The sequence below is a fragment of the Meles meles genome, chromosome 13 (genome assembly GCF_922984935.1).
Source record: "Meles meles chromosome 13, mMelMel3.1 paternal haplotype, whole genome shotgun sequence".
Taxonomy (NCBI): Eukaryota; Metazoa; Chordata; class Mammalia; order Carnivora; family Mustelidae; genus Meles; species Meles meles.
The window spans coordinates 8267178-8386497 of record NC_060078.1 but is presented as its reverse complement, the minus strand read 5'-3'; the positions used below and the strand labels follow the sequence as shown (position 1 = coordinate 8386497).

The 119320-nt window shown below is 44.3% G+C and overlaps 1 protein-coding gene across 4 annotated transcripts; it reads right to left on the bottom strand.

Annotated features, from left to right (window-relative positions):
* Positions 1-560: 560 nt before the first annotated feature.
* Positions 561-101120, bottom strand: MTR (5-methyltetrahydrofolate-homocysteine methyltransferase). 4 transcript variants are annotated; one of them, XM_046027468.1, is made up of 33 exons: positions 100609-101120; positions 96805-97019; positions 92094-92183; positions 89916-89985; positions 88079-88171; positions 86605-86711; positions 85095-85154; positions 84276-84370; positions 73052-73152; positions 71859-71920; positions 70513-70580; positions 67855-67934; positions 64010-64122; positions 60624-60764; positions 58035-58220; positions 45849-46028; positions 43785-43901; positions 43356-43496; positions 37376-37465; positions 35926-36078; positions 33844-33951; positions 32615-32715; positions 26165-26232; positions 25459-25579; positions 18627-18708; positions 15609-15707; positions 14456-14531; positions 11314-11469; positions 10514-10710; positions 7824-8024; positions 6835-7027; positions 5627-5739; positions 561-5188 (listed from the first exon to the last, which is right to left on the bottom strand). In XM_046027468.1, the coding sequence occupies exons 1-33, from the start codon at positions 100640-100642 to the stop codon at positions 5102-5104; spliced, it is 3798 nt and encodes a 1265-aa protein (XP_045883424.1). In that variant the 5' UTR covers positions 100643-101120; the 3' UTR covers positions 561-5101. The 4 variants fall into 4 exon arrangements, with proteins under 4 accessions (XP_045883424.1, XP_045883425.1, XP_045883426.1 ...); XM_046027469.1 differs by having other exon boundaries at positions 96805-97016; XM_046027470.1 differs by lacking the exon at positions 100609-101120 and adding an exon at positions 100539-100548.
* Positions 101121-119320: the final 18200 nt, after the last annotated feature.

The following is a 119320-nucleotide window of genomic DNA, read 5'->3' as shown; positions in this document are numbered from 1 at the left end:
AATTTCTTCACCACCCATTCAACCTTCAACCCACCACGGTCCACCAATGATCCCCTCATCCCCCGACGATACCGCAGCAACACCCCTCTCCTGGACATCCGGATGTGGACTCTCCCAGAGAGCTGCCCCCCCCCACCCCATTCCTGGAATCCAGCTGTCTTGGGCTCCCTCCTTCTCACACTCTCTATAAGCTGTCCTGTCCACCCTTGTGACCTGACCTCCATCTGACCTCCCAATCCCAAGGCCAGTCTTCCAAAATTCCCAAGTCACTTTTCTGACTGCCTGTATTCAGTCTCGTCAAACCTGTCCCAGTCATCTCTTCCCTCCCACATCCTGTGCCATAGCAAGCAGTACTCTGTGCACTCATTCACCAAAGCCTGACAGGCGGGAACCGCGCTGGCCCTCAGCCCGGGGCACCGCGGCCCCCGCCCATAGCACCCCTCTGCCCCCACCTCTGCACTGTTCACTCTGGTCGACAGTGCAAAAAACATCTACTTGACACATATACAACATTATATACAGAGTCACCAACTCAGATTTTCACTTATTATTGTCTTTATTTAAAATATACTTAATACATGCATTAAATACAACATTGAACACATAAAACTCTGTTACAAGGCGTATATAACCTATCACTCAACCCAAGAACTGAGTGTTACAATAACTTGCATCCACCACGTATCCCTCTGCAATCCGCTCTGCTTCCCCCCTCGGGGTTCATTCTGCTGCTAAATTTTGGTTTATTGTTTTTACTTTTTTTTTAAAACACAACACAGTTTTACTGTTTACATATGGTTAGACATTATATTCTTTGGTTTTGCTTGTTTGGGGGTTCCATAAAAATAGCATCATAGCACGTGGTCTTCTGGGATCTGCTTTGGTTGCTTATTTCCTGAGATTCACTCTGTCCGGTACAGCTGCGGTTCATTCATTCCCACCACTGAATATACCCCTCAGCGTGAATACACCTCACTTATGTGCCCACCTCCCTAGAGACAGATGGACATTTTGGGTTTTTCGGTTCCTGACTCTTCTGAAGATGTTACCATGAATGTTCTCGCCCACACCTCCAGGCGCGGGTGTGCAAATCTGTTGGGTTCCCCAAGAGGGAGTCTGCGTTGGAAGCCAGATCCTAAGGCACTGCAGGAGTTCCACTCTGGGGGGGAGCGTAGTTTTCTGGAGCACAGCTGTTTCGGCATCCCATATCGTCAGGCTCCTGAACTTCCACAAACCTCACGGGTGTAAAATGGTATCTCGTTGTCGTCTTCATTCGTATTTCTGATCTCCGATGCTGTGCAACATGTTTTTGTAAGCTATGTGTATTTCCTCTCCTGGGAAATGCCTTTTCTGGTCTAATTCTGCCCAGTTTCTTTTTTTCTTAAATAGGAACCCTCTATCTGTTCTGTTTACTAATCCTTTGTCAGTTTAAGTGTAATACAAACATCTCAAGTCATGGCTTGTCTTTTTGCTCCTTTCAATTGTTTATTAGCTTAGCACCAATCTTTTAAAAAACAAACAAAAAAAAAAAAACGGTTGATGTAACCATCTTTTCTTTTTGTGGTTAGTGCTTTATGTCTTGAGGGATTCTTTCCTGCCCTAAGACTTGTCCATGCAAACACTGAAACATATATATTTTTTTATTTAAGACCTTAATGTATTTGTAATTGATGGCTGGATAACTCGAGCGGCAGAAACCAGATCTCACCTTTTCCCTTCAGATAAGCATCATCGCAGCACCCTGCGGGGTCACCCTGCCTGTCCTCCCGGATGTGCCAAGCCACCTCCGCCATGTCATAAAGGCCAACACACACATGGGTTATACTGCGGCTCCCCATTTCACAGCCCTGCTCGGAATGCCCACCTCTGCCCCCCACACAACAAAACTACTGACTCGTAACCTCGTCTTCATATTTGGAAGCACTCAGCTATTCTTAATCCTTTGCTTTTCCATATAAATTTAAGTATCTACTTGTCACCCTGAACACAGCCTCTACTCTAATTTCTGTTGGAAATGGCACTGAACCTACAGATCAATTTGGGGAGACCGGATACCTTTACAAGCCTTCATATCCCTGTTCATGAACACAGACAGCTCTTCTTTTGTTCCTACCTTGCTTTATCTTTATTCTTCAAGTCCCAAGTTAGGCCTTCATCTAAGCATTGCCTTCCCAAAGTGTCTCAACTGCTGCCCGACTGAAGTAGGCTAAGTGCATGTTTCCCATGCTCACTTTCCAGATTCCTGTAACAGTTCAAGCCAAAGGTGATACAGGCTGTGAGGTTTGGTCCTGGAGTGGTGGCACCATTCTTCACGACTGAATTTTATAACTGCAGAGGGATGAGACGAGACACGTGGGGTCTGAGATGTCCGTCTGGGGCTGCTGGATGTATGCTGTGCTCTTCAGGATGGAGCTCAGAGGGGGAATACTGACTCTGTGAGATCACCCAGTGAAACCACACATGATAAGAAGGTCACCAATGACAGGCCTTTGAGCACGCCAGATTTAAATGGGCAGAGGAAGAAAAAAAAGTATGAAAATGGCTGAGAAATGACCAAAACACAGAAGGATAACCAGAAAGTGATGCCAAGGGGAAAGTAGAGAAAGGTGAATTTTGAAGAAGTGGGTCAGTATTGTCCAAGCCCAAGCCGATGACAATCACTGGGAAGGCCACTGAGTCTAAACTCTGAGGGGTCACTGATGCCAGAAGAGGCAGGTAAAAACCCAACTTCACTGGGCTCAGGAGAGAAAGAGGAAGCAGCAGATAGTATCTATTGAGGGTGTGCCAAAGAGAAACAAAAAGAAGGTGGATTGTTCTCTACACGAGTTTTGCTGTGAGTGCAGGGAGGACAGAGGAGAACATCTCCAAGGAGAAATGGGTTGTCCTACACCCAATCTCCCCACCACCCCACAAACCAGGCTCCTCAGTGCAGACAGCACAGCAGGCAGCAGAGAGAGAAAGATCCCGAACAAGCACCTCTTTAGAGGGAAAAATAATGTGGCATCTTCGGTGAAAATGGTGACAGCAAGTGGGTTCACGCGACAGCCATCGACAGTGATGACCAGAAGAGGTTCTGCGTGGACGGGCTCCAACACAGAAGGAACCCTGCACTCAGCACAGCCACCTCCCTGCCTTCCTAGGGTGTGACATGTACAGGGGAGGGGTTTTCAATTTGCATTTTACATTCTTTCACGAATATGCAGGCGCTCAAACTTGCATGAAACGTTTTTGTCTTTGGAGAAAAAAAAAGGCATCCCTCGTGGGATCCGATGAATGATATGGCTTCAAGGAAGCCATTCTGTCACATCACCAGCTGCGGGAAGAGATGGTAAAAACTCAGTGCCATCAGGAGATTCTAAGCAACTCTAATTCCGACGAAATACATTCAAATATTCGGAGGAGTCACTCTTTCTCATGGAGGAAGGTACGAAGAATAACACACCTGTTATGGACCAGAAGGTAAGTCTTCCAACTAAGTGTTTCGGGAAGCTGAGTCCCATTCTCAGTCAGGCACAGACTAACGGTACTCACAGAAACCCACAGCTGTGTTCGCTTCAAGGGCAAGTGACGGCTAAAGGCCCGTTACACTCTAAGTCCACGTGGATACAACGTGGATGCGGAGGCTTCTCCTTCTCCTAAGACGTTCTCCCTTTGCCTCCAATGCACTTGAATGTACACTCGCTAGAACTGCTCTGGGAAGCAAGGCCAGCTGTGAGAGCCGAGGGAGAGGGCTGTCACCCCAAACGTGAGTACTACCGGTTCACAGGACATGGAGGCAGCTGCCCTGTCCCAGTCACAGTGTAAACAGGGGTCTAATCCCAGGAAAGGGCACCAAGGGCAGTCAGACATTATCAACCACATCCCCTGGTATCGTCTCGCCTCTGTTAGTCTGTTCCCTTGCCAGGAAGACTAACCATGTGCTCTGAGGCAACACCCACTGAGCCCCGCAGGAGCCACCGTGAGTCAGAGCCCCTGCCACGTGCCCTACGCGCACCACCTCATCTACCCGCCCCTCAGGCCCCTGACAGAGGAACTGGAATCGCTGTCCCTGCTTTAACAGATGAGAAGACAGTGCTGGAGAATGGAGGCAATTTGCTTGTGTTGCACAGGCAGTGGCAAAGATGAAATGTGAATCCAGGTAGGTCTGCCTTCAAAGTCCATGTTCTTGGCCGTTTCCCCCCAAAACAACCGAGAACACTTCACTGTGCTGTTCCTACACTGTGGGAACCCGCAGCTGGGTTGGTGCAGAAATGGGGGGATTGAGTGGAATCACGCTGCTCACCCATCCAACTCTGCATGGGATACCCCAGCTCAGCGGAGGGCCTGCTCAATTCCAGAAAACAGCCACGAGACGCTAACCACACCGAGCAGCCACCTCGCCCCACCTCCTCCTCCTCCTTCAGGGCAGGGAACATGAAATCCGATGAGCACGCCACTGTGTTTGGCCACACTAGGGCAAACAGCCTGAGCATTTCGGGCAGTCAACGGTGAGAGCGGGCCTTCTGCCAAAGGGACTTCAGCACCCATGTAATCAGGAGTTCAGAAAATGAAAATGAGGTCTTCCAGAGGGAAAGCAAACTTACACCTTCTTCCCTGTCAGAGTCCACTATTGCAACCATTCAGATTAAAATGCCCCACTGCACACAGTGTGATTTTGCCAGGGGTCACATTTTTTCCACACATTTCTCTATTCAGCTAAGTCTCGGGCCTTTTTCTAAGAGAGCAAGAGAAAGAAAAGAAAAAAAATAAAAGATAACAAGTGGCCTCCTAGACGCAAAGTAAAAATGAAAAAAGCAAGCTGACTTGCTTTGAAATGCAGAAGACCTCTATCTCCAGCCTGTCCCATCCAGAGGGACCAGGAAAACCCCCATAGCTATGCATGCTGCTCTCCGTTCAAGGTCCTCTAGAAAGGAGCCACTTGCTTTCCAAGGACACAGGGAGGTTCCATCCACCAAACGGTCTTCCAAAGCCTGAAGGAGAACGAATGTTGCCCAGGAGCCGCCAGGCTGGTCTGCTGCTGCCGTTCATTTTAAAGGCACTCTACACTATGCTTCCTTGAGGATCCTCAAGCAGAGAAAAGGATTTAAAAAAAAAAAAAAAGCTACTCTGTGTCGTATCCCAAAATGGGTCCCAGCCATTTCTCAACCTCAGCCACAGACATGTTCTTCCGCAGAGCGTAATCCTCAATCTGCAAAAGATTAAAAGCAGCACATCGAACCCAAATGGTAAGACTTTCTGAAGTGAAGTTGACACAGGATTTGCTAGGAAACGTGAAATGCCTTCCAGGTCTTGTTTTATAGCACTCTACTAAGCTAGATGGAGATGGATATTTGTCTAGTCACCAATCGCCTTATTCTCTGGGCACGAGACAACACACAGTACGTCTCTGGTGCTGAGATGCAGGCTGGAGTGCATGAGCATTGGGGGCGTAGGTGCGTAGATGGGAGGGCGAGGGTCGGGGTAACGAGCTGATATGAAATGGAAGATATTAACTGGGGGTAAATTTTGTCACACTTTCCCTTCCTTCTTATTCCCATTCACATGTAAAATAAAATAGGTTCTTTGGTTCCATGTAAGACAAGACAGGCCTCTAGGGAAGCCATACACAATGAAACAGCTAACTTACCTGATCCTTGGAAATTTTCCCCACTGAAAAGTACTTGGACTTCAAATTGGAGAAGTAAAGGCCGGATACTGCTGAAGCAGGTGCCATCGCAAGGGATTCCGTTAACCTAATGCCTGGAGAAAGCAACACAGGGGGGAAATGCTGATTTCTTCAGTGCCCAGCACAGGGCCTGATGGTTGGCGGCACCCAATAAACCCTTGTTGAGGAAGGAACAGGTGAAGGAAAGTGAGCTCATGCCTTCGAGGTGGACACATGATACAGCATGAAATTCAGGCCAGTCTCCTCTAACTCAAGGGGACAGGCCTGGAAAAGACTGTCTGTACCCCTCCCACTGCCAGTCCTCCACTATCAGAGACAGAGGCCTCCTTTGCTCCTAATCCTGGGCCTCCCAGAGAAGGAGCGCCAGCCCTGGGAGGAAGGTACCATGTGGACCCCAGACTTCTGCCCCTTGGGATGACCAACAGTCGGGCCCTGAGAACGAGCCCACAGCAGTACTCAGAGGGGTCCCAGGCTGTCCCATCTAAGCCACTCATCTTATGGACAAGGAACAGAGCAGCATGAAACTTAAACACTGCCAGAGAGCACCAGGTAGCTTATAGCAGGGAAGGACTTGAATCGGTATCTTATGGTTCCGGGAGTCCACGCCATTCCTGGCAGTATATACCCAAATGCCTCAGTCCCTCACCAGAACCCAAGTCCCCTTCATCTGATCGACACTGATGGCTTCTGATTCACTCATTGACACTGTTAACTGTGTCAATAAAGGGTAAAAGCCAGGAGAGGGAAGAGCTGAGGAGCAGGAGCCGTGTCCAGACACACCGTCTGTGAGCGACGGGAGGAGGAAGTGACGCGAACTACTGAAGACTACGAGGGTCACTAATGGAGAGGTGAGAAGCCGTGACAAGCCCTGTAGCGGGGAATCACGGCGGGAGATGGGCGGGCAGTGTGATAAGCTGAATTCCCATCTGTTACAGGTTCAGAGAAAGTAATGGAAGTCGATCAATCTAAAAGTGGGGGCGTGGGACGACTATTCAATAATGTGGACGTAAAATAGTGTGATCAGCACCCAGACCAGACTTGAGAAAGGGTGGGATTTCATTGTGAGCCTTTCCACATGTTGACACGTGTGGCCCCATGTGTGCTGCTGTGACAGGAGCACACCGTGACCCGCACAGAGCGGGAGGGCGCCCCCCAGTCCCCACACGCACCCGTGCACCGCTCCACGTCGGCCAGCTTCCACATGGTGAGCTTCTCGCTGTGGTCAGGCTGGCTGGGGTAGCCGGGGGCCGGCCGGATGCCCTCGTAGCGCAGCCGCCGCAGGTCGGCCACATCCAGCTGCTCACAGCGGCAGTAGGCCCACAGCTCCCTGCGGACCCGCTCATGCAGCTCCTCCGCGAAGGCCTGCAGCAGGGAACGAGGTGTGCACGGGTGAGGCAGGAGCTCCCGGCCCCCCAGCCCACCTGCCCTCAAAGCCCACCAGGGCGCCCCCCTCACCTGCACTGCAAGCAGGAGGAACCGGGCGAGAGGGGCGGGACAGGATTCCTAGCTCGCCTGTCGCTCCCTTAGCGGCTCTCTGCCCGGGCTCTGATGTCCCCTCTTCAAGGACCTCGGGGATTCGAGGGCCCTGAACTAAAACATTTCCCTGACAGTGGCCAGGAGGAGACACAGGGACCATTCCAGCTGCCAGGACTCCCCTGCCAGCTTTGGGAACAGGGAGAGGGGACCCTGGCCACGCACAGAAAGATGAGGAATCTATGGCGCATCCCAACAGGAGAACGAGGAGCCCTGGCACAGGAATCTGTCCTGCATTTCTCAGGCACCTCACAAGGACATCCCAACAAGCAAAGGGAGACATCACAACCGCAGGGAAGACACCGTGGTTCTAAGGACAGGAACAGTGGCACTGCTGGAGGTGTCCTTTGCCCAAAACATGATGTGTGAGAGCAATTTGAGAAAAGCGGATTTAAAGTTGCATGTGACTGGGTGTGGTGCATAAGCAATGAATCTTGAAACACTGGAAAAATAAAATAAATTTTAAAAATAGTAATAAAAAATTAAAATGAAGTAATATTGCATGGGATGCTAACGCCAGCCTCATCTGACGGTAAAAACGAAACAGCAGGACGTGGATGCCAAGGGCTGCCCAGCACCTGGCCCCGTAGCGCTCCCCATCCCGTGCCCAGCGCCACCGCTCTACCTCTGCCAGTCGGTCTCCCAGAGCCTTGACCATGATGCTGCTGTAGTCGTCACACTCCTGCTCATAGGCCCTGCTTAGCTCCTCCACACCGAAGCAGGCGACGGCAAACAGGCCCAGGTAGTCGCGGACACCGGAATGCAGTGGAGCGATGAAGTCCGAGAGGCAGTGGTATGCATCCGTGCTGGCAGAGTCCTTCTCGGCCTTCAAACCCAACAGACAGATGGACGGACCGTCAGTGCGGACGTGGGAGCAACGTGCAACAGACAGCAATCTAGTCTCAGCAGACAGATCTAAGCTTCGCATAGGGAGGTCTGTTTTGTTCGCTGTTATATCCCCAGCTCTTAGAAGAGGGCCTGATATGTAGCAAGTATTCAATAAATATTTGTTGAAGCAACAAGAGATAAGATTCTAAAAAAATACATGACATGACGTGACATGTCAGTCAAGAAATCCCTGCGTTTGCTCCTTCCCACATTTACCACATGTCTCCAGGCACTGTGCTAGCAACAGGAACCCTAAGCATTCATCTAAAATAAATTTTCCCTGAAGGTGTTTTCAATTAGAAATCAACATTAAATCTGAAAGTTACATCCAAAAGGGATCCGCTAAATGCATAAGCCTCTAGTTTGCATCAGCAGACGCAGTTCAGCAGACGTCCGGTCAGCAGCCCAGGACCCCATGCCGCCAGCCACGGTGGTGGCTCGGGAGACCCAGAATTCAGCAACCTAGCTTTGGGAGCCTTTCCTCCAGGCTGGGTGCCCATCCTTGCCTGTTTCTCATGCCCAAATGGTGACGGACTGCCCCCTGCCACCAAGCAGGCAGATAAGGTCATATACATATTTCACAACCAAGAAATACCTGCTGGGAAGATGAACAGCCAGTAACTAGTAGGTACTGCGTGCTTATGGGAAGAACAGCCAGTCACTAGTATGTACTGAGTGCTTATGGGAAGATGAACAGCCAGTAACTAGTAACTAGCATGTTCTAAGTGCTTATTGTACATCAGGCATTATTCTTGGTGCTGCACGTGAATTCGCTAATTTCTTGCTGCCAATTACCCTGTGAAGTAAGGAAGTGATATCATCAGGCCCATTTCAGACAGGAAACCAGAGATAGACAGAGCTTGCCAGTGGTAGGTCAGGGGTCTGATGCCACAACCCGCGCTCTTGACTACTGTAAGGCACGTAAGACTGATCAATTAATCAACGAGTAGCACACCAGAGGCTTTAGAGCTATCATTTGCTTGCCGGCTCTGGAAACAAGCACAGCCAAGCCAACTGGGCAGAAATAGTTACGCGGCCAGAAGGTGTTTGATCATGGCCCCCAGAAATGTCACAGCACAGAGACCGCTACGCGGGGAGGAGCGGCTTTCCAGCTGCACTCTGTCCATCAATCATTCTTCACTAACAGAAGTCAGAGGGAGACAGGTCACAGAGCACCACAGCACTGAAGAGACAGTCACTACAGTCACCGAGACAGAAGCCCCTCAAGGCAGTAAGTGGCCGCAGCCAGAATCTTCCAGAACACTGGGGGAAAGCTCAGTGAGTTATCTGAATGTGTAACATATGCACACGGAGAAGTCATTCCATTAACTGCCTTCACACGGCCTGCCACAGCCTGCCTGGTCACGACTGGCGCTGGATGTAAAAACCTGGCCAGGGCAGAGGTTTGTGACCTGAGTTACACCTGCAGGAGCAAAGTCACCAGCTGATTAGTGAGGAGGGGCAGGAACAGACGCTAGAGCCGGCGGCCTGTGTTCTATGGTGTCGGAGCCTGGGCGTGGGCAGGGGCGATGGAGCTGCCCTCCCCGACCTTATTATGGTAGCAACGTCTCAAACTACAGAATCAGATTCTGTTATAGTGAAACCACCCATCACTATGAATTACGTGGTGCTTATGATTAAAAGCAACACTTATCACTTCCAAATGACTGAAAATGGCAGTGGAACTCTGTAGGATGATTTACTACAACCCTTTGTTAATGGCTCTGGTGAGTTCCGGCTCCAATTCTGGAGGACAACTATTTCTCCTCACCGCCACAGGGACACGCACACGGTATTTGCACTCTCCCGGTGGGACACAGTAGAGCCAGCCGCGTTCAGAAATGCCGGTTCACACGACACTGAAGAAGGCCAGCGCGATGAAGGAACAGCGGCCGGGTGCGACGAGCTGTGCTCCCCTCTTTGAGGCCATGGACGTAGCACCATCTCCGTGAGCCTTCCTCCCCCACCCCCATGGAATGGAGACGTAAACTGTCTACGGCAAGGCGGCATGGAAATGAAGGACGACGGTCTGGCCAGCACCCAGCTAAGCACCTGGCCCCTCACAGACATTCAGAAAATGTGTGTCCCTGCCTGTCTTCCCGTTGAGATAGGGAGCCACTGGCCTATTTTAATAATATGCATGCATGCAAACCGATGTTTTTGATTAAGGAAATGTCCACCTGTGTGTGAGCACCAAGGCAGCAACAGCATGCCCCATCAGCCTGTCCAGCACCATCTCGAACACCCCCTCCTCTTGGTGCAAGGGGTCAGCCTCTCAATCCACCCTGGCTCCTTCTCACCACCGTCCTCACAAATGCCTGTGAGTGGTCCTCCGGGGTGAGGCAGTACAGACCTATCATGCAGACACAGCCCAGGCTTATGGAATTGCTAATGATGTTTTTTTCGGCAGCCCATGGCTCCCCGTACCTGCTGCCTTAGCCCATGGAAGGTGGCTATGGGCTCTGCAGCCTGCGGCGTGGCATCCTCTGCATACAGGTGGATGTCATCTTCCACGCTCTGCGCCGGCCAGAACCCCACAACGCCCCTGGCTCGGAGCTTCTTCTGATCGATCAGCACTTCCAGCATGTTCTGGGCATCGTCATAGACTTTTTTGGCCTCTTCGCCTATTTGGAGAACATGGTGAGAATTCACTTAAAAATGCCAATGAGAGCCAGCAAAAAAGCACTTCTTTTTAAAGCCACTCCTCCTCCTCAGCCATCTTCTCCCACTCTCCCTTTCCCCCCCAAATATTTCACTGCTGCTTGTCCGTGGCTGGGGTTGGCAGTTCGGGTTGACTACAGTGCCCCTAATTGCCTCAGTTAAACTGAGAGAGTCCAACCTGGACCCCTCAGCAAGTGAAGCCAGCCAGATCCTTCCATCACCATACCAGCTCTGAGCCATGCACTGGAGAGCAAGGGCACTCCCATTACCTTCTATTAAGCGCCAGGGCCCAACACAGAGCCTGCTTCGAAACTGACATCAATAAGCATTTATTAAAGAACAGATCAACAAAATGCTCAATTATCCCATAAGTATGGACCAAACTAGCAGTTTAAAACCACGGAAGAGCTAAACAGGTAAATGACAGCCTATGTTATACGTTAAATTATAACCATAAACTATATCCGACAGAATCCATACCCTCTGCTTGCCTCCCCTTCTCATCCTCAAAGTCCCAACACTACATCTGAACAGCAGAGCAGAAAGGAAGGGCTTCCTGAACTAACCTACAGCTTTGTCCTTAAATATCTTGGGGAAGCTTCGATTCGGGTACTTGCCCCGGAGCTGCCAGACATCAAAGAAGGGTTTCCAGTCAATGTAGGCCACCAGCTTCCGCAGGTCATAGTCTTCAAAGACGCGAGTCCCAAGAAACGTGGGCTTCACTGTAAAGAGGAGGCCTGATGTCAAGGACGATGCCGGAACCTGGGGCTGAGTGCCCAGCACACATGGCCACCGCGCCTGCATGCATGCCTGCCCGGCTGGCTCTTCCCTGCTCTGGGACTTCCCCATCCCCCTCCCTCCTGTCGCCTGCCACCTATAGGACTTGTTTTACAAACAGTGGAACTTTCAGAGATCACGGAGAAGGAGTAACTCCACAGCGAATCTTAAATCAGACCACTCTTCCCGGGGAACTGTCTACACTGCCCTTGGAAATTCTTTCCTCAGCCCCCAGTCCAAGAGAAGAAACCTGGGTTTCTCTTCACTTGCACAAATGAAGACAATACTACAATGAATGCCACTGTAGAAAGACACATGCAGTAACCCACTTAGAACAATGTTAGAAATGTGAATCAGTCCTCTCTACTGCCCACTGCACATACGTATGCAGGCAAAATATAAGGAAATGCATGGAAACAGGCATCAAATTCAGGATCCTGCGGGGGAGGGAGGAGCACAAGGGCGACTCCCACTACGCATGTGCTGCTTTGTGTTTGGTTTTCTTCTTCTTTTAAATGGGCACCAGGTTATTATTATTATTATTATTTTAAGATTTTATTTGACACAGAGAGAGAGAGATCACAAGTAGGCAGAGAGGCAGGCAGGGGTGGGGGGGAAGCAGGCTCCCTGCCAGGCAAAGAGCTGGATATGGGACTCGATTCCAGGACCCTGAGATCACAACCCAAGCCGAAGGCAGAGGCCCAACCCACTGAGCCACCAAGGCGCCCCTATTATATTTTTTAAAGATTTTATTTGTCAGAGAGAGAGAAAGCACAAGCAGGGGGAGTGGCCAGCAGAGGGAGAAAGAGACTCCCCGCTGAGCAGAAAGCCCTATATGGGACTTGATCCCAGAACCCTCGGATCATGACCTGAGCCAAAGGCAGACGGTTAACCAACTGAGTCACCCAGGCGCCCCTACACCAGGTTATTTCTTAGGTGGCTAGTGGGTATCATGAATCTTCAACATATTGTTCTTTACAGCTCCCTGCAAGTCTAAAATAGACCGTAAGTGAATTAATGTCAAAGAAATCGGAGACAGACGGTGTCCCAGGGTTCCCTGGGTCAACAGGGGCGGCATTCCTGCACCCCACCCCCCAATCCTGCGGGGGGTCGGGCCACAGTCAGATGTCACCACCACACCACCAGCTTCCTGGCCCCTGTGTCCTCAGTTCCCTGCTCTGTAAACAGGGATCAGAGAACTTCCAGTCTACTCATCTCAGGTGCTCCAGGCTAACACCAGAGGCTCAAGGGTATTTTTGTGTCACCACACAGTCAGAGGTAGACGTGAGAGGGAGAAAAGTACAGGCAAAGTAGAGCCGCTTCTTACTTCTGCCTGGAAACCTCTATCTTTCCATACATGCGCATGGGAGCTCTTTCTCATTTGTTGCTGGTCATCTTTTTCCTATTCAGAACAATCTCTTCTTCATAATATTCTACTGTGTGGATGTGTCGGACCATTAAGAAGAAACTACAGGTTTCCTCTGGATGAACGCTCCCTCTTGCCTTGTAGTCATTGCAGGACACTATTCTGGAATTTTACCACCAAGGACCTTGAGAGAAGAGCCCTTCTTTCTCCCTTTAGTGACTTCCTGTGACTACTAGAAGACTGGGTTGTCCTCAGAACTGGACCTCAGGGCTGTACCTCTGGGCCTCGGCCCTTCTGAAGCCGTAGGTACAGGGCCCCACAGCAGCCCCACCCTGGGGACAGATGGCCATTCGAAAAGTAACACCACCACTGCCTTCACAGTACTGTCTCCGTTGAATCGTGCTGGATGTTTGGGTCAAAGTGGGACTTTCCCTTATCATGTTTTTCTAACTTCAAAGAGAAAGGTAAAGGGAAAATAACAGCTGGATTATACAGTGATTTACATTTTTCAGAAGTTGAACTTCTTTTATCCTCACAACCTTCCACAGGGTAACTCCTTTCTACGTGTTAGAAACTGTGAACCACAGACGTGACACGCGCAAGGTCTTTCAGTGATTCAGAGCCAGGAACCAAACTGGGAGTGGAACCCGGACATCCTGACTCCCGATACAGCATTTCTCCTACTCAACCACACTAAGCTCAGTAGGACTAAAATCAGAACCAGTCTCACGTACATTTCCAATTTAACGATCTCCACTCTGCCGAGCATATGCACAACACAGATGTTGTGAACAAGGAGACCAGGTTTGAGGTATTACCTTGGAAATACGGATTCAAGTAATACAACCCCTATTTACCTGGTCTCAGTTCTGCCTCATGCCTCTCTGAGCATGTCAAAACATCTCCCATCTTTTACTCCCTCATGAATACCTCCATAAGGCAAGAGACGTGGCTGGAAATAAGAAAGAGGGAAAAAGAAACGCACAAAAGACATAGAAGGAAGCATTCAGAGAGAACAGGAGACGGTGAACAAGAGATAGGAGCTCCTGCTTTGCTGGGATGTTCTAAAAGTCTCCTCAGGGTGAGGGCATCTTCAATCTCAGACAGTCCATGTCTACACTCTGGCCTGCCTTGCAACCCAGGCCACTCAGCGACAGCACCGCCAGGCAGGTCTCCAGAACTTACATCAAGCTGTGGAGGGCCCCCTCGAGCCCCACACAGAAGAAAGAGTGTGGGTCAGAAGACAGTCCAGAGGGAGAACCCCAGAAACCTTTTGAGCTCTTGACCTGAAACTCAGGGTCTTCACATGCGAGTGGGGACAACAGCACGTCCACCACAGAGTTGTGTCAAGCACTCAGAGCTGCCCAGTCTCAGGACACAGCCTGGTCCTCCATAAATGGTACCTATTTACTTATCTTTTCAATATCATCATTGTCCTTTGTCACTATTAGTAGACACGATTAAGAGTCTCTAGCTGCCCACTGGATTCTGTAGCTAAGTAAATACCAACACCTCTCCAGCTCTCATGATCACACAGCCTTTCTCTAACTGACAGACAGACAGACCTGGAGGGGGCTCTGACAGCCAGTCAATATGGAAACCGTTTTTTCTAGCTTGACTTAAGGTTAAGTATCTTCTTTCCTATGAAAAAGAGAAAAGTTATTTTAGTCAGAGACACTTAGCTTTTCAACTGATACTACTAAAGTGCATCCCAAAAGCTAGAATGGGACTTCTGTAAAAAAAAGAAGAAACAAAAACCCACAAATTCTTTTATTACTGAAAATTCATATCCTAAAAAGCTCTTCCTTTTACACCCAATGCGGCTTCCCATTAGCACCAGAACAACAGAGTAAAGAGTCAGTAAATATCCATTAAATACTGATATGTTGATCCCTTAACCGTGCAGTAACCATACAGCAACAGAGTGGCGTCCTGCCTGTCCTTTTAGAACACCCGAGGCCAGAGCGAGAACACCCGAGGCCAGGGCTAACCCAGCCTGCCATCAGCCAGCCCTCGGACCAGAAGGCAGAACCAAGAAACGGTCAACCGTAGGCAGACCTAAGGAGAGATAGAAAGCCAAGCACAGTATCTTGGGCTAGTCAACACCTCAGAAACACCTGTTTTCACACTGTTGGTTGTCTCCTTTCACTTGCCGAGCCACCCCCAAAGGGCGCCCCACCACAGACAAGGTCCAACAGGCAGATAAACTGGGAAGAAATATCCCCGCGACTTCTAACAAGTGATTATGTCTGCTTTCCAATGATTCCTTGAAGCTTATCTAGAGAGGGACAGTTCTTGTAACACTGCTCTGCAGAGTCTGCACTAGGCAGGAGGGAGAAAGGTGACAACGGTCCTATCTGATGTCTTCATTTTCTTCTGCTATTTCAAGAACAGGGATCCAGGAGGGTTGCTTCTATATAATGTTTCAGTTCCTGTCTTCCTGCTGGGAATGTTTTATTCATTCTCATAACTCTGCTATCTGGCCCAGCACCTAATAGCTACTGTGTACCCAATAAATCTTTGGTGGAATGAATGAAATTACTTTTAGTATAACCCCAAATTACTGGGACCTTAGACACCAGGGAATTCCAATTTGAACTAGGAAACAGGGCATCTCTAAAATGATCCTAAATCCTTGCCCTCCTTAAAACAATAAAGTCACATTAAAAAATGCGGGATCATTTTAATGCCCAAACTAGCAGTGTTTTTATCACTCACCTTGAGAGACTCGTAATGGTCCTGTCTAATATCTTCATATTCCTCCATGATCTCCTCAAAATATTCATCCTTTAGATTCTCATCTAATAGTTGCGAGCACTGAACACGCAAGATCGACGTTCAAGAACCACAGAGGAGCAAAGGAGACAAAGAAAACAGGAGCAACACTGGTCAGTTCTGATGATGCCTCCTCTAGGAAGCCTTCCCCCTCATTCTCGTCGTTCCCTCTCCCTTTGCCAGCTTTGCTAATTCCTGCCAGGGGGTGCACAGTTGAGGACTAGCTCAGTGGACAGAGGATGTCCAACTGTCACATATTCCAGAGAATCAGGTGGCTTTTGGTGGCTCCTGAGAGATCAGCTCAAAGCCCTGGTGATATCCTGCCTAAGACTCTTCATCCACCTGGAGCACCCAGGGTAGTTTCTGCTAACCACGTCATCTGGGGGGAGACTTGGCTCATGTTGTATCTGTCTGACTCTGGAGTAACTAAGAATAGTCAGGTGCTTAGCATTCCATTCCTATGGGACTGACTTCCAGGAGAAGCTGCGGACACCAGGGCTTGGCTGAGCTTCCTTAGGCAGCAATGTGCTGCCTGTGGAATCCCACATCACTTCAGGAAGGATTAAGCACTGTCCCTAGGATTCCACAAGGGCAGGGGATTGGGGGTGGGGGAACACCTGGAAGCTGGTGCCTGGCCTTTCCTGGATGCTACTCTTGGTATCTTTTGCCTCTGCTGATTTTAATCTGTATCCTTTGGCAGCAATACAATGTGACTGTGAGTAGAATGGTGTTTCTGAGTTTGGGGAGTCCTTTAAGCACATCACTGAAACTGACGGTGTCCCGGGGACCCACACAACACCCTAGGTAGGTACCGCTCTTCTGTGTTTCAAAGGTACTTGGTGCATCTCTCCCTCACTGCATTTCCCACAGGCTGTTAGTGTCTGTCTGCGTATCCACTTGGAGGCAACTGGACAAGCCCTTGGAGGGCAGGACTGCACCTTAACTGTCGTGCCCCCAGTTTCTAGCTCTGGCACAGACGAGGTGTCTCCTCACTAAAGGTCTGCTGAAGGAATGAGACTCACGTCCATGGTCAACCATGAGCTTCTGCTAGGAAAAGAAAGGAAACCCATCATCTGAGAAACAGGAGGCAACTCAGTCAATTATAAAACTAGGATGAGTTAAATCCTGTCTATGACTGGGATTATCAAGGTGATGAGAGAATAGCCCCCAGCAAAGCTCAAAATACCATCGTCAAGAAAGAAGAAAAAGCTGCTGGCGACCATCAGCTCAAAACCCTGCACTGCCCCATCATCTCAGCCTCCAGCTGGAGTCTCCAACACAGGGCGTGGAAGGTCAGTATCATTATGTGAAACTGACCAAATTAGACTGGACGATGGCTGAGGAGCCCACTGGCTTGAAATGTCTACACATCTACATGAATTTTCCAAGCATCTCTCACAGCAATCCAATCCCCGAAGAGTTAGTGTAAAGCCAAAACATTTCAAGGAACCTAATCAGAGAGGAGCATTGCGACAAGCCTAACAAAAGGAGCCTGGTATTCACCCCACAAAGTACTTCCTGGGCTTCCATCCACCTTTGCTCGATGGAGTCTTCTCTTAGGAAACCCAGCAGAGCTAAATGAAGACAGGATGGGGATGCTGACTCTCGAGCTCCCCAAAGTACACGAACTGGTGTGTTTAAATATTATTTAAAATACTGCATTCCACTAGATTTCAGACTCTGAGAAAGTAAAACACTGATTTTCTAAACACCTGAAGAACTTTTAACAGGACTCTGACCTGACTCCCACTGGGCAGACAGAGCATGCCCGTCTGCAGGCACCGTCCACACCCCAGGGGGCCCCAGCGCCCAGAGCCCGCGGGACAAGACCCTCCCTGCCCAGTCTGACTTGCTTGGTGGAAACAAGCTCATACCCATTATACGGGCTGATCTTTGGGATCTTTCCACCACAAAATCAGAGCTTGTCGTGGGTTTCCAGGCTAACCATTCAGACATGTTTTATGCTTCTATTCTTTATTTTTCATAACAATAACAGCACAATGAGAGGGAAGAAGTTGAAAATATAGTTAATAATTTAGAAATAACTAAGTATTGGCACCTTGGCTTTCATTTAGAAAGAAAGAAAGCAGGGGCATCCTGAAGTCTTAAAGCTCTATGTAGTTGCCACATTTTACAATATTCCAAGTGTTCGAGTCCAGACCATGGGCCTGGGCCATGCCCACTGCAGTTGGATCAAAAGACTGAGTCTAAATAATTTCAGAAGGTGGCCACTCTCTGTGTTTGAGGAGAGCTAACCACTGCTGGCCGCCCAGCTGGCCTGACCAGAGGGAGTACCGGTGCCCACACCTCATCTGGCTTCTGGTTCGGCCCTTGCTGCATTAGCAAAGTCTTTTTAGCTGGACATAGGGGTTTTTTTTGTTTTGTTCTGTTTTGTTTTGTTTTTAAATCCACATTGCTTTTTAGCTCTGGCTTGAAGTTAAGACGTCATATATTCATGTTTGTAAGAGCATGTAAATGGCTGAAACCTCTCTCCCTCCAGGCTGGTGTCAAGGCCACAAGCGTCTTGGTTCCACGTTACTCAAACCAGCGTTCTGTGGCCAGCTCAGGACTCCTCGCCTGGCCCCCTTCCGGCAATACAGACTCCCACAATGACACTATGACAAGCCATAGGCTTTCTTCCACATTTTTTTTAGTAGACTTGCATAAAATAAAAGAAGATCTTGGGGGGCGCCTGGGTAGCTCAGTGGGTTAAGCCTCTGCCTTCGGCTCAGGTCATGATCCCAGGGTCCTGGGATCAAGCGCCACATTGGGCTCTCTGCTTAACAGGGAGCCTGCTTTCTCCTCTCTCTCTGCCTGCCTCTCTGCCTGCTTGTGATCTCTGTCAAATAAATAAAATCTTTAAGAAAAAAAAAAGGGAGATGATCTTGGGAAATACCCCGAACTCTGCATCTTCTCCTCTCCTTACAAAATATCTGAAGTGATGCAAGGCCTCACACTTACCACCACTACACTCTTGGACGCATCCAGGACATGGATTACAGGCGCACTGTATCTTGGAGCTATTTTAACTGCCGTGTGGGTTCTAGAAAGAGGGGTTGGGAAGAAAAACACATCCATTAGGGCTGACAGTTCCTCCACGACACTTGTTTGGAACCATCAGAGATAACGCTTTCCCAGGAAAGGCTGTAAGGTACTTCAAATATTGAACTTCCCATTTCCCTTGTAAAACAAGAGGATTTCCTTCCCCATCCCACCCCCCCCAAGATGGGGAGACCAGGGGGGAGAAGACACTGATTTGTCAGCTCACGATACAAAAACAGTCTGTGACAAAATGTGGTAGACTGTCTTCAGCTCTCTGTGAACAGGGCTGTGACCGTGACCTCGCACTCATTAGCAGCCTGTCTGAACCAAGGAGCTAACCAGCCCAGTCAACTGCACTTTGCTGCCATAAAGCTCAGGCTACATATCCCCCTCCAAATGGGCTGGGACAGCCACCAGGGCCCCTGGAGAACCAGACACCAGGCAGGGGATGCATGCACTAGCAGCTGCTCCCCATTCCCTAGGGACACCCCAAGCCCACCTTGGACTGCAGGAAGGAACCTCAGACTCTAAATAAATCTGACACGAGGTAACAGGCCAAAGCGGCAACAACGTTCAGTCCCGAACCCCTACTGCCAGACTGGGAAACTTGGGCAGCGAGGAAGAAACACTCTTTAACCCTTGAGGTGACTTAATTCACCAAAGTGCGCAGCCAGCTGCCCTCTGATTACGGGATCTCCTAGCGCGGGCTCCCTAGCTGCTCCTTCCTTATAGAACACGGCACCCCAGTGTAAGAGGCGAGGATCCACTCGCACACCCTCCCTGACAGTGGTTACACCAGGGCCTTGAAGGTGGGACATGAATGTGCACTTTGCCACGAGTGCATTTAAAGGGCAGCCGCTGGGGCTTCCCCAGGACAGCCCGTTCTTCCCAGTCTTTTCCCAGGCTATCCTCGCCCTGAAGGCCGCAGCACTCTTCCCAAGGTCAGATGCTTTCCTGGTCTTCCCCCTCCACTAACACCCACTTCCTTTGGGAAGATGTCCAGAATGTGCTACTAAGTGGGGGGGGGGGGAGAAACCGAAGTAACAGAACAGTCTGTTTTACAATTCTGCTTTTTAAATAAACAAGTACTACCGCTCTTCACCTGCCCTACCCTGCCAACCTGGTATGTAAGTTTCTGTATATTCAGAAAAAACCCGAGAGATCCCCATCAGATGTCAACACCGGTTAGACGGAGGGTGGAGGCAGAATCAAAGGCGGGAAGGGAGAGACTAAATTTTACTTTCCATTCCTCTGAAGTGACTGACATGTTCTAATAACAAGCATAGATTACTGAGGTAATTTTTAAAAACCAAGGGAACATTAAAGGCACAATATATGTGTCAATGTGTTTTTAATAGGCTCCTCAGGGATGACTAAAAGTTCGTTCCCAAGAAGACAGACAAGACCCTGACACTTTACCTGTCCCCGCTCTAGAGGCAGGAAGCAGAGGCCTACAGCCCAGAGTCACAGAACCGAGAGATACAAGAGAGGCACAGGCCTAAGTACTTGGCATCAGACACCCTCCTGGCCTGGGTGGCTGGGGTGCTGGGTGGCTGGGGTGCTGGGTAGCTGGGGTGCAATGCAGCAGGGCGGGGGAGTCAGGCCATGGCCCTGAAGCAGCCAACCGACTCCACTGCCTTCCGAGGATGTGCTGTTTGGAGCTCACTGGGGGCACAGAGATTTGACAGTGTCTTCGGTATTCTACAAGGTGGAAGATTTTCCAACAGTGGGAATAGTTTTAAGGAAGAAACTGCTCTGGCTTTTCAGCAGAACAAAAGTGAGACAATGCTTTCGCCCTCTTCCTCAGGTGGTCAGCTCTTCCAACACACAAATACCCTTCAGTGTACATTCTGCCTGAAGCCTCTCCGGGGAACATCAAGCCTGATGTGACTTGGCTGACATTTCTCTTAAAGGGAACCAGTGCAGTCTTAAATCTTAAGTCAACACAATCAATATTTATTAAGCATCCAAAGATTCCCAGTGCAATTCTGGCCATTCTCTCATTGATGATCTTCTGGTCAAGGGCACCGAGAAGAAATGGATGAATTCCACTATTTAAAAACAACAACAACAAATAAAGGCAAAGTGCTGCTTTCCAGCATGCGCGCGCGCACACGCACACACACACACACACACACACACACACACACACACAAAATGACAAAGCTAAATGAGCACAGCCACAAATCTGAGCTGGCTCGGCCATCAAGGGCACTTCTGGTTTCCTCATAAAACAATGACGTTGATTCTACTTTCTTCTAAGCCTCCATTTATGCAACCCTCTCCAGTGGGAAGCAGACTTCTCTCTGAAGCCTGAAACGATGGAAAACACTGGACTCTCTTCTCCCCTCCGACAGACCAACAGCACAGGGCTGGGCCCTGAGGCTGAATCTCAGCTCTGTGTCTGCCGAGTCCCTCACCAGTGCTGGTGATTCACTGAGTCACCCCCCAACGGTTGCCCAACAGGCAGGACAGTGTTAACTTCAGAAGGTCTTTTTAAAAACTCTGAAAAAGAACAAGTAATCCAAGCATTTTTTTCATGCCTTATCCTTCTAGAATTAAAATGGTTTATATAAATGCAGCATGACCAAAAAAAAAACCCTCAGAATTTGATGAGAAAAATGAGAGTCTGGGGAAAAAAAGATGGGAGGCAGTCAGCAGTGGGGTCAGACGCAGAACTTGGGTCTCTGAAATCCTCCCCCGGGGCCTGAGTTCCAAGGTTCCCCGGAGCCAATGCAACGAGGGAAACAACGCCAGTTATGCGGTTCAGCATTTTACCTCCTAACTATTCATTAAAAAACAGAAACGAAAACTTGGGAAATGACCTCTCTTTTCAAGCAACGTGACTTCCTTTTGAGTTCTCTGCTATTCACAAAAAATAACTGAAAAAGACACTGTGCTGTTACTGGCTTTGAACCATTTAAAAATTGAGTGCTAACTGCCAGACTTGGGCCTGTGAGAAGCTGTACAGATAACAGGACCAGATTTCCATGCAAGTCCTTTCTCGCTTGTGATACAAAACAATATGCATATAGACAGGAGAACATTCAGTTCTCTATCCTCTCAGAGCTACAGGTTAAAAACAGAACTGCAGGCATGCTTACATGTGTATACAACCCCACAGCTGTAGAGCCCTTTCAACTTGTCCTGGGATCTATCAGTCAGCCGAGAGGCTCATCACAAGTGTCCCAGGAGTACAGTTCTAATTCCATCATGCCACCACGGGCCACTGAGATCTGGAAAAGCCACGGACACGTTACAGCCCCTCATCTTCCTTCATGACAGCTTGGGAGTCTTGAGCCATCCTCTGCTCAAATAACAGTTCACAAAGGCAAAAAATGGAACACGCTGTTTTCGCCACAGTTCTGCGGGAGGTTAGAGCAAGAGCTCTCAGAGGGCTTCTGAGACACCCCAAGTGTTCCTTGCCTTCCAGCAAAACTGACTCTCCCAGGAGTAGAGGGCGTTCTTAGAGAGATGCAAAAAGCACTAATCGTAAAGGAAGAGATGGATAAATCAGACTTCCTGAAAATTAAAAACTGTGATCCAAAAAAATAACTAAAATAGCAGAAGGCAAGCCATAATGGAAGAATCTATTTGCCATATATTTCTAATAAAGAGCATGCATCCAATATAAATAATGCATATAAATCAGCAAGAAAAAAGGCAGAATAACCAATTAAAAAAAAGAAAAAAGGACTTAGAAAGCCTATCCGAACGGTCAACCTACACATGAAAAGGTAGCCAATGTCATTAGTCAGCAGTACAGTCAGAAATACAAATGAAAACCATTCCAAGACACTATTACATCCATACAAAAATAGATAAAATTGAAAAAGGTGTGGAGTAACTGGAACTCCCGTAATTGCTGGCGGGAGTGTAAATTAATACAATCACTTTGGAAATCCACCCAGCAATGCTGAATGCCAATGATCGTACGCACAGGACCCAGCAAGTTTGCTTCAGGGCAGAAATACATGCACAGCAGCATTCTGCCAAACTGCCCCAAACGGGGAAAAAGCCAGTGTCCGCCAACAGCACCAACAGCAGCCTGGATAATAAGCCACAGTGTATTATACAACAGATAGTACACGTACCACAGTGGAAAACCACCACGATAACAAGCAGTGTGGGCCTCCCAGGCCTAGCACAAGACAAGCTGGACACAAAAGAACACACACAGCAGGATTCCATGTCTATGAAGCTGAAACGCAGGCGACACCAAGCTGCGGTCGTGGGAGACAGCTGAGCGGCCATCTTGTTGTCGCGGATGACTCGGTGGAGGACCCAGCCCGGCGCCCGAGTGCCATGACGGTCATGTCTTTATCTAGACGTACTTATTTCGGATGTTCGGTTTTGTAAAAATTAACTGAGTTGAAGATTTCTGACTTGTGTACTTCTCTTTTTGACTTAGGTTTCAGGAAAAGGGCTTCCTTAGAGAAGAGGGCTGGAGGAAAATGAAATAAGTCCTCGCCCACCGTCGCTGTTTTAGAATGGAATCAGCATGGGGGGAGTCTCGAGCTGAGGTTCTGAGAGACGGCACAGGAATCTATCCCGCGAAGGCTGTTCTAGCATCAGGATGGAGAAGGGAACGCACATCTGGTGACTGGCTTTTATTTTCCAGTCATTTTCCCAGAAACTGCAAGAGGCATGAAGAGAACAGCACGAGAAAAGGCGGAGCTCATACAGAAACAGAGCACTGGAGAGCTGAAGGAACTTCGCGAGGTTGTGGGACCCAGATTTCCACCTTCAAGGAGGATCATGTCGCCATTCCCAGACCAAGAGGACAGAAGTTTTGCAGGAGCATGGAGAGACAGTGGGTGACTTCTGACCCAGTTAATTCTAACTTGATATACCAGTTTCTAACTGTTGAGGGCATTTGTGGCTAATTTTGCATATGGTATATCTTGGAGGAGCTCGTTATGTTGCTTCTGAATGTTTTTTTAAAATCCTCTGGTGGCTCTTACTTGGTAAGAGACATGACAGAACGGACCATTTGTAATGTTCCAATTTGCATAAGAGCTATGCGTGGTTTCCTGATGTTGAACTCCTCAGTGTGGTGTCCTGCCTTCTAAAACAGTTTATTTGGAAACCAGCATCACACGTATTCTGTTTCACAATCATGATCTCAAAATGTATTTCATCCTCACAACAGTCTGTAAATTCTCTGATCACTCTCTTTGCTAGGCTGATGAATATTCACATTAAAATCATCAATTATCAAACACCCAAGACCCTGCTCACTGAAACCCCAATTCTCAATGGGTAGTCAGATCCCTGGAGAATAATCTGCCTTATATTCTAGTGGGTAAGTCCTGGGTGGAAAAACAAACCCAGTTTTGTAAGGTGAGCAACAATGCACACATTATAGGATAAGGATAAAAAGCAGTTAGTGAATAAATGACCCACAACATTGTTACTACTTGTGAAAATGATCCACTCAGATTATAAATGGGATGATGGTTCATTTTATGCGTCAATTTGGTCACACCATGGGAGCTAGGTCTGTATCATTCTAGATGTTTCTGGGAAGGTTATTTCTTAGATGTGATTAGTATTTGAATCAGTAGACTCTGGGTAAAGCAGACTACTCCTCCTGGTATGGCTGGGCCTTGTCCAGTCAGTTGAAGATTAAGATAAGAGAAGAGGTGCCCAATGAGGAAGGAATCCTGCCTCCAGGGAAAGGCCTTTGGAACCAAGACTGCAACATCAGCTCCTGCCTGGTCTCCAGCCTGTGGACTTTCCCTACCGATTTCAGTCTTACCAGACCCCAAAATGACGTGGCCAACTCCTTAAAATAAACCTCTCTGTATATATAATATACAGTATACACTAATAACACAATATAGAGTAACATATACAATGTACATAAAGTAAATGTATTCTGTTTCTCTGGAAAACCCAATTAATATGAATGGCTTAGAGTGTGAAAGGAACTTTGAAATATCTTCGAGTGGACTCCATTGCATTTTTGCACAGAAAAACAATGAACTGCATGCTAGCAGGTCACCAAGCTCAACGTCCCGCCTGGGCATTATTCCCTGCCAAAGTAAATGACACGGGGCATAAGGAACAGGTCAGAAGAAGCCCAACGGTACCCATAATTAACATATTTCTCACCAAATATCACGACCCAAGGAAAAATGTGACAAACTGATGAACGGTCACGTGACCACTTAAAACTCTCTTTAAACTGCTTAACGGAAAGTTTCTCCAAAGGTTCCCCCTTTCAAAAGCAACTTCCCAAGGTGATCTTCTGGTTCACTCTTGCTAGCTTGGCCTCCTGCCTCAACTATTATAAAGCTGGAGTTTTTTCAAGGGAACCTGTAATTACTCAATCAGACACCTGCCTCCAGACAGAGAGTGGGCTGGAGTTCAAGCAATGTCTTTGTGCCAAAAGACACACTTTTCTCCACTTGGTTTGATTTCAAGAGGAGTATTTATCAGAAATCTCAGGAACCAAAGGGGAGATGAGAGGATGAAGGAAAAGACAATGACAAGCCAAAGAAATCCAAAAAAAAGGCAAGGGGTGGGGAGATCACAAAGGCGTTTCCTAGACCATGCTCCAAAAATACACTCGCTCTTGTCCAGGGGGAGACTAAACGCTCATGGGCTTATACAGAAGGAGCGAATGTGCTAAGCATAATATAAGAAACAAAACAACAACAACAAAACACAGGGTTTATCACTGTTTTTAAACATGGGCATTTAAATGAATCTAAAGGAAAGCAAAAAGTTCATTAGCATGACTTACCTTGATGTGGTTGCTCCTCCAATCAACAGTGGAATCTTTATAGCCAATCTCTCCATTTCCTTGGCAACAAAAATCATTTCATCCAGGGAAGGAGTAATGAGTCCTGATAGGCCAATTATATCTATTATTTCAAAAAAGAAAAAAGGACAGCAAGAAGGAGGATGAGGAAAAAAATGCAGAAAAGTATGCAAGATTCACTTTAAAACCTTTGTAATAAAGACCAGAAGACCTCATTTGAATTCCCAATTTCTAACTGTATGACTTCTTTTCTGGGGAGTTTCAATTTATTTGTTTGGCTTTCGGTAGCAAATATGATTTGTAGTTTCAAGTTGAAATAATGGGCTTGCCACGGTTTGGGGAAACCATGCAAATAAAATATATTGTGTATGATTTCCCAGACTTGAACATGTCACAGTGTCTGAAGAAACACAGAAACAATGATACCCAGAGAAAAGTCTAATATGACCCTGTAATAAGAATCCTGTTCCTATTTCCCATCTTCAGAGCTAGGAGGAGTTCCATGGGTACCTATTCACCAATTCAACCCCCACTACAAACGACAGTGAAAGCCCCCCACCCAGGAGCTGGCCCACGACTGTCCGAATGCCCCAGCGGTCCCACGCGGACTGGGGCATCCTCATACGACAGACACACCCCAGGGATGAGGACATCCAGTGGAAAGCCCAGAAGCACAGGTGGACAGTACCTGCTTTGTGATCAAGAGCAGCTTTCAGGATCTTGTCACAGGGAGTCATGACTCCTAAATCAATAACTCTGAGGGACAGAAAAGAAACGTGAGAAAATTGAGAACCCATCAGAGACAAAGCGGAAAGGAACATCTATTCAGCTACCAAACCCTCCTCTAATGGCAACTGGAATCCCTGGGACATGCTCACGAAGTAGTGACAACCATCACAACGACAATGACCACATATGAAGTCCTTACCACACGCCAGGTGCTATGCTAAAATTTTTAAAGCAGCTTTATTGATACAGAATTCACACAGCATAAAATTCACTCATTCAAAGTATACGATTCAGTCATTTTTGGCATATGACATTTTTTTTTTAAGCTCTGATAAAACATATAAAACTTCATCTGCCCTGTTAACCGGTAAGTTAAGGCTGTCCCCCTGTTCTCAAAACTGAGAGAGCCCCCACCATTCCAGTCATTTTTAAAATTTAAGTTTATCGGGGCACCTGGGTCTTTAAAAAAAAAAAAAAATTTAAAATTTAAAATTTAAGTTTATCATGAGTATGCATTTCATAGCATGCACTTTCACTTCTTTCACAATGTCATTAAAATAGGCAAAATAATTTTTTTTTAAGATTTTATTTATTTATTTGACAGACAGAGATCGAGTAGGCAAAGAGGCAGGCAGAGAGAGGGGGAAGCAGGCTCCCTGCCGAGCAGAGAGCCCAATGCGGGACTCGATCCCAGGACCCCAAGGTCATGACCTGAGTAAAGGCAGAGGCTTTAACCCACTGAACCACCCAGGTGCCCCAAATAATTTTTAATAAAAAAAAAAAAATCAATGCTCAACAACTACTATTTGACATGGTATCATCTGGTAACAGTGGATGCCGGCCAGGAAGGAGCTTTGCTTCTTGCTATGTACGTCTTATACTGACTTTTTTGCTCCCGTATCACTTAAAAATTTTTTTTTAAAGATTTTATTTATTTGACAGACAGAGACCACAAGTAGGCAGAGACAGGCAGAGAGAGAGGAGGAAGCAGGCTCCCCACTGAGCAGAGAGCCCGATGTGGGGCTCGATCCCAGGACCCTAGGATCATGACCTGAGCCGAAGGCAGAGGCTTTAACCCACTGAGCCACCCAGGCGCCCCCACTTAAAATGTTTTTTTGACAAATAAATCAGCACATGCAGACTCCTCAGTAAAAACCAAGACAATTTTAGATCAATGGTAACTACCTTCAGTATGTAACTAGTGACCTGGTAGAGGAAACGCTGCAGGTTTTAATGCAGTGGCACCAGAAGTTATAAGGAGAGTCAGAAGACACCATTTTCTTTCTTTCTTTCTTTCCTTTTTAGCACATGAAAAACTCTGGTAATTGGATCTTTTGTGAAGCTATGACTAAGTATAGACTGTTGCATATGCAACTAAGCAAAACAGTATATTACATTTTTTTATTTAAATTCAATTAGTTAGTGTATTGCCTTTAAATCAAGACAAAAAGGCATACCTTTCAAAGCCCACTGTATTCAACATAGTATATGTACTTTTAAAAATTCCATTAAAAATCATCAGTATGATAGTAAGAATCAACTTGCTCTCATTTTCTTGTGTCTTTCATGTGTCTTTCAGGAACATCTTACGCATGCTTACTTGGTTTGAGGACAGTAAGGAGAGCTTGTTGCTGGACAGAATGGGGGAAGAAGGAAACAGTAGGCAGAGAGGTCAGAGTGGGAGGAGACAGCATCTTAATGGTCACGACTAGTTCAATTTTCAGAATATTCAGTTTAAGATTTCTTTCTTTCTTTCATTCTTTCTAAGAGAGAAAGAGTAATTGGGGATGGGGGATGGGAAAGGGAGAGAGAGAATTTAAACCAAGTTCTATGCCCAGTGTGGAGCCCAAAATGGGGCTTGATCTCATGATGCTGAGATCATGACCTGAGCTGGTCAGGAGGCAGCCACTCAGCCAACTGAGCCACCTATGGGCCCCCTATTCTTTAGCTATCCAAATGGAGCTTGAAGCATCCCAGGAGGGGGATACCTGAGCTGAATTTTGAAAGAATAAGTAGGTGTCAGCTAGATGAAGGAAGAAAGAAGGCAGGCCAGGAAGAGACTAGCACTAAGGGTCCAGAATGAGGACCCAGCTGGCCCTGAGAAACACTGGCCACCTCTGCCTTCCGTGGCTGCGGCCCTGCTTCCCATTGTCCCTTGCCGTTGTCCCTCACCTTCCCTGCCACGTCCTGTTTCCACCACACCTCCATTTTCTGTTCCCCTGGGCTTTCCCTTGGTCTCCCTTCTTCACCTAGAGCCCAATGCCCCAGGTCCACAGGCCACTTCTTACACACATCCTTATATTATGCCACATGAGAAATTAAAGAGAATAAAAATAAATGTTATGAGAAAATGCTGGTTTTAAAATCATCTTTCTAGAATGCTTAAAACAGCTCTAAACACAAGCAATTAATTTGGGCTTTTAATTCAGAAAAAAATGTAAGCTGTACTCGCTGCTTTAGTAAAGGCATCCAATATGATCTAAGAATACATACAATTTAAAAAATACTGTAATAAATAAAGTCCCTTTTCCTCTCTGGAAGAATTAAAAGGGAAAATCGAAGCCATGCATCCACATCCATCCATTCAGGGTGCCTCCTGTCTGCTGTCTCTGGAAGTGAACTGAACAAAGAATTTCGTTTCTGACCCTGCAATTCACAGGTGCTACCCCCAGATGGCAGTACCCTACCACTCTGCAGTCCCCACGGACCTTTTCCAATCTGCTTAAGCCAAGTGAACAGTCTGTTTCCATTTCTCCTTAAAATAAATAAGTAAATTAATTAATCAGTTAATTAATGAATTCTGGAAAGTCTCCCTTTGAAAAGTAGTAAGTTGGGCAGAGAATCTGGACAGCTATTTTTTCCAAAGGAGACATAAAAGCATCACTAAGGAGCAGGGAAATGCCAATCAAACTCATAATGGGGTATCACCTCAAATCTGTTTGAAGGGCTCTTATCAACAAGATAAGTGGTAACACGTGTTAGCCAAGAGGTGGAGAAAACGTTCTCACCACAAGAAAGCAAGAATTATGTGAAGCACTGGTGGTGGTAGCAATCATATGGAGGTCATCAAATGGCAACACGGAAGTATAGCAAGTCAATACCTTGTGTACCTTACACTTACACAGTGTCACAGGTCAGTTACATCTCAGTAAAGCTGAAAAACCAGGAAACACACACACGCCCATGCACAGCCCCCAACCTGAAAGTCTATGAATAATCATCAAGTGAGCATGTGTGGTGGACAGGAGAGACTGGATTAGTGTACCCCTGACTTAGTACAGTTGAACGCGTTAACGTTATTCCATTCATTCAAAGCCGTTCGCTGCTTAATTTTTACTCATACTCCACATGTACATTAACAACAACTTATTAAAATATAAACAGGCCTCTGTTATTATGTTTCACCAGATCCATATTTTTAAAGTACCAGATACAAGATATCCAATTTTAAAATTACTTTCAACATATCCCACTTTTTTGTGGGAAAAAAATCCACATTTTCTATGTAATAATTAGTGAGGAGTATATCTAAAATCCACTCTCATGTACGATCTGATCAAAAAGCATTTTTGAGTATTTTAAATTATGTAAGAGGAATGTTAACTAGAATATCAACATTAAACAGTACAGTTAAGGTTGTTGAACTTTCGAACTAGAATCAATACCGGAAGATAAACTGACAGAGCACAGGGTCCTGACTTTTGGAGTCAAAAGCCCTGACCATATTACGGTCTGCCCCTTGCTGGCTGTGTGACCATGAAGCAAACACTTAACTTCTCGACGCCTCAGTTTCCTTGTCTATAAAGTGAGAAAGACAGTAACTGAAGCAAGCAGAGCAGGATCAAGACCATAAAAAGGAAGGAAGGATGAAAGAAAAGAAAAAGAAAAACACCAGGAAAAGAAGACAGAGAAAAAAATCAGTGCTATGAAAGCACTGTCTAATGTGTGCAGTGGTAAACAAATGTTAGGTGTTGCTAGACTCTCAGTGGACCCGTCCCTGAGGTCTATTCAAATTCTCAAATTTATACATGCTACTGTAACACGGAATCTAATGCGTCATCTCCACAAAAACGTCCTCTGTCTAGACAGAACTATCATCTTGAGTCCTCTTTACTCTTTTTTCCTTCACAAAGAAGAAAGTTTTTGTTTTTTTTTTACATTTTTTATTTACTTATTTGACAGAGAGAAAGAGATCACAAGTAGATAGAGAGGCAGGCAGAGAGAGAGGAGGAAGCAGGCTCCCTGCTGAGCAGAGAGCCCGATGCAGGACTCGATCCCAGGACCCTGAGATCATGACCTGAGCCGAAGGCAGCGGCTTAACCCACTGAGCCACCCAGGCACCCCACAAAGAAGAAACTTCTTACATTTTATGAGATTTAGTGCATCAATGGCAAAGAGCCAGGAACTAGAAAGTTGCATGAGGATTTGATACTGGATGGTTTGCTAGACTCACTCGCTAGTTGGGTGGTTCACCCCAGATCCAGAAACCACACACTCCACCCCAGATCCATCTAGGACCCTGGTGCTCAGCAAAAGCATACATTTAACTACATAAGGGAGATTTTCTGGGCACTTTTCTGCTAGCTGATGCCATAAAACTAAACTGACCAGGAGGCCACACGTTAGGAGACACAACACCCCAAAGGTGTCTGACGGGATAGCAAACAACTGCACATTCACTTGTGTTTTTATATGAGGAATAACTAGTTTCACCAGAAGATATTTCTCCAGTTTGACTTATGAGCAAAGATAAGCAGACTTCCAATGCACAAGACAGAGGACTGGGTGTGCTGGAGGAAAGCCTCGGGTTTAATAAGCAGGCTTTCATGAATGCTGACATTCCACGCTCAGAGCACCCTGGAGAAATGCCACAGTTCTCCCTGGCCTCTTATGATGTCTCTACTGGAGGAAAAAACATTCCTAGTGTGACTCTCTTAGCTACTTACCCATTTTTCAAAATAAAAAATTACAAATACAAAAAAAATCATAAATTGCTTTAGAAGATTTACCTATAAACTGCTTTTTTCAACAGTTGCTGTCCCATGATCACAGTTGACTATGTACTTGGCTATTTAGCCTTATAAACAGCAAGTTCCTTGAATTCCTGAGAAAAGTCAACTAAACCATTTTGGTGTCACTAGTACAATGTGTGGTGTGCAGGAGGCGATCTACAGACGTTCGCGAGCTAGATTAAATTTTAACTAACTGCGATGAATGCAAACTGAAGCCAACGACATGGGATTTGAAACAGAGAGACAAGAGTGGAGGTGTCTTGTAGATTTCAGAAAGCAAACACCTATCCAAATACTTATTTTTATGGGTGAAATCTCATTACAACCACCTCCGTGGTATCTCCAATACATTTGTCATTGAAAAAATAATACATTCCAAGAACAATATTCCTAGAACAGGAATAGAGAAGATAGTGCTAAATGTTCTGACAGTGGGCAGGCAGCTAAGGGAAACACCTGTGAAGATAGAGGCCAAAAGGTGCCATCCTGACCCAGCTGCTCCAACCCCAGCCTTCCGGAGTGCCTGGATGCGTTCAATTGGCCTGGAAGGCAGAGATGGTTAATCAAGTTGAGAGGAGGGAAGGGCCCAATAGGGACTTGTCACGGGACAGCAGGGGATGCCTGTAGGGGCACAGATGCCCTGCAGCCATGGCTCCCTGCTTCAGAGATAAAATAGCACATCGGAAAGAAGTCCGTGACTCAAATGAACTGGTGGCTGGACATGGACCAGAGAAGGCGTTAGTTCTATTAGGCTTCTGTTCACAAAGAATATGTCGAAATCTGGGTAAAACATACACTTACAATAGGCCATCAGCTCTCACACAGAAGTAACTGAGGGCTGACTATTCACTATAATGAAATAATCACACAGAGATTTTTCTTCTATACAACATTTCAAAATTTAGCTTTGTCATTTCCAAGAGGGATGCATGGTCCTATTCTAAGCAGAGGGAAGAGAGAACTGTACAGTCAAAGCCTTCTTATAAACCCCACCGAGCCGAAGTCTTCCAGATCTCGGCTCTCAAACATGGCAGTTTATTGAGAAGAAAAACAGAATATGCTCCATGACACTGGCTATGGGCAGGAGCCCAACGTTCATTAGAGTCTTGGCCCAAGGTCAATCCTCAAGAAGCTCTTGGTTGTTCCGACCCTGCTGGAATAGCTTTTACTGTACTTTTTGTACTTACCACACAGCTCACAGATTAATTACTACCTTCTTTCATCTGAAAAGGTGGCTCAACACAGAAAATGTAAAAAACAGTCAGGAAACAGAAATTAAAAATCACCTACAATACCCACGGCCATACCCTACCCTTCCTGACCAACAAAGAATCAGCCTGTTAATGCTTTTATTTTTAAATACGAAAGGGGTTTGAAAGAGGTCAGTGTTAACTCACCTGAAGTTATTGCAGCCAAGGACCACGCCGACTATGTTCTTGCCTATGTCATGGACGTCGCCCTTCACGGTAGCCAACACGATGGTGCCCTGGTAAGGGTCCTAGGGAGAAAGCCGCACAGCTGAGCATTGCCACGCTCACTTAGAGCAGATCCCCTAATTTCCTGCAGCCAGACAGGTGTTGGCACGAAAAACGCTGTCGTACAAGCGAGACAACCTCAAAAACAGACCTAGAACCTAGGTCATGTGCTCTGCCAGTAGAAAGCTGCTGGCCCTAGCTGTTTGAAGGAGGCCTGCCTCGCTGCTTAGCCCAGGGAGCATCAACCGGGGCTTCCATCACCTCAAGGAACAGGTTATGTCAACTATAAAACAGTCCCACAGCTGAAGGACATAATCCTTAACTGCAAAAACGCTGTCTGACAAGTTTTCAGGTGAGCAGTAAAGGGGAGAGGGAGGGAACAGAGGGAACAGAGGGAACCTGTGAGTGCACAGGTCCCACCAGAACCCAAACCACCATCTCAACAGCCTAGTGCAGGGGCATTTTATTGTAGTTTATTTTTTCAATACCATTGTGCTATGCACTATGGGCATCCCTTCCCTCAAATAAATGAATGAATGAAAGAATAAATCTTTTTTTTTCAAAAGAAAAAGGCACACGAGGCAAGTGGGATTCTATGTCTGTCAGAGCCATTCACAAGCTCACATCAATATGAGAATTCAGAATCCTACAGGGCAAAGCTGGCTGAGCCTCAGGGGGAGCTAAACAAGGTCAAAGCTTAATGATTTACTCTGGTGGTACAGCCAACAGGAATTAAGTTGGATCCAGAGGCAGTGCCAAGGACATTACCAGTATGCAGAGACAAATCAGGCAAGAGGTTTTCCAAAGCCAAATATCACTCAATTACCTCAAGGGTAGGGACCCGGCTCTGCAGCTACAGCATGGAGCACGGTGCCCCCAGCACATAGCAGGAGCTCTGTAAATGGTCAGGAGGGAATGAACGAACTTGATTTGAAATCATGGGCTGTCTGAAAAACTATGTTCATGTTAAAAATACATAAAGCCACACTCAAAGGAAAAGCCCAGGGTATTCTGACACTTGGTCAAACAGATCGTTGCTCGATTTTATCTTCAATGACAAGCATAGCCAAGACTGTGGTCCCTACCCCACCCCCATAAGTCTCTGAGATCAATTCCTCACAGGGCCCAGCGGCCTGGACAAAATGACTTGCCTCTTCTTCTTCTGTGCCAGCATGCATTTTATTTTCTTCTCTTTCTTTTTCCATGAAGGGAATAAGGTGGCCAACAGCCTTCTTCATGACTCGAGCTGACTTTATAACCTAGGAAAAACACGTGGAGTCAGGCCTCTTTACCTGACCCTGAATGGTTGCTAACGCCCGCTTGTGAATTTTAGCATCAATCAAGAATGCAAGCTTTGACCACTGAAGTCCACTTTTGACCGCAGACAAGATAAGGAACAAGTTCTTGTGGAGAAAGACAATGAACAGGGTATAGCGAAAGGAAAACAAAGATAGGAACTGCACATTGTGATTTCCGTCTTCTTACTTTTGTCTTTCTGTCTTTCTTCCTTATTTTTTCTCAGCCTTGAAGGCTGTCTATTACTTCTCCAAGTTCTAGGCATCCTTGTCCACCATGAGCCCCTTTCTAGCCTTCTCTTCTCGATCCCTAGCATTTTAATCCACTTATAATTAGGTTCCTGCTTAAGCAAGAATAAGGCCTTTTACAAAATTCATCAACGTATGCTAAAATTCACAGGTGGAAGTATGATGGGAAATAGGATATTTGCACAGTCTCCACGTTTCTCTCTACAAGTAAATTCAGAGCGCAGGAAACCTAGCAGACACTGTTAACCAAGTGAGCAGAGTTCATATAACCAGTAATGAGACACAGCGACATTCTGGAACTCCTGATATGATCCATGGAGAAGGGCACAGCATCACTCTTATTCTTGACAAAAAATGAGCAAACATCAGACAAACTCAAACTCAGGGACAGTGTCCATAATAACTGTACCGTACTGAGGAAGGCAGGATAAAAAAGCACCATGGGATCTTGGAATACAAAGAAAACAGTAGTGGGAAAACTGGCGAAGTCTGAATGAAGTCCTTCTCTAACAACGCTACATCAATATCAACTTCAGGGGCTGCCAACTGCACGAGGCTCCAGTAAAAATGCTCAGGTGAGGGGAAGAGGTTGGGGGAGGGATACAAGACATTGTTCAACCCACATTTGCAAATTGTCTCTATGTCTGATGTTAACTCAAAAACACAAAGTGAAAAATAAGTCAACACCATGAAGAACTAAGACCGAGGAACTGCCATGGGCTGGAGGAAATTAAGAGGGCACGACAACGAAACGTTCCTATCTCGAGTGTGGGGAGAGTTTCACTGCCGCATGCGTGTTAAAACTCACCAAGCTGTTACCCTCTATGTATGTGAACTTTGTCGTATGTTTATTATAAAACAATAAAGCTGTTTTAAAAAGGGGGTGAATGGGGCGCCTGGGTGGCTCAGTGGGTTAAAGCTGCTGCCTTCAGCTCAGGTCATGATCTCAGGGTCTTGGGATCGAGTCCCGCTTCGGGCTCTCTGCTCAGCAGGGAGCCTGCTTCCTCCCCTCTCTCTCTCTGCCTGCCTCTCTGCCTACTTGTGATCTCTGTCAAATGAATAAATAAAATCTTAAAAAAAAAAAAGGGGGTGAATGTTATGAAGGAAACAGGCAATTAACTAAGTATAGAATGAGTAATTAAAAAAAACAGAAACCAAACTAGGGCCTTCACGTTTTGTGTTTGCCTCATGGTCCTAACCCTGACGGCTCAAGAGATGCTTGTTCACCGATACCGCCAGTAGCTCCTATAAATCAAAATGAGAGTTCTGGCTTTCTCAAAAGATACAACATAATGTATATCACTATTTTAAATGGGGATGATTTGTTCAAAATACGCATCCTTAAAGATGAGAGTGGCTGGTGAATCAAAAGCGAAAGTTATGAACTTCACACACATCTTGGGTTTTACTGTAACTTGAGGGAAGAGCAGATGGGACACAGACCCATCACGCAGATCAGAATGCTAACAGTTTCTAGATGACCTTGAGCTGGCACTCACCCTCAAGACAGACCTTCCAGACACTACTCCTGACACATTTAGAGAAAGAATGACCTGATCTCAAATGTCCATGAGCTCTTATCAAAATCAAAACTTGAGAAATACACCCGAACGTACTATTTATTAAAAGACAAAGTCTTCTTTTTTAGGTTGTAAAAACTACCCCTCCCCTTCCCCATCTTTTGCCAACCTGAGGTAGAAACATTTTTCCAGCTCCAAAAAGGTCACCAACAACTTTCATGCCATTCATCAGAGGCCCTTCGATTATATTCAGAGGCCGGGGATATTTTTCCTGGTTTAATCTGGCTTCCTCGGTGTCTTCAATAATATGTTTTTCGATACCCTATTAGAAAAAAAAAAGTTAGAAAAAAAGTCACATTAAAAATCGACTTAAGTCCAAATAGCCAATAAGGAATGAATCATGGAAACGTTTAAGAGTATACAGGTTTTAGAATCAGATTGTGTGGGTTCAAATCCTGGTTCCTATCAGTAATCTAAGCAATTAATCAAGCCTCAGTTTCCTAAATTGAAATGTCACACATTTCCTGCCTCAGGTGGTTATTTTGAGGATTAAATGAAACGCCCTACGTAAAGTGCTTAGCCAGGGGAACAATACAACGAAAGTACTCAGTAAAAATGAGTTACCAGTGAGAGAAGGAATACTAGTAAGTGAAGTTCAAATTCATCATAAAATACACTTTTTGCATCTTAGTGGTTTAGCAGAGTATCCGTTATTAAAGACCTCCTGTGACATCAGCATGTTTTGTCACTATGAAGCTCCAAGGCGGTGGGGCGGGCGGGGCGGGGGCGGGCTGGGTATGGTGGAGGATGACAATGGCCAGGACCCTGAGGTGAAGTTCAAACCCATGAAGCCTCTGCAGACTTCTCCAGCCTTTAGTGATCAAGCCCTAATCCCCCATGTCCCCACCTCAAGAACCCTTGGATGTGGCTGACATTGCACAACTTCAAATATGTGAATCTCAAAAGTTTCAAGAAGTTAAAAGTTATATTTGAGAGCCAAAAAAAGAGCACTCTGAAATTCTCCAGACCACAAATAAGGACACTGAAGCCAAAAGATTATGTTGTCTAAAGTCCCAATTATCAGGGTGCCTGGGTGGCTAAGTCAGTGAAGCATCTGTCTTCGGCTCAGGTCATGATCTCAGGTTCCTGGGATTGAGTTCCATGTCGGGCTCCCTGCTCAGTGGGAAGTCGGCTTCTCCCTCTCCTTCTGCCCCTCCCCCAACTTGTGCTTGCTCTCTCACTCTGACAAATAAATAAATAAATAAAATCTTTAAAAAAAAAAATCCCAATTATCAGCAGAAGAGCCGGGACTTGCCTGTTGATCAAAAGACAGCAACTTGGTCCAGGAGAGCGTTTCTCAACCTTGGCGCTAAGGACATTGTGGGCTGAACAACTGTCATGTGGGGCCTGTCCCGTGCACCATGGGATACCCACAGCATCCCCAGCCACTGGATGCCAGGAACACCTCCCACCCCTTACTGTGACAACCAAAAATATCTCCAGACCTGGCCCACGGTGCCTTGGGGCTGCTCTAGGGACTGCCCCCTCCAGCCGCACGAGGCAAGCACAATGCCCCTCCAGCCGTCGGTTCACACTCCCTCAGGGCTCCCACAACTCACCTTCACAAGGGCATACTCCAGGCGTTCTTCGATGGGGCCATTCCTCCACTCATCAGTCTGGACGACTTTCTTCCCTCCTTTGCCATGTGTCTGAGTTGAAATTAGGACAGACAGATGGGTATAATAGGTCTTCATTGAACTATGTAGCAGCAAAATCCTATGCCTTATTCTTCTCATATACGGCCAGCGCCTAGCTGAGCATCCAGCATGAATTAAGGTCTCAGTAAATGTTTGCGGGAAGCAGAGACAAGGAGAGGTATTTCAGGATTTGACCTTGTAGTAGAAGGACAGAGCAAGACCCTGTTCTTCCTTTCCCATAAGTTAACAACATCAAACAAAGGATTTCAAAGGCAGTAAGAGAAGCTCTTCCCCACATGAGAAGGGCCTCCGGGGCCCACCACACACGGCATCATCACCCACAAATACACACAGAGACCTGGTGGCCGGAGTCAGAGGGCATGGGAGGGTGGGCATCCAAGAGTTGCAGGACACGCCTATGCTCTCAAGGACTTGGCACTTTCTGGGGGAGGTGGAAGGGCAAGACACCAGAGAAGGCACATGCTGGGGGCTGAATAAGCAGATAACACAGACTATACTGCATGATCCAAACTGGACCGGGAACCTTGAGCAACGAGTCATCATCACAAACCAGGGCTGAGAGATGTGGAAGAAGTGGATGCAAAGGGACAGAAAGAGACATGATCATGGCCTACCACGTGAACCACACGACCTCATCTGTTCTCTCCACGTCAACTGGTGGCATCACTCACCCCAAATGAAAATCTACAGAGCATTCTTTAACACCCCGTCATTCCTTTCGTTCAGCCACTCACCGAGTCCTAACTGACTACATCTCCTCTAACTCCTCCCCGCCCTGTTTCCATGCTTACATGGTCCAAGCCACTAGCTGCTCTCAGTACCCATCTACGGCAGTGTATCTTCTGCGCTATAAACTAAACTAAAACCAGAGGGGTAAATCTCATCACTCGACCCCCACGTGACAAGAGTCATTGGAAGGGTCCTGTTTCTCCCAGGACAGGTAACTTTTCCATGCCACAGACTCTTTTCCAAGGCTGATGCAATGCCCCAACCTGGCTTTCTCTGATCGCTTCATCTTCTGCTATATCCAGCAAGCTCAGCCACCACAAACACTTCCATTCCCTACACTCTCTGTCATCCCTCTCACCTCTGGGCCTCCACCTTCATTCATGTGACACACGTTTAACTCAGCACCTCCTCCCATGCTGTCCCCAGCTAGATGCATGCCCCCGGCCCGGCAGGACCACCAGCCCTGCACTCCGACATCAGAGCCCAGCCTGGCTAAGTCCCACCTAGCTTTCACATCTCCCCTGACCCACGGCCCTCCTGGGAAGGCTGCCCCAACCACCTCTACCTTTGGGTTCAGTGGCCCTCCTGTGTGTTCTCACAGCATCGTGCACTCGCCTACCCCAGCACTGACCCCATTGGGTTACAACCGCCTCTAGCATTTTCATACACCTCACTCAACCGTAGACCTGGAGGGGCCCATCTCTCTTACTGGTTGAATCCTCTGTGCTTGGTGAAGTGAACAGCACAGAACAAGACTTTAGGAAATACTAGCTGAGTGGTTTAATGCTGAATAAAACCAGATTTTCTGGAGCCATGTTGATGCAGCATAGTGGAGGCCAAGTCACAGAGCACCAGAAATCCATGCTATCGAATTTGGATTTAACCTTCCAGGCATTTGGGGGGCGGGGCATGGAGTGCAGGACCAAATGCAAAATTCTGAAGCTGCAGAATGACAAAGCAGTATTTTTAAGAGCACCCCAGAAGGGGAGGAGATTTTAATAATTCGTGATCAAGGCCTGGGCCACAGCGGTGGTGACAGGAAGGAAAGAAGAAGACAAGCATAAGGACATTAAGTAATGGATAATGTGTTAGAACAGAAAGGAGGACAGACCCGGGGAGAGCCCCCAGAACCACAGGGCTGGAGTGCTACCAGCAAGACTGATGGCACAAGGGCTCCTCCCCTCATGGCAAAACTAAAGCTGGTGACCTTAGAAGAATGAGTGGTGGCATTACTGCCAGCAGCCGGCAAGGAAGCAACCTGAACGTGCGTGGATGACGAGCAGATTCGGGAAATGCGGGTAGCGACACATACAAAGTAATGCTATCCGGCCATAAAGAAGTTTTGAAAAAGTCCAATCAGAGCCGCGTGGCATTGCAAAAAGAAAACCAAAAAGAGAAGAGAAAAGAAAGCCCTTCTGAAGCTCACGATGCTCTGACTCCATATGTGGAACACACCGTGCGTCTATTAGCCCGCGCGCCCAGCAGTTGCTGCGGGTGGGACGGAGTCTGAGGATGAAAACAGGACAGGCTTCCAAACACTCTTGGAGGAAGGATCTGGCGAGTTCATGGGAAGCTCCACCATGAGCAGCACCCTGGGGCGGGGAGCGGTCAGGACCTATGTGAGGACGAACAGTGGCCACTGAGGATCTGGGGAAGGCCCCAAAGGTTTCGCCCAAATGTTGGTGGCTGCAACAAATGCAAACTTCCTCACCTGATGACCGTGCTTCAGAAAATCAAGACTTAAAAGGCACATTTGAAAGCTGCTATTTCAGGAGTACCCTGCTTTCCAACTAGTTATCTGTGAGAAGGCTCTCCACAATCTAACTGCGAACTCTGCCCGGTTGGGGGGCGCGGACCCTGGGTGCTCGTCAGACACAAGGCTATGGAGCAAACCCACCAACAGTCATGTCCATCTGGCTGTCCTTGTCTCTGTCACGACTGCTCAAGACCAGATTCCCTGTCAGAGAGTCCCCGTGGAGCTCTGTGCTTTGTTTCTGACACACAGAAAAAGCTGGACAGGCACCAAGGGGAGTAAACTGCTTGAGAGAAAGACAAAGAAGAACGTGAGGAAGATGAAGACCAACAAGGATCCAATAACTTTTCTCCCACAGAAGTATCAAGAACATTCTCACAACCCAAAGTCATTCAGGAGTCACTGTATTCAGAGCAGAGATCCTTCCAGGCCAAAAGGGTCATGACCTCTATTAGGGTCATGCTTAATAAAGGAACTCCATGGGTAAAAAAGGAAAGAAAGATTTCCATGGAGTTCCATGGAAATTATACAGTACCATGACACCTGGAACTTTTCATTACCAAAAATAATCTACGTATCACAGGTCAGCCTGCGCCAAATTTAAAATAATTATTTTTTAATAAAGCTATTAACTCCCCCAAAGTGGGATTAGCGAGTTTAGTAAGATCAGAGACAAGATTCTTTCCATCTTTCAAGATTTTATTTATTTGAGAGAGAGAACAAAAACAAGGGAAGCAACAGAGCGAGAGGGAGAAGCAGACTCCCCACGGAGCAGGGAGCCCGATGCGGGACTCAATCCCACGATGGTGGGATCATGACCTGAGCCGTAGGCAGATGCTTCACCAAGGGAGTCACCCAGGCGTGCCTCCACTTTTTCAATATGGATCACACAGGAAACCTGGATGCAGACTTCATCATTTAAAAACAAAAAGAGGGGCGCCTGGGTGGCTCAGTGGGTTAAGCCGCTGCCTTCGGCTCAGATCATGGTCTCAGGGTCCTGGGATCAAGCCCCGCATCGGGCTCTCTGCTCCGCAGGGAGCCTGCTTCCCCCTCTCTCTCTGCCTGCTGCTCTACTTGTGATCTCTCTCTCTCTCTGTCAAATAATAAATAAAATATTTTAAAAACAAAAAGAGATAATCATTCTCTTACAAAGAAAAAAAACCTCACCCTGTATTTGTCTCTTAATTTCACTGCTTTTTATGTTCCATTTGCCCTCGGAATATCCTGAGAAACTGCTACAGAGCTGACCACTCCTGGGGCTTACGAAAGTATGCCTGTTTTGGTTACTAATTCCCTAAATGGTGACAGAAGTCACTATGAATGTGGACAGCCTACTTGATGGAGGGGTCAATGGCTTGTAGTAAGTCCTTGCGGTTACATTAAGAGGGAGGAACCTCTCATATGATGGATTATTAAGCTCCCGCTATTGCTATTAAGAATTCCCTCAGTTTGGCTGTGCCCATCCTGGGGGCAAAACCTTTTGACAGCTCAGCAAGACAAAAACAAAAACTTGTAAACAAATGCTAACAGTGAAAAGACCCAAAAGAATGACTAACATAAAATACAAAGTCAACAACACCTTAAATGAGAACAGTCTTCCAATGAAGGAGCCCAATTTTTTCCTACATGAGGGAGTGGAGAAAAAACTGAAACCATGCACTGCTGTGTGGTAAGAACTCTCTAGTAAGACTTCATGTTTATAGAAGCTGTGATGCCCTTAGGGCCTTCAAGAGAACCCTGTCTGAGTTATTATTCCACTGGGTGGAAGACGGGCGAAGAAGAAAATGGGGTAGTGTTCCACACTCAGGGGATAAGTATTTTGTCATGAGCAGAAACAGCCCTGGAAAGAGGGAAAAATTCTAGAGACAGCTCTTACACAATGAGCCGAGAAGCAGAACGTGATTATATCCGCAATAATCAAGGCCTGAGACATTCTGTCCTGGGTCCATGAGAGAAGTCAGGAAAGTTTTTAAGGAACTGGGAGGAGGGTCCTGTGTTCACCAGCACAGTCTGCTCTCCATCAGCCTCGCTGAGCCTACGGCAATTTCAGAAATTTAGATCTGGTCACCCATAAAGCTGATAAATCATGGATATGGTTAATCGTAAACTGTCCTAGCCTTCTTCCAGAACACTCTAGCACTCACTCAGCGATGGAAGAGGACAAGTGAACACCTCTGCCAGTTATATTCAGATTTTAGCATGGAAAATGTTAACAAAGGGGACAACATCCATGAAAGTGTTCTACCACGTTCCCCACGTGCTTCGCGAGACAAACATCTTCATTTGCCATCGCTTTCTGAAATAAATTAAAAACTTCTTTTCAGGTAAAGATCTCATCTCTCCTGAAAGAGAATTCCAGAAGCAGCCCCATGACAGATGCCTGATGCACCTGTAACTACCCGACACATAGTAAAGGGGGAGACAAGAAACCGATTTTTTAATTAACTATCACATTCTCGTGTCTATAGATCAAATGTGCATAGATCCAAGCCTTGACCTATAGAACCCTGCCACGGATGGACCAGATCCCGACAAAAACAAATGTAAGCACACTGCAATGGGTACCAGGTAGTAACATAGCCACACAAGGAAATGCAAAACAGTTCATTTAAATTATGAGGTAGAAAAATATCTCATGAAATGGAAAGATGTTCCCGGTATACTGCTAGACAAACAGATTACCGAACAGCATCTAGAACAGAGGTCTGTTTTTATAAAACAGTATCTGAGCATGTGTGCGTATGTAAGCGGGGGTGCACACAGCTGTGAGGACACAATCATTCTGAAAATAAACCAAAACCATGACTGGAAGGTCGTAACAAAATCTTAACAGTGGTTAACTTTTGGTGACAGGATTCTGAGTGACTTTAATTTCCTTTTTTTACTTACCTGTATTTGTAAATTTTCTAGAATTACTATGTGTTACTTGAGTACGGGACAAAATTAATTTTACAATTTCAGATACATTAAAAAAAAACTGACATTAGGATCCTGAGGCAGGCTGGGTATGCCCCTGCTTCTGCTCCCTCACCCTTAACTAAAATGCCTTCTCTGGGGGCGCCTGGGTGGCTCAGTGGGTTAAGCCTCTGCCTTTAGCTCAGGTCATGATCTCAAGGTCCTGGGATCGAGCCCCATATCCAGCTCTCTGCTTAGCGGGGAGCCTGCTTCCCCCCCTCCCCATGCCTGCCTCTCTGCCTACTTGTGATCTCTGTCTGTCAAATAAATAACTAAAATCTTTGAAAAAATAAAAATAAAAAAATAAAATGCCTTCTCTGGGGCTCTCTGCAGAAATTTTCAGGGACCCAATGACAGAACTGGATGCCTGCTCCTGCTCTACCACGGAGGTCAGATAAAGTTCGAAGGCAGGTCAAGCCCTCGTCAGAACACTTTCCTCTCTACCTGAGCATAGCGCAGGAGCTTCTCCGTGGCCTCAGGGTCTTTATTCCAGATGAGGTCTTCACAGAGCTGGAGAAGCTCCTTGTGGATATCGTCATACACAGGCAGGCTTCCAGCATTCACTATCCCCATGTCCATACCAAACTGAGGGCAAACAAAAGAAAAAAAAAATGAGAATTTCCAGGTATATGCTACATCAGAGGTCAGCAAACATTTTCTGTAGAAAATATTTTAGGCCACGGTCTCTGTCCCAGCTACTCGGCTCTCCAACTGTCCCAGAAAAGCCACCAAGAACAACATACAAAACATGAATAAGATGTTATCCACAGAGACTGGCAGCAGGCCAGACTTAGTCTGCGGCCAAAGTGGGCAAACCCCTCCCTGCCCTAAGTGAAAGTTGCTTTCAAAGGGCACACAGGTATTCTACTGTACCTTGATTGCGTGGTAAAGGAAAACCCCATGCATTGCTTCTCGGATGGCTTCCATGCCACGGAAGGAGAAGGACAAGTTGGAAAGACCTCCACTTACTCGGGCTCCAGGTAGGGTTTCCTAGCAAAAATTTAAAAATGTGAAAAGACTTCCCTGTTTTGCCAAAAGCAGCAATCCCATCCCTCAAGCTTTATATATCAGGGGGTAAGTAAAAATCTTGCAGTCTGACATAATTCTGAGCTTCTTGTAGCCAGATAGAGACCAAAACTTGCCATATTATGGCATCGCAAAAACACTGCCTTGTAGATAGTTTTTCCTACTAGACTCTGATCTCCCTGAGGGAAAATAAAAAATTCTGCCTTATCTCTGTAGATCTCTACAATGGGCCTGATGAGGCCATGGTACCTAGAGAGTGTGCCAGAAAATATTTGCTGAATATGTAACAGAGAAAGAACAACACAGAGACAGAGAATAGTCTGTCATTCAGTCAGAGGCTTCTCTGTAGCCTAAATGAACCAACTCACTAATTCACCATAAACTTGACTAATTCTGAGAGGACAGACTGAAACTGAGGTTCCCAGAACACCTCACAACAATGCCCAGCATTAGCACACACGTGGGAACAAGAGGAACTTCCTATCAGCTAAGGTACAAAGCAGCTCAAGCTTTAGGGATACAGCTTGCCACACCTACTGCTGTGACCCAACCATCCCACATCTGGAGTATATGCCATCAAGAAACCCGGGCATGTGCACCCAAGTTACACATACCAGAATGATCTCAGCAGCATTGCTCATACTGTCCCAAATAGGAAACAAACCAAATGTCTATCAACAGTAGAACAGTTAATTGTGGACGAGTTACATGATGAAATGTTGTATGTTCATAAAAATGAACAAAATCCAAGCTACAACAGAACTGAATTTTTTAAGTAAGTTTGGGTAAGCCAAAAAGGCCTGAGAATCTTGAAACTCTATTTATACAAAGCTCAAAACTGGCCAAACTAAGCCGCACTGTTTATACAGCCGAGTCTCAGTATTTGGTAGTTATATCGTAAAAAGTCACCGTGAACAATGAACCAGCGAATACTGAGAACCACTGCTCCTCAGGGGAAAAACAGTTATGCTTCTGTGAACCCCTGGTCACACAATTTTCATCTACTCATCAACAGAAACTTGTTTTATGTGTTCTTCTGTGTAAAGACATCTTGTTTAACAAATACTACTAACTCACTAGTACGGAGCTCATGGCCAACTGGCTCTCAACCATTAACGTCTAAACAAAGCTTATCTAACCGCAAACATTTTCTCTGTAAGGCTCGTCAAGGTCTTCCGGCAATCAGGAACCTTAGAAGGCACTTGAGCACTATACTTGGGGGCCATTAGGACAGAAAATAAACTACCAAGGAAAAGCTCAAAACTGTGAAAAACATGGCACTACACAGACCATTCACTGGACACTCATTCAAAGACTGAGCTGAAACAAGCTGCAGAGTCTGTTGACCTCTTCTGGGAACACGGTGGTTGGGCCACTCGAATTTTCACCTGTCTGCTTGTGGGTATGTCCACAAATGACTGCAGAAGCACCGAGAGTATTGATTTTGGGGGTCACAAACTTTCACAAATAGGTGAATTTACAAATATAAAATCCATGGATAATTCAGGGTGTATGTAAGCGATAAAATGATAAAGAAAAGAAACAAAGCATTATAAAACAGGCTGATGATTCCAACACAAAATTCAGAGTTGAGGGTGTAATCTGACAGGGAGAGTCACAGGGGCACTAGGCATGTTCTGTTTCATGACCCAAGTGAAAGCTATTATGTGCTTCATAATTATTTATTATACCTATATTTTTTATAAATTTTCTCCAGTATCTACGTTCTACTTCATAGCATAAAACATCACATCAAAGAAAAATAATAATGGGCCCCCAATTTTCTACCTAAGAGTAAACTGTCAACATTCCCAGGCAATAAACAGGTATGTCAGCTCAAACTATTCACTGGAGCCATGAGATAAATTTGAGCGGTGTCCTGAGTAGAAGAGAGAAAATATCCACACTTACTTTAATGATTTTTGTTGCATGAATAAAATTAACAGCATACAAGTTGTGCTCTTCCATCCCAGTACCAATGGTGAGGATGTTAGGGTCAAAGATGATGTCATTTGGATTAAAGCCCAGTTTTTTCACAAGTAGATGGTACGCCCGCATGCACACTCTGATTTTGGTGTCTGTTTCTGTCGCCTGGGGAAGGAGCAAAGGATGTAATTTAAAATAGAAAAATGAAGTGTTATCTATGAAAACAGAAGCACATTTCATTTTTCGAAGGCACTTAACTATCAATGCTTGGATTTCATAAAAATCCAAACGCCAAGCAGCCTCTCAGCATTTATCAAATTATCTCAGAGGAGGAGACAGTTTAAAGTCACTTTGTGTTTTCATCCGCACAACAGCTACACTGCTTCTGCGAAAATCACACCTTACACACACAGATGGGTAGATGAATACACAGGCTTCGTAAAAAATACACACACACGATAAAAATTCAAACGTTACTAAGGAACAATTAACAAATGAGCACCCCTCCTGTCCTGATCTGCCCGCAGTACGTCACACCTCATCCAGGCAACACTACCACAGGCTTCTTGAGCTTCCTGCTCTGATACTCCACAAGGATTCCAGGATATGCCCTGGCTTCTTCCCAACCCTCCTGAAAACAAACTAATTAACGTGGACCTCAAGCCATCAATGTAAATTAGTATTGCTTTTCAAAATAATGACACTGCAAGGCAAGGAACTGACTTCAGCAAAGACTGAAACTCCCAGTCGCTCCCCCTCATCCTTGGAATCAGGGCCCACATCTGCAGTTTGATTTCCTACTATCTGCCCCTCTACTCTACTCTCCCCCATGCTCCTCTGACGTTCCTGAAACCTGCCAAGCTCCTCCTACCTTAGAGCCTTTCCATTTACTGCCGCCACTGCTCAGGACACGCGGGGACGTGGCTGCATGCCACACGTCACTCTTGTCTCTGCCCAGATGGCTCTTCCCAGTAAGGCCTTCCTCACTCACTGGCCCCAACCAGCCCCTCTGCCATTTTGCCAGCTTCCTCTGTCTTGTCTAAGGTACCTCTCTTTCTAGAACTTGCCTTTATTTGGCAACTTATTTTTTATCTGTTTTATTTTTTATCGTTACCTTGTTGAGCCAGAATGCCCGTCTTGCTCCATCCCCCAAGCCTAGAGCCACACGCTTGCCCAGGGCAGTACCCAATACCATTCACTGAATGAACGCATGCTGCTTTTACTCAAAGCCTTTCTGAACTTTGTCAAGGAGACTTTCAGATCAAATTTACTATCTCAACCCAGGGCTTCCATAACAAATTACATTCTGAGTGATTTCTTGTATAAATATCAAATCTGGGGCACCTGGGTGGCTCAGTCAATTAAGCATCTGCCTTCAGCATAGGTCATGATCCGCGGGTGCTGGGATGGAGTCCCGCATCGGGCTCACGGTTCAGTGGGGAGTCTGCTTCTTCCTCTGCCTCTGCCCCTCCCCTGTCTCACATTCTCCCTTCTCTGTTCTCTCTCAAATAAGTAAATAAATAAATACTCTTAAAAAAAATCAAATCTGAAGAAAAATTCTAAAGAAAACCTGAACACTTGCTACCAGTAGAGTGGCTCCAAAAAACTAAGTCACATACAATTCTGAACAAATGTGCAAAATGTTCCTGAAAAGTGGCCAAGACCATTGAACCACGTGTTGAGCTTCCAAACTGACTACTTTGAAGGAGGGTGCCCGTGGCTGGACGTGGACACAGTGTATGGGAAGACTCAGGTCCTGATCACACTGACCTCCCAGAGATAATTCTCCAGGCAAGTGCACAGATAGGGGGACACTGCTATAGCTCCTTCCAGAGAAAGACACAGTAGTCGAATTACACGAAGAGCTCACTCACACCTAGGCTTCCAATAGCTTACCTACTCTGGTATCCGTTCAACTGCTCCCTTCAGTCTCCAATGTCTCCCTGCTTCCTGCAGCTGGTGGGGTTAGAGTCCGCCTGGCGGGGTCAGTGCCCCCGGGGTGTAGCAAACCAAAGGGCCAAGGAAGAGAGTAACAGGAGTGGGCTCTGGGGCCCTAATGCTCCAGGCTTTAGGGAAGGTGGCAAGCTTCTCATCTTCCTTAACTGAATTTCTTTAACAACCTACTTACTCCTACAGTGAGAGTGACAAGGTTAAGTAAGAGCAAGATGTGGGCCCACAAGGAAGCAGTCACCCAGGGATGCCTTTAGTCTTCGACTTCGGTTCACCCTTCACCAGCAAGCCATGTGAGGATTCAAGGCTCCAGGTTCAATGGTCTGGCTAAGCTCCCTAAGAGAGAAGGTACAGGGGTTTGGGCCTACAGCAGCTGCTAGAGCTTCTTAGATCCTAGTTTGCTTGTCCATGAAGGACACCTGGCCTCGTCTGGCAGGCCACGAATGCTCTGTATAGGCGAGCAGGAAAGTCCAGCCACCGCACAACACAAGCCAAAGGAGGAGGGTCCTCCCAGGACAGGAATCCTTTCACAGGGCGGGAACAAAATCACCAACCATCAGCCCCAGAAGGATGGGGCCTTGTCAAATTGTTCCTGTAGCACTTAACAGAGTTAAGTTAACAGACGTTAACAGACATCACGTTAACAGACACACAACTCCTGCTGCTGGATGAACAAAAGAATCTCAAAATGAACAGAGTTTCAGGGGACAGGCCTCATCCAGGAGCAGGTCATATCACATTAGATTTACCAACTTTTTCTTTGTCGGGCTCCTCGGCTAGGAGGATGGAGGCCAAGTCAGTGAGGCGCCACCTTCTCAGCTGAAGCTGTAAGAAAACCTGAGAGACACCACCACAAATCTGGGGATCAAGACGGAATAAATACCTTTTATGATTCTATGATTTACCCAGTTTACTCTCGAGCTTCAGAAAGCTAGATGGCCACCAGTAGGCAGAAACTTTAGTTAAGAAATCCAACAGTCAGGCTTTGCCAGAATATCACACTTGGGGAAAAAGAAGATAAACTTAAGACAATTTCTGATTGACTCATCAAGGTGGATACTGGGAGGAAGAGAAAGAAAAGGGGGAGGATACCTAGATCCTGCAGGTACGCAGCCTGACAAGGAACAGGGAAAGCACAAGACCAATCGCAAAGTAGATCAAAGGTTCCAATGAGCTTCACATTGGAATGAGCTTCACATGGGCCAGAGAACGCCGCAGGAGGCCCATTCTGCTGCCACCAAGTCCCCAACAGCAGTGACAGAAAGGGACGTCTGTGCCACCATCAGCAGGGCACCGACAAGTCAGAAGGAAAAAAGCCAAAGAGACCTAAGTTTAGAGAAGAGTAGGAGAGTGAACTGGGGTCACCGGAAATGCAAGGCCAACCTTGGTTCACTCTCCACCTGAAAGAGGGAGGTGGTGCCCCCGGCACAGTTCACGTTCCAGCAGGGACTCTGGGCAGCAGGCAGGAACAGACATGATGCCGGACAGGGAAACGAGCCTGAGATGCACTCTCCATACCGTGCTCACAGCAGGAAGGAGAAAAGAGTCTCAGTTGTGACCATTGGTGACACAGCAAATGAGGAAATCAGAAACCAGACTTATCTGCATGGTCACCATTGTGATCCTACCCATGGTTTTTTTTTTTCCTAGAAACCTCAGGCAGAGGCTTCTTGCTGCAAAACCCTACTCAGAGGTGCCCAGGTGAAGAAGCACCATACCCTAACGGGGGTACACAACCCCATTCAAATCTTCTCTTTCATGAAGAGGAATGCCAGGCATGTTCTGGGAAGCCAGGAGCCTGAGCTGAGGAGAGACTCCAACTGTAGGCTGAGCTGTGAGTTCAGTAAACATCCCAGACTCCGTGGGGTCTTGGGACTGAGTGCTTGCAGGTCCCCTATCCCTCACATACCTCACAGACCTCCTCCGAAGGTAATGTGGAGAAGTCTCTTTCTTACAAAGAATGTAAGATCTGGGGTGCCTGGCTGGCTCAGTCAGAGGACCATGCAGCTCTTGATCTCGGGGTCGTGAGTTGGAGGCCCACGCTGGGTTTAGAGATTACTTAAATAAATAAATTTTAAAAAATAATATATGATCCATAGTCCATCTCATAAGGCAATGCCCCAAAACAGAAATAATCATGTAAGCTTAGCCAGGGAATGGGGACCTCTCTAGAGCCACTGAAAAGGAGGCACCTGAAAAGCAGAAATATAGGTCGGATTTTCAGAAGGTCAGAGGAGAACATATGAGAATCGGCTCCTGGGTGTGGGCCAACTGCCTTTAGCAGGGTAAAAATAAAGGGAATGTTAAAAACTATTACTTCTATTTCCTAGAACTATTTATGATACCATGGTGCATATTTTCCTGGAAAATACAAGACATTCAACTGAAAAACACCATCAATTTATCTAAATTCAAAAAAGAGGCCATTACCAAATAAAAATCTAAAAAAATCACTACCAAAGGAAAAACATTTACGAAAGGAAAAATCATCCAACCACCATCACAATAACAAAGCAACACAAAATACCTGGGAACGTTCTTGAGATTTCCTATTTAAGAACAACTATAAAACCTGATTAATAGTACTGGGAAGACATACCATGCTCCTGAATGACGACCCTGAATATTGCCAAGATAGCATTATTTTTAGGTTAGGGTTAATGAAATTTTAATCAGTATCTCAATGGGGCTTTATTTCTCCATAAGTTGGAAAATTACTTTTCAAATCATTTTTTTTTCTTTTTTTTTTTCAAATCATTTTAACATAGGAAAATGTGTTGAATATTATGGATGCATTTACAGAATACTGATTCTTCTTTTATACAGTTTGCATAGGCGCAAACAAAAATGATACAGCCCATTCTATCATGTGATAATTATACCAAGAAATCTTACCTTATCAAAAATTATCATATAAAATAATTATTTCAATTAGAAAAGGAAAATTAAATGAGTAGAAATAAAGTTACTTTCCCATAGAAATCTCAAGGATAAAGGTGTTGAGTATTTTGTTAGAGTTAAAATAACAGGTGGGGGCGGGGGGAGGTCCCTGGGCAGCTCAGTCAGTTAAACATCCAGCTCTTGACTTCCGCTCAGGTCATGATCTCAGGGTTGGGAGAGGGAGCCCTGCACCAGGCTCCACACTCAGCAAGAAATCTGCTTGGAATTCTCCCTCTCCCTCTGCCCCTCCTCCCACTTGTGTTCTCTCTCTCTCTGAAATAAATAAATAAAATCTTAAAAAAGAAAATAACAGGTGATCAAAACCACTGACATCAAGAGAAGACAGAGAAATGCTTCCTTGTTCGCCCTCTATTGCAGAAGTTCCAGGGCCAGTCCCCTCTGCCACCGATGGCGGAGTTGGCAGTTTTCATTGCAACACAAATCAAAAATGTAAACTGAAATCGGCGACCAGGTAGTGCAACAAAAGCAGGCGTGAGTTCCTTGGCTCTGCTCAGGTGCAGCGGTGGTTTCCATGTGAGAGAGCTGCATTCTCCTAAGAAGCAACCATGTCATGCACACAAAGCAAATTCTGGTTCTTAACTGACTGTTACACCCAAAAGCGTGATGAGAGCTCATCGACAGAAGACATGCCTTTATACCAAAATATCTGGGTTGTTGGTTTCTGAGCTTTGCAAATATGTGAATTTTTTTGTTTTGCTCTTTGTAATTTGGCTCTTTATAACTGCTCACCACAATCCTTCAGTGAACATTTAGGTCTACAATCATATAGAAAAATTACTTTATAAGAAAAAGCAGCATTTAAAAGGAATCTTCAGGGGCGCTGGGGTGGCTCAGTGGGTTAAAGCTTCTGCCTTTGGCTCAGGTCATGATCTCAGGGTCCTGGGATCGAGCCCTGCATCGGGCTCTCTGTTTGGCAGGGAGCCTGCTCCCCCCCCACCCCTGCCTGCCTCTCTACCTACTTGTGATCTGTCAAATAAATAAAATCTTTAAAAAATAATAAAATAAAATAAAAGGATCTTCAGTTCTACCACTTTACTCTAGCAAGTACTTCCCTTTACAGCATTTTCTGCCTGTCTTTATCAAGTGTAGTTTTTATGTAGTCATATACACAGTGTATAAATAATTTTGATTTTATATTTTTATTTACATTTTATAACCACTGTCATCCTGCTCCATAATCTTCAAAATTAATATCTGAATACTCTGAATAATATTCTAACAGAATGATGTGATCTTAGTCAGCATTTCTCTCCAGTTGGGCATTTAGGTTGCTTTTTTCTTCAGTAAAGCTGGTGAAAAATCTTTGCATATATAGCATTCTTATGCTGTTGAATTCTTTTATTGGGATAATTTCCCAGAAATGAGATCATTAGCACAAAGGGTAGGAACATTTTTATGTCTCTTGGCAGGTATTTTGGTATCTTTCAAAAGGACCGTCTATGCTCTAGAATGAATAAGCTTTCTATTTACTACTGCTGGACCAGCACAGATGTTGATCATTTTTAAGTTTGCTTTTACTAACTTAGTATGGATAAAACACTACCTTAATATTGTTCTAATGTGCATTCTTTCATAACTAGCAAGTTAAAATTTTTTTCCCTACACTTGCTTTTTCTTCATCATCACATTCCAATCTAAATTGGGAAGGCCTGTTCTCAGAAAGGATCAAACACTATGCAGTGCTAACAGATAAAGCATGGGGATTACACAGGACTTGGAAACACGCAAAAGTCTGCACACTGGCAGAGCAGGGATCCAAACTTGGCTCCAGCATGTCCTAGCCATTTGACCTTGGCTCACTGTAAAATGGGACGACAGCTACCCCAGGTGGCTGCTAAGAGGACTGAGATCCCCGCTGCTGGTGGTTTTCAACCAGAGTATACATCCCCTCTGTGGCTTTAAAATTCCTGAAGTCAGAAACGAAACAAATGAGCAAAGGAAAAAAGAGAGACGCAAACCAAGAAACAGACCCTTAATTACAGAGAATTAACTGATAGTCACTGGAGGGGCGGGGGTGGGGAGATGAGTGACACAGTGATGGGTTGTGACGAGCAGCAGGTGATGGAGAGGACTGCCGGATCGCCACACTGCACACCTGAAATTAATGTCACACTGTGTGCTAACTATACTGGAATTTAAAATTTGAAAATAAAGAATTAATGAAGCCAGGTCTCACCCTCAACACCCCACAGGAGTGTTCCCGCCTCACACTCCTAGTGAAGCAGCACAGACAGGCAAAGCTCACAACACTGCATTCTCTTTCTCAGAGCTGACCTTGCTTCCTACCTTCACTGAGAAAACAGAAGCATTATGAACTCCCACCAGCACACCACCCGGGGTGCCTCTTACACTCCACCTTCTCTCCCGACGTGGGAGCGAACTGCCTCCCGCTCCGCTACCAAGCTCACTACTGTCCCCTCCAACTACAAGGTCACGGACCTAGCAAACACCCCCTTTCTCTGGTGCATCAGTTCTTCCCTCTCTCTACCAGATCATTCTCATCATCAGCTTCTGGACACAGATTGTCGCATCACCCATCCTCCCTCTCTCTATCTCTCTCTCACACACACACACACACACACACACATTCCCTTTCTTAACTTCTTAGCCATCTCTCGTTTCCACACTATTTCTCTGTTCCCTTCTACAGCAAAACTCCTCAGAAAAGGCTGTTTACACCTGCTGCCTCCAGTTCTCCTAGTCCCTCTTGAACCCACTCCAATCGGGCTTTCATCTCCTTGGAAACAGTACAGCAAGACCATAAACTACCCCATTTCTAAATACTGATAAATGCTTTGTCTCATCCAACTTGATCTACCACAGCTCTTTAAAATAGCTCCTCATGCCTTTCTCAAAGCTTGTTCTTCTCTTGGCTTCCAAGTGAACCCTGTCTTCTGGTTCCTCTCCTGCTAAAGAGGCTGCTCTTCCTCAAATTCTTCTGATGACGATGGTGTCTCCTTTTCTCCCCAGCCCCGAGTGCTGCAGCTCCAAGATGCCGTGGTCCCAGGACCTCTGCTCTGCAGTCACCTCCCTGCTTTAAATCCCTTCCAGGTACAAAGTTACTCCCAAGTTTATCCACATACATCTATACGGGTCAGATGATGTGTGTGATCTGTGTTTTCTGTTTCTTACTCCCTTTGTCCTTGTTAATAAACTAAACAAGGACAGAGACTAGATTTTTCCCTGCTATCTCCCCAAGACCTGGCATGCACCATGTGCTCAAGATATATTTGAAAGAATTAAGGCCGGCATCTGCCTCCATCAAACAATAACAGATTTCCATATTGATTTTTAACAATAAAATAACAGCTGTTGGATAACAGCAACAACAACAACAACAACAACAAAAAAGAGCTCCTGGCAAAAGAAGAAAGACTCAGCAGAGGATTTGGAGAATAAATGTAGGTGCAGAAATCTCACACTGAGCAGAGCAAAATGCTAGAGCTGAAAAAACAGGAAGGAAAAGAAAATTGGGCAATCTTCCCAAAACATCTAATATCTGAATGCCACACATGTCAAAAGAGAAGAAGAAAACCACTCCAGAAGACTTGCCACAACCATGGCCACAAGTTTCCCCAATGAAAGGGCCCAGTGACTGCCCAACATAACAGATGGCTCATCCTCAAGTGATTTCAGAACACCGGGGACACAGAAGGTCCAAAAAGCATCCAGAAAATGGGAAACTAAATAGGTTTTGCAAGAAAAAACCACGGGTTAGAAGAGCACCAGTGGAAACTAGAAAACAATTCAAAATGATTTCAAGCTTATACCTCCGAGACCCATACAATTATCCAGTAAGTGTCCCAGTAGAATACAGCCACTTTCAGACATGTAAGGTTTCAAAAAATATTTACTGTCATATTTTCTTTCCTGGGCAGCTGACAGAAGACACACTTGACTAAATGAGAGATTAAGCCTAGAATGAGGACCTCATGAGATCGAAAAACCCAAGACAGAGGCGAGAAGAATCCCTGGGAGGATGGCTGAGGGGCCAGCTGGGCAGCTGGCCTACAACCTTCCAGACTGTGTCAGAAGAGTGGGAGGGAGAATTCTTCAAGAAATCAAAATGGCCGTCTACCGGGCGTGCCAGGATAGGCTGGATATTGGAAAGGTACACGAGCAGGGGTTATTCTGAACTTACAATCTGTTAAGAAACAAGGCAGGCAGAAAGTCCTGCTCTCAGGGTGCAGGAAAGGACAAGGAGCTGGAGCACACTGTCTCAGCCGGTACACTGCTCAGTGATGTGGGCACTGAAAATAGTTACAACTAAAATTAACTGTATTGGGAGGGTGGGGGGAGTAAAGGAAAGATGTGCGAAGTGGGGGGAGAGGAGAATAAAAACGCCAAATCCGTGGCCACTCCAGAGAGGCAATGAGTAACAGCCGACACTGGGATTTGGAGATAAGGTGGTAAATGCTACAAGGAGAGGATGACAAAGTTGATGGCGGGTGCGTCTGGGAGACTGGAGGGCTGCGGGCTTCCGTTTTCCATGAAGAGCCACACAGAATTCTTTGTCTCTGTACCTCCCCACAGAGACAGCCGAGGGAAAAATAAAAGTTAGATCAAGAGGTGCCACCACACTGAACTAGCAGTGGAAGAGGGCTGGCTACCAGCTTCGCAGAAGCACGATTTAACAGCGCGGGCCCCAGTGCTCCATGTGCACGCCCCTTGACCTAGCAGCCCCGCTTCCATGAACGGATGAGGAAAGCCACGGCACGGGGTAAAGGGCAGAATGAATCAGCGTATTCGCTGACCGCATTTATTCCACTAAAAAACCAGAAACAACTGTCATTTCACTGTGCTGAAGAAGAGCAGATCTGGGCTCAAATCCGAGCAACTACTGCTTGCTACCTGTGTGACAACAGGGACTCAAGTGCACGCAATACAAAAATAATAATCATACACACCCAACATTTTTTTTTTCCTTTTTTACAGATAGAGAGAGAGAGAGAGAGATTACAAATAGGCAGAGCAGCAGCCAGAGAGGGGAGGAAGCAGGCTCCCTGCCAAGCAGAGAGCCCGATACGGGGCTCGATCCCAGAGACCCTGAGATCATGACCTGAGCTGAAGGCAGAGGCTTAACCCACTGAGCCACCCAGGCGCCCCACACACCCAACATTTATACATTGGGAAGAAAAGCCGATTTAATATGTGAACTGTGCCTGCTTGGTATGAGTAAAAAGGTACAATACCTGTTCATTATCAAAATTCTCTTTTCTGCACTCTTCTGGATTATCTGAATTTCTCTCCTGATGAAAATACATCTTTTGTACAAATACAATAACCCTTTAGTTAAAAACAGTTTTACTGTAAAAATACAAAAAGCAGAGAAAGAGAAAGAACATATAATCCCACCGCTTGTCAATTATATAAAAGAAGTGTGTATGTCCCCATCTGAAACCATCCCTACCCTCCAGTTAACTAGCAATTTTTTTTTCTGCTTATACAGACACACATACACACATATAATTCTTTCCTTATTAAATAAAACCAGAATCATGTCATCTTTTTTCCCCATTTTTGATACATTGTATCCATGCTTCCATAACCTCATTCTTTTTACGGGGTACACAGTATTCTGTGTGGCATGTAGTAAAAATTTAAGCTTTCTCCTATTAAAGAACTTCCAGACTACTTTCCATTTTTTGCTGCTGTAGAACTACAGTAAGTGTGAACACATACCCTTACGTAACAACCTATTATGAGATTCCCAGAGGGGGCTGATTCACAAGGAATGGAGCTTTTTTCATTGTTTTTTTAAAAAATATTGAACAGATACAAAAATAGTTATAAAAGTCATATGAGGTAGAGAGCACTAATAGCGGCGCCTGGGGGGGCTCAGTCAGCTGAACATCTGATTCTTGGTTTCAGCTCAGGTCATGGTCTCAGGGTCATGAGATCACCCAGGGTCAGGCTCTGTGCTCAATGGGGAGTCTGCCATGAGGATTCTGTCCCTCTGCCCCTCCCCTACTCACACTCTCTCTCTCTAAAATTGATAAATCTTCAAAAAAAAACACTATAATCACTGCACGCCCATCCCTTTGGTGAACTATCATTATGTTTGAAGCTTCCCATCGCCCCTCCCTGACTCCAGGACAGAGACCCTGTGAGAGGTGCCCTGGGTCAATCTTTTTTTTTTTTTTTTTTAAGATTTTATTTATTTATTTGACAGGATCACAATTAGTCAGAGAAGCAGGCAGAGAGAGAGGAAGCAGGCTCCCCGCTGAGCAGAGAGCCTGATGCGGGGCTCGATCCCAGGACCCCGAGACCATGACCTGAGCCAAAGGCAGAGGCTTTTTTTTTTAAAGATTTTATTTATTTATTTGGCAGAGAGAGATCACAAGTAGGCAGAGAGGCAGGCAGAGAGAGGAGGAAGCAGGCTCCCTGCTCAGCAGAGAGCCCGATGCGGGGCTCGATCCCAGGACCCTGAGATCATGACCTGAACCTAAGGCAGAGGCTTTAACCCACTGAGCCACTCAGGCGCCCTAAGGCAGAGGCTTTAACCCACTGAGCCACCCAGGCACTCCTGGGTCAATTTTTTACTTTTTCTTCTCTTTGCTAAAAGAAACAAACATGTCATTAATGCTTCCTTTTCCCTATCTTTAGTCATTACAACATATAGTATCTTCTCACAGGGTTTTTTTTTTCCTTCTTCTCATAGGTTTATTGGCTATTTGTATTTCTTTTTCCATAAGCTGCTTCTTCATTTCCTTTACCGTCTTTTGGGTTGAGCTGGCTGCTTTACTTTCTGATTTACAGAACTGCTGCATATGAGGGCTATTAACTCGCTGCTACTCTCCTGTTGCAGATAATACCAAGCCCTTCACCAGAGAAAGGGTTACTTTGCCATGTGGAAAGCTCTGTTAATTTTCCCTCTGGCTTCCCCAGTTTAGGTATTTGCCCATATACTCTTCATAATTTCGTTTTACACGTTTAGATTGTTCACTGATGTAGACTTGACTTTAGTAGATGGTGGGGGAATAAAGGGCTTTACTTTATTTTCTCCCAAATGCACAGCCAGTCATTCTATAGCATTTACTAACTCCTTTCTCCATCAATCTAATGGTCTCACCACACATCCAGTTTTCACACACATACATGGATACAAGTGTCTGTATGTGTGTAAGATGCACACGTGCGTGTACGTATATGTACACGTATGACGTTTATGTTTACATGGCTGTTTCAGACTCTGTACTCCTCCACTGTTCTGTCTCACCCAGGGAATGCCATGGAGCCAGGTCCAAAGAAATCACTCACCTGCCCTTCTTCGTCAAAAGCCATGACCACCACAGCGGCTCCAAACTTCTTAATCTTCCGAGCCTTAGCCAAGAAGTCATCCTCTCCCTCCTTCAGGCTAATGCTGTTGACAATGCATTTTCCCTGGCAGCACTTCAAGCCGGCTTCAATCACGGCGAAATTGGAAGAGTCAATGCACAAGGGCACCTAGATCAGAGAAGCAGGAAGAATCACAGGAAAATCGCAAGTCACCATGGACTCCCTTCCATGGCTGGCACCCAAGCAGTCCCTATTTCATATACAGGGAATAACAGTAGCATGACAGAAAAAGGATCTGCTTGTACTTGTTCTTTTAAAACCCAGAACACTTGGAGGAATTCCAGTCCTACAAGGGACCCCATGCAGGAGGCCAGAAAGATCACAGATGAACACTGGATGAAATCACTGAGCTCAGTCCCTGGTTTCTTCCTCAGTTTACACCTGCTGCTGCCTACACCTCAAACAGGATTCTGGTATCCCGGATCTGACTCCGGGTTTAACATTTGGTCTCACAGCCTCAGGAATAGCCCTCCGGCCAGGTTATTCAAATCCAATCTTCCCCTTAGAGAATCAAGTTCCTGACCAGATAAAATAAAATTTTACTCTTAGGAAAAGACATAATATTTAATAAAAGAATATAACTACAACAAAGGACAAAGTTGAAATGCACAGATGAGAACAGGTTCATTTTAAATAGTCTCCATGCATTCATGCCTCTGCTCCAGGAAAGGTAGAAAATAAGGGTTTCAAGGCAGGACTAGAGTCAAGCACAGAAATGAAACACGGCAGCTGATCTAAGCTCCACTGCTTAAGTCACTCAATAAATACATAATTTAGTGACAACCACATCAGGCCCCACGCTAGACTTGGGGGCAATGACAGAGCAGGGGGCTCCCTGGCTTCCCCGAGCTTTATAAAGATAAACAACTGAACAAATAATGACCTAAAGTGTGGGAGACGGGAGGGCAGGAGAGGAGCATGGGTGCCATGAAAGCCTGCTTCAGGGGCACCAGACCCCACCTGTGGCACAGGAAGGGCAGGCCAGGAGAATTCTCGGAAAGGTTCGGCTCTTCCTCAGGCCACATCTCCAAAGGTGAGAGCACAACGGGACCAGGGGTCCATCAATTCTACCCTTTCCTACTGCGCTGGTCACGACAGGTTTGCTAGGAAAGGGGTCAAGTACCAGTGCCAATCCCAGGCCAGTGTTTTAAAGCACTGGGCGAGTCTGGTGTCCCAGCTCTGCTGGTGAAAAGGTGCGAGTCACACCTTTTTATGCTCGACTCCAGCTCTTCATAATTTGGTCTCTAAGAAATTTTGGTAGGAGGTCCAATCCAGGAAAGATAAGGAAAAAAAAATTACTGGAGCAATCAGAAGAGTAATTAATAATGTCTTAAGTTACACACAGTTGTTCTTAGTGGAGGCACTTTCATCTGCAGGGTTCCGGAGTCAGACAGAGCAGGAATGGCTGCTCCCACTTCGGGCCAGAGAAAGGAAACTCGGGTCAACAGTCAGTTGACCACAGGATACGTCCGACTCCCGGCAGAGCCCCTTTCCCACCACTCAGCTGATGAACAGCTGCTCCCCCTCTGATTCCGACAGACTTGGAACAAGTCATTTGGCTTCTCCGCATCTTAAATTCTCAAAGTATTTACTCCCAGAGGTGTGACGAGGCTTTTTACTGAGGAGTTTTCAAGACACAAATGATGCGCTGCTTATCACAGGACATCTAACTTAAGAATTTCCTGAAGGCCTAATGAAGCACTGACAGCCCCATCTCTCAAAGCACTAGGAAGTTTCTTTAAAAAAGAACTTCACAGGGGTGCTTGGGTGGCTCAGCGGGTTAAGCCTCTGCCTTGCACTCAGGTCATGATCCTGGGGTCCTGGGATGGAGGCCTGCATCGGGCTCTCTGCCCAGCAAAGAGCCTGCTTCCCCTTTCTCTGCCTTCCCTCTCTGCCTACCTGTGATCTCTCGCTGTGTCAAATAAATAAATAAAATCTTAAAAAAAAAAAAACCTTCACAAATCACTTCTCATCACAAATTCAACAGTAAAGAAATGAAGTAAAAATTTTAAGGATTTTAGAATCCACCCAAAAATTTGTTTTTAAAAATTGGGACACACAAATTAACTTTCATCTTCTAAAGAATAAATGTAAAAGCTGACACATACTATTTACATTTAATCTTATTTTATAATTCTGTTAACTCTGATAAACCCCAGAAGGTCTCTTCCTCCCACAATAAGGAAGAACTGCCTGAACGTCCCTGTGCCTGGAATGGAGCTAACATCTTGGTAGCAATGGGCAAGTGTATCCTTCAGACGTGGGAAGCAGGTTCTCAGTCCATCCAGACATCAGAGGAAACTCAATCCAAAAACCTTGCAAACAGCTGAGCTGAAGTCACAGCTCTGGTTTACACTGAAAGGCTGCCATCAGGGGACAAAGTGACAAACAGAAACCACTGGGCTTTCACTGTGGGAAAACAGAACACCAGGGCGTGAGATGACAGATCCCTGGGGCAAGTGACAAAGTCCGAGTGACAGATGAGGGCACATAAATCTCATTTTGTACAACCTTGGCGATGTCGGGCTCGGAAGCAATGAAGTTGCAAAATCTGGTCATGGCACTCGAGCCATCCAGCATGCCGTCATCCATGTTGATATCCAACACCTGCGCTCCCATTTCCACCTGCACTTTGGCAATGGTCAGTGCTTCCTGAGGGAAGAACGCCAGAGGTGGCAGCATTAGGAGAAGGTGACTCAAGAGAAGGCTACCAAATTTATTCCCACACGCTCCCCTCCAGCAGTCTTTTCAAATCAGACTGGGCAAACCAGCCTCCCCAGGTCTGCCCCGACTCTCCTCCCATCCATCTTCATAGTCTGAGGACTGGCCTTCCTTGCATATCTCCTCCTCATATCAGTCACGACTCAGAATCCACCAAGGCTCTGTCTTCCTGCCCTAAAGAATAAAGAAGCTCAACTCCCCAGCCTGGCATTCAAGGCCTTCTGTGACCCAACCCTGTCGCCTCACCTGAATGCCCCACTCCTCCCCTCCTGGTTCCCTTCACCAAGCCATGTGTATTTCTACTTCAGGGTCACAGATCACGTTGTCCCCGCTGCCTGGGATACAATCCCCTCCCCTTCTATACTGCTTAGGACCCAGCTCAAGCCCTAGCTCCTCCCAAAAAAGCCCTCAGAGAAACCATCCAAAATTTCTGTGACTCTTGTGTTTGCCAAGACATGCAAAGTGTGTTGCAGGCCATTGGTAAGAGTTATATGAACTAGGAGGTAAATAAAATCCAGCAGGTTTTTATACTGGAAGGCTTTTCAAATCCATTAGTAACACTGTTTCACACTGTAAATATCCAAGAAGAGAATATGTAGCATTTCCCACTCATGACCACTGAAGGAATAATAATCTTGTCAGCTCAGGGTTCCAGAGAACATACTTTGGGAGGGAAACACTGTTTATTCCACAACAGGCTGCTGCTTCTGTAACTTCTGTAACAACTGTGATCGTTACATCATCGTGGTTTATGAGATCATCATTTCTTCAGGATTTCATATTAGCTTATTCCTCAAAATAGAGTGTAAGTGTTTGGAACTCTGGAAAGGTCTTAGGTTTCTCCTGCTCTCCTCTGAATAAGACTGGGCAAAATATACATGTTCCATAATGCTTTCTAACTGAAAAAACAGTATTCATTTGAGGTCTGCACTGTATGTTTTGCCATGTAATAAAATAAATAAGGATAAAAATAGCTTCTAAGCTTGTCTTATTTTTTTCTTTAGCTTAAGAACACCACATCAAAATTTTAAGCAACTGTCGTGACAGAGCAGGCCTATCCCTTTGGCATATGCCATAAGGAAAGACCATTTGTAATGACCAAAGGTTACACGAGAAAAGGGAGCACAATAAAATTCAGCACATCAAAAAATGTTTTTTCAGTAGCAGCAATGTGTTAAGTACTCTAAAGAATCCAGAGCATGCAGCCCAGTCCCTGCTCCTGGAGGGCTTGCATCTGGCTGGGGGCCTATGACATAGTCACAAACAGCCCACAGCACTGTGGTGGGGGTCAAGTGCGAGATGGCCTACACAGCAGGGGAGGGCCGGAGTCCGTGGCCTGGAGGACAGACTGGAGGAAGCAGAGCAGAGACAGCCAGCAACCTGGTGAGACCAGAGACGGAAAGAGCTGGAAAGCAGAGATGCCAATACCTACCCTTTCTGTTCCAGAAAAGTTACCAAGCAAAAGCTTGGAGGTCCAACCTTCCCAAACGGGCAGGCTAAAATGACGTCACTTGTACAAGGTGAGCAAAAATCAGCCCTGGAGCTCCTTCCAAGGCCAATGCTCCTTCCGCTAAACCACAAAGCCCTGAGGGATCACTATCTCAAGGAAAACTAGAATCCAGTGAGTCGCCCCAGTGATCCCCTGCCAGATCCCACTGCTTCCTCCTCCTGTGTTCTCTAGGCAGACAGTGTAGATGCCGGGTCTATCACTCATTGGCTGTGAAACAACAGGCGAGTACGAGTAGCTCACCTTCCCCCAGAGGCACATGGGTAAAACAGAGTAAGAACAGGTCTGTGAGGATTCGGTGAGTAATGACATGAAGTGCCTCGCACCATGACTGGCACATAGTAAAACCTTACTAAAGGCTACATAATATTACTCCCATCTGTGCTCATCTTCCTAAAATGCCCTCTGTCCTCAGTATCAAATCTATCAAATCTGACAGCCCAAAAGGACACCATAAGAATCAAAACACAAATAGAAACACGGCCAACTGAAGAATGTTACAGAACTACAAAGGGTCATGGGGATTCTGGAGGAGAGCAAATATGAAGAAAAAAAGAAGGCATGGCTGCAGAAGCAAGCCTTCTGGAACGTTCGGTGACAGATCAGCATGGGAGGGCAGTCTGGTGTCTATGGTGTCTAAGTGGAGTGAAATGAATGGTGGTCTGAAGAGTTTGGATTTTCTCCAATCTGCACAAATGTGACCCTGGGGAAGCTTCTCTTCTGGGGGAAGGCTGTGACAGGAGCATGTGGGGGCAGCAGGGGTCAGCAAGCAGCAGCAGCAATGCAGGGCAGAGGATGGGTGGGACCCGTCAGGAACCAGCAAAACAGCTAAGCAGGCCTTGCTTGCCAGAGTGCCACAGAGGGGCACCACCCAGGGCTACCGTGAAGGGGTAACTAATAAGCCCATGAAGGATGATAAATGGGTCCTTTCTTTGTGATTAAAATTCAGCCTGCTTTGATATTGGTTTCTGGAAAATCTACTTCCTAAAGCTTGCGAAACCTCCAAGTGACAGTTGTTGAAAAAATAAATCATCACGAAAGCCCAGACTAAATCCCTCCAATGTTTAACGTCCTATTTTAATAAGGGAAAAGAAAATCTATCCGGCTGTATAGGGTGGGCTCTTTGGGGATCAGAGTTTGCTGACCCACAGAGTGACCAAGCTGAGAAATGGCTAACCCGTCCTGTGGACTCTCCAAGGCGGGAGCCTATTCGTTCTTTTCTGTGCGCTTGTTTACTTTAGTCTAGGGCTAGGACCATCAAGACCACCACCCTAGTCAGCTGATGGACATGGTCATGAGGAAGTGACCAGGAATGCTCTTGGCTTCCTCCTTCCCTGAACGGATTTGTGAGAAGCCAACACGAAGAGTATTCTCAAATTCTTAACCTTATTTCACAGTTAATAGAAATAGCCAGAACCTGGATCCCTCCCACCTCACCCCACTTCAGATCCCAGAGGCAGTTCTTTTTGACAAATATTAATAACAGTAGCTTCGGTATTCCTTAGCCGCAGCCTCCCACCGCCCAGCCTGCTGCAGACACACGTGACCGTTCTCCTCACGGTCCCCAGAGGCTCTGCTAATAAAACGCTCGAAGGCAGAGCTGTCTCATTTACACACTGTCTAGCCAAAAACATGGCAGATGCCTCAAGGGTCTTAATGAGATGCTCACTTCATAGTTTCCTGCCATGATGAGTTTAGCAAACTTCCTGGATCCTGCCACGTTACAGCGCTCTCCAATGTTAACAAAGTTGGTGTACGGTCCGATCCTGAAGGGCTCTAGACCTTAAAAGGAGAAGCATTTTGAAAATGTTCTGAAAATTCATATGATGACACGAGACAGACAGAAAACAAATGTTTTCATTGAGAAAGAAGTTTCCGCGGCGCAGCCCATAGGGCCAGACAGGATCCCTGATGTGCGATTAGGTCCGTGGCCTTCTCCCCCAGGAATATTTAAATACAACAAAGGCTACATGGACAGCCAGAACTCCCAAAAGAAGTATTTTAGGAGTTTAGACGTAAAATTTTTCTATAGAACTGCTTCATACCAGCTCTGAGAAACAAGGAAACATTATCATCATATCGCTATTTCACCAAGAGTGGGGGCCGAAGCCATGAAGTCAGAATCAGCAGGATCGCTCCACAGCTGTCCACTCCGACATCAGCCTGAAGCCGGATGGACCAAGCTTTCTTAATCCCCCCAGCAGTGAGTGGAGGGCTTTACCTTATGTCTTTGATCCAGAGGCCAAGAACCAACAACGAGCAAGGATGAAGGGGATCACAAGGAAAGACCCAGGCTGGACCAGGGAGAGAGAGCTGCCGCGTTCAACCCCCATTCATGAGCTGACGCTGGGAAAAGCGGGGCTCTCTGCACCTCTCTCCCCTGTTACAGGCCAATAGAGGGGCAAATACCAACTTCATAATTACGAACACATTTGGGGACGTAAAAAGCAAGATGCAGTGTCAAGCATCACTACAGCCCTTAACTGTTTTTGTCTACTCGCTGTATAGAAACAGTGGGGCAAGGGGTCTTCCAGGGTGGTTACAGGCCGGGTGGAGGGACAGCCAGCCGCAGGCTCAAAGCCCCGTCCAGCTGTCTCAGTTCCCAGTTCCCAGCCCAGGGGCACTTCTTTCATACCCTCTGCTCATAAAAAAAGAGAGACTTAAAAAGGATGGTTTTTCGTACTTCTTTCATACATTTCATAGCACTATTATAAAAAGGAGACTAGAGATCGCTGGACAAGCATAAAATTAGCACCAGCAATCATACCCGTTGTTGTCAATAAAAGAAAATGGCTTTTGTGTCCTTTGTCAAAGCACTGGTTGAGAAAGAACAAAGTATCAGAGAGAGGAAAATAACGAGTATGAGATGAGTAATCGCAGAAGTATTCCAGTTTAAGGGATGGGGGCAGCTATGCTGTCCCAGTTTTGTCCTGTGGTTTCTTCCCACTGGTAATGACCCTCCACGTGAGCCTCAGGATGTCTCCCAGTCCTTAGTCAGATCCGGGGCTCGCAGGGCAGGCAAGCAGCGGTGCTGACGCCCAAATGCTGCTGTGGTCCTGCGTCACCGCCCTATGAGCACCACACATGGAGTGCTTCTCATCAGTTATGCATGTGAAGTATCTGACATAAAAAATACCTTTTTCTTAAGTTTGCAATACATGTAAGAGTATGTTTGATGTCACTCTTTTAAAATCTGAATGAACGTGATTTTTTTTAAAGAATTTTATTTATTTATTTGACAGAGAGAGAGATTACAAGTAGGCAGAGAGGCAGGCAGAGAGAGAGGAGGAAGCAGGCTCCCCGTTGAGCAGAGAGCCCGATGTGGGGCTCGATCCCAGAAGCCTGGGATCACTACCTGAGCCAAAGGCAGACACTTAACTGACTGAACCACCCAGGTACCCCGTGAGGTGATTTTTAAAGCAATTTAGAAATAGCACATGAAATTCAAATCAGAAGAAGAGGATTCTTTTATTCTTACATCTAAACTCTTTCTAAAAATCATTATCTAGGGGCACCTGGGATCAGTGGAGAGCCTGCTTTTCCCTCCACCCCTCCCCCTGCTTGTGCTCTCTCAAATAAATAAAATCTTAATTAAAAAATAAATTAAATGGGGCGCCTGGGTAGCTCAGTGGGTTAAGGCCTCTGCCTTTGGCTCAGGTCATGATCCCAGGGTTCTGGGATTGAGCCCCGCATCGGGCTCTCTGCTCTGCGGACAGTCTGCTTCCTCCTCTCTCTCTGCCTGCCTCTCTGCCTACTTGTGATCTCTGTCTGTCAAATAAATAAATAAAATCTTTAAAAAAAATAAATTAATTAATTAATTAAATAATAATAACATCTAAGTGGTTCTCTTCTTGTTTCAACTGTGGCAAAGGCTTACTATTTAAACTGCTAGCCCTTGGCTGAAGCAAACAATAATTTTAAGATCTAAGGATATAGTAAACTATCGTAACATACCTCTCTCTGTTTTCTGGAGAATAAAAAGAAAACATGGGGGGGTGCCTGTGTGGCCGATGGGTTAAAGCCTCTGTCTTCGGCTCAGGTCATGATCCCAGGGTCCGGGGATCGAGCCCCACATCGGGCTCTCTGCTCAGCAGGGGGCCTGCTTCCCTTCCTCTCTCTCTCTGCCTACCTCTCTGCCTACTTGTGATTTCTGTCAGATGGATAAATAAAATCTTTAAAAAAAAAAGAAAAGAAAAGAAAACATGGAAAACTGAAGAGGGTTTTTAACCCAACATCACACTCACTGGGATGAATTCAATCAAGTTATGTTCTGAGAAAAGTAGGTGTGTTCCTTTTGCTGTCCCTTGTATTTTATTTCAATTTTCTTCGAGGAACATTAAGAAACAAAAATATCAATTCAGAGAGATGCTAAATTCTAAATTATTAGGGTGCATAATTTCCCATGTACAGTTAAGAATCTGTTTATATACATACATGTATTTTACTGTTTTCCTTGGAAATACTACCTAAGAATACACCATTGAAGTATTATGGTGAAAAGATAACATTTAAAGTTAATCTTATTGTATTTGTTTGCATTTGGTAAGACCTGAATGCGACAAACTGTAAAGCACGGTCTTCTGTTGGAATCTGAATTCCTTCATTGATAGGTGAGAGGTTTCCCAACTTTACTGTTGCTGACATCTGAGCATGTTGTTTTATAAATGACAAGATTACAGGGTGGGAAGTGAGTGGTTTCATTTTTTCCTTTTAATTTTTTTTTTTTTAAGTTGCATCAATTAAAAGTCTCCAGTATTGTGGAGTAAACTTATTATCTTGAAACATGTTTGTGTAAGGTCACACATGATTTCTAAATGTTGTTTTTACTTGTATTTTGCTTTTGGTACGGCCAAATATTTAGCTTATTTTTCATAGTTCCTGATACTGTCAGAAATATCAAAATAAATTTGTTCTCTAAAAATAAAAAAAGCTGGCATGATAAATCTTTTATTAATGTTCCTTATTTGAACATCGAAACTCATCCTCAAAAAGGGAGGGTGCCCACCTTATGAGACTGCTGAGCAGCACCACACAGAATTGTCAATACACACCCCTCTTTGGTGACTCTGGGATCGCGACAATAATGTTGTTGAAACTACCACAATTTTCTATGAAGAGGCTGCTGTCATGACAAACCACTGGCCTTGACAGTTTAGGATTTTCAGTAACTAATAGCAAGTCTGACAATTAAAACACTTAGCCCGTGGCTGAGAGTTTGTTTTCAAAGCCATGCCCATAGAGCCAGGGCCATGTTCAAAATCTATGCAAGGGCCCCACCTTGGGCAAACCACCTGTGCCTTCTGCCTATTTTCCACCCCTGCTTGTCACCAGAATTCATTTAAATGCAAGAAAAAATATGTACGCTTCTTTGACCTATGAAACAAGTTGTTTGGCACACACATCACTACCACTTGGAATAAACATGTGAAATTAACCCACAAATGGAGAATAAACATGTGAAATTAACCCACAAATGGTTTCTGAAATGATAAAAATCATGTCTTTACCACTTACCAGATAGTAACATATGCTCTTCAAAAACAGCGGCAGGTGGAACTCTAGGCTTACAGTTCTTCACAGCTTTAGCAATCTCCCTGAGTTAAAAGAGAAAACACTAAATCCATTAATTCAGAATAAAATAAATTTAATTAAACTAATTCCCAGCTATGAAATTAAGTCTATTTAACATAATTATGCACATAATTATATACCTAATTCCAAATGTGCAGCAACAGTTATGCCTTTTAGTTTTCTCAGCAATGCAGAAAATCAATGTGTCAACTTTAACTTTTCTGTATTTTCCCAGTCTGCTGTGGACTGACTGCACCAGTTTTTGCCCTCGGGGATAGAAACCGAGATGTGCTATGGTTTATGCAAACGCAAATGGCAAATCTCATTTCTTTCCCAAGCCCAGAGAAGCCCTTTACTCCATGAAATATGTGCCTGCTTCTTAGTAGTTTAAAAGAAACAAAGGCTTCATCGTTGAGAATGAGGGACGTACAGGAGGAGATGCCAGGAGTGGAGGCCTGTGTTTTAGGTCACTTTTCCCCACTGAGCACAGAAAGCACAGAGGAGAGAGGGTCCATAGGAATAAATCACTAAAACGCCAAGATGATGACTCTTAAAAATTTGCTTTGGTTATGCATCTACTTTTCAACCTTATTGGCTCTGGTAAATTATGTCTTTGATCAACCTGGAAAAATCTGGCTACTCCACTGAACTTATTAGGGCTAGTATGAACTCCTTGCTTTGCTGCCCCTAGATTGGCAAGCAGGCACCAAAGTAAGAGAACACACACACACACACACACAGAAACACAGACACACACACACACAAGACAGGCAGCCAGAGACACACACAGACAAACATATATATCTGATGTCGATACACAGACACATACACACAATTATTTTTAAAACAGCTCTTTTTAAAAAGGAGAAGATAACTTTAAAAACAAAAAGAAATCCAAAGACTTAAAAACAAAAAGAGAACCACTTTCAACTACTGATGGCTTTTAGGTATTACTTAAGAGATTTTAAAAATTCCACTCTGGGGCGCCTGGGTGGCTTAGTGGGTTAAAGCCTCTGCCTTCGGCCTACGTCATGGTCTCAGGGGATCCAGCCCCACATCGGGCTCTCTGCTCAGCAGGGAACCTGCTTCCCCTCCTCTCTCTCTGCCTGCCTCTCTGCCTACTTGAGATCTCTGTCAAATAAATAAATAAAATCTTAAAAAAAAAAATTCCACAGGCTCTTCACAGAGTCTATCATAGAAGCCAACAAAAGCAGTGGAATGTTAGGAAATTCAGGATGGCGGACACACCGCGCACATGAAAAGAGACTCAGAACAGTGAGATGAGGGTGCCTGGGTGGCTCAGTGGTTTAAGCCGCTGCCTTCGGCTCAGGTCATGATCTCAGGGTCCTGGGATCCAGTCCCGCATCGGGCTCTCTGCTCGGCAGGGAGCCTGCTTCCCTCTCACTCTCTCTGCCTACTTGTGATCTCTCTCTGTCCAATAAATAAATAAAAATCTTAAAAAAAAAAAAAAAAAAAAGAACAGTGAGATGACTGGCTCAAAACAGGATCATCAGTCATGGTAGAGAAAAAACAAATTATAAATAGCCCAAACTAAATTCTATGCCACTGGACTGCAACTCTCTTATAAGCCACAAAATGGCAAGACATACTTGGCCAGGCTCTTCTTCCACACCCCTGTGCTTCACACATTCACTCACATCGTGGGATAAGCAATGACAGTGTGACGTCTCTTGACCTCAGGTGCCTGGTTGTCTTACTGTCTTCTCCTTCCATGAAACAACTAATGGAGGCATGTATTTTCCCACAAGAAACACGAACCATCCCTTCCTAATTTTCTGAATATTAGTTAGGTATTTAAGGAGAGAATGTCATGACACCTGGAATTTGCTTTACAATTTTCTAAGAGGAAAAAGTTGGAAAATAGACAAGAATACCAAAATCTTTAAAATTATGGAAACTCTGTGATAAGCACATGGAGAGTCATTTTCTTATCTGATTTTGATTTTTGGAATTTTTCACAATATAAAGATCTCAGTTTGCCAGGGCTGCCAAAATAAAATACCCCTGGCCGAGCAGCTTAAACAGCAACCGTTTCTCAAGTTTCTGGAAGCTAGAAGTCTGAGACGCAGTGAGGCCAGGGCTGGTCTCCCCTCAGGCATCTCTGGTCAGAGACAGCCCTCTCCACCCTGCACGTTCACTCTGTCCCCACTGGGTCCCTTCCTCTGTGTCTGTGCCCTCATCTCACCTCACAAAGATACCACATGTACCGGATTAGGATCCACCCATAGGATCTCACTTAACCTTGATTATCTCTTTAGACATCCAATCTCCAAATACAATCACATTCAAAGGAACTGTGCAGAGGGAAATTCAACACATGAATGGTGAGGGGGTGGAGCACACAATTCATCCCATAACAAAAGACCCAGTGTTTTGTTTGTTTGTTTGTTTTTTAAAGATTTTATTTATTTGACAGACAGAGATCACAGGTAGGCAGAGAGGCAGGCAGAGAGAGAGAGGAGGAAGCAGGCTCCCTGCTGAGCAGAGAGCAGGATGCGGGGCTTGATCCCGAAGGCAGAGGCTTTAACCCACTGAGCCACCCAAGTGTCCCAAGACCCAGTGTTTAGAAGCCATTCTTACCTGATATGATCTGGGGTCGTACCACAGCAACCACCCACTATATTGACCAAGCCGTCCGTAGCAAAGTCCTGCATTTCAGAAAAGAGAAAGTTTCATGGAATCCGTCTGAATTCTAAACTTGCCTCTACCAATTCAGCAGAAGGAGATGACACTTCCTCAATAACAAATTTGTTGTTATAAAGAGAGAGTTAAACATACTTAATACAAAATATAAAGCTTTCACATGCCCCGGATATCAGTTTAAATGCAGAAAATAGTTCAGATGCTATGAAATCCTTCACACCATTTCGAAGTACAATTACATAATTATTTGCCTACTTGCTCATAATAAAGATTTTTTTCTTTTACCCATATGCTGAGCTGAATGAATGTGAGCTGGATAACGTATCAAGTAACAAAGTGAGCATCATTTGTTACATTTAAATTAAATTTTAAAGAACTAAAGAAAAAAATATTCAGGGTCGCCTGGGTATCTCAGTCAGTTAAAAGTGTCTGCCTTTGGCTCAGGTCATGCTCCCAGGGCCCTGGGTTCAAGTCTCACATCATCATCAAGCACCCTGGCAGGGAGTCTGTGACTCCCTCTCCCTCCTCTGCTTCTGACCCTCCCCTATCCCCACCTGTGCTCTGATCTCTCTCTCAAATAAATACATAAAATCTTTTTTAAAAAATAAAGAACCAAAAATTCATTTCCTCAGTCACATTTCAAGTTCTTCAATAACCACATGGTAGACTAAATATGGGCCACTGGGGGTCTAGAGTTTAACCTTATGCTAGCTAGCAAAAGACAGTAACTGAGGCAGGAAGTCAAGAAATGGGGAAGTCAGGAGTATTGGAAAGATCGTCTACTACATAAGGAACTGAAACCACAAGAGAGGAGTCAGAAATCATTTAGGAGAGAATGTTACTGAGTGAGAAGCTCCAAGTTCAAGGAATGAGGAAAAGACCCAGGTGTTAGTGGGCACCATGGTCCCGCAACCTGGGATTCAAAGGTGGGAGGTGTGTGGGCAACCACAGGGAGTAAGGACATCTACTCCACCCAGCAGTTTGGTTGGGGTAGAGTGGGGGATGGGGCCCCCACTTGAGAGGACTGCAGAAGATAGCCGAGTTTCTATTAGTCTGCTGTCAGGCCTGACTGGGATTTTCCAACAGCCACCAGGGCCAGATGGGGAGAAAGATGCGGACAGCAAGCCCCTCCCTCTGCCTCTACCACAGTAATTAGGAGTGGTTAAGCTTTTGTTATATATACACAGGGATTTCTTTAGGAGAAAATTCTACTTCTAAATATTCTAAATCTAAGATTCCATTTCTCTATCTCTTAAAAAACCAAATGAAAGACCATCCTTAACCTTTAGTTGTGTGGCCATCATATCCGGAGTTTCGTCGTAGTCACCAAACGTGTTGGGAAGACCTAAGAAAGCATATTTCAAGCATTACTGAAAACCATCTTAACAAACAAGCTAGTGACCGTGAGGCTGTAGGTGTAAAAGTTAGGAAACTTTTTATTTATAATTAAATGGTGATTACTTGCAAAAAACAAGTCGTAGTTCTTAATACTGAACATAGTAAATGCAGAGATACCACACCTCTCCCCCACCCCCCCAAAAATCACAAAGGATCAAATAAACATAGGCTGTTTCTCTTCCATTTGAAAGAAAAGAGTTACTACTATATGGGACAGAATTTCTCCAACTCCATCCCCTTCCCCCGGAGGAAACTCAATCTTGTCAGCTACCTGCTTGGGGGTAGAGGTTGGGGGACTACTCCATATCCTTTGAACTAATAAGCACCTGGCAATATGAATAAAAAACATAGAACATAAGTTCTCAAATTTTCCCAAGTTCCAATTTTCAAATAAATATTGCCAAGTAAAATTTTAGCATTGAATTAACCAATTTCCTATTTTATTTATTAACTCCTTCCAGTTATCTTACGCCTTCTGGGAAATAAAATTTGGTGAGCATTAAGATACACTGATTTGGAGAAAGAAAGCTGGAAAAGGACTGTCTGCCCAAAGTAGCTTAAGCAAATGCTCAAAAACATTGACCAGGAAATCTGGTTAATCCAGAATGGGTTACTAGTTTCTAATGGGGTAGTTTCAGAACTGGCCATAAACGCCTGCATCTGTACCTGTATACAGAAAGCTACAAGTGCTAACTTCCAGGGAGGAAAAAGCTGACACACTGGTTGTTAACATGGCAGAACAGAGAGGAGAGTCCCCCCTCCCCTTCTTGGCACTCATCCCTTTGGCTCTGTTCACATGGCCAGCATTGTCACCCAAAGCAAGGCTCTGTAACTGGGCTTCATCCCCCAAAGTTCTGTCCAATCCTGCAGCTTTCAGGGTGAGTTACATTGTTCCTCCAAGTCTAGAGGCAAGCAGTGGTCTAGACCCAAATACTCTTCATTTACAAAATGGCCACTGAATTTCAACTATGTACCAAGATCTGCAAAGCTAACTCTTTCAGCCAAACTCTTTTAACCCTCCCCACCCCCGGCCTGTATATTTGGAACTCCCCACATGCAACTCCCTAGAAATACACACCTGCATTGGGATAACAGAGGACATAGGCTGTTGTGCATTTCCCGATTGTTTCAATAAAAGGTCTCATTTCAGCTGCACCCAGAGCACAGTTTAATCCAATGCTGTAAAAACAATAAGAAGGTATCAGGAACATCATCTCGTATACAAGGTATTTATGTCTATCAAACATTACAATAAAGAAAGGCCTATTTTAAAAACAAGCAGATAATAAATCTCTCCTTTAGCCTTAGCACCTTTATTAGGATATAGTCAATGCCATTTCACTGAAGTTCCCTGAAGCGCTGAATGTTTCTGTCCATGTCTCCAATGTCAGATGATCTTACAGCTAAGGACCATGCCTTCTCCTTGAAGAAGATCACAGTTTGATACTGGTGTACTGAAAACAGAAATGCCAGCCAACTACCAGTGCTAACAGACATCTGATCTGAAAGCAATACTTAAAGAGAAGGAAAAAGGAAAATCAGGGATATAGAAGAGAAGACACCGTGAGGATACCTGGAAGCCACTCTGGGAGGCCAGAAGACCAAGACTGAGTAGTCCTTGCTCTGTAGCTGACTTGCAAGGTGACCTTGGACTTACAATTTGTCCTCTTATAAATTAAGCTGGTATATCTATAAAGCCAAGTTTCATTTTGCAAATGAAACTTATTATGGACTCAAATCAAACAGATCCAAGCAGAGCTGCTCTAATAGAACTTTTCAGAGTGGAGGGTCTGAAACCCCTCCAATACGACTCTCACGGGGGGCCCTGCGAGAATTCAGTAACTAGGAAGCTACTAGGCTATGTGATCTTTTAGTTTTTCATATTTCAATTTTTTTCTTTTACTATGATTCCTAAGTGCAATATGGTACACTAGATTAGATCCTGAGGCAGAAAAAACAGCAATTGTGGAAATATTTGAAATGTGAATAAAGTCTGGCATTTAGTTAATAATATTACTATTCTTATTTTTGACAAAAGGACCATAGTTACATAAGATGTAAAGATGCTAACATTAGGGAAAACTAGATGAAGAGTATATGGAAATTCTCTCTACTATCTTTGCAACTTTTCTGTAAACCCGAAATTATCCCAAAATAAAAAGTTTATTTAACAAATACACAATACCCACTCATGATTAAAAACTCTCAGCAAACTAGGAATAGAGGAGAAATTCCTCAAATTGATAAAGAATATCTACAGGGGCACCTGGGTGGCTCAGTGGTTAAAGCCTCTGCCTTCAGCTCAGGTCATGATCCCAGGGTCCTGGGATCGAGCCCCACATCAGGCTCTCTGCTCAGCGGGGAGCCTGCTTCCTCCTCTCTCTCTGCCTGCTTCTCTGTGACCTCCGTCTGTCAAATAAATAAATAAAATCTTAAAAAAAAAAAAAGAATATCTATAGAAAACCTAGAGCTGACATGATAACTTAATGATGTAAAACTAGATACATTCCCCCAAGACAGGGAACAAAACACAGGATGTCCCTTTTCAGCTCCTAATGGACATCATACTGAAAGTCCTGGCTAATGCAAGAAGAGAAGGAAAATACAAGGTACACAGACCGGAAAGGAAGATATAAAACCATCTTTGTTCACAGGTAAGAGGTAGAAAATCCCAAAGAATCAACTAAAAAATTCTTGGAACCAATAAGCACTGATAGCAAGGTTGCAAAAGACAAAGTTAATATACAAAAGTCAATTGTTTACCTCTATCCCAAACATTAGCTACTGAAATTAGAAATTAAAAACATGATACCATTTACACTGGCATCAAAACAAATGAAATAGTGGGGTAGAATTCTAACAAAATATGTACATGATCTAACTGAAGAATACTATGAAACAACAAAACTCTGAAGAAAGAAATCAAAGCAAATTTAAATAGGTTAATAGATATTCCATGGCCATGAATAGGAAGACTCAGTATTATTTTTTTTTAAGGAAATTCTTTTTTTTTTTTAAGATTTTATTTATTTATTTGACAGACAGGGATCACAAGTAGGCAGAGAGAGAGAGAGAGAGAGAGATAGAGAGGAGGAAGCAGGCTCCCTGATGAGCAGAGAGCCCGATGCAGGGCTCAATCCCAGGACCCAGGGATCATGACCTGAGCCCAAGGCAGAGGCTTAACCCACTGAGTCACCCAGGCACCCCAAGACTCAGCATTATTAAGATGCCAGCTTAATAATATTGAGTCTTCCTATTCATGGAATATATACGTTCCATGAATTCATCAATATATATTCCATGAAAATATGTGTGTGTGTGTGTGTATGTATGTATATATACATACACACACACACATATATATTCATTCACACATACCCAATGAAACTTCTAGCCAGTTATTTTGTAGCTATCAACAAACAGATTCTAGTGTGTATATGGACAGGCAAACAACCCAGAGTACCTAATCCAATACTGAAGGAAAAGAACAAAGTTGAAGGACTGACACTAAAAGCTAAAGTTATCAATGATATCGGTGAAAGAAGAGACAAACAGATCAATGGAATGAAGCAGAGAGTCAAAAAAGAAACACACAAATATAGTCAACTGATCTTTGACAAAGGAGCAAAGGCAAGCCAACAGACAAAGGACCTCCTTTTCAGCAAACTGCAACAAATGGACATTCACATTTTAAAAAATTCAGTGAGACACAGACCTTACACCTTTCACAAAAATTAACTCAAAATGGATCACAGAACTAAATATAAGCTGCAAAACTATTAAAGATATAAAGATAAATAAAATGATAACATAGCCTGAAACATTTAATATTATACTAAACTAACTGGAATTTAAAGAAAAACTTGGAAGAAAAAAAGACAACACAGGAGAAGACTTAGGAGGCCAAGAGTTTGGCAATGAATTTATGGACAAAACATTGAAAGCAGGATCAATGAAAGAAAAAACTGATAAGCTGGACTTCATTAAAATCAATAACTTCAGCTCAATGAAAGACACATACTGTTAAAAGCTTGGGAAGACAAGTCACAGATTGGGAGAAAATATTTGCAAAACACATATTTGATAAGGAAATGAAAACCAAACCATAAAAATTTCTTAAAATTCAACAATAAATCTATATGCACCTAACGTGGAGCAAAAAACATATAAAACAATTATTAACAGACCTAAAGGGAGAAATTGACAGCAACAGGACAACAGGGGACTTTAGCACACCACTTCCGTCAATGGTGATCATCCAGATAGAAAATCAATAAGGAACACTGGCCTTAATAGGACGCATTAGGCCAATGGACTTAACCTATACAAACAGAACTTTCCATCCAAAAGCAGCAGAACACATGTTCTTCTCAAGTGTACACAAGCATTCCCTATAACACATGAGGCCGCAAAAGAAGTCTCAAAAAATTAAAGATGACTGAAATCAAACCAAGCATCTTTTCCAACCATAACAGTATAAAACTAGAAATTAATTATAGGAAGAAAACTAGTAAAACTACAAATATGAAGAGATGAAACAGGTTACTGAACAACTACTGAGTCACAGAAGAAATCAAAGAAGAAATTTTAAAATACCTAGAGACATGTGAAAACATTAATACGACACACCAAAATCTGTGGGAGACAGCCCAAGTGACTCTCTGAAAGTTCAGAGTAGCAGAGGTCAACCTCAAGAAACAAGAGAAATAAAAGAACATTTAACTTTACACCAGAGGAACTAGAATAAGAATAAATGAAGCCCAAAGATAGCAGAAGGAAGGGAATAATAAAGTTCGGAGTAAAAATAAATGAAATAGACAGGGCACCTGGGTGGCTTAGTGGGTTAAGAAGCCAAATCTTGCTTTTGGCTCAGGTCATGATCTCACCGTGCTGAGATCAAGCCCCACATCACCAGGTTCTGCATTCAGCAGGGAGTCAAAGTTGGCCTCTCTCTCTTCCTCTCCCTCTGCCCCTCCCCCTGCTTGTGTGCGCTCTTTCTCTCTCTAAAATAAATAAATCTTTTAAAAAATAAAATTAAAAAATGAAAATAGAGACTAAAAAGAAATAGAAAAGGTCAATGAAACTAAGAGCTGGTTCTTTGAGAAGAGAAATGAAATTGACAAACCTTCAGCTAAACTCATTAAGAAAAAAGGAGAAGGCTCAAATAAATAAAATGAGAAATGAAAGCAGAGAAGTTACAACTGATGCCACAGAAATACAAAAATCATAAGAGACTATTACAAACAATTATATGCCAACAAACTGAACCTACAAGAAATGGAGAAATTCCCAGAAACTTACAACCTTCCAAGACTGAATCACCAAGAAACAGAAAATCTCATAGACCAATTACTAGTAAGGAGACTGAAACAGTAATCAAAAATCTCACCAAAAACAAAAGTCCAGGACAGAAGCCTTCACTCATGAATTCTACCAAAACATTCAAAGAAAATGTTAATACCTACCCTTCTCAAACCCTTTCAAAATACTGGTGAGGAGGAACGCTTCCAAACCTCCTTAAGAGGTCAATACTACCCTGATACCAAAACCAGACAAGGATAGCCCCAAAAAAGAAAATTACAGGCCAATATCCCTGAACACAGATGCAAAAATCCTCAACAAAATATTAGCAAACCAAACTCGACAACATTAAAAGAATCATACACCGTGATCAAGTGGGATTATTCCAGGGATGCAAGGACGGTCCAACAGCTGCAAGTCGGCCAGTGTAATATACTGTGTGAACAGAATGAAACGTGAAACTCAAACAATCGTCTCAAAAGATGTAGAAAAAGCATCTGCCAGAATTCAACATCTACTTATGTTAACTCTCAACAAAGAGGGTATAGAGGGAACATACCTCAAGATTATAAAAACCATATATGGCAAACCTACAGCTAATATCACATTCAATGGTGAAAAACTAAAGCTTTTCTTCTAAGACCAGGAAAAGACAAGGATGCCCACTCCCCCACTTTTATTCAACATGGTATCTGAAGTTCTAGCTGCGGAAACTAGGCAAAACGAAATAAAAGGCATTCTAATTGGAAAGAAGTAAAACACACTATTTGTAGATGGTATCATACAATATACAGAAAACCCTAAAGGTTTCCACTAAAAAAAATAATTTCTAGAACTAATACATGAATTCAGTAAAGTTGCAGGACACAAAAGTCACATACAAAAAAGAAATCCATTGCATTTCTATACACTAATAGCAAACCATGAGAAAGAAAAATTAAGAAAACAATCCCACACTATTGCATCAAAAAGAATAAAATACCTAGGAATAAATTTAACCAAGAGGTGAAACCCTGTACACTGAAACTATAAGACACTGATGAAAAAAACTCATGATGACACAAAGAAACAGAAGGTATCCATGCTCGTGGAATAAAAGAATACTGTGAAAATGTCCATGGTATCCAAAGCAATGTACAGATTCCACAGCAATCTACAGGGCAATCTGTATCAAAATTCCAATATCCACTTTTCATAGAACTAGAAAAAATAATTCTAAAATTTATATGGAACATGGGCGCCTGGGTGGCTCAGTGGGTTAAAGCCTGGTGGCTTTAAAGTGGGTTTAAAGTGGGTTAAAGTGGGTGAGCCTTTGGCTCAGGTCATGATCCCAGGGTCCTGGGATCGAGTCCTGCATTGGGCTCTCTGCTCAGCGGGGAGCCTGGTTCCTCCTCTCTCTCTGCCTGCCTCTCTGCCTACTTGTGATTTCTGTCTGTCAAATAAGTAAATAAAATCTTTTAAAAATAAAATGAAATTTATATGGAACCACAAAAGACACTCAAAGCCAAAACAATCTTGAGGGGGAAAAAAGAAACCTGGAGATACAACATGCCTGGATTTCAGACCATACTACCAAGCTGTAAGTCATCAAAATAGTATGGTATGGGCCTAAAGACAGACACACAGATCAGCAGAAGAAAAGAAAGGCCAGAAATCAACCCACGCATATGCATCAATAATTTACAACAAGACAGGCAAGAATATGCACTGGGGAAAGAACAGTCTCTTCAATAAATGGTGTTGGGAAAACTGGAGAGCCACATGTGAAAAGAGTGAAACTGGATCCCTCTCTTGCACCAGACCAAAAACAAACTCAAAATGGATTAAAGACTTAAATGTAAGAACAGAAACCACAGAACTCCCGAGAGAAAGCATAAGCGGCAAGCTCCCTGATATCCATCTCAGTAACGTTTTGGGGGGGGATCTGATTCCAAAGACAAGGGAAACAAAAATGAAAATAAACAACTAAGACCACATCAAGCTGAAAAGCTTCTGCACACTAAAGAAAACAATCAGCAAAACTAAAAGGCAGCCTGCAGAATGGGAAAAGGTATCTGTAAATCATGCACCAGGGGCTCGCTTCAGCGAGAGTGGTACAGAGAAGATCAGCAGGGCCCCTGCACACAGATGACAGGCAAATCATCTATCTGGTAAAGGGGCTGATATTCCAAATATATTAAGAACAAAAAATCCAATTAAGAAATGGACAGAAGATCGGAATGGATATTTTTCCAAAGAAGACACACAGAAAACCAACAAGTCCATGGAAAGATGCTCAACATCGCGCCTCATCAGGGAAATCAAAATCAGACTCACAATGAGAGATTACCTGACACCTTGTCAGATCCCCTGGCAGCAAAAGGCAAGAAACAACAAGTGCTGGTGAGGATGCGGAGAAAGGGGAGCCCTTGTGCACTGTTGGTAGGAATGCAAACTGGTGCAGTTGCTACAGGAAATAGTAGGAAGGTTCCAAAAAAAATTCAAGACAGAAATACCATCTGATCCAGCAGTTCCACTACTCAGCATCTACCCAAAGAAAACAAAAACACTAGTTTAAAAAAAAAAAGATACATGTATCCCTATGTTCCCCGCAGCATTACTTACAACAGCCAATGAGGGTATGATGCTAAGTGAAATAAGACAGAGAAAGACAAAGACCACAAGATTTGACTTACACGCAGAATTTAAAAAACAAAACAAACAAAACGAAGCCCACACTCACAGGTATAAAGAACAGACGACAGTTGCCACAGGGGAAGGGTGTAAGGTGGAGGTGACATGCGTGCAAATCAAGAAGCAGGAACTTCAGTCACAAAACAGTAAGTATGGGGCGCCTGGGTGGCTCAGTGGGTTAAAGCCTCTGCCTTCGACTCAGGTCATGATCTCAGGGTCCTGGGATCGAGTCCCGCATCGAGCTCTCTGCTCTGCACGGAGCCTGCTTCCTCCTCTCTCTCTCTCTCTGCCTGCCTCTCTGCCTACTTGTGATCTCCGTATGTCAAATAAATAAATAAAATCTTAAAAAAAAAAAAAACAACAGTAAGTCACTGGGATGTCACATACAGCTTGGGGAACACAGTCAGTAATACTGTGTTAACTTCGTAGGGTGACAGGCGATAACCAGATTTATCGTGGCAATCATTTTGCAACGTACACAAGTGTCAAACCACTATGCTATACACCTGAAACTAATATAGTAGTTTAAGTCAGTTATACCTCCACTAACAAAAAAAAAAAAAAGATTCCCAGGTCCTGTGCAGAGCTAAGTTACAGACCTTGAATAGACCTGTTCAGTTGCACCAGTCTCCATTCAGAATGCTTTTACTCTTTTTTTTTTTTTAATCTTGCACTGTCATCCACACGCACACCAGGTAATAAACTAAAATTTTTTAAAATCACGACATTCTCATTAGAAAGGATCCTAGACTTTTCTAAACTTCGTTCTAATCCTAACTCATCTGGTCCAATAGTGAGGTGGGCTTCAGGTCCTCACCTGCAGCATGAGAAAACAATGCCCGGTCAGCAGTGAGGGTCAAGTGAGAGTGACATCAGATATATGAAAATGTTTCAGAAAAATGCTGTCCTGCTCCTGCTGCTGCTCATTCTGAGACATCCATCTGCTTCTGCCTAATGGACTCTGACTCATGCTTCACAAACCAGTTCAAGTGTCACCTTCTCGACAAAGCCAGCCTTGAATATCGCAAGGACACCATTACTCCGTCTGTCTGGCCAGATTTGTGTTCACACCTCCGTAGAGCAGTTGATATTTTAAATTTTAATTTAATTATGTATTTCTCCTAGTGTGGACTGTTTCCCATTTGCCCGTATTCCAGGGCACAGAGTAGGATTTCAATTAAAGCTCAATGAATCACGGGGCGCCTGGGTGGCTCAGTGGGTTAAAGCCTCTGCCTTCGGCTCAGGTCATGATCCCAGGGTCCTGGGATAGAGCCCCACATCGGGCTCTCTGTTTCGCGGGGAGCCTGCTTCCTCTCTCTCTGCCTGCCTCTCTGCCTAGCTGTGATTTCTCTCTGTCAAATAAATAAAAATATTTAATAATAAAAAAAAAAGCTCAATGAATCAATAATACTACTACTACTACAAAGGCTCTGTACTTTGTGAACATATGTACAGTTTGCAAGAATCACAATCGGTAAACGATAGTTTCTTACACACTCACTTTGCTGTATACTACCTGTTTTTATACACACATACATGCGCATAGACACATATTTTAATTATCATATATTTGTTAACAGGACTCCTCTATACTGAGTTTGACTCTCAGTACTAAACTAGAAAGAAAACCAATAGGCACTCCTCAAAGTTCTGAACCTGGAAAAATATAATTAGGACCTGATACAATTCTCCAGTTCCTGGGCTGCCTTCCATCTGCCTATCTGCCCCTTTGGTCTGTAAGATTTCTAACAAATCGGAGACCAGATATATTCTCCCTGTGAATGGGCTACAGATGAATGTTGAAGAAACAGAATATAGGATAACAATAAAAAGAAAAAATGAACCACTGAGTGGGTCAAAAGTTAGAATTCACTGCAAGTTTGCTTAAGGAACAGAAGTATAAATTTTTAAAACTCCACAAAATTATCATCCTTGGATCCCACAGGTGAGGCAGGGGCCGGAAGAACATCCTCTAAGGACGTCCTCCGCGAACAGTCATGGGACTGAAGAGCCACAAGACACTTGGGGAGATGCAGGGGTTTCATCTGCACATCTAGGGGTTCCAATCAGATCACAAATTAAGACTCAGTAAAGGGGGTGAGAGCAGTAGAGTGAAAGGAGGAATGGTCTAAATATCTGACGAAAGACAAAAAATCTGAAAGTAAACTAGAGACCCCTACATTTTCCTATCTTCAGTTTTCCTGTTAAACATTTACTGCAGCCATCTGACATGCCAAGGATTCTATTAAGCACTAGAGACATAGAGATGATGAAGAGATGGCTCTGGAAAAGCTCATAAGCTGTTAAGGAGTCAATCACAGTCCAGTTCAATACAGTTAACTTCTTAATTATCAGCCCCAGTCAACTGGACAAGAATGCACTCTAAATTAATAGCAGCTTTTAAGAAATCACACAACCACACTAACTCAACTGTAAGGCATGTCATGAAATTAGAAAGAGAAGATGAAAAAAAAATCAAATAATTTTTAAAATGTGGTACAGCCCCACAGGAGCTGTGAGCAGGCTCCTATCCCTAGATCCCTGACTAACTTGACCTTGGGCAAGTCACAACCTCTGAGTATCTCTGTTCCCTCCTCATTAAAACCAGGACAGGGCCCACCTCAAGGTGTCGTTGCTGGAATTAAAAGAAATAACTCACTCACAGCACTTAAAACAGCAAACTCTGAATAAATGTCTATTAATTATTATTATTTTTAAAGATTTCACTTATTTATTTGACAGAGAGAGAGATACACAGCGAGAGAGCGAACACAAGCAGGGGGAGTGGGAGAGGGAGAAGCAGGCTTCCTGCCAAGCAGGAAGCCCGATGTGGGGCTCGATCCCAGGACCCTGGGATCACGACCTGAGCTGAAGGCAGATGCTTAAGGACTGAGCCACCAAGGTGCCCCTAATATTACTCTTATAGCAAAGACTACAATAAAATAAACACAGTACTCTGAGAACATCAACCTGGGCTAGTCAGAGAGGGAAAGTTCCCTGGAAAGGACTGTGGAAAGGATTCTTAAAGGCTAACAAGGAGCCAGCACAGTGTGACTGTGTGTGTAAGTGTGTGAATGTGTGTGTTGGGGGGTGGGAGGGCAGGCACAGCTTCCAGGCAGGAAGATCACTACATGTGCAGAAAAGGCACAATATATACTGTAAAAGCAGTATATACTCTTGGAGGTTCCATTTCACTCATGGTATGTAATTTAAAACATTTTTGTTAAGAGGGCCACCTAGGTGTCTCAGTCAGTTAAGCGTCTGACTTCAGCTCCCATCATTGTCCCAGAGTTGTGGCATCAAGTCCCACATTGGGCTCCTTGCTCAGCGGGAAGCCTGCGTGTACTCTTGCTCTCTCTAGCAAATAAATAAATAAATAAAATCTTAGGGGGGAAAAACACAAAACATTTCTGATAAGAAAAATGGGGAGATATTTTAAAATAGAATGTCAAAGCCAGGTTAATTCATTTCTAAAGATTTACCTTCTTTTGTGTGTGTGTGAGAGAGAGAGAGAGCATGCAAGCATGAGCAGGAGATGCAGAAGGAAAAAGAGAGAGAGAATCTCAAGCAGACTCTGTGCTGTGCTTGGAGCCCGACTCAGGGCTCAATCCCAGGACCTTGAGACCATGACTTGAGCCAAAACTAAGAGTCAGATGCTTAAATGAGTCATCCAGGAACCCCAAAGCCAGGTTAATTTTACTTTATTTTTTTTTTTAAGGTTTTATTTATTTGGCAGAGAGAAAGAGAGAGAGATCACAAGTAGGCAGAGAGGCAGGCAGAAAGAGGGGGAAGCAGGCTCCCTGCTGAGCAGAGAGCCCGATGCGGGGCTCAATCCCAGGACCCTGGGATCATGACCTGAGCTGAAGGCAGAGGCTTTAACCCACTGAGGCACCCAGGCGCCCGCCAGGTTAATTTTAAAGATGAAAATCTGAGCTTTAAAATTCCTACCTAATTCCAAGCTGGACTGCTGCTGTTTGTTCCATAAGCAGGGACTGAAAACACTTTGCAGAGCCCTGTCCTAGGAAGGGAAACACTGTCTCTGCAGAACTACTGCTGAGCCAAGCACAGCCTTAAACTGTGAGGGGCACATTTACAGCAAAGAGCCAACCACGTGCCTGATCCAAGGGGTAGGAGCACTTGCCCAGCCCCTCAAACTGACCCGTTCAGGCAGTGATCTTCTGATGCCCTAAAGGGAAGTCAGAATGTACTTTCCAGAAATCCAACATTCCATGCAGATGGCTCAGCAGAAATATGCAGGAGTGATTTTTGGAGCCATGACAAAAGGTCGCTCTAGAAGGAATGGGGTCAAGGAAAGAATGATCACTTACCAGAGTGGGTCTGCATGAGACACGCTGATGACAAATGCTTCTCCTGTCTGTCCAGAAAGAGTTCGCCCACTTTTATCAATAATTGTCCCTGAAATCTGAATTAAAGTGAACTTGGTCAAAAGAGGCTCAAATTAAGAACACGGTCACTAGCGTGAAATAAAATGAGTGCACTGTTCTTTTACGAGGAAGGGGAGTGTGGAGCTCTCACACAGGAAGCACTTTTCATCATGGTCAGAAACAACAGGGGCAAGGGGACTGCGGGGATGAGTCAGGAAGCCATAACATAAAAAAACAGCAAAGTCACTGAGGCAAAAGCAATGACCAACATAGCTTTGGAATTCACACATCCAGTCCCACCACAGAAGGCTTTCCCAGAGACCTCAGGCTGTCCTAGCTATGACCCCTGGTTTGTCTAAGACCCCTTGATTTGATTCTAGTCTTTTCCTGCCAAGCAATCTTGGGACTCTCCCGGGGGTCTGCCTACTTGTAGGCTGATGTCATCCGATCTGGGAACTTGGGTCAGCATGCAAGCCCACCTCTCCCGGGGCCACTCTCAGAGGGAGTCCCAAAGCCTTTGACTTCGGGGGACCAATTCAGCCAGGCTTCAATTCCAGTGGCCTGCCTTCTGGGTTCACCTCCTTCCCATCTCCAGAGCTGAGACCGCCACTGGTAGGAGGAAGGTGAACAGAGGAAGCCAAAGTGGGTGGTTCCTTAAAGATACTAAAGATAGTTCTCCTATGCCAGGAAAATAAAAACCCTACCCTCAAAATGACAGTATTAATAAAAGACAAAAATCATCATGCAAATTTGAGAACTTACAAAGATAGGCCGAGGGGGATACTCCTCTTCAAAAAGTGTCTGGAGTGCGAATAAGGCTGCCTGTCAGGGGTAAAAAGAACATCTTTGTTCCTGAGAGACTGTGTCCCCAGAATGTTCCCTTTTCCAAAGCCTCTTTAGATGAGAGCAACGTCGCACTCCCTGGGGAAGAAGCACATCCTCCCTGTAAGGTACAATCCCCAATCCCAACACCCCATCTCAAGTCGCACATGGTACCTATGGAAACGAAACAAGATGCTGCCTCGGAGTTTACCTATGAACTCCTATTTCCTCCAAAGAAGAGCTCAAGAGCTCTGCTCTTTCTTCCTTCTCCCAGTCAAAACTAAAAATAGATAAATACAAATGCCTGCACCGTCCCCATCCTCGTAGATACAAGGGGGGTACAGAAATCAAGGGCACGCGGTGAGCTCAGACTGGGCTGTGCAGGCACTAATGCCAATTAACTCAGTGCATGCCCAAGCTGCATTAGGTTCCAGGGAACATCTCCTTCTTTTGATCACTGTATTTCCTGATTCCAAGATGTGCACATTTTCATAATTTGCTGAAGTCGGAATGCAAATCGTCCTTAATGTATACCTTCTTGGGGATGGGGGGGGTTCTTTTGCATCAAAAGTTACTAATTCAACAATATGAGAATTTTATTTTATTTTATTTTTAGAACTAGCCCAGCTGATCCCAAGGATCTGATGGAAAAATAAATGAGGGAAGAATAACCGGGTAAATTCCGGGGGAAAAGCAGTGTAGCAGGGAGAGGCTCATGAAAGCCTACCAGTTATTCAAGATGTATTTTAATTGTAGCGCTACAGAAAATAGCAGGATGGGAGTGTGACATCAGACAGATGACGGGAATAGATTCTACCCAGACGCACTTCCGAATTTAGGGTGGTATACAATTCCTGTCACTGGGAAATGGTAGGATATTTAATAGATGATGTTAAGATAACTAGGTAAATCTTAGAGAAAAAGAATACGTACCTAGTTAGAACTCTACCACATTCCTCACTCCAAAATAAATTACAGATGCATCATGGGGACAACCTCTCCCTCAATAATCAAAAGAATGTTATGTCGCACTTTTTTATACCTGTATAGCATCTCTCTCAGGACCCCCCCACACGGTAACAGCTGTCCCGGGAAAGACCTGGATGCCCAGGGAATAGGAGAAGGAAGGATATTTACTTTTCACTCCCTACATTTATGTACCTTCTAAATTTAGAACCATCTGTATGTATTTACTACATCTGCATACGTGCACCTAACAACTATATGTGAATTTACTTTCATAATTTTTTAAAAAAAGTGTTTTTGAAGGCTAAAAAGATAATCTTTTGAGTTTTTTCTCATCCCACTGGCCTTAACTAGAAATGCTCAAAAACAGAATGGAATAGAAGACTTTCATGTAACTTTGACAATGGCTGTGATGGTCTTCTTGCCCCACTGGGGATCCTCCCAGCCCCCACCCTGGCTGTCCCTTTCATCTCCCTCAACTCACCTTGGCATTAGCAGTATCAAAAATAGTCTCAATGAGTAAGACATCAACCCCACCATCCAGAAGCCCTTTGGCCTGCTCTCTGTATGCTTCAACGAGCTCATCAAATGCTGTAAAAAATAAAGCACATCCAAGACGTCAGTGACCAAAATCCTCTCAATGGCTAGGACATGCTATCTTCAAGCCTAGCACCTGTCAACTATTGTTGGTTTCTAATGCTTGATTTAAGGATATCACCTTTTGTGAGAAACCAAATAAAGAAATGGGGCAGTGATGGTAATTAAACCTGTAGACTGAACACTTCTGAACACTTACCACACAACCTCCACTTGCCCCGTATGAGCCAAGAAGTAAGTGAGGAGGCAGGAAGGTATGTGGTTTCATGAACCCTGTACCTTATTTTCAACACCTTTAAAGTATTCTTCCCAGGGATGGTCTTAACCAGTCAGTTAAGGAATGAGTGTGAGAAATAAGGAGAGAACCATGTCACCCTGACCTGGAAACATGGTGGGTCTAGTCACATCCTCTCACACTCGCAGTGATAAAAGGCTTCAATCCTGTGGACTTCACTCCTGCCAGAGAGAAAACCTGCCTTATGGGGCAATTTCAGTCTGAAATCAAAGTGTTCAATCATTCCAGGTACAATTTTTATTAAAAACATCTTGAGTTGTCCATTTCCATTTGAGCCCTCTCACCATTTACCTCCCAATGAAAAAAGAAAAAAGCTTGGATATTCAATAGGAAAACCCAATACTACCTTCACGCTTGCTGTATAAAGCACAAGAGAAAGGAAAACTTAGCCCCTCCCAGTCAAGCCTCCACCAAGCATAAGCCCAGTATGAGCAACCCCTGGTGAAAAACTATGACATCACCACATGGAAAGTTCTATAACCAAAAACCTACAAACCATACTTGCCTGAACTTGCCACCTACACAAAATTCTTCACTATACAAAGTATCAGTGCTATTCAGCTAAGTTTAATTCTTTTTGTATTTCATTGTCTCCATGCTTAAGAAATTGACTTAGATGTTTAGGTTTTTCATAAAATCTCAATGTGAATATGTTTATGTATGCTAGTTTATAATGTCAACAATGCCAGTATGTTTATATAGTTTGGAGCACTTTCTGACATAAAACGGGGGCCTAGTGGGCTCCTCTATAATAGACCAAGGCCTAGTGTCCATATTTGCTCATCTTCTCAGTTTAAAGCTTTCTCTTGATTAGTTTTATTTTCTCAGCTGATAAAGAAGCATGATCACAGTACCATGCACATTTGAAATAAGAATAGTAGTAATAATAACAAGATCTGACTTTTTATTTAGATGTTCACTACTTTTCAGGGACTGTTACAAGCCCTTTATGTCCATTAAGCCACAATAACCCTGAGGAAGAGCCTGTTATCCCATTGTACAGATTTTCAGATCACTGAAACACAGACATACTTACAGGGGCTCAAAGACTATTTACAATACTTACTAATGTTTCTGTAATCTGGTCTCTCCACAGACGGGGACACCGACAGTGTCTTATTAGTTGGACCCAGAGCTCCTGCCACAAATCTCTTAATTCCTTTGGGAAACGAAAAACAAGTGTAAAAATCTCTGAACAGCTTGACCTTTTTGTTGTGACTCAACAGGCTAAAAGATTTTCCCCTAGAACACAAGTCTCTAATCCTTTATCCACAACTCTGAAATACAAAAGTGCAAGTTATTTTAATTCGTTTGACAACAAACTTGACCTCTCCTGGACCAACAAGAAGCTCTTCATAGTCTTGATCACACTCGGTGAGACAATGCACAGATTTGACTACAAAAGAGTACCTGAGGATGGGCACTATCTCCAACCCCACTGGGAAAATTCTGAAATACAGGGATGTGTACAGGTGATTACCAAGCTGATCTGAAAGACTCCAAATTCTCACCTATCTGGCTTCAAAGCATTTCTAACCCTTTCCTAACCCCACAGTCATGTTTGAATAAATTGCCTCCCCTTCCTCTTAAGGTATCTCCAAGATCCTGAACTCAACACAGATTCTAGAAAAGCTCCTCACGGTAGCATTCAACTTGAAATGCTCCCCAGTATCATGCTGCAGGCCCTTCATGGGAGGGGTGGAGGGGGACTATTAAATCAAGATTGTAGCAATTATAAAGCCTAAAATTCAAGTATGAAACAGATCAAATCTCACTGTAAGCACTCTTTCAATAATTCTTTAATAACTTTTCCTCTGGTCTAGAGTCCAGGTGCTTCTAAAAGAGCCTCCAAGGTTGGGTTCATCCACACAGCATAACCGAAGCTGGAGGTACACTGATGACGCTAACTACTCAGTAACCTGGGTCACGATTTACAGTTTAACAGGAGAAGACTACTGATGAGTTGATAACCCAGCCTTCGAACAGGTTACCTTTCCCAGAGCTGAACAATAATATGCCTATAAGAAAAATGTCCTTCTCTTTCCCTGCTTTCGCTGGTTTCATATTCTCTGACCTGCGACTCTGTTGGGGTAATGGTCTCTGCACGTTGGTGGATTTAAAGACTATATCCCAAAAGCAGAGTTCCCACAAACCGCTACAGTCTTCATTAGTATGCTATATATCACTTCCTAGCAATTCCCCTTTGTATTTTCTCCCGCTGGCAACAATTTTACATTTCCAAATCTTAAGGGGCTCCATATATTCCTTCTATTCTCTTCCCTCCCTCAGAGCCTCCCCACCAGCTGGCACCCAAGTCACGCCATGGCAGCCAGCCAGGGGGTTAGTTATTTCAAGAGGCCTCTTTTCACGTCCCAGCAAGCCTGAATCGCATGCCACAGTCCTGTGCGGGCGGCACAGAGCCTTCCAGGCCATTAGGGATAGGACACGGACTATACTATTCACCTACATGAGCCAATCACAAGGATGAGGCTAGCCTTATTGGGTAAAATCAAATATCTTAATGTTTATCAAAATAACCGGAACACCTGAACTACCTAGCAATGTGCTTCCAAAAGGAGAAGATCAGCTTGGCTGTAAATACCCAAAGAAGCTACAACCATAAATATACAAAGTAGCTAGAGCTACAAAGTGAAGCTAGAGCCTGCACTAAACACAGAGTAAACCCTGAGCCTAAGGCCCACAGGGACAGAATCAAGTCAGAGAGGCCCTGGAGGGCTTGATTACGAAACTGCAAAGTCATCACCTACCCACAAGTACGAATACAGAGTCTGCAGTGTTGCTAGGGGGCTTTTCCCTTCTGTGACAAGAAGGGAAAAGCACAATAAAGACAGCACGTGACACCTGCGAATCTCAAAACAGTCATCCTTGCAGATGTTCCTTACCTGTCTGGAGGGACACCTCCTCGGCTGCCTTTCTGGCCACCCTGGCGGAGAATTTGTTCATCCCGTAGGCCTACACATTAATGCAAACATTAGTGGGCGCATCTTCCCCTCCGCCCCATAAACCAGGGACTCATGACCTTATAAAAGCCAGTTTTATTTAGTAAGGAAATGTAGACGGAATTAACAGGAGGTCTGAACGAAATCTCGGCTGAGCGGGCCTCTCAGCTGCCCCAGCCGTGAAGGCAGCAGGTGAGCCAAGAGTCCTTGGGAACTGCTCTGAGCTTCCTCCCGTAGCCATGAGCTAATTGATAACAAAGGGTGATCTCTTGGCCATCTGGGACAGCAAAGAATAAGCTGAGCTGATGCAGTTAAATGCTCTGCGAATTTGAGAAAGCATAGGAACAGAAGAAGCACAGGCTTCAGAGACAGGGGCCCAGGATTCGAGAACCAGCTCTCAGTGCCTGCCTGGGCCCTTCCCTTAGCAGCTTCTCTGAGCCCTGACTCCCTTCGCTGTAGGGTGGTTGTACTCAGGGCCTCTGAGCTTTCTGCAGATTACTAACCTCTTTAGAACTTGGTAAAGGGCCATGAACCCCCTCAGTAGGAAATAAAAAGTATGCACGAACACACAAAGTAATGCCTACAATATAGAAGTTCATGGACCTTCCAAAATCTTTCCCAGACCAGGTTAGAAGGTCCCAGACTTGTGGCCTTCATGAGCCCTTCTCAGATCTTATGTGCTGTGGATCTTCATTATTCAGTAATTAAGAAACCAGAGTATTCTAAAATAGGGATTGGCAAACTCTATAGGTCGTCCTATGGCAAAGCTAGCCTAAGCCAGTTTTATAAATCAAGTTTTATTGGGATATAATCAACATCATTCATTTACATATTGTTTATTGCTGCTCTTGTACTATAATAACAGAGTCAAGTAGTTGCTGTTTATGGCCCACAGAGCCTAAAATATTTACTTACCCGGCCCTTTATAGAAAAAGTTTGCCAACTCCTGCCCTAATTCACACAAAACTAATGATTTTCCCTTGATAATCCGAAAGACAAGAGATCTCACAAAGTCCCAACAGCAGGAGAGAAATCAGTGCTGCATGAAAACAGAGGCATGTGTCTGGAAAAATCCCACACAGACGAGGGTACGGCAGCATCTACTATGTACCCCCATCATTCCACATTTTACAAAATCTGAAAAAGGAGCATCATGTTGATTAAAAAGAAACCAGATCCTTCACCACACACCCATTAGGGTGGCTACTATCAACAAAACAAAACAAAACAAAACCCCCCATAAACAGAAGATACCAAGTGTCGATAAAGCCGCAGAAAACGTGGGATCCTTGCACACTGTTGGTGGGAATATAAAACGGTGCATATGTATGTGTGTATATATATATATATATACACACACAGGTCTATATATATATACAGGTCTCTCTCTCTATATATACACATACACATATACATACACACATATATGTACGTACAGGGGAACATTATTCAACCTTAAAAAGGAATTTCTGACACTTGCTATGACATGATTGAACCTTGAAAACATTAAGCTAAGAGTCATAAAAGGACAAAAGCTGTACGATTCCACTTACGTGGAGTACCTAGAGGAGACAAATTCGTAGAGAAAGAAAGTACAGTGGTGGTTTTCGGGGTCCAGGGAGGTTAGGGAAGAACAGGGAGTTACTACTGAATGTTAATGGGTACAGACCTTCAGTTCTACAAGATGACGGGAGTTCTGGAGATGGACGGTGGCAATGGTTGCCCACTAAGATGAATGTATCTAATCCCACTAAACCGTACGTAAAAATGGCTAAGATGGTCAATTTTACATTACATGTGTTTTGCCATGATTTAAAAAAAGAACGGAATCTTCATGCAGGGCAGAAAAAGGGTGTCCACACAGCCAATCACTGTGCCTTTATCAGCAACCACTGCATAATAAGTATCATCTGTACCTGATTACTGGCCCATAAAAGACACCAGTTAGGAAATGAATGGTCTGCTGTGTTCAGAAGCAGAAAAGATTCAAAGCATCTTCCCAGTCTGACCACAAGCAACAGACAGCTAGACATCAGCTGGACTCCTGCAGCTTCGGCTGGTTTTCTCACTAGCAACTGTCAAGGCAGAAAGGGCCAGGAAGAGGAACAATGGCATTCTTACCAAGTGTTCGAGGCCATAGTCAGCTTGGGCAATGCTAGTGCTGCTGAAAGTGTTTGTTTCAATGATATCTGCCCCAGCCAGCAAGTAATCCTGCAACAAAAGATAGCAACGTCAGTGCTCGGGGTTTCAGAGGCCCTGTCCCCCTGCAATAAACACTTCTGCTTGTCACCACCACGCCAAACACCATGTGACCGCCCACTAAGCGCAGGCACTGCCCTGGAGCCCAGAGTCGCAAAAAGACAAGGATTTGACAGAGAGGGACGTGGTGTAAACAAACGCAGAGCTCGATTCGGACACAGTTCACATGCTAAGCTGGGTGAATGGAATGAAGTTCCTTAAACCCCAAGTTTTAGTTTCCTCACGGAAAGTACTAGAATGCAACTCCACAGGGTGGCTGTGTGATGACAAAAGTTCTGGCCCAAGACAGTGCTCTCCAGCCTTAGCACAGTTTGTTTCCCACCGGCAACGGCTCTATCTCTGAGAGCCCAGTTCTGCCCATGATTGTTTCAGTCCCTCTCTGTGGGTCCCTCTGAGCCAGATGGGCGCTCCTTCTAGAACCCGGAGGCTCTCGGCACCTTCCTGTCCTCCCTGTTCGAAACCCGTCTTCCCCGTTTCACTCTTCGGACGACACTTCCTCAACCTCAATCTGAGGAACACTCTGGAATTTCTCAACTCCCTTGATTTTTCCCAACAGTGAGCAAACCCACCCTCTCCCTGATACACACTCTTGACAAAGAGCTGGGAAGTGAATTTCTCACCTAGAGTAAGTCACAAACATCCTAAATATCCACCAGTTGGAAAAAAAAACAAATAAGCTAGAATGTATCCATTTTGTAACATGCTGTGTGGTGGCTAAAAACACTGTGTGTATCTATGGATATTGACATGAAAGACCTCCAAAAATAGGCTTGAGTAGAAAGCAAAACTGACTGATAGGTGAAACAGGACACATTAAGCTTAAAGCATACATGTACACAACGGTATGCATTTTTGCACATATATACATATGCACGTATGTACATAAATGTGTAACAAATTGATGTGTAAAGACATAGAGCAGTAAGCGGTTATCTCAGGAGAAAAAAAACAGAAATTTGGAGTAGTGGTCAAAAGTTATTTTATTCTTGGGGCGCCTGGATGGCTCAGTGGGTTAAGCTTCTGCTTTTGGCTCAAGTCATGATCTCAGGGTCCTGGGATGGAGCCCCGCATCGGGCTCCCTGATCAGCAGGGAGCCTGCTTCTCCTATTTCTGTCTGCTGCTCTGCCTACTTGTGATCTCTCTCTGTCAAATAAATAAAGTCTTTTTTTTAAAAAAAAGTGAATTTATTCTCAATCTATAGGTTTTGTCTTATGAGAGCAAATTAAATTTTTCAAAAAAGAGCAAGAAAAACTGGAAACAACATTAATGCCTAGGAATAAGTAAATTAGTTAAGTAATTAATAATACATATGTAGATTATATCATGAAGTTATTAAACCATGTTTCAGAATATTTAATGCTCCTATATATAGATAAAAATGTAAATCATACAACAGTATGAATATAATTAAAATTTAACTTTTAAAATCCCAGTATAAAAACTAGATTAAAATATAACTTAAAATATGTGATTAATAGTTAGTCTTGGTATTGATATCTCCTGGTTTTGATTTTCTCCTTTATGGTTTTCTATATTATCTTTTATTTAAAACAATAAACATGCATTGTCTTTACAGTTAGCAAAAAATTTCTCAATTCACAGTTTTCTCCAATTTGGTGTAGATTTGAAAATTTCCATAATATACAGTTTAGAAGGCGTTTCTTCTAGCTCTTCACCCTCTCCCTATGCCTCTTCTCCTAGCTCAATATCCCACTCCTGAACTCCAGGCAGGACATCCCTTGATGCCAATCCTATTCCTGCCAATCTTTTTTTTTTTTTTTTTTTTAAAGATTTTATTTATTTATTTGACAGAGAGAGATCACAAGTAGGCAGAGAGGCAGGCAGAGAGAGTGAGAGGGAAGCAGGCTCCCTGCCGAGCAGAGAGCCCAATGCGGGACTCGATCCCAGGACCCTGAGATCATGACCTGAGCCGAAGGCAGTGGCTTAAACCACTGAGCCACCCAGGCGCCCCTATTCCTGCCAATCTAAAAAACATGTGATCTGGGGCACCTGGGTGGCTCAGTGGGTTAGGCCTCTGCCCTAGGCTCGGGTCATGATCTCAGGGTCCTGGGATCGAGCCCCACATCAGGCTCTGCTCCTGGGGAGCCTGCTTCCCCCTCTCTGCCTACTTGTAATCTCTGTCAAATAAATAAATAAAATCTTTAAAAAAACAAACAAAAACCCCAAAAACGTATGACCTGAGTCAAGCTACTGAATTTCTCCACTCCTCACTGAGCAAGCTGTCCGGAGAAAAGGAGGCCAGGAAGGACAGCATTTTTAGAGGCTAACAGAGGTTCTGAATTGTGTTTCATGGGGCGATGCTGTGGGCAAGGACTGCCTGCGGCGCTCACCCGTATCCTGGCGGCAAGCTCCCACAAACGTTTCCCCAGGCAGAGCCCAAGGTGAGGGGACACCAGCCCTTGTGGCATCTCAACAACAACCATAGGGAACTTCGGGGAGAAAACAGTGTATTACTCACAAGTCCTGGAGGGTACAGGCATGCCCAGGGTCACACTTCAAGGGGCGGGGGACAGATGGGCAGGGGAGTGAGCACAGGCATAGGGTTCTGCCTTTCTGAGGGTACAAGGATGCGGCACCTGGAGTTTCACAGTTTCACTCTTTATTGTCAAATTTAAAACATAAGAGCGGGAACCACGGTGTGGAAAGGGAAAAATGGGGCCAGGCAGTTGTCGGGCTCATCCAGGGCTCCCCAAGAGCAGAACTCATGGGTGAGGGCCATCAGGTATCCAGTGGTTCAGCGAGTAGCAGCACCATGTTTAATTCGAGACGGATGTCTCCTGAAATGGGGATCTTGGCAACCAAAAGCTCAACGTCAGGCATTCACGCTACAACCAAAGCAGCATACTGCCAGGCACCTACATTACAAATATAACTTGGACATTCCGTTAAAATTATACATCAGGGGATCTGATCTATGGTCACTGGCTCCACTAGAAATAGCCACATGTGAAAAAAACCTGGTCTGTTTCCCTTCCTCATCCATGAACACAACACGCTCTCCACGTCTGGCTAGTAAATGCACCCCCATAAACGGGACACCCCAGCACACTTTGTTGTACTTTTCAGCCATTTCCACTCCATGGACCTATCGTGCGAACCTCGTTCTTCCATCTAGATGCCTACCTAATACACAGGGCAAGGAATCTTTCCTCTAACAAATATTTATTGAGCACTTCCTATGTGGGAGATAACGTTCTAGGCAGTAGGGCTTTGGTAGTGAAAAAAGAGGCATAAATTCTTGCCCTGCAGAAGCTTGTAATCTAGTGGTAATCCACAGAAACAATAATGATGAAGCTACAGGGCACAACAGTTCATGTGATTTCAACAGCTGCATTATAAGAAGTTTATTTGCGGGGCACCTAGGTGGCTCAGTCGAGTAAGCAACTGCCTTCCACTCAGGTCATGATCGCTGTGTCCTAGGATCGAGCCCAGCATCAGGGAGGAGCCTACTTCTCTCTCTCCCTCTGCCTACTGCTCCCCCTGTTTATGCTCTCTCTAATAAATAAATAAATAAATAATTTTAAAAGTGTATTTGTAACCATACCAGGCCATTTATATCCATGATGATTTTCCCAATCTACAACAGACTAGATTTTATAATAGGATTTAACTACTCTCAAGGCCTCGCAGAAAAATTTAGTTACCATTCTTCTTGCAGAACCACACCTTTTTAAGGATCAATTTTAAATCTTCTGGTACTTGGAATTTCCATTATGAGCAAAGGAAAGGCATTCTTAGCTTTCCTTCACATGAACGCCATTCTGCAATCAACCTAGAACAAAGTCTTGACAACACAACAGAATGATCCCTTCCATTCTTGATGGACCCCTTAACCACAAAGTGATTTGTTTAGATGACTTTTTTTTCCCTTAAGAGCCTGAAACATCCGTAACAATGCCCTTCTCCAGAAAACAAAACTTTCTCACCTCACTAGTAAATACGTTTTATCCTTCCAGTTGAATCCAGACCAGGAAAATAGATTCAATCACCTCAGTATCTCTTCTGGTTGTAATTTTATGAAATTCTGGCGATGACCTACCAAACAATTTCACTCTGTGTTTCTTTCTAAATTTTAAAAATCTACTGCCCCCAGTTACTTGTTCCTGATTCATACTGGCTAACCATTTTTATTGGGGACAGGAAAATGGAATGAAAGAGCATGGGATTTCATGCCAGGAAGCTCCCAAACATCAGACAAGCTCTTTAACCTCTGTGAGCCACAACTTTCAAATCCACAAAATAAGAATAATGACCACCTTTTTGGTTTTACTTTATCAGGGCTGCTGTGGAGACTCAGGTAAAGCAGTGTATGTGAAAAGCCCAATTTGTCCAGGATTTCTATGGTCTTTCATTTAACTGCCCCAAAGGCAGGAAAACTACCTTTCTCACCTCCTTATCCTGAATGCTCATCGCAGTGCGAGGCCTTTCTTCAGTGCCCAAAGCCTTCTTTGTGAACGAATCACCTCTTTCTTCTGTACCCTCCAGAGCCCTCAATATATGAAGAGGCTTACAGGATAATGGCATGAGAACAGGAGGCATGGCGGTACTGTACCTTATGGATCTGGTAAATGACGTTGGGTTGAGTTATACTTAAAATGTCATTGTTGCCTTTTAGGGGCCTGGCATGATCTTGAAATTCGTGACCTCGGAAGTCTTCTTCACTTAGCTTATGCCGCTGGATCATGGTCCCCATCCCTCCATCCAGCACCATGATCCTCTCCCGCAGAATGGCTTCAATCTCATCCTGCAGGCTTTTCTTCGCACCTGCTTTAAAGAAAGTGAAAATCCGACTTTCAAAATCCGACTTTCAAAAGATGCGTGCAGAAGGTTTCTAAGAACTACTAGAAAGCCTCAACGACACTGACTGGAGCCCCCTCCTTGGTTCAGCTTTTCTTGGCTATCCTCACCATAGCCCACATCTGCCGTCCCAAACCTGCTCTCTTTTAGCTCCAATCCTTCTCCTTCTGTAGGAAATTCTACCTAACCCCGTCAGTAGAAGTAGAAGTCTTCTACCCAGAGCTCCAAAATTCACCTCACCCTCCACCTCATAATCCTCTTACAGCTTGGCTCAAGCTGTTTTTCCTCTCTCTGCCCTTAGGGAAGAGCACTTCTGTACCCCCTGCTTTCTGACAGTGGAACATGCCTCTATCTCTCCTCCCACTTCCATAAAAAGTCTAAGCATTTTTCCAGAGGGTCTCTACTGTTTTCACTTTTCAGTCCAGAAATAAACTATTTTCAGTCTTTAATACGGTTGTTACTGTAAAACAACCTAGCTCCCACATATACAAATTTTGAGATCTTGTGAAAGGAGTCATCATATATGTACGAGATCAAAGCTTTTTTTAGAGACTCTAAACAAAATATCTGATTTTTTTATTAGAAATTTGACAAACAGGGACTCCTGGGTGGCTCAGTTGGTTAAGCGGCTGCCTTCGGCTCAGGTCATGATCCCAGCGTGCTGGGATCGAGTCCCACATTGGGCTCCGTGCTCGGCGGGGAGCCTGCTTCTCTCTCTGTCTCTGCCTGCCATTCTGTCTGCCTGTGCTCACTCTCGCTCTCTCTCTCTCTGACAAATAAATAAAATCTTAAAAAAAAAAAAAAAATTTGACAAACATATTCTATACTTTGCATGGAAGACTGAAGTACCAGAAAATGCTAAATTAACTTTGAAAAAGTAGAAAGAGGTTATCTGGCCCACTAAATATCAAAATATACCATAAAACTATATTCCCATAAAAAAGGAAAAATAAAATAGAGTATCTCCATTGCTTAGAATAGGGAAAGACTTAAGACTCAAAAAGCCCAACTTGTAATATTAAAAAAAAAAAAAGATGAATGTGATTCCATAAAAACTAAGGATTCCTATGAAATGAAAGTTACCATAGACAAAATTAACAGAAAGATTATGGATTGGAGGAAGATTCTGCATGTCCCAAACTGAAAGGGACTAACACCTATAATGTACAAGGAACTCCTACAAAGATACAAATAGTCAAGTCAAGGAAGAAGAAAATAATACTCAGTCTTTTATATTATAAAGAGATGCTCAAGCTCATTACCGACCGAATGTGAATTAAAACAAGATGATACCCATTTGCACCCAACAGATGGACAATAATTAGAAAAAGGGATAATGCCAAAGAAATCTGCACCCTCCAGTATGCCTGCTGGACAGAGCCATTCTGGAGAGCAGCCTAGCAGAAAACCCAGCAACCTCAATCCCGGGTATATTTCCCAAACAAAATCTCAGGTTGATCCACCGGGAACACAGGAGGGGATGTTTGTAGGAGTGGCACATTGGAGACAACGTTGGGAAATGTCCAAGTAAAATGTGGTAGACATTCATGGGGAACACTGCACTGCTGTATGATAATGGTGGGATATTGAGTGAAAGGGTCAGCAATCATCAACTACCAAGATACTACTTACATAAATTAAAAATACATACACACACTAGAGTACAAGGAAACATACAAATACATGGCAATATGGGAACCAGGCCACCTGTGAGACCATGAGAACTGTGAACAGAAAATGAGATAGGGGCGCCTGGGTGGCTCAGTGGGTTAAGCCACTGCCTTCGGCTCAGGTCATGATCTCAGGATCCTGGGATCGAGTCCCGCATCGGGCTCTCTGCTTAGCGGGGAGCCTGCTTCCCTCTCTCTCTCACTCTCTGCCTGCCTCTCTATCTACTTGTGATCTCTCTGTGTCAATAAATAAATAAAATCTTTAAAAAATAAAAATTAAAAAAAATTTAAAAAAGAAAATGAGATAAAAGAAGACATAATAAAATGGGAATTGCATGCATTGAAGACAAAACTCCCCCCAACTGAGGCCCTTAAAAATTCCCTGCTTCTACATCATCCTCATGCTTATTTATCCTTTACGGGATAAGATTTCCCTTTTAGAGGTCCTCCTCCCAGATTTGTTCATTTAAGTGTTCACTGTTCCTATCCTGATGTATTCCCCAAGCTTTTCCAACAGGACGTTATCTTTCACTGGCTTCTAATCACCGTTGCCCCTCCAGAACCTTCTCCTAAGAGTAAGTCACCTTAACAATTCTTCTTTCCCTTGGTAAGGTGGGCAGTCACTGAGCTCTTCCATGAAGAACAATGATAACCAAAACACCCTCTATTTATCTATATTCGGTTCATTGCATACAGAACATTCTGTATAGTTTACTCCTGACTAACCACGTTCTTAACAGGGCAGATTCTCCCCCCAACAACTCTCACAGTGGAAACAAAAATATATAGCTCTGCATTGCCACCATCTAGCCCACACATTCTGCTGTTGATATATTTAGATGAAGGTGAAATAACATATTTCCTTTCTTAATTAAATAGGAAAGCAAGCAGTCATGAGGCAGAGATATTATTTAAAGAACGGTATGATCTGCCTCTCTACCTCTTCTTTTATATCAACAGTGATAAAATGTTTCTCAGTCACATTTCCACTGGTTTCAAGAACAATTTTACCAATATCAGAACCCTAGAATCAATAGGGTCACTAGCTCACCTCTGATAAATTTCCTTCTGAGTTATGAATTCAGTATTCAGCCCCTGCCATGCTGAACACCCTCACTCCCCCACACCTAGGTACTGCTCCATCCTTGGGACTGGTTCTCTTCTTTCTACATTTCCTACCTCATACCTCCCATGTTTTTATGGGTATGTTTGACCAAAAATTTTAATCAAGGATGACCTTAGAGACCAATCTCATTATAAAGCTGAAACTATTGTTAGTTCTTGAGCTAACCTAGTTTTTTCTCAACATTAATCTCAGAGCCATCATTAGAATCGCTTGAGATTACTACTCCCCATCACGACCTACTATCTGCTCATTTTACAAAGTGAGTCTATGCACACTGGAGTGTGCAGAACGACTGCTCTAACCCTGGTGTGGTAAAGAAACGTTTCCTTAAGTTTTAATAGTTCTCTGGGTTTCCTTATCTGCCTTGCAACACAGAAACTTTCTTTGGATGAGCACAGCAGGTGCTCAATAAATATTTCTTGAATTGAGAACGTTAACTCTGGCAAAATTTCCACTGCGCTCCCCTGAAATATGTTGCACCCAACATCGAAGTTACTTTGACATTAAAAGGTGTCTTGGGCGCGCGCGGAGAGAGGGTGCCTCGTGGCTGCTGAGAGTCCGCTTGCCCGGGAGGAAGAGGCGCAGGTGCGGAAGGAACCCAGCAGAAGCACGTGGAACCTCCGCCAGCTCAAAGCTGCCGCCCTCCCGCCCGCGGGGAAACCTGGCGGCGCGCCTCCAGGAGGCGAGAATTACCCCAGGGATTAGGAGCCCATAACAGGACTCAGTACAAAACCCAGCCGCGAAGAGCCGGAGGCAGCGTTACCGGAAGGCGTCCGCTCTGGCAGCGCGGGCGACATTCCGCCGAGTCTCCTCCTCCGCAGGCCAGGGGCGAAGCCGGGGAGTCGCACTCTGCACAGGAGGACACGACCAAGAGTGACGCCAGCCAGCGCCTCAGAGCCGACCTCAGGAGCCGAGGTCGCAGGGGGCACCGAGGAGCCCGGAGCCCGCGGCCGCGCACCCGCGGCGCCCGGGGCCTTCCGCGCACCACAAGCCGCTCAGGGGACCTCCCGCCCGACTAGGGCGCGGCGTGGCGAAGACAGACGCGCCCTCGGCCGCTACAACGCTCCAGCACGTGCTTTCTTCCCGGTCACCAGGCCTGTCCTCGGCGCGGGGTTGGCGGCCACACACGCGCGACCCTAAGTCGGGTCGCGGGAAAGGCGCAGACTGGACCCGAAAAGGAGGACGCCGTGGTGCCCGAGGCGCAGGACCGAGAATGCCAGGCCCCTTGAGCTTTTGAACACCTTACAACGTTGCTAGCGTCTCCGCTCAATCTAGCCTCTGCGTGGGAGGTCCTGCCCCTTCCGGCCTATGATTGGTCTGTACGAGCCCGTCGCGCTGTATTGGCGGATCCATTTCAACCAGTCACCTGAGGGTTTGCCCCAGGGCTCTCTGGGAGATGTAGTCCAAGGTCCCACGCAGTCAATGTTGCAGGAGCCCTAAACTGTTAAGCCGTGCGGAGACTGGGCGCATCTCCAAGCCCGATATGTGGAAATGCGGCCGCGAGGCCTCTCAAGTTTAAGTCGTAGCGCGAAGTCGGCGCTAGCTTAAACCTGTAGTGGTGTCAAGAGCGGGGAATTTTGAGTTGGGGGTCCCAAGTTCTAGCCACGTTTTGCTACTGACTGGCTCTGGGCAAGATAAATAACCTCTGAGTCTTCGTGGCTCCACAAGCAGGAAATGATAGGGTGGTAGTAATTGCTGTTTTATAAGCCTGTTGTAGGGGGAAAATGAGATCGTGCCAACGCGCTGTGAAAATTGAAGTACATACCTGCGTGTTAACTGTCAACTAATTGACAGTATAATTTATTGAACACTTCACTGTGTATCATGCATTGGGCTAAGCACTCGCAATGCAAAGAAAGACAAGCTACATCACACCCCCGCCTCTGTCTTGGAGAAAGAACTCACAACTAGCTAAAACTAATAATTGAAGAGGGAAAAATGAGAACCACATACACTGTGCCAAAAGAGCTGCGTTACTCCAAGGGTGTTGGAGGAAAGCTTCCAGGAAGTGACTGGGACTTGACGTAGGAGCTCTCCAGTGGGGAGAGACTTCCTGAGTAGAACACAGCACTAGAGAGGCTTTGAAAATAAGAAAAGCTCTGCAAGGGTGAGCATGGTAGATAGGAGGAAAGCAAATGAATCTAGGAAAATAAAGTTGAGACCAAATTATGAAGTTCACTAATCTTTTTATTTTAAAGTACACATTTGTATGCCATTCTCATTTTATTATGTCATTATACCTCAATTTTTTATATCTAAAAATTATGATAATCATGTGTATTGCATCTTTACCAAAAATGGTCATACTTGGAGATGAAAAAACCCAAGTGGGGGGAGAAGGGAACAAAGAAGAGTGTAGGAGGGAGAGGATGGCCCTAAAGAGCTGAAGATCTTGTTTGGATTGCAAGGTTTCTTTTTGTTTTGATAGATTTTTATTTGACGGAGAGAGAGAGCATGCGCGCACAAATAGGCAGAGAAGCAGGCAGAGCGAGTTAGAGAAGCAGACTCCTGGCTGAGCAGGGAGCCCAACATGGGCCTTGATCCCAGACTCTGGGATTATGACCTGAGCCTGAAGGCAGACCCTTAACCAGCTGAGCCACCCAGGTACCCCTAGATTGTAAAGTTTTAAATTACCACCAATCTCACATTTTGCTGAGGTGTTCCTTGAAAAAAAAATCTTCTGGGTGCCTAGTTTCTTGGTATCTATTTTAGCAGAAATTGCAGGACTTGTAGATCAGTCTCTGTGTTTAATAAATCATCAGATATTTGCTTGGTCAGCTAAAAATGACCGGGCCCAGTGTTTCCTTAGTCTTAAAAGAGTAACAAATAAGACTAAAGTGTCAGTGAATTCCTAGTACAAAAACTCACACAACTTAAAGAAGAGTTCCAAGACTACCGCTATGGGTTGAAATGTGGCCCGCAACAGTCCTAAACCCTAGCACTTCAGAACGGAACTTCCTCGGAAATAGAGTGGTACACAGGTAACTCGTTAAGATAAGGTCCAAGGAGAATGGACTCTTAGCCCAACATGAGCTGTGTCCTTGGAAGAGGACAGAGATACACAAGGATAAAACAGCCACATGACAGCAGAAGCAGAGGCCGGCATGGACCTGCTGACACGTTGGTTTTGGACTAGCAGTTTCCAGGACTGTGACACAGTACCTTTCTGATGTTTTAGACCACCCATCTTGTGATACGTTATTGCACTAGGCCTAGGAAACTAATACAGTAGACATAAATACCCATCTCTTACTGTATGCCAGTAAATAAACTATATTTCAGCTTTATACAGTATTCTATGGGTCTTGGCTGGCTCAGTCGGTTAAGCGTCTGCCTTCGGCTCGGATCATGATCTCAGGGTCCTGGATTCAAGTCCTGCATCATCCAGCTCCTGCTCAGCGGGGAGCCTGCTTCTCCATCTCCTTCTGACCCTCCTCCCTGCTTGTGCGCCCTCACTCTCTCTCCCTCTCTGTCGCAAATAATATATAAAATCTTAAAAAAAAAAAACAACAACATTATTCCATGGCTTGATTGTGTGTGCCAAGCCCATTGGGTTGGTTTGGTGTCCTGCTAGTCAGAGTCCTAAGAATGTCAACTGAGAGCCAGATCTCAAACAAGGGATTGCTACCCCTGGGGAGTATGGAGGTGACCATTAGCTTTCCCCAGAAGATTCCCTGACTTTCCTTTTTCCTTCAAATCCCTTCATAATCTCAAGGTTAAGACCCACTCCTAGAGTCACATAGGTCAACAAGCACTTTGATAACCCACATGGATTGTAGTAATTGAGCTGAATTTACTGAGTCTGTGATGCACAATCTTGTTGCCAAGTACAAGGTAGTAAAAGAATACAAAGAAAATTGGAGGTTATTTTATTTTCACCAATAGCCCTGGAGAGGCCTTTTTCCCCCTTTTCTCCTGCATGGGGAGAATTACCATCTCTCTCTCTAGGACTTTGTCTCCTGGACAAATCAATTGGCTCAATCTGTGCCATCTGCTCCACTGACTCCAAAAGCATTCTTTTTTTTTTTTTTAAGATTTTATTTATTTATTTGAGAAAGAGAGAATGAGCAAGCATGAGCAGGCAGGAGGGCCAGAGGGAGAGGGAGAAGCAGGCTCCCCTCTGAGCAGGGAGCCCAACATGGGACTCGATCCCAGGACCCTGGGATCATGACCTGAGCTAAGGCAGATGCCTACCTGACTGAGCCATCCAGGCGCCCCCCAGCTGGATTTTTAAATGCCAGTACACCATAGCTCTTATCTTTTAATAACTCTGAATCATGTCCCAAATACCATAGAAATTGTAGGTTTCAACTTGACTATCTTAATTGAACCTTGCCTCCCTGCTTCCCAAGCAGGGCCAGCAAATAATGTTTTAAGTCACCTCTATTTTAAAATTTGCCCTTTAAAGGAAAACAAAAACAAAATATTAACTTGACTATAATTGCTGAATTTTTTAAGCACTAAACCCTAACCAATTTCTTTTTGTAGTTAAGAGAAAAGAATTTGTTCTCAATGAACTCTTTTCAATTTAAAAATTATTTCTGATTTCCCTCCAGGTCTTTTCTATAAATTTCCAGACTTCAAAGAAAAGACTTTAAAAAGTGTTTGTCAGGTCACTTTGCCTCCTTATATCGCATTTATAAAAGTAAACGTTTAGCAGTTAGCTAAAAGTTTAGCTCTCAGTTCATCATCTTAAACTGATTAAATCCCACATTCCTGTCTATTAAACAAAAATGTTTGTACTCCTAAACAAAACCAAGCCAAACCAAACCAAACCAGTCATCCCCCCAAAACCCAAAACCAAAATCTAAACCAAAGCAAATTTTAAAAACCAAAAACCTGGGGTGTCTGGGTGGCTCAGTGGGTTGAGCATCTGCCTTTGGTTCAGGTCATGATCTCAGGGTCCTGGGATCAAGCCCCGTATCAGGCTCCCTGCTTAGCAGGGAGTCAGTTTCTCCCTCTCCCTCAGCCCCTCCCCTTGCTCATGCTCTATCTCCCTCTCTCAAATAAATTAATATTAAAATATATATATGAATTTTTTTAAAAGATCTAATTGTTGAAATCCTATGACTTGTTGGCATTATTATTCATTTTTTTAACAAATATTTGTCGACACTGGCCAGGCACTGGAACTAAAATAATGAGACAGACCCAGGTCCTGTAGCCTAGAGCGTAGGAAAAATCATAATCACATATACCATTACAAAGCAAGATTAGGTCCATGGAGGAGGATATCCGTAAGCTAGGTGCTCTTATTACCCTTGTCTCACAATGGAAAAAAAAAAAAAAAGGAAAGAGAATGTGGCTGGTCATAACTGATCACAGTCAGTTACAGATGTCTTTGTTCCTTCTCCACCTGCCTGGCTTTACTGATTAACCTAAAAGAAAAGAAAAGGAAGAGAGAGAACTTTAACAACTTGCCCAAGGTAGCAAAACTGGTCCTCATACCTGGAAAAACTGGTTTCAGTGTTTGTACTCTTTGTCACTAAACCACCGCTTCCCTGTGGGCAGCCCTCTCTCCAGAAAACTGGAAGTCCCAAACTGCTTGTAATGTCAGCTGTAACTCAGATGCCCCTGCTCGCATCGTAACATAGGTTTATAAAAATGTTACTGCTGGGGCACCTGGGTGGCTCAGTGGGTTAAGCCTCTGCCTACGGCTCAGGTCATGATCCCAGGGTCCCAGGATTGAGCCCCCCGTAGGGCTCCCAGCTCAGCAGGGAGCCTGCATCCCCACCCACCCCGCCTGCCTCTCTGCCTACTTGTGATCTTTGTCTGTCAAATAAATAAATAAAATCATCAAGAAAAAAAAAAAGAATAAATTACTGGGGAGCACCTGGCTGGTTCAGTTGGTAGAGTGTGAAACTCTCCACCTCGGGGTTGTAAGTTTGAGCCCCACACTGAGTGTAGAGATTACTTAAAAATAAAATCTTAGGGGCACCTGGGTGGCTCAGTGCGTTAAAGCTGCCTTCCGCTCGGGTCACCATCCCAGGGTCCTGGGATCCAGCCCAGCATTGGGCTTTCTGCTCAGCAGGGAGCCTGCTTCCCTTCCTCTCTCTTTCTGCCTCCCCTCTGCCTACTTGTGATCTCTGTCAAATAAATAAATAAAATCTTTTAAAAAAAAAAAGTTTAAAAAAATAAAAGAAGAAGAAGAAGAAGAAATTACTGGAGAAACATGGCAGCTGCCATTTTTCAGAGCTTAATCAAATGAACACTGCTAGCTCAAATTTCACAACAGACTCTGTAAGAGGCACAGAGAGGATGTTGTGTGCTTGTTTTTGTTTTTGCCAGGATATCGCTTAAAAGCTTTAATCATTCTCTGAAGTTGGAGATAGTATTCTTTTATTTTCCGATGGTAAGATAAATCTCACAGGGTTAACATTAAATAAAGCAAAAGAATCCCCGGATGAAGCTGAGTCTAACTTAACGAAAGGTATTAATCCCAGTAAAGAAACACCATGTTCCTTAGAAAACAGGGGGTGGGGGGTGGCTGAGTAAGGGTGAGGAATGGAGGAACGGAGAAGGGACTCGGGAATGTCCGCCTCGGTAGTGGGCTCTTTGCCCTTGTCTCTGGTGCCCTGAGTGCATCCTAGAGAGCATACCTCGGGCTGTCATGGTTCGACCGCACTGAACTTCAGTCATCCAACGATTCCCTGGGTGAACAACTAGTCCTTCTCTGCAGGCAGACAACCATGCTGGGATAGGTCTCTCCATTGAAAGCAGAACAACAGTGTACCCGATACATGACTGAGACTACCCCATGTGTAAATACCATGTACCTCTAATAATATTTGGGGTAGCTTTCCACTTGGATGACCAGTTGGTATTAAGGACCTTGATATAAAAGTCCTTATAAGAACCATTAATCTGGGTACCTCTCAAAAATGAAATATGGCCTTTAAACATTATGTAATCTATGTTTTTCTTCAAGTAAATATTTAATCCACAGTCACTTACTCGTTCTGTGTGTCAAACACTGTTAGTTCACATTGCAGGATTAATTCTGGAGTGTGTTAAATCATGGAACTTTTTTCCCTGGGAGCTAATTTAGTTTGAAAGAAATTGAAACCTATGGCATTTTTCAGACTATCAAAATGTATAATTAATATTGACAGCAGAGTCTTAGAAAATGCAATAAAACAGGTACTAATTAAGTGCTGGAAGTAGATAAGTACTACATCAGGCGGTTTGGGGGGAATACAGAGATGTTCAAAATGGGATTTCTAGGGGTGCCTGCGTGGCTCAGCTGATTGAGCGTCTGCCTTCAGCTCAGGTCATGCTTCCGGGTCTTGGGATCGAGCCCTGTGCAGTCTCACTGCTCAGTGGGGAGTCTGCTTCTTCCTTTCCCTCTGCCATCCGTTTCTCTCTCTCTCTTTCTCTCAAATAACTAAAAGCTTCAAAATAGGATTTCTACCTCAAAGATCCTGCAGTATAGATGAAGACAGAATACAAATGAGTAAGAAAAAGTGGAAATGGAATAAGGGAAATACAAACGAAAAGCTACTGACTAGAGGAAAGGAAGATGTTCATTCAAAATACAAAGAACTGGGGCGCCTGGGTGGCTCAGTGGGTTAAGCCGCTGCCTTCGGCTCAGGTCATGATCTCGGGGTCCTGGGATCGAGTCCCGCATCGGGCTCTCTGCTCAGCAGGGAGCCTGCTTCCCTCTCTCTCTCTCTCTCTTTGCCTGCCTCTCTATCTACTTGTGATCTCTCTCTGTCAAATAAATAAAATAAAAAAAAAATACAAAGAACTAATGCCGGCTGTGATGGCATTGGAAGGTGAGGCGTTTGGACGGTTATGAGAGTAGAGCCCTCCTGAATGGGACAGGTTTCTTAGAAAAGCAGCCCAAGACAGCTTCTTTGGAAAAGGGTATTCCTTGGTCACAAGTCATTGAAAAGGGGCACAGAGATGTTCTAAGCTCCGCCATATGTCACATGTCTTTCTACTGCTGATGTGTACGGCTGGCTGATTACCTATGAAATTCTTGAATCACAGCCTTTTCCCCTCAAAACTGATTGCTGTGTTATCTCTTCTTTCTTTTTCTTTTTTAAACAGCTCTACTGAGATATATTATTCACATACCATGCAATTCGGTTTTTAAAGCATACAATTCAATGGTTGTGGGTGTATTATATTATTAATTTTTAAAATCGCATTATAACATATAACATAAAATGTGCCATTTTAACCTTTTTTAAGTATACAATTTAGTGGCATTAACAACAGTCACGGTATTGGGCAACTGTCACCATTACACATTTCCAAAACTTTTTTGCCATCTTGAACAGAAGCCTTGTAACAATTAAGCAATAACTCCCCATCCCTCCTCACCCCAGTTCCTGGTAACCTATAATCTTATTTCTGTCTCTATGAATGTGACGACTCTAGGTATCTCATGTAAATGCAATTATATTTGTCCTTTATGTACCTGAGTTATTTCATTTAGCATAATGTTTTTAAGGTTCACTCACACTGAAGCATATATCCTAGCTTTGTTCCTTTTTAAGGCAGGATAGTGTTCCATTGTACGAACACATCACCTATTATTTATCCGTTCATTTGTTCATGAACATATGGATAGTTTCCACCTTGTAACTGTTGTGAGTAATGTTACAATTAACATCGGTAGATGGGTATGTGCTCCAGGCCCTGCTTTCAACATTTTGGGTATATACCTGGGACCCGGAATTGCTGGATTTTGTCATCATTCTACGTTTAGTTTTTTAAGGAACTTCCCAACTGTTTACCATAGTAGCTGCGGCATTTTACATCCCAACCAGCAATGTTGAAAAGTCCTAATTTCCCTGCATCCTTGCCAACACTTGTCATTTTTCATCTCATTGATAATAGCCATCTTAATAAGAATAACATGATATCTCACTGTGGTTTGGGTTTGCATTTCTCTAACGATTAGTGATGCTGAACAACATTCATATGCTTATTGGCCATTTTTCTGTATTCTTTGGAGAAATGTCTGCTTAAATCTTTTGCCCATTTTGGATTGGGTTGCTTATTTTTTGTTGTCATATTATTTAAATTTATATATTCTGGATATTAATCCCTTATCAGATACATGATTTATGAATATTTTCTCCCATTCTGTGGGTCCTCTTCTCACTCTCTTGATAGTGCCCCTTGAGGCACAAAAGTTTTTAGCTTTAAGTCCAATCCATATATTTTTTCATTTAAGACCTGTGCTCTTGGTACCATATCCATAAAATCACTGCTAAATCCAATGGCATGAACATTTCCCCCTATGTTCCCTATGTTTTCTTCCAAGATTTTTGTAGTTTTGGCTATTCAGATTAGGCCTCTCATTCATTTTGAGTTGATTTTTGCATATGGTGTAACATAAGGGTCCAAATTTATTTTTTGCATGTGAAATCCAAATCTTCCCACCACAATTTATTGACATTTTCTTCCACAATTGCATGGTCTTGGCATCCTTGTCAAAAACCAATTAACCATACATGTCAGGGTTTATTCTTGGGTTCTGTAGTTTATTCTGTTGGCCTATATGTTTATCCTTATGCCAGTACCACACCATTTAGCTTTATAGTACATTTTGAAATCAGTAAGTGCGAGTCCTTCAACTTTGTTCTTTTTTCTCAAGCTAGTTTGGTTATTTAAGGTTCCTTGAGACTTCAAATGAATTTCAGGGTGAGTTTTTCTATTTCTATAAAAATGCCATTGGGATTTTAATACAGATTGCATTGAATCTGTACATCGTTTTTTGGTAGTATTCACATTTAACAATATTTCATTTCATGGATCTGTGATAGTTTTCCACTTATTTAGGTCTTCTTCAATTTCTTTTTTTAAAATATTTTATTTATTTATTTGACAGAGAAAGAGATCACAAGTAGGCAGAGAGACAGGCAGAGAGAGAGTGGGAAGCAGGGAGCCTGATATGGGGCTTGATCCCAGGACCCTGAGACCATGACCTGAACTGAAGGCAGAGGCTCAACCCACTGAGCCACCCAGGCGCCCTGGTCTTCTTTGATTTCTTACAGCAGTGTCTTGTATTTTCAGTGTGTAAACCTTTTGCCTCCTTGATTTAATTGATTCCTAAGTGTTTCATTCTGTTTAATGCTATGGCAAATGGAATCATTTCGTAAGTTCTTTTTTTAGATTGTTCACCGCAAATGTATAGAGATACAACTGATTTGGGGGTGTTGGTTTTGTATTTGAATCTTTACTGAATTCATTTATTGACTCTAACAATTTTTGTGTGTGTGAATTAATTAGGGCTTTCCACATAGAAGATTGTGTCATCTGTGAGCAGAGATCATCTTACTTTCTTTCCAGATTTGATGTATTTTATTTGTTTTCCTTGCCTAATTACTCTGGATAGAATTTTCAGTACTACGTTGAATAGCAGTGATGAAAGCAGACATCCTTGCCTTGTTCCTGATCTTGGAGGAAAAGCTTCCAGCCTTCCACCACTGCATATGATGCCAGCTGTGAGTTTTTTTATTTTGTGTCGTCTTTATCATCTTTTTTTTTTTATGTTCTTTTTTTTTGTTTGTTTTGTTTTTTTGTTTTTTTGTTTTTTTGTTTTTTTTCCCTTTTTATTTATTTATTTATTTTTTTCAGCGTAACAGTATTCATTCTTTTTGCACAACACCCAGTGCTCCATGCAAAACGTGCCCTCCCCATCACCCACCACCTGTTCCCCCAACCTCCCACCCCTGACCCTTCAAAACCCTCAGGTTGTTTTTCAGAGTCCATAGTCTCTTATGGTTCGCCTCCCCTCCCCAATGTCCATAGCCCGCTCCCCCTCTCCCAATCCCACCTCCCCCCAGCAACCCCCAGTTTGTTTTGTGAGATTAAGAGTCATTTATGGTTTGTCTCCCTCCCAATTCCATCTTGGGGAAGCACCAAGATGCTTCTATTTTAATGAGTGTTTTTATCATGTAAGAGTGTTAATATTATATTCTTTTTCTGTATCGATTCAGACGATCATGGATATTCTCCCCCCTTCCTTGTGGTTCATTATGTCACGTTAGACAAAAGATAAAAGTAGGTAGGGATCCTAAACGGAGTGGTTTCAAGTTAGGAATGGATGACCCCGCTGATGTGTCTCTGCTCTTCTGCCCCTGCCTTCGGCCAGGCCCTTATCTCACACTTGAACTCTTACAACAGACTTCTCAAAATATGTCCCTGTTTTAATGCCAGCGGATCTTGGAATGATTGTTATTAGCATAATGAAAGAATTTTCTGTCTTAAAGCTGCCCAGCACTCTATGGGGGTGGAAGGTGGGCACTGCTGGCCTTTCTCTGGCTCTCTCCCGGTCGCTCCATCTGCACACTGCTCACTGCCTGACACCCGCTCTCAGCAAGCGCCTCCTTCGTTCACCAGTCAGCCCTCCTCACTTCTGGCCACAACCAGCCTTGAGGAAGTTGGCTGTGAGCAGTGAGCTCTGGAGTATGCCTCCTAACGGTTTCACCAAGGAGCTGCCCTGGAGACAGCCATCAGCCGGGAGCCAGGGTCTCTGGGAAGTACCTGGAGGTTCATGCCCTGGAACAGAGGGAGGCAGCTGAGCCTTGAATAGCGGTGGGCATTGGCATAAAGCAGGTGCAAGCCCTGACTGAGGCCGTGTGTCCTGTGCCAAAGAAAACATACTTAGAAGAAGCTTAGACACCATTCATTCAAAGATTTATTGAATGCCTCTTTTATGAAAGCATTGTGATAAGCAGAAGGGATTAAAAGAAATAAGGCATGGTCCCTGTCTTTAGAGAACTTGTGGTCCGTGGGCTGGGGATTAAGAACTTCCAATTCAGTGATCTTATTGGATACTGGACTTTTAATGAAAAACTACCAGACTGCATCGTCTGAGAGGCCTGGTTGTCCCTGATCTCCAGGCTCTAAGTAACCTGTTTCATTTTTAACCTCATAATAATATTGAATGTGTACATATGTTAGGACATAAATATAAATATTAAATTAAGTTTAGTGTTTAAATCTAGTGTTAGGGGCTTTCATACATCTGAAGCAAACAAAGAGCCTGCTTCTTCTATGTTTATCGCTTAAATGAATACTCCAGCAGGTTGGGTGTTCATCTCATTTTGTGAATTTTGTACATATTTCCATTTAATATTTTATCTATTTATTTTTCCCTGAACCGTTCAGTATAGAACATCTCATGCATCATGCGAAATTGGGTGATTCAGACATCCGGCCCAGTGGGGAGAAAGTGTGGATTTTTGATATATTGAACAATGGCTCTTACAGTCTACACCCCGGCAGGAAATGGAATGTGGTCCAATGTGTGGTATTAGAATCAGACTCAGAATTGCCTAACTTCAAAATTCATCTTGGGGTAATGGATAAGAACAGTTCTGGAAGTCCCAACTCTGCTAGCTGGGCAATCAGAGTCACTTAACTATGATGGTCTCAATTTTCTCTAGAATGAGGGTAATTGTTGATTCCAGGGGAGCACTGTGAGGAGCAGCTGTGATAATGGGTGTCACCTTTCTTCTCTGAGACTCATTTCTAGCAAATGAAGGGGTTCGGATGAGATTATCTCTGGGCCATAATTTCCTGACATCTTGTTTATATCTTTAAGTCACTATTTCCCAAAGCACGTTTCACAAGAGGGTTTTAGGTACATGACAGAACATTCCTTATTTTACTAGTTACGGCGGCAGACAAGGAAGAGTTGACCAGAAGGCCAGCTCTGTTCAGGGCATATGCCTGCGGCCTGCCATCAGATTTGCTGGGCCTCACCAAACCTCAGCTTCCAGTCAAGACTCTACCCACAGTCTTCCATGATTATCAAAAGTAAGTGGGGCGATGAATGGTTAGTTTTACGATAACCACTGGGGGGTCATCAGATACAGGAAGAAGAGGCAATAAAAGCTGAATTTCATGGCAACAAGTTGGTGCCCGCAGAGCTCCCCACTGGGGTTTGGATGTGTAGATTCCTTCAGCACATGAGCTTCTGGAGGAATCCTAAAGTAGACCCCTCAGCTGCAGAGGGGAGAGAGCTGGGGCTGGTACTGCCGTGTCGACCCCACACCCCCGAGGCCCACTGCAGTGTAAGGAGGGAACAGGCAGTACCCTTAACACTTGTGGGTGAGGTCTTGGGCTCAGAAACACCGTGGTAGCAAGAGTACAACAGGAGTAGCAGGCCGAGGTGTATGTGGTACGATGTACCAACATAACCAGCATCCCAAACACACTGGGTGATCAGGGACCAAACAAATAAAATGGCAAGGATTGAGGCAAGGTTGACCAGCAGTCTTTCCCCATGGATGCCACCTGTCAATCTTCTCATAAGAAAGTGACGTCATCCTGCAATTGCACTGCTGGGTATTTACCCCAAAGATACAGATGTAGTGAAAAGAAGGGCCATCTGTACCCCAATGTTTATTGCAGCAATGGCTTCGGTCGCCAAACTGTGGAAAGAACCAAGATGCCCTTCAACGGATGAATGGATAAGGAACATGTGGTCCATATACACGATGGAGTATTATGCCTCCATCAGAAAGGATGAATACCCAACTTTTGTAGCAACATGGACAGGACTGGAAGTGATTATGCTGAGTGAAATAAGTCAAGCAGAGAGAGTCAATTATCATATGGTTTCACTTATTCGTGGAGCATAACAAATAACATGGAGGACATGGGGAGATGGAGAGGAGAGGGAGTTGAGGGAAACTGGAAGGGGAGATGAACCATGAGAGACTATGGACTCTGAAAAACAACCAGAGGGTTTTGAAGGGGCGGGGAGGGGGGAGGGTTGGGAGGTTGAGAAACCAGGTGGTGGGTAATAGGGAGGGCACATACTGCATGGAGCACTGGGTGTGATGCCAAAACAATGAACACTGTTATGCTATAAATAAACAACAACAACAAAAAAGTGACGTCATAACGGAAGATCCTAGCTAATGATAAGACATTTGGCAAGCTTATCGTTCAAGATCCATATCACGTAGTCTCTTTTGATAAAACAAACAATATTCTCAAAAGAGAACAGATTATTTGAAAGAGAGCAAATGGATGGGTAGGGACAGGAGGAAGACAAAGACCCTTACCCCCAGAGATAGAAGTATTCTGTGTCAGCAAAACTGCTCACATTCTAAACAAAGAGTTTAGAATGGTGTTGGATGGTAAAACCATGTAGAAAAAAAGCATATGAAAACAAAGAATGTCTGAAAATTGCGCTTAAAATTATATGTGGTGGTTGTAAAATGAACAAATACATGGATGGATTGAATAAATGGATGTGTTGAATTTGGTACAAAATGTTACTATCTTCCATTATTAAATATATATAAAGATGAGTTGACAGAAAAGAATGTGAAAACTTTTAGCACAATCTGAAATACCATAACTAGGGCACCTGGGTGGCTCAGTTGGTTAAGTGTCTGCCTTTGGCTCAGGTCATGATCTCAGGGTCCTGGGATGGAGCCCCAATTCAGGCTTCCAGCCCAGTGGGGAGTCTGTTTGTCCCTCTCCCTCTGCACCGCCTTGCTCATTGCATGTGCACTCACTCTCTTTCAGATAAATAAAATCCTTAAAAATAAATAAAATAAAATACTATAAATATAGCTGTGCAACCAGGTCAGGAAAATGTCAACGTTTCTATTATATTCTTTGGGGTAAAGCTAAGCTGCTAAAACAGAGATCCTAAATGAAATGGCTTAAAGCTTATACAGTTGACCCTTGAACAATGTGGGGGTTAAAGGCGTCAACCCTCCACCCTGTGCAGTTGAAAACCTGCTCAGAATTTTTTTGACTCCCCCCAAATCTCACAACTGATAGCCTACTATTGTCTACTGGAAGCCTTACTGATAAAAGTTGATTAACATGTATTTGTATGTTATATGCATTATGTACTGTATTCTTAGAACAAAGTAAGCCAGAGAAAAGAAAATGTTATTAAGAAAATCATAAGGAAAACACATTTATAGTACTGTACTGTGTTTATTTATATTTTTAAACCCTGCGTGTAAGTAGACCATGCAGTTCAAGCCGATATGTTTAAGGGTCAAATGGACAAAATGAGTTTCTTTCCTTATGGCTGAATTGAGGTGAGCAGCCCATGTCACTGGGGCAAACCTGTCACTCAGGAACCCAGATATCTTCTTGGTGATAGTGTTCTATCCCTCAGACTTAACAGCCGACTGTTGGTGACATCTGCTGTCTTTCTCTTACAGACTTCTTGTTTAGTCCCTTAGACCCAGGAAGGGTTGGGGGCAATCACTCATTTCAACCCTCTTTTGCCAATATCTCTCTGAAAATAAAACGCTTTTATATTATCATGTGCTTTAATCATATTTTCACCAAAACATTGGAGCTGCAGCTTTAGATAATTGAAAAAATGGAAAATGTCTCCACAGAACCTAATTACAAAATTCAGGCTAAACGATTAACTCCATCGGTCTTACTTCCTGTCATTACAAAAAATAATAATCAGACTTTATTCTTCAATTCATATAAACTGTTAACACATTTTGAGCAATAGAATAAAAACCACTGAGAGATAAAAGAGGCAACAAATCCTGTAAAAGCAGTTAAGTCAAGATTAAAAGGCTGTGGTGCTAATAGAAATTGTTCATTATGTAAATTTTTCTCATTTACTTATGCAATATAATACGTAGCTACAATTTTAAGTTATTCCTGAAGCAAAGGGGAAGCTAAAAGGAACGATACTCCTTGGGTACATGTCTGTGCATCCGTCTCCTGAACTTTGGTGTTTGGAAACAAATACAAATCATGTATAAAATGAAGTAATTCCATTAATTTTCTTAGACATACTGATCAAACCATTTCCAAGTATTTAGCAAAAGTAAGGATAGACTGAACATTAATTGGTCTGGTAGCTAGGATACATTTTTTTTTTTTCTAACATGAAATAGTACATACTAAATATTTTCTAAGATGAAGTAAGTTCAAGATTGCCAATGGAATATTTTAAATACCTGGATAATTATGTTTTTAAATGTCTTTTTGTGTAATACATACCACCACTAAGAGAAGTCGTGTCAACAATGACCACAGGCTTTGTATGGTGACATTTGCAAACTGTGGTTGCCTCAGAAATCCTCCCTTGGCTGGTCTATGCTGCTGCAGTCCAGTGGTGTTTTTTTCCAACCAGCTAACTCCTTCTAAGGATTATTCTCGAGGGTAGCTGGAAAAAATTGCTTGTACTTAAATACAGGACCAAAAAAGCAAATGGGTCCTGTATTTACTTTGCTCCCCATGAGTGTATCTATTTATGTCTTTTTACATTTTTGCCAAGTAACTTTCTGTAGTACAAAATTTAGTTCTAAACAAATGTTCAATGGTTAAATGGTTAAAATTACAAAAATTCTAGGGGTGCCTGGGTGGCTTGGTTGGTTTGGCTTTGTTGGTTAAGTGTCTGCCTTCAGCTCAGGTCATGATTCCAGGGTCCTGGGATGGAGCCCTGTATGGGGACTCCCTGCTCAGCAGGGGGTCTGCTTTTCCTGTTCACCCTGCCTCTCCCCCTCCCCCTGCTCATGCTCTCTCTCTCTAATAAATAAAATGTTTTAAGAAACTACAAAAATTCTAGAAGAATACAGAAAAATTCTTAGTAACCCTATATTTAGCCAAAATTTAACAGGACACATGGAAAAAATCCCAAATTATAAGATAAACAATAAACCGGATGTCATCAAAATTAAAATTTTGTTCACTAAAGACACTACTCCAAAAAATGAAGGGTAAGCCTCAGACTGGGGGCAAACATTCGGATGCTCTGATTTTCCATCACCAGTCTCCCTCAAAAGTCATTCATTCTTTTTACAATAATTGAGGAGTGGAAAAGGTGAGGTCAGTAAGTGAAAACAGGCATTACTGCTGCCCCCAACACTTTATAATACACGCATCTGATTTCAGAATGTCCCCAGAAGGGCCAGTGTGTTCCATTCCTAACGCCACAGTTCACCTTCAGAACAATGAATAAGACCAGAAAAGGTTGAAAGTTCCAGGAATGGAAGTGTGGTGACTTGATCAAGGACCCCACTAAGGGATTCAAATAATAGTTCCAACAATCCCTTTGTTTGGAGCCCTGGAGATTTTTTTCCTTTTGATATTTTATTTATTTGACAGAGAGAGAGAGAGATCACAAGTAGGCAGAGAGACAGGCAGAGAGAGACAGGAAAGCAGGCTCCCTGCTGAGCAGAGCCGGATGCGGGGATTATGACCTGAACTGAAGGCAGAGGCTTAACCCACTGAGCCACGCAGGCGCCCCGGAGCCCTGGACATTTTTATAGTCTAGGTCAGTGTACCTTAGATTTAGAATGGGTGAAGGATGTGCTCTTCTTGAGAGAAGTGGGAGAAAGGTGGTCCTACAAGCAAAAGTGACAGGAGATCCTGTGGTGTTAGGAGGGAGTGCATCCGGGAAGCCGAAGACCCAGAAATGTGTTACAAGCGCCCATTTCCACAAAGCCCTTGGACATCTCCATGTGCATGGGTCCACTGGCTGGAAGCCCACTGCTCTAACTCACTCATCAGTTCGAATTCTTTCCTGCCCATCTCCAGCCCAGCCATGGGCCTGATGATTTCCACCTGTTCTCCTTCCTTCGCGTGCTAGTCAATCACCCTCAAATTCCTATGAGCACGCAAACCTGTTCATTCAATGCTCACTATCCACCCCAGGCCGGGTCCTGTGCTCACGGATGCCCAGGTAAGACACGTCCCTGCCCTCGCCATCTCAGCACAGCACCACCCCAGGGCAGTGCGTGAGACCCTCAAAGCAGGAGCAAGAACAAGGTCTGGAAGTAGAGGAGATGGATGCTGTGAAGATTGGACTTGTCTAGGGAAGGCCTCCCAAAGGAGGAGACAGGCCTGGAGGGATGACGGATTTGCCCCCACTGGAGAAGAGCAAAAAACCTTGTCCAACATCTGAAACACTCAACTGAGTCAGTTGTTAGAAAGGAAGACATTTGGGAAATAATAATGCTTGGGGATATCTGGGTGCATCTAAGGTTTATGTGGGAGATGTTGCTGGAGAGAAGACTGGTTCCCTACAGGCACTCACTGTTATTGATGCATGGATTTCCTCATATATGTCTGCAGATCCCATTGGCAACAGTCCCAGAGCAGACCACGGAGTCCGAGGCTCAGAAAAAGCCAGGGCGCTCAGCCTCACCTGTACACTAGATTGATCGATGGGAATGACTAGTACCGTTGACTGGCTTCTCCCACCTCCATTGTGATAAAAATATCCTGATCTAACTGATCTCCGGTGGGGTCCAGGCCTCCGTAAGGCAATTTTGATGAGGGAGCTGATTTTGATAATCTTGGCTTTGGGCATGGGTCACCTAGGTAATTTTGAAACTGTACACTTAAACGCTGACCGTAACACCATCCCATTGTTCACACTGCGTATTCAAATACTCTTTTTCTCTTTATAGGTAGTTTACACACCTAATCTTTCTCCATCTCTGGTAGCTTGTCCTGCAGAGACGCATCGTGCCTTGGGTAGAGGTTCCCACTAACCATTTACAATCCCCTCCAAGCTGCCAGTTTCAGAACAATGATGGTCTGTCAGTTTCTCAAGTATGGAGTTATTAATGAATGCATAAGGGAAACAAAACCTGTCTCCTTCTCTGCTGGTTCCATCGGACACATGAAAATGTCCCGGACAGGACAGTTTAACCACTGCCCAGGCTGCTGGGTATTTAAGAAAGAGCAAGGACCCAGCTGGGCACGCTCAATGCCTTCTTGTCAAATAATCCACTGAAAAGGGGGTGAATTTTTGTCGGCTTCTGGTAACCATGAGCAGCTTCACCTCCAAGTCCAAGTTTTTAACTTTGTGTCGTGTAGATTTGTGTCCTTTCACTCAAGAGCCAGAGGAAGCTCATTTCCAGCTTCTTCTTTCAAGAACATACACTGAGTCAGGTACACGGCAAGAGAGACTACTAAGCCAAATGCACCTGTTTCAAACTAAGTCCTTGCCTGACACTTCTAGGTCACTGACCGGGCGGTGCCGGAGTTTTGGTCATTCATATTTGTCCTGTTTACCTTCCCAGTAAGAGCCTCTCTAATTCTTTTAGCTTTTTTTATTCTGCTAATCCTTTCCTTTTGCTCTAATCCAGTGGTTTTCATCATTCTTTCTCCTTTTTAAGATTTCATTTTTAAGTAACCTCTACACCCAACACGGGGCTCGAACTCATGACCGCAACGAACTTCCAGAGTTGCGGGCTCTACTGACTGAGCCAGCCAGAAGCCCCTAATCCAGCAGTTTTCAATTAAGTGCTGTTAGACTACTCTGTGGAACTTTTAAAAAAATTCAGATGTCCAAGTCCTAACCCAGACCTTCTTGGCACTGTCATGAACACCTACGTGCTTTCTGAGACGAGCTCCTCGGTAAAAATTCCTTCCTAATCTGTTTAGTTTCCCCGTGCATTCATCTCTCACCTCTAACTGGGTCAACCTTAAATCCACCCTCCACCCCACAAGCCCATCTCTGATTCTTCAAAGGGGACAAATACTAACCCCTTTGA

Coding starts and splice junctions, on each gene's coding strand:
- MTR (XM_046027468.1), bottom strand. CDS start 100,642: ATGTCGCCCGCGCTGCCAGAGCGGACGCCTTCCG. Junction 60,765..64,009: donor TCATGGCAGGAAACTATGAA/GTGAGCATCTCA, acceptor TTCTTCCCTCAG/GAAGCACTGACCATTGCCAA. Junction 5,740..6,834: donor CGACGTGGAGCGGTGCACGG/GTGCGTGTGGGG, acceptor TGCTTTCTCCAG/GCATTAGGTTAACGGAATCC.